This window comes from Peromyscus maniculatus, chromosome 13 (genome assembly GCF_049852395.1).
Source record: "Peromyscus maniculatus bairdii isolate BWxNUB_F1_BW_parent chromosome 13, HU_Pman_BW_mat_3.1, whole genome shotgun sequence".
Lineage (NCBI taxonomy): Eukaryota > Metazoa > Chordata > Mammalia > Rodentia > Cricetidae > Peromyscus > Peromyscus maniculatus.
The window spans coordinates 56,834,464-56,978,642 of NC_134864.1; the positions used below are offsets into that span (position 1 = coordinate 56,834,464).

Consider the following 144,179-nt stretch of genomic DNA (forward strand, 5'->3'; position numbering starts at 1 on the left):
TGAGGGCTGTTTATCCCTAAGATGTAGGAAAGAATGATAAAAGCAGGAGGGGAAGGGAACAGACAGAGATCACAGAGGCGATGGAGAGCCCAACTCGCTTTGAATAAAACCTGTTTTCATGGCTTTTAAAAAACAACATAGCTCGCTTCCTTTTCTCTGCCCTTGGACAGCCACACCATCCCTTCACTAGCTGGAGAATGGCTACAGCAGACCCTTCTAGAAACTGAGCCCCAGGCTTTGGGTCCTTCAGACACTCCAACACTGTTGTATTTTGAAGATATATAACTTGTTGTCGCAGGATCTGCCATGCACAATGTAGAAAATTTAGTAGCCACCCTGGCTTCTACCTACTAGATTCCAGGAACACCCAACCTCCAGTTGTAAACAATTAAATGATGGCGCTGGAAGACGGCTCAGCTGTTAAGAGTATTTTCTGCTCTTGCAGAGAACCTAGGTTTGGCTTCTCAGAACCCGCATTGGGGCTCCAGTTCCAGGGGGAATCTAACACTCACTTCTGACATCTGTGGGCTCCTGCATACATGTGGTGCACATAGATTTTCTCAGACACATATATACAAAATTAAATAAATCATTTTAAGGGAACACCATCAAAAATGTCTCCAGAAATTGCCAAAGATGTCCTGGAGGACAAAGGAACTCTGGTTGAGAACCATTGGTCTAAGGGGACACTTAGCATCTTCAAGCGGCTTTCATGATTGGACAGCCCTTAAGAATCACACCGGAAGAAGAAAGTTTGCTTGGTAACAAGATGCGTTTATCTGCTGTAAGGAGCAGTACAGAGTACCTAAAAGCCCAATGTGTAATCAGTCTCGCTTTAGCTTCAGAAATAGACAAAAGATCTACAGGATGAGGCCTAGAGATCACTGGAGAGTGCCAAAAGAGAAGGAGGTAAATTAAATATGACTAGATAAAATAATTCATGCAACACTGACAGAATTTAATTACAGGGGACCACGGTCTACAAATCAAAACAGTGCCAAAGGCAAGCTGCGCTAACATGGCCGAAGCGATGCTCACCATGAATGACTGACTGACTGGCTTGTAAACCAGCCTTGCTGAGAACATGCAGAATGAGCTGCATCTCACAGTGGTCCTAACCGATAAGCAAGGCTGGGTAAGCAGCTGATAAGCTGCTCGACCGATGGTATCATTGGCCCATGGCACTGGGCATGAGCGCTTTATAAATCATCTTGACATCCATCCAAACACTAGAAAACCCAAACTAAGGCTTTGGATCTCAGGTCTGGAAAAACGTGGCAAGTGCTCAGATAAACAGAGTAGAGAGAAATGATTGGGATGAGACAGAAGTGATGTGTTCCTTTCCCGTATGAAGCAAATGATGAAACTGTATGGCAGGGGTGCAAATTTAGACCCAGGGAAGGCGTCAGAACAGTTAAGCAAATCAGTCCAGGGGAACTTGGAATGGAAAAATGATTACAGTACAGAGCTCTCCCAAGGAAAACAGGAAACACGCTGGAAAGCACAGAGCCTTTCTTGAGCAGACGATCCCATATGGAAGTGGAAACTTGAAAGGAGATACAGTGCTACAAACACTCCGTAACCACATAACAGCTGCCTGATGCAGAGCAGACTCTGTGAATATGTCTTTGAAATTATCAGCGGCAACAGCTGAACAGGACAGGCGCTGTGAAGGCTCCTACTCTGTAAAGAGAGGCTTTCAGAGGAGACCACGGACTTCATGATTTCGGCAGCAGGGGGAAAACGTTTTGAAGCTCTGAAGCACAGCTTGAACGTAAGAATCTCTCAGGAAGCTATGTTTAATTACAAAGAAATGGGCACCATTTTTTTTTTTTCCAGTGGGGGAAACCATCCCGCAAACCTGTGAGGTTAAACTGCAGAGGGAAATGTTAATGGATGGGAGCAGCCGAGCCAAATAATTTAAACACCTTTCTGGAAAGCATTTGACACCATTTTCCGTAGAAGCCCTAATCGGCAAAAATACCTTCTGGCATTTACAAGGCAAGCTATTTTAACTACAATGAGAAAAAGAATCCCACAAACCAGTTCCGAGACTTGCTATCATGCTACAGTCAATATGCAGGGCAGGACAGGAAGAGCACTGAGGATCATTTGAAATACTGTGCGCAGCTCTGATGAAGGACATAAATATGGAGAGGGTGGAGCAGGGAGCGGCCAAGTGATAAAGAGACTCGGAGGAGACGTACTTTACGTTAGCACTTTATCTTGCAAAATCAGCAACTGTGCCTCACTTGGTCAGCAAAGAAGGGAGTTTATGAGAGAATTTCATTGAGATGTTAAGGAAAAAAAATATACGGAGATTCCGGATGAGAATGCAACAGGGCAGCTCGGCTTTGAATGTAAGATCAGGGCCCAGAGATCACATTCTGGTGAAGAACAAATACAATGAAACAGTAGGAAGATTTTTCTGTTTGCTGAGGGAGGCTTTGGGGCCTCTGAGGTGGGAAAGGGGGCCTTGAGTGGTGCTGAATGGGAAAGGGGACAGTGTGCAGAGGGTAAACAGAGATCGTCCATTTTATAGCATCCTGGACATGCATTCAAGAAGCATTGCTCCCCAGGCTGGAGAGAGACGCTGGTTATGAACGCTGCTTTCTTGGGTCTGCCTCCGAGGGGGAATTCATGTAGCTCTGCTCTAGGAAGCAGGAAGAAGCTTATTTCACTGATAGGGAGTCTGCACCATATAAATTAGGTTTCTTAATGCTCTCTTCATCTTCTAGTTCAAGTCCAAGCTACTCTCCAAGGCGCAGTATAAATTCTACCAATCTTCTTTGCAAAGGCCATTCTAGCTTCCCCATGTGGTGTGAACTCCTCCAGAATGCACTGCCTCTCACATATTCACTTGACACTGTTTGACTATTGGGAAATCGTAAACAATTGCAGGGCAGGGACAATGTCTTGTGGGTTTTCCTTGGATTCCTCTCACTGATCATTTTGGTAAGGGACTTAAGACTGAGTTGGGGTTTAGTTAGTGAAGTCCATGCAAGCATCCTATAATGAACTCGTTACACCTCATTTTCCTAGGGGTTGGCTTTCAGAGCAAGTCAGGCAATGGACTATGCTGTAATAACATTAGATACCTTTTACGGTGTATCTAATATTTATACAGCGTAAGTTATACTAAAAGCCAAGAAAATAAAGAAAGAAGGGGTGGGCATGGTATCTTGAGAAGTGAAACAGGAATAGATTAAAACTAAAGAACTAGGGCCCATTCTAATTAAGAGTTGAAAACACTTACACATTTTCTTTAAAAATAAAAAAGATTGTGTAAAGGCCTAAAGCCGTTAAACACACACACACACACACACACACACACACACACACACACACACACACACACATTTTTTTGTTTGTTTTATGTGCATGAGTATTTTGCCTGTACATGTATACATGTGTGTGTTACTTGTATTCCTGGTGCCTGCCAAAGTCAGAAGAGGGCACAAGATGCCCTGGAACTGGAGTTAAAGATGGGTGTGATCTGCCATGTGGTTACTGGGCTCCAAACTCAAGTCCTCTGCCAAAACAGCCGGTGCTCTTAACCCCTGAGTCATCTCTCCAGCCCCCAGATACACCTTTGTACATGGTGTAGTTTAAGTTTCTGAAGGGACCAGCATCCGATGACAACTGTGACTTTTTTTGTAGAGCGTGAAAGAAGGGACGGGCACATTAAAAGGGACATAATGCTTATGAACACCGTGTGGCACGTGAGAAGGAGGGGGGCTATTACTGACGACTTTCGGCTCTCCTCTACTTCTGTCATCATCTTTTTATATTATATATAAATATATATTTGTGTGTGTGCCAGCCAAGATCCCAGTAAAAAGAACTACACTGGTCCAATTATTTCATCTGTGGGACTCTGGTATAAAGACACATTAACTAGGCAATAAAGATTTTTAAAAGGCAGCCGTCGGCCACTGCAGTGTCAAGAAGAAACAACCGCAGAAAACAGTGGCTGCCTCGGGCCAGGGCCGGGAGTTGGGACCCCTGAACTGTAGGGGCCTTGGAAGATAGTCCACCTAGTTCTGGTGCCTCCTGGGCTGGGCTTAGGAGAGCGTCAATGCTCTGGTTGGAGGGGGTCTGTAAGGATTGCAATCTGGAATACGCTGCCTCTGCTGTGTAGGAACAGGAAGCAGTTCATCCTTCCTCTTCCTCCCCCATCCCCCACTGTCTCCTGTGGCACACTACACCCCATACCCTCCCCACACACACACTGCAGCCGCCACCGCCGCCACCACCACCACCTCAATGGAGACTAATGACTGTGTTGCTCACTCAGTCCCAGGGACACGGGTATAGTGTAGTAGTGACCCATCCAGTCAAGCTGTGCTGTAAACTCCACCAGGGTTGGCGATGACAGAGACAATTCAAGCCGGGTCCAGCAGCCCACGCCAATAATCTCAGCCGCCAGGTAAACTGAGGACGGAGAACCTCAAGTTTAAGGCCTGTCTGGACTAATAATGGGTTTGAAGCTATCTTGGGCAACTTAGTAAGACTGTATAGCACAATAAAAACCTAGGGGCTGGGAAAATCACTCAGTAAAATGCTTGCTCTGTAAACACAAAGACCTGAGTTCAGTGCCCAGAATCCTTTTTCAAAGCCTGGGTATGCTGGCAGACTTGTATCCTAGCACAGGGGTGAATCTCTGGGGCTTGCTTGCCAGCCAGCGTAGTCTACTTCAAGAGTTCCAGGCCAGTGGGAGACTTGTCTCAAAAAAATTAAAAAGTGGGCTGAAGAGATAGATGGCTCAGGGGTTAAGGGCACTGGCTGCTCTTCCAGAGGTCCTGAGTTCAATTCCCAGCACCCACATGGTGGCTCACAACCATCTGTAATGAGATCTGGCGCCCTCTTCTGGCATGCAGGCATACATGCAGACTGAACACTATACACATAATAAATAAATAGATCTTTTTTTTTTCTAAAAAATGAAAAGGGTGGGCCATGCCTGAGGGAAGACATCCGAGGTTGTTCCCTAACCTCCACAAGTGTGTCCATACACATGCATATGGACCCTCTCCCCACATGATACAAATTTAAATTTAAAAAAATGGGCCAGAGAGACAGCTTAGTGGTCAAGTACTTGCTTAGCGTGTGTGAGGCCTTATGTTCAAGCCCCCTCACCACGAAAGCAAACAAACAAGTCCTACACAGTAGAAGAGGGAGGACCAGCTCATCACAGCACAGTGTCGGCGGTCCGCATCGAAGAAGAAGCTGGCCCTCAGCCCGTCAGGCCTGCGTGTCCAGGCACCTTGGTTTGGTAGAACCTGTGCGTGGTGACGAGCCAGACGTGTTTAGTTCCCACTCTCTTACTAACTGGCCACTCACATAAAAACCACCAAAATCTCTTCTAAGCAACCATCAGCAAGTACTGACCAGGTGCCAGGCCTCAAAGGCCTTGTGTGCAGTAAGTGATTTAGCCCTTTCAGAAACATGTGAGGAGCAGAACCACTGAGAGATTCACCGGCGCCACAAAACAGCCCCACACTCTGAGAGTCTCCTCAGTACCAAGCCTGGCTGCTCACACATCGACCTGGGCCGAAGGGCCACGCACCACTCTGCATCCTAAAAACACAGACGAAGGAACGGTGGGGGACTACCCGGAACCCCTGTCTACAGGCGTGGGGAGGGAGACCTAGCAAGACATTCTTAGCCCTCTGCTTCCTGGCTGTCAAGAGGAGAAAGGAGACTAACCGGTGATGCTCGGTGGCCTCTGCTGCTCCAAGATGCCAGCACGCTATGACAGAGCACAAGTGCCTGCCTGCCTTGCCTCACCCACTAGAGATAAGGAATCTCCCGTGTGCTCAGATGTCCCTGACTGCATAAGATTAATATAAAACAATATTGTATGATGTACTATAAAATGCTGGCTCAGCACAGACATCATCTCCCCTTATATTTTCCCGTTAAGCATTAGATAGGAACTGGAAAGAAGGGAATCAGTGAGTTTTGTTTTGTTTTTTTTTTCTTCTTATTTGGGGAAGGTAGCTCTCTGGTCACATCCACATCCAATTATAACCCTTTGTATTAAATTTGGAAAAAGACAACACATTTTTTATTGCCCTGCTTTCTCTCATTTTTATTGTGTTTCCTGTTTGACTGAAACGTTCGGTCTCGAAGAAGCCTTTGAAATGAGCTAATATTGTCACAGTAGAAGCTCGGGTACTTGCCAGAGGACACCCACCTGGTGAGACCTGAGCAGCCATCTGAACTGGTATGAGCTTTACCTAGAGCGACAGTCTCGGAGACTGCTACAGCAATCACTGATCTTGTCGCAGAAATCCTATTTTTTCCAAATGAAAACCCTGCTGTCAGTTGAAGCAGGTAACTTTTGACAAGCTGGGGACAGGGACATTGATAGACTGCCAGCCCCTGAGCCGAGTGACCTGACATCATTGAATCCCTGACACTCTTAACCACGGCAAGTCACAGGCCAGCCATACAGCATGTGGCCATGGTTTGAAGTTGACTGTGGAGGGGACTCTCTGGGACCCAGACACCAGAGGGCCAGGCATGTGGTATGAGTAGGACCGACCTGAGCCACAGGGAATGGAATGATTTGATAAGGACCGTGCTTCATTCTATTAGAAATGTCCCTATGAAGAGAGAGAATTATGCGCCTGGGCTAACCAGCACCCTCCACACTTGCAGAGTAATGCCTGAGCCAGCACACTGGGGAGACACTCTGGCTTACGAAAATGCTCCCGATAGGCTCGGCTGGGGAGTAGGGGGCTGTCTCTGAAGATGAGGTGCTTGCCACAGAGCGGGCTCTCTCCCCTCATCTGAACAGCTGCGGATCCTGGCAAGAGCCTGAGCAGGAAAGACAGCAAAGAGAAGAAGAGATGACCCCGGGCAGGCACTGGGGTGCAGAGCCCTGTGGTTAGTAGGACGTGGGCGAAGCTCCCTTTTTCAGTCTTCCCTTCCGCAGGTGAGCAGTAGGTCCGTTGGAATTCCTTATTCCTCTTGATAGCACAGCTGCCATGAGCTGTGTGTCACATGACCCCCTCACGCTTGACTATGAAGCAGTTTAATCAACAATGAACTAGATCCAACACCCAGGGGCAGTGGAAGGTATCAGGGTTATTCAAATCCTGCTACTCAGTGCTCAGCCTGTCTGCTTGGGTTTCTTCTCTTGACAGGTAGGAGCCGTGACGGTTTCATTGGCTATCTGTTCACTGTGTTCATGGCACTGTTAGTTCCCCCCACATGCCGTGACAAAGTACCACGAATCAGTGGCTCAAAACAACAAGAACTTTTCCCTCCACGGTTTGAGGGCCTGGGAGTCCGAAACCATCATCTGAGCAGGGCCATGGTTCCTCTGAATCCTCCTTTGCCTTCTCCAGCTGGTGGCCCCCGCCTTGTCGGCTCACGACAGCATCACTCCAGTGACCACCCCATCTTCTTACAGTAGCCTTCTCTCTGTGTCTTCTTCCTTTCTCACAAGAACCCCAGTCACTGGACTCAGGACTCACTCTTATCCAGAATGCTCTTTTTTTTTTTTTTAATGTGACACATATGCAAAGACCCAAAAAAGATCAAGTTCTCCAGTTCCAGGTGGATGAGGATTTGGCAGGCACTACCATTATGTAATGGCTGGTTGAGAGGATACGTGAAAAGGGACAGTTAAAAATACTCCATGCGGTACTTGCTCCTCATCAGTTCATAATAAAATGGGATCTTGCTGCTTTCGTTATGTTGCTGGTGTAGATGCTGTTAGCATATTTTTAGGGAATATGGGGTGTATTGGTTTGAATGAGAATGTCTCCCATGATCCTAAGCATTTGACTACTTGGTCCCCAGGTGGTGGCACTGTTTGGGGAGGTTTAGGAGGTGTGGCCTTGCACCAGGAAGTATGTCACTTTGGGTGGACTTTGAAACTAAAAGCCTCACCCAGCCCCCGTGGGCCAGGGTAGCAGGTGCCACTATGATGAACAAATATATAATGGAGAGATGAGAAGAGCAGAGTCCATGGTGGAGAGATGGGAGATGGAAAGAGGTGGAACCGGGGATGCAGTGGTGAAGAACGGATCGATCTAAAGAGCCTGCGCTGCCACCTGGGGCCACGGTGATGTCCAGGCCCAGGCTGCCACCTAGGGCCATGGTTGGGTCTGTGGCCCTTATGGTGGTTGGAGTCTGTGTTGATGACTGTGTCCTGTGTGGCCACCAAAGGCCAAGTGGATGCCTGTGGTCTGGGGTGCCCCCTGAAGCCGTGTTGATGTCCAAGTGCCATGCTTAGCTGGTCCTGCCCCTCACCGGCCACAGGAGAGCCTGTCCTGCTTCGGGATGTGGGGGTGGAAGAGCTGGCCCTGCCCCTCATCCGCTGCAGCACCTGGAGGAATGGGCCACGCACGCACCCTCACCTGAGTGGCACAGTAAAGCTGGCCCCGGTGGCGTGGGCACGGGAGAGCCAGGCCCAAGGGCTCGAGAGTGTGAGGGCTGGCCCTGGTGGTGTGGGTGCAGGAGAGTGGGCAGGCTGACCAACTCAGCCACCACCCAGGCCCAGATCCAGTGCTCTGAGTTGGCCCACCCCAACATCTACACCATCCATGAACTGCTGGGGTGCATGAAGGGGCCGATCCTGCAGAACCATAGCCACAGCATCTCCATGACACGGGACAATACCAGGACGTCCAAGAAAAGTCCCACTGACGACCCAGTATGGAGAGTGCAGCAGAAGCCAGAGGCCTTGAGCCAGACCAAAGGCTCATTGCAAGAACATTTTCAAGTAAAGCTGTTTGGGCCAAAGGGTGTGTACTGTGTGACACACCGAGACACACCGAAGCTTCTACAGCGCAATTTTTTTTTGTTGTTGTTGTTGTTTTGTTTTTTTGTAGGGGGAGGTTTGCAAGGGCCAAAGGTGGATATGGAGGGATGGGGAGATGAGTTGGATTGAGGTGCATGATATGAAATTCATGAAGAATCAAAAAAAAAGTTTTTTTAAAAAGTTACACACACACACACAAAGAAAGGAAGAAAAAAGAAAGGAAGGAGGGAAGGAGGGAGAGAGAGAGAGAGAGAGAGAGAGAGAGAGAGAGAGAGAGAGAGAGAGAGAGAGAGAGAGAGAGAGAGAGAGAGAGAGAGAGAGAACACGCCTAGTGAAGTTTCCGGTTTCCATCTGCAGTTCCGGATGTGAGGTCTCAGCTTCCCGCTCCTCTGGCCGTGCCTGCTGCTTCTTGCTTGGCTCCTCTTTGCCGTCTGGGACTCATCCCTCTGGAACCCTGAGCCAAAACAAACTCTTTCCCTTAGGTTGCCTAGGTCGGTCGGGTACTAGATCACAGCGAAACACAAGAAGCCAGGAGCTCCCTTTGAAGCGGGAAGGGCAAGGCTGGAGAGCAGCAGGGACAGAGAGGGTAGGAAGGCCCGGCTGGGAACAGGTTCAGAGAAAGGGAAGATCACAGAGTTAGGTAACATTCCTCCAGTGGACGTGTTTGGTTCCCGTAGTCTCCATGACAACACTCGGGATAAAGTGTCCGGACAAGAGACCCTGCACCTGGCCCCTGGCTGGGCCTCCCCCATCGGTGTGGTTTTCCTTATTTGGGAGAAAGGAAACACGGAGACAGGAAAAGAAAGTGTGTTTGAGATCTCACGTCTTCCTCTCCTGTTAAACATATTTGAGAATTTCTTCGAGGAGGAGGAGGAAGAGGAAGAGGAGGAGGAGAGCAGATTCCTGAAGCCACGCCCCAGGGTGCCCAGGGCTTCTTGCTGAAAAGGAAGCGGTTCTCGGTGCCTTTAGGAGATTCCTGAGTCGTGGCAAATAAATCAAGCGCAACAAAAATGTGAAAGCAGCTGCCGGAGCGGGGCCTCTTCCTTCCCAAGGCCAGACTTGAGTTAGTAATATGATCTGAATACACCCGAATCTCTGCCTGAGGTAAGCTGTGCTCTGCCAGGCATCATGGCTAGCAGTTGCTGTTGGAAAAGACCAAAGCATAAGATCTGAGTCACAGTTCCTTCTCCAGAGACCGATCGGGTAGCCTGGTGGCTGGATGCTCTTGATACTGTTTGTAAATTTTGGATCTGTTGACAGTGTGGTGAGGTCCATGGATTTCTTCTCATAGAAATGCTTCAAAGTAAATACACTTGAAATGAAATAAAACAGCTCATAACGATTCAAAGCGAGCCGGTGATATGAAAAGGTAGTTGTTAAAATGTCACAACAAAACCAACAGATTTGTGATATGGTTCGACGTGTACTTCTGTATTAATGTCCTAAATAACAAGAACCAGCGGCCAGTTCAACAGCTACTGCAATTTTAAAGCAATGAGAAGTGTGAGCAGTATTTCTTGCTGTCCAGAGTGGATCTGCAAATATCTGTGACTTGCCACATTCACAATTGAATCATTCTCTAAATTTCAACTGGAGGTGAATGAAAATCAGCATGTTTTTTTTTTCCCCATGTGAGTACTCAGAATTCTATCCATGGAGCTTTGTGCCCTGCCCCGATTTAAAAGCTGCCCCATGGTAAAAACTTCCCAGGCAACCAGTTTTTGGTGGAGTTCTGCCAGAGAGGAGAGCACCAATCATTATGTTAGCCAAGGCTGCCCTCTGCTGGCCAGAAGATTCAGGCTGTTCATTTAATTGGCTGTGTTAGAAAACAATGGATCAGGCTATTAATTCCCATCAAGAAAAGGAGCGGGAGGCAACTTGTCAACCCGGCCCCATGGCATCCAATCAGTACAGATTTAAAAGCTCCCTTTGGCTTAACGGGCAAGTGTTGATGGCTGGTACTGCTGGTCATTAGCAAAGCGAGCCAAGGTGCCAGTTCATCAGGCTGTTTCTGAGGAGGCCGCTCTCCTCGGTTATGAACAGCAACAGTGAAAGTACAGCTTGCTTAAGGTTAGATTTCCCAGTGGGCTTGTCTGACCAAGCTCTTTAGGATCTGCTTTCTGTGCTTGGGGCTGGGGGCCATATGGAGAGGAAGGAAAATGAATTCCAAACTAGCCGAGTGCCAGAAACCAGCTAAGTATTTTCACGTGTGCTGTTGGGCTTACTTCCTAACCGAATGCTGCTTGTTACTGTTATAATGAGGGTTGAGAGCGGTAACTAAGGCTTAGGAGAGAAAGTGGGCACGATCACTCTGAGTGGCTGCATGGGCTGGGGAGCCTGGCTGCTTCCCAGTCTCTGCACTGGTGGGTAGGCCAAGATTCTCACAGCAATGCCCACTCCTGTTTGCAGTGTTCTGCAGCCTGTGGCCTGGTTTGAACCCCGGACTTTACCAATGGCACAAACCTAGACAAGTTTATAGATCGTTTGACGCTCTCATTTCCCGGTCTGTAAAATTAGGATAATGATGACCCCTCTGTAAAGGTTGTTGGAAATATTGAGTGTAAGTCCCTAGAGCACTAAGGGGCTCTCTACGTGGTGACTATCATTATTATAAGGCAATGCTGCTTCCTAGTATTGGGAAAAGAGTAATCTCCCTGTCATATAAAAGGAACACACTGACCAAGCAGAGTAGTTCAGCAAAGCAATTTCTTTTTGGAAACAAGGGTGCAAACTAACCAACACGCTCGGCCAGAATGGCTTCTGTTACAACAAACTTTTATCCCCAAGGGAGTGACGGTGTCTCCTCACATCGGTGGAAGCTGGGCCTCACAGTCAGACATGCTTGGTTAATTGCTGCAGAGAGGAAGGGGGAGGTTGAGGAAATGTGAGCCCTCGTTTGGGCTGACTACCTCTCTTGGTTTGGTTTGGTTTGGTTTTTGTTTGGTTTTGTTTACACAGGGTTTCACTGTGTAACTTTGGCTGTCCTGGAACTCACTCTTTAGACCAAACTGGCCTTGAACTCATAGAGATTCACCTGCCTCTGCCTCCTAAGGGCTGGGATTAAAGGTGTGTGTGTTACCATCACCTGGCAGGGGCTGACTACCTTTAATAGAAAAAGAAAGTTTAACAACAGCAGCTAATGTAAATTTCACTGATCCAGAACAAGACCATGGGGCTGGAGAGATGGCTCAGCAGTTAAGAACACTGACTGCTCTTCCAGAGGACCCAGGTTCAGTTCCCAGCACCCACATGGCAGCTCACGACTGTCCGTAACTCCAGTTTCAAGGGATCCGAAAACCATGGCAAAACACTAATGCACACAAAATAACATCAAGTAAAATAAAATAACAAAGAGAATAAGAACACTACCATAGTTTAAAGCCAAATTTGAAGCGAGCTTTAATTAATACTGGCCAGGTGGATGGGCTCTGGCCAGGTCCATACCCAGGTTTGTAGTGGGTAGCCATTCCAGCTTGGATCTGGAAGTTCCAACCCCCATTGAGACTCTGGCAACTGTCACGCCTACGAGGCGGGGCCAAGGGAGGCGCCTGGAGACCCGAGATCTGGATGGGCGAGCGCTCTCTTTGTTCCTGTATCGCAGTCCAGCGGTGTTCTCTGGAGCTCTGCTCAGCCAACCTCCACCGACTAGGGTCCAGGAACAAAGAGAGCGCTCGCCCATCCAGGTCTCGGGTCTCCAGACGCCTCCCTTGGCCCCGCCTCGTAGGCGTGACAGTTGCCAGAGTCTCAATGGGGGTTGGAACTTCCAGATCCAAGCTGGAATGGCTACCCACTACACAGGTTCCTGGGAAATGGCCTAGATTCACGGTCTGCAGTGGCTTAAGAAGGAAACTCATAATTCACAGTATTTCCCCCACATCCTGACATATTTCCTGTCCATGTACCTCTCACCCACTGTGATCAGACACATCCAGTGAAGATGGGTCAAATAAACTCATTTAGGGGAATTGTGGGAGCCCACAGAGGTGTCCTAGCGAAATCTACACTGGCTTTACCCAGCAGGACTGCCTAAGAGGATGATTGGACCACGGGCCTGGGGACCAGGTGCTTGGAAGGGGCTACACTTGATCCTATCGAGCAAGGGGGAGGGCTTTTGCCTTGCCCTTTGGCATTGCTATAAAAAAGCCCTTTTGAATAAAGTTCTGGGCCAGTGGATAAGGATCCAGGCCCTCCCGAGCTATCCTGTCTATCTGTCTCTCTCCCCTTTATCCTTCTATCTAAATATTTCTCACTTATCTCTCCTCAAGAGTGTCCTGGGGTAAAAGCGGGAGTGGGTCTCCCACAGGGAATGAAAACATGTGATAACATATTTTATCTCCCATAAACAGTAGCCTCCAGCATTTCAGGAACTATCTGTCCTTGAGCAAGGGGCTTGCAGATCAGAGGCATTTTTGTTTTATGGATCTCTAAAGCATAGTAATTAAAACTTAACATGTAACTTTGGCTCTCATACTAACTGTTCAGACAAACACTTCTTAACATTTAGGACTGTCCTGTCTGGAGGTTTTGGTTGTCGATAGAAAGGTATCTAACGGTCAAGGACTAGAACACTGTTAAATATTCTACAGTGCACAGGACAGCACTCCCTGAAGCCCCCAGTGAAGAATTATTGAAGGCTTCTAGTAGGCCTAAGCGTGGCAAAGATGGCTCTGGCAGGCCTTGCCCTCCCCCATTCCCTCTGCCTTGATAAACCATAGATGACATCCCTGAAGCCAGCCACCAAGGTCTATTCCCTTATTTGGCCACTTCTCCTCCTGAAGCTGACCACCAAGGTCCAGATATCAAGTACCGAAGTCCAGCAATCAAAAGTCCCCCTTTGGCTACCCTAATTAAGATGCCCAATCAAAACAATCCAACTCGTCCTAACACAGGTTTCCCTTTATAAACTGCCATTTGCCTATGGGCCACATCGATCTTCTTTCTCTCCAAAGACAGTCCTTTGCCCTCCAGGGCAAATACTCTTCCCTCCCTCTCCCCTGTTCCCTCCCCCTTCTCCCTCATCCACTGTCTCCTGCCTTTGTCTCTTATTCCCTGACTTTGTCCCTCTGGGGCAAATAAATCTCCTCTGCGCTGAGAACTTGGTCTTGGGGTGTCCTGTGCCGACTCTGGTCCTTTCGATGACGTATTCTCAAATGTCAGTAGTCTGAGGCCAGGTAACCCTGCCCTCAGTGGGACACTAGTCAAGTAGAACATACACAGTGAGGCGCTGAAGTGAAACTCTGATGGGCACAGGGCAGACGAGGGTAGATAACAGACAGAAAGGACGGACGGGTGGAAAGTGCTTCTGTGTGTCAGGATGGAATGATGGCTGGGATTGCTCTCTCTTGGATGACCAGGGAGGCCTTCTCAGAAGAGGTGGAAGGACAGGAAGTGACCAGCCCTTGAAGCCTTGGACAAAGGGCAAGGGGACATAGTTCCAGCCAAGGAGCCCAGTCGGGACCTGATATGACTGAGGCCCAGAAAGAGGGAGGTGAGAAGTCAAAGACACTTCCAACAAGGCCTGTGCAAAGGCATCCATTGAACGGCACTTCTGCTTGACGTGGGTCCAAAGACAGAAACTGCCTCAAAGTACCCCATGCTGACTAGAATATGTGGACTTGATATAACCGTAAATTTTTTTTAAAGTTTTTTTCATTTTGGTTGTTTTATTGTTTTGCTTTAAAAGGCAATCATCGGAAATCTCTTTCTTAGCAATGGACTGACTGGCAAGGTCAGTCTCTGAAGTACTCGGTTGATTCCGGATTGAGATGAAATCATGTTGTCTGGAATGCACGGGGCTATCCAGATATTGTAGGACAAGAAGGATGTTAAAAAGAGAGGGACCGGACCACATTGCCCTGTTGAGGCTTCCCAGCGGTCACGGTCAGACGCAATACTGCAGTGCACACTGAAGACTCGGCCAGGCCAGAATGGAAGCCGGAGGGCAGGACAGGACAGGTGTTCTCTCAGATCCCTAGAGCCTTGTCCATGGCTGTTCTGAAGAGCAAAGGCAGCCTCTTCCACCGCTGTCACAGATATCTAAAGCAAGAGGAAAGACTTACGTTGGTTCACAGTTTGGGGGATTTCTAGCCATTGTCAGCTGGTCATTTCTGTTGGGTCTGTGGTAAGACAGATCTCACACGAAAGTGAGCGAGAGATGAGGTTTATTAAACAAGTAATTAAACTCTGACAGATGTGCAATACACTGAAGAATGAGGTTTCCTTTTCTGCTTGTTCCTTTTCTTCTTTTGTTTTTTTCAAGACAGGGTTTCTCTGTGTGGCCCTATTTGTCCTGGAACTCGCTCTGTAGACCAGGTTGACCTCGGACCCACAGAGATCCGCCTGCCTCTGCCCCCCCCCCACTCCCCAGTGCTGGGATTAAAGGCATGGGCCACCACATCTGGCTGAGGTTTCCTCTTCTGAAGATGGAATGAACTATATGGTGCATTTCCAGCCAAGAGGTGTTCTTGGTGGGGACAGAAGAAAATGAATGCCCAGAACTCTGGCTCTGACACTGGGAATGATATTAAAACAGCTCTGGAAGGAAGGGGCTCTCTTTGGGTACTCTATTTTATCTTAGCTTTACAAATTATTTGGCTATATCAGGACTCTCCCCAGACTCCAGTTAGAAGACACCAAGGGATCTCTGCAGGCTGCTCTTAGTGAAATTGATGGACACAAGTCTGCTAGCCAGAGGTCAGGATCTGCACTGACTCATGATTCAGCCAGCCCAGGCTGCTAGCTGTCAATGCCAGATAACTAATCTTTTTCCTCTTTCTTTCTTTCTTTCTTTCTTTCTTTCTTTCTTTCTTTCTTTCTTTCTTTCTTTCTTTCTTTCTTTCTTTCCTTCCTTCCTTCCTTCCTTCCTTCCTTCCTTCCTTCCTTCCTTCCACCCTCCCTCCCTCTCTCCCTCCCTCTCTCTCTCTCTCTTCCTTTGTTTAGTGTGTGTGTGTGTGTGTGTGTGTGTGTATGCGCATGTGTACGCATGGGGTAACCAGATGAACAACATTAACTATAATTCTCATAACCAGCAGGATTATCTGGCATATGACTAATCCCTGGTCATGGAGATTAAGTATATGTTTTTGGATGGATTCTAGTCAGTATCTTAGAAGACAACTGGTATCCTTTCTTTCCTTGCCTCTGTTATACACCCTGGGCCATGGGGTTCTGTCTGTCATTTTGTACTGTGAGAACAGGGGTCCTACCCTAAGAAAGACCACAGTTACTAAAGGGAGACGGGATCCCTGAGGACTCTGTGGAGTTGGTACACCAGCCCAATGCCTCTTCTCTCTGGACTTGCCCTAGTATCAAAGAATGACTTCTACGTTACTTAAGTCACCAGTGTGTGTGTGTGTGTGTGTGTGTGTGTGTGTGTGTGTGTGTGTGTGTGTGTGTGTGTGTGTTGGTCTTTTGAGATCAGGTCTTGCTATGTAGCTCTGACTGGGCTCAAATACTTTATGTAGTCCAGGCTGACCTTGAAGTCATAGCAATCCTCTTACCTCAGCCTCCTGAGTGTGGGATTCCAAGGATGAGCCAACATTCCTGGTTTTAGTTGCCAATTCGAAAAGCTTCAGTTTCGGGCAGTCACTCTTTATACAATCTAGCCAACTAGCACCAACTCTTTATACAATCCGCTCATATCGGGAGAGTAAGTGACCAAGATTAAGCACTCGAATAAGGTCTAATTTACCTCAGTTTCTTAAATCATTACTTTGAAACAAGGAACAATTCACGATCAGATTGACATTATGTAAGGCGTTACACGAGGAATTTTTGGTGCTCCATAAACCCAAGGGTGTTTTGTTGGCCTGAGCAGATCACAATCGACAGGCCTGGGATTCAAGCTGTTGCAGCCTTTTCTTCAAAGCATCGAGGAACTGTAGTGCCCGCAAATTATCAGCTGGAATTACCTAACAGATCTAGAAGGTGCCTTTGGTTCCCCAGACTCCTGCTACCCCGGGGGCAGTGGTAGCTTCCCAGGAATGTGGTAAATTGTTCCTCTTGGAACCTCCTGGTTGATGGAGTCATGCTCTAGTCAGGGAGCTTCCTCACTGCCCAGTTCAACAACGTAATTGCTCATGGGAGACCCTTCAGAGTCTGATGTGTCATTTACTGTGGTGCCATGTGGTGACTGTACTTAAGGCTGTGTTCATGGTGGCAGATAACTACTGTACATGGGCCCAGGCGTCTCTTCCCAGACATACAGTATGTCAAAAAAAAATGAACCTTTACTTATGTTTTGATTCATTGGTTATTATTGTAAGTGTACTGTTCTGACATGTGTCCAAAATACAGTCCAAAAATAGCTTTCTGAAAGGGGGTGCAATCAAAGAGATGGAATGCTATAGTCTTTGTTTTCAGCCACCACAGAAAACGTGAGGAAAACCTCCTCTACTTCGCCTCATGCCAACCTTTTCACATGAAGTTAACTTTCATCAAACTTTTTCAATAAAACAATTTATTGCATATCTTTGCTACAAAAGTCTGTCAATAAGCAAAGCATGCCTCCATTCTTCAGTGACTTAAGATCTTACCAAACTTAGTGCCAATGTCGATATTTAGATTCCACACACAATTAGCTCCACCATGTGGTTATTTGGAATAAATGACATTTATTACCAATCATAAAGGCAAGATCACGTATTCAATACCACATACTCCTTGAGAAGGATTGCACATAATTAAAAAAAAATCCCATCCAATTTTCTAGGACACCAAAGCAAGAGTGAGAGGGAAATTATGCCTCTCACGTGAACTAGGATATTCAAGAAATTGAGGGTCATAATCTATACACTCAGCTAGCATATACTGAGTTCTACTGTGCAGGGCCTGGCAATACAGCGGTTTACAAGTTCCTGCTTCTCAGTTAAATAGACAATGGGATGATAAAATCAGGGTCAGAGTATAGGGAACAGTGTGGGAGAGGTTATTCTAAATAAAGTTAACAGAAATACCACCTGTCAGTCCACATTTTACTCTCCATGTGAACAGTCATTCTCTTCCAGACTTAAGAGATTGAAAGGCGTCAAGATGCGTATATCTTGTTTTTGAAATGTTCTCACACTGAATAGAACCCAGGACTCATTAGAGAAGTCACCTATTTCAGGTCTGTGACAGAAGGAAAAGTATATCGTGGGATGTGTTTATCTGTCAGAAAACATAGTACCACTCCAAAAATAAAAATCAACATCAGTTCACATCAACTTTTAATTTGTATACAGAGAGGCCCCAGGGGCTCCCACTTAGAAAATTGAGAAATATGTAAACATCAACATGAATAATAACTAATAACTATAATTGATACTTTGTTTATTTAAAACATTAGAAAGTTTATAGTAATAATTAAGAAAAATCAAGAGATAGGGCCCTGTTTTATAAAAAAAAAAAAAAAAAAAGACCATGAGTCATTATTTTGCAAACTATAACTGAACACTGATCTTGTATACTGATTTCTCACTGCTAAGGTAACAAAGTTGCCCAGTGTGGTCATTTATCACCACATAAACCTATCTTTTTTGCTGCTCTAGAGGCTAGAAGTCCAAACTAGGTTAGCATGTTGCTCCCTTCAGGAGTCTTCAGGGAACATGCTCTTCTATCTCAGCAATGACGTCTACATGCCTTGACTCTCATGTCCTACATCTTTCTAGCTTGTGCCTGGATCATCACATGTCCTTCCATGCTGATCCTTCCCCCTCCTCTTATAAAAACACAACTGATAACACTGAGACCATAGACATGAACCAGGATAACACAAGACAACTAATGTAATCATACCCTTGAAGTCTCATTATTTTTCAATGGAATGTATCACAGTCATGAGTACCAGGGATCAGATGTGGATGTCTTAGGGTAAGATGTGGGCATTATTCCCCCATCACAGCTTTGTCAAAGGTTGCCAGCGAGTAGAGTGTCTAAAAGATTTCAAACTAATAATTATAGACTGTTAGTTAATTGCAAAAGAGAAAAATGGCTTTCACAATTAAGGATTCTCACTATTACCACCTTAAACAATGCAATAATGAGAAATTATGTAGCACTTAACTTGATCTAGTATAAGGTGCACAAACAGCTTAAAAGATATTCTTGCCAGTTTTTTAAATGTACAAATTAGCTTTAGGTCTAACTTCCAAGTAACAGAAATGGTTTCATAATAGAATGATCATGTGCACTCATTCAGGAAGTGAGGCATGCCGTAGGCCTGCAACTCCAGATTCCTCAAAATTGTAAAGTCATAGAAAAAAAGATGAATATTCTGAACTTGTTAAAAGGACTGAAGGGACATTGTAATTAAATGCAATACATAAATCTTCCATTTTAAGTCATTTTAAAGATAGTGTAATTTTAAATGACTTAAATATTGGGGAATATGGGCTTAATTTTCTTATGCTATGCAGGATACCATCCTATTCTTGGGAAATACAGGTCTAAATATTCAGAATTGAAGTATTTAACAAGAGTCTATTCAAGTCAGGCAGTGATCAACTGTGAGAAATCCCATTGTTCTGGGAATTTAATCACAGTCTTCTCTAGTTAGCATAGTCTGCTCTATTTGATCCACTGGGGCATCCAGCAGAGACCTCAGAAATGCTATTTCTTAATAATGAGACCATCTCAGTTACTTTTCTATTGCTGTGATAACACATGATGACCAAGGCATTTATTTGGGGGAGGGGAGTGTCACCGTTCCAGAAGACGGTAGCGTCCACGAGCCTCATGGCAGGGAGAACAGCAGCAGATGTGGTGCTGAAGCCAAGTAACTACGTCTGATCCAGAAGCCGGAGGCAGGGAGAGCAAACTGGGGATGGCCTGAGCTTCTGAAATCTCTCAGCCCACCCCTAGTGACACACCTCCCCCAGCAAGGCAACACCCCCTCATCCTTCCCAGACTGCTCTACCAACTGGGACCAAGCATTCAGACATGTCCCCACAGGGGCCATTCTCATTCAAGCCACCAGAGAGATTAAAATTCACAGGGTGAGAATTGGCTACCCTAGAGTCTAACAAACAGCCTGACTCAGATGCCTAACAGGTGAGCAGAATGAATGGTGCCACCTAAAGTGTCTAAAACACGGAGTTGTTATGTGTGATGGTTCGTGCTGTCAGTTTGGTAGGCTCTGGAATCACCTCTGAGGGATTGTGTTGCCGAGTTATTGGGGGTGGAAATGCCCATCCTAAAAGTGGGCAGAACCACTCCCGGCTTGGGTCCTGGAGCCAATGAAAAGGAGAAAGCGAACTGAGCACAGGCATTCACTCTGTTGGCTTCCTTCTTGTGTTTGTACTGAGACCAGCTGCTTCAAGCTCCCACGAGAGTGATAATACCTGTGGCTGTGATAAAATATTCTGACCAAAGCAACCGAAGGGAGAAACGGTGTAGTTGTTGGTTGTTTTTGTTTGTTTGTTTGTTTTGTTTTACTCTTTGGGGGCCCGTCACCTAGCTCCCAAACAAATACACTGAGTCTTATTCTTATGAGTGCCTGGCCTTAGCTTGTCTTATTTCTAATCAGTTGTTTTTTTCTTTTCTTTTCTTTTCTTTCTTTCTTTTTTTTTTTTTTTTTTTTAGAGTTATCCCATGTACCTTTTGCCTCTGGGCTTTTACCTTTCTATATTCTCTATTCCTTTCTTTTCTTTTTACTCCATGGGTAGCATGGCTGGGTGGCTAGCCCCTTGTGTCCTCTCTTCTCCCTTTTTCTCCTTCTTCTCTTCCTTTTCTCTTATTCATTCTCTCTGCCTGCCAACCCTGCCTCCTTCCCTCTCCTGCCTTTCTATTGGCTGTTCAGCTCTTTATTAGACCAATCAGGTGTTTTAGACAGGCACAGTAACACAGCTTCAGAGTTAAACAAATGCAACACAAAAGAATGCAACATATCTTTGTATCCTTAAACAAATATTCAACCCATAAAGGAATGTAACACATCTTAAGCTAATATTCCACAACAAAAGGGTTTATTTGGGTTCACAGTTCAAGGGTATGCTTCACCACGGAGAGGCAGTCGCGAAGGCAGAGCTCCCCAGCTCCTGGTTACGTTGTATCCACAGTATGAAAGCAGAGGACCCATGCCACTTTCTCTTTATTCTGTCTAGAACCTCAGCCCAGGGACTAGTGTCTTCCCACCATCATTCATGTACTTTAGAAACTCCCCTACAGGTGTTCCTGAGGCTTGTCACCTGTGTAAGCCTAGATTCTATCAAGTCCACAACAATATTAACCACCACAAATGCTTTTTCATTCTGATCATTTTCTGTAGTGAAATTAAATACCAATGGTGTCCCAAGTATTAAAAAAAAAATGTTCTTGTGTTTGAAGAAACTAATGGCTTCCAAAACTGTTGTGTTGCGGTCCGTGAGATCCCTGATCTCACTGATGCTCACACTGGCCCATCTTATCCGGTAGCAGCCCTTTCATGTCTATCCTTTGAACATCATTCTAGGTATCTTTGATGTTTTTCTCATACAAGACTATCTCAGGTAATCTTATTTTCTGCACACCAGGAATTTATTGATCCTAAAGAATTCTTCATTTCCTTAAAATCACAAAGACCATGATCTAAACATCAGACATTCTCCCCACCCTGCCTCCAGCTTTACTGAAGTATAATTAACAAATAGAAACCCATGATTGTAACTCACTTTCCTCATCCATTTTAAAAATCTTTGGGGATATATCTTAAAACGTGATAGCAAGTGATAATTGGCTGCAATTTTTAGTCCTATCTACTTCAGCTATTATCTTTTCCATTTGATCTAGGTGTATTTCATCTACGATGTATTAAATGAAATTACATGGAGATGAGATCTAAGTTTAGAGGGAATATAGATTAGGTTTTTAATACTTTGCAAAAATAGAATCATTTCATCTTACATTTGTGTAAAACACGTTCTTTCTATAGACTTTAGTTATAATCTGCACAAACATAAAATCATATAGCACAATTCCCCAATTTTAAGCTGACTTTGAGTCATAATTGTATAAAATCATGTAACCACCACGAGCTGATATACATTTTTATCACATCCCCAAACCTCCTTTAGACACATTAGCAATGAAAGCTCCACAGTTACCCTTGCACCCCAACTCTGGTTTCATAGTTCCAAGAATCTGCTGAGTTATATTTTTTTTTTTAACTTTTTTTGGGACCCAGCTCCAAAATAAATACATGGAGTCTTATGCTTACTTATGAATGCCTGGCCTTAGCTTGGCTTGTTTCTAGCCGGCTTTTCTAAACTTAAATTACCCCATCTACCTTTTGTCTCTGAACTTTTACCTTTCTCTATTCTATATGCCTTTCTTTACTTCTTACTCTGGGGCTTGCTGTGTAGCTGGGTGGCTGGCCCCAGGAGTCCTCCTCTCCTCCTCCTTTTATCACTCCTCCTTTTCTCTTTTTTTTCCCTATTTATTCTCGCTGCCTGCCAGCCCCACCTATTCCTTCTCCCGCCTAGATATTCATTTCAGCTCTTTAGGAGACCAATCAGGTGTTTTAGGCAGGCAAAGTAACACAGCTTCTCAGAGTTAAACAGATGCAACATAAATGAATGCAACACATCTTTGCATCATTAATGTTCCACAACATAAATGAATGTAACACATCTTACACCAATATTCTACAACCCTGTCATTATAGACTACCTTTGCTAAAATTCCTCAGAAATACAACCATACAGTTGAGTAAGCAGTCCTCTTTGGCTTGTGTAGCTCTCCACTTGTTGTATACTTAAGTATACAACACATTTGTATACAAACTTTCCAGTTTGGAGGCAATAAGAAAAACAAAACAAACAACAAAAATCCTATACAAATCATTGCATAGGAGAGAATCTGTTTTCACTTTTCTGGGGTAAATGTCTGAGAATAGAATTGAGGGATCCTGCATTACTTTTTGTTGTTTTAATGAAGCAACCAGGGCCAAAAGAGACTTCTACGGGAGTTTATTCTGGCTTACAGTTTCAGATGGAGAGTCCATAATGGCAGGGGGAGGGGGGATGACAGCAGGCAGCCAGAGCAGGAAGCTGAGTCATCATTTTCAAACACGAACCAGAGTGAACTGAAAGTGCAATGATGTCATGCTCTCACCTCCCTTTGTTCCATAATCTTTACAAGCATCACCCATCAGGGATTCAGTGTTTAGTGTGTGAATCCATGGTGGGGAGACTTCTCATTCAAACTCCCACAGATCCTGTGGTAAGTCTGTGTTTAACTTATAAGAGGCTACCAAACTCTCTTCCAAAGTAGCTGCACTATTTTTGCCCATTGATCAGCAATGTACAAGAACTCGTTACTCCCTGTCTTCAACAGTTGGTATCGGCAGTTTTGTTGGTTGGCACATGGTCTGAACACTCGTAGGTTGTATGTGTGACAACCCCATTGCTATTGTGGTTTATGAAGAGAGTTTAATCTCTAGTGTTTGGAGGTAAGGCCTTGATTAAGGACTTTGGGTGGAACCCCCATGACTGCCTGGTGGCTAGTAAAGGATCCACACACACACCTGGGTGTTTCCATATCTCTCCATAGGTAAGGTCCTCTAAGCAGGCCATCACCAAGTGCAAACACCTTGTACCTGCCAATCTGACCCCAAAGTAAAGCCTGAGGACTCAGCCAGTCTTGTGGCTGCCACCCATGTATCAAGACTGAAGGAGCAATTGTCACTAGCTATCCTGAGGAGTTTGTGGTGGTTTGTGTCTTTTTGTATTCCCAGTGCCTGGGGTGCTGACTTAACTTTCATAGAGTAATCCACTTCAAACCGGCCACACTGTTCAGCGTTCTGTTATTGAACTCGAAGGATTATTTGCTCATTCTGGTTACACCTTTGCAAGACACATGTATTCTGAGCATCTCACAACCTGGGAACTACGTCTTGTTTCTTACTATCTTCCAAAGAGCAATTTCAACTTTGTTAAATTTCGAGATTAAAATTTTCTTTCCTGGTTATGTTTACTGTCTCTCTCTCTCACACACACTCAAAGAAAAAACCCACAAACCAAAACAACAAAACAAACTCTTCCTATCCCAAAACAGCAAAAATTTCTCCTGCTTACTAAAATTTCTACTTTTGGCTTTTAAGCCTATCACCCATTTTTTTTTTTTTTTTTTTTTTTTTTTTTTTTTTTTTTTTTTTTTTTGGGTTTTTCGAGACAGGGTTTCTCTGTGTAGCTTTGCGCCTTTCATGGGACTCACTTGGTAGCCCAGGCTGGCCTCGAACTCACAGAGATCCGCCTGGCTCTGCCTCCCGAGTGCTGGGATTAAAGGCGTGCGCCACCACCGCCCGGCCACCCATTTTTTTAATCTGAACTTTGCACCAAAATTGTGAGCCAAGAGCTTAAGCTCCTTTCCTATATGACCATCAATTGTTCCATTTGTTGAAAAGATTCTTTTCCTTATTGATACTTTTGTAAAATCAGTTGTCCAAGTATGTGTGGTTCAATTTCTGAACTCCATTTTGTCCAACAGTCCATAGTAATTCTTATGAATTGTGTCCTTGAGTAACAAAGTTGTTCATAGTTTCTCTCTGAAAGCCTTTTGTCACATTTTCTATAAAGGTCACACCGTGTGTCCGTGTTTAAAGATTTTTATCCATATCTCCCACTGCAATCTGAGAGAAGTCTGGATTCACTTTCAGCTCGGCCTCTGTGTATGAAACATCCACTCCCCAACCCCCAGCTTCTGCATTCCAGATGTTTCTGCAATACTGCCTGGCTTCTGATAATTTTATTGGATTATCATATGAGGTTTTTAAAAATATACCATCTCCTACACAATGATATACAAGCAACTGAGAAATGCTGAATGGGAGAAACAGCCTTCTCCAAGGAAGAACCCATCAACTGGTTGTCCAATGCCAAATGGTCAGCACTGAAAATATACATATACTGCAAGTAACAATTAATGAAAAAAAGGCCGTGAATTTGAAAGAGAGCAAGGAGGGGTATGTGGGAGAGTTCAAAAGGAGGAAAGGGAAGGGAGAAACAATGTAATTCATCATAATCTCAAAAATAAAAGAAAAAATAATTTAAAAAAATGTGTTAACTTGCTTGTTGAATTTCTTGCCTCTGTTGGTTTACAGTTTTCATCAATTAGGAAAGACTTTAGCCATTTTTTTTTTCTTCTTTTTTGAAAAAGACAGGGTTTCTCTGTGTAGCTTGGCACCTTTCCTGGATCTCACTCTGTAGACCAGGCTGGCCTCAAACTCACAGAGATCCGCCTGCCTCTGCCTCCTAAGTGCTGGGATTAAAGGTGTGAGCCACTACCGCCAGGCAGCCATGTTTTTCTTACCATGTTCTTTTTGCCCTCCCTCCCCCCCCCCCCCCCCCCCCCCCCCCCGCCCCAGCCTTTAGGAGTTCAAAGTCAAGCATGTAAGACTGTCTTCACGCAGTCGGCTGAACCCCTTGCTCCACTCCTGGTTCTATGATCATCCCTATGCTTCAAGTTCCCGAGGGAACATTTAGTTCATTCTTTTAAAATTAATTTTTTAAGTTAACATACCAAGTTTCCCTATGGCATTTTCTCTCTCTCTCTCTCTCTCTCTCTCTCTCTCTCTCTCTCTCTCTCTCTCTCTCTCTCTCACACACACACACACACTTATTCGTACTCATCTCTGTCCCCCACTACCCTCCTGTGCCCTCTCCAGCCTTTTTTTTTCTCCCAACCTAAACCTCCCTTTCAGTATCACATCCCACATCACGTGTGTTCTATGATCCTCCTCCCAACGCCTCCCTCCCGTCTGTGAGGACCCTTTCTACTTTCATGGTCTATGTTGACACACACAAATTTCAATCTAGACTCTGCATATAAAACATGCAATTTTTTTTTTGTCTGAGTCTGACTTATTTTACAAGACACAGTGATCTCCAGTTCCATTCATTTTCTTGCAAATGTCATGAATTCATTCTTCTTTACAGCTACATAAAATCCCATTGCGTGTATGTACCACATTTCTTCATGTTCCCTGGTGTCGGTGGACATCTAGGCTGGCTCCATTCATCACTGGTGTCAACAGGGACAAACAGGGATGCTCTACAGAGGTTCTACCCAGTCTTTCTTATCTGGACAGTGATGGAAACAAGTCAGGCAGCAGCAACTAAAATCTCCTAGAAACTTGGATTGTTAATTTAGAGATATGTAAGTAGTTTCAATAATTCATGTCTATAAAATTAGTTCATGACATGTACACATATAAAACATGAGAACACCAATGTGGAGCTGTGGTTCTGTTTTACTTTGACCTCCTTTAATGAACACTATCACTCTGTGAAAATGCTTTATTGTATCATATTGATATACTGCAAGGAATATTCCCAAATAATACAAAAGTAATCCACAGACTTAATTAAGTGAAAACCAAATGATCCAGAAACGTTTCTTCCTTAGTTTTTCACAGCAATTATTAAAAGTTCACACCCTGATTTTCTTCCAAGAAAGATTATTCTAGTAACTTTGAGTGTTCAATCCGTGCAATAGTCCAGTCAGGCTTTACTCCTTGTGTGAATTCCCTCTGAAATCTAGGAAAAACATTATAAATACTGTGATCTTCCACCAACTCAAATATTCTCACATAACTATACAACTGGCAAGCATAAATTACAAGCAGTATTTAAAAAGAACCTAATTCAATGGTTAATGCTTTACTCTTTTAATTTAATCAGAACAATACCATAATACTGAAGTACTCTTAACTCCTGAATTTTTAATAGTCTGATCTCTATTCAACATCCACTAGCCCCTGAAAGACACTTGATTTTGTTACTAACTACTCACTAAAGTGCATGCCCACTCTGAGCAGAAGGGAACTGGACTCCGGGTATACAGACAGAACTTTAGATATCAGCACACAGGGCAGACTGTAACATCAGTTACCAAGTTAGTGAAAAATCGTGGAATTTGGTTCAGTTCATATACATCAAATCAATCTTTTAAGTATCAGGTTTTTGAAAGAGATTTATTTTTATTTTTAATTGTGTGTGTGTGTGTGTGTGTGTGTGTGTGTGTGTGTGTGTGTATGTGTAAGTATGTGGATGTGGGGCCTAGAAATTGAACTTGGATCTTCTACAAGAGCAGTATGTGTCCTTAACCACTGAACCATCTCCCCAGGCCCCAGTCTGAGCATTTTGAGCCATCCTGGTCTTACAAGGAATATTAGAAGAAACAAAATTTAGTACTGATGATACGGCTCTTAACTATAAACAGACATTTTAAAAGAGGCAATTATTAGATTTAAATTAAACAAGTATTGAGTATCTAGAGAATATTTTGGATAATTATAATCAAAGCATAAAAACAAAACAAGAACAAGAACAAATGGTTCCCAGGCCAGACATGATGGCAAGCTAATCCCAGCACTCAGGAGATAGAGGCGAGTGGAACTCTATGAGTTCTAGATCGGCCTGGTCTACAGAGTGAGTTCCAGACTAGTCAGAAATACGTAGTGAGACGCCGTCTCAAAACAAACAAGCACTCACAAACAAAAAACTTTTAGACAGGTGAAAAAAAAGAGGATATGATTCTTGTGAGACAGAATACATCTTCCTTCCTAGGACACTTTGGCATTTGTTGTTACTTTAAAACAAATTTATATATTACTGGCAAAATAACAGCAGTATTCTCTTACAAAGTGTGTCTCCACTGACTTGCTTTAGCTGCTCACCTTCCCAAAAATTACAAAATAATGTCTCTTCTAAGTCTCTTTAAGGGCAGGCAGCATCCCTTCAATTCTGCATCTGACCTGGAGTGTTTAGCATATGAAAGGTTATAAATTAATGTCTTCTGAATGAATAATACCTATGCCAACTATGGCAGACTTGAAGTTCTAAAGATGGGGGCATCTTACGTTTCCTCCCATACACACCTCTGTAATGTGACACTGCTCTTTATTGTTCATCAAAATGGGGCCTGGGGTGTCTCTAGACACCCTTTAAACTGTACAAATCCTGGGACTAAATGTTGCTTTAGTTCTGTTTATGGGCCCATCACTTTCCAAGTTCTACCTCTTGGCATTCAGTCACCAGGCAAATGGTGTCACAAGCTGGGCGGCGGAGGTGGAGGTGGTGGTGGTGGTGGTGGTGGTGGTGGTGGTGGTGGTGGTGGTGGTGGTGGTGGTGGTGGTGGTGCAGCACACCTTTAATCCCAGCGCTCAGGAGGCAGAGCCAGGCGGATCTCTGTGAGTTCAAGGCCAGCCTGGGCTACAGAGTGAGTTCCAGGAGAGGCGCAAAGCTACACAGAGAAACCCTGTCTGGAAAAACCAAAACCAAAACCAAAAAAAAAAGGTGTCACAAGCTAAACTAAAGCTGCAAGCCAAGCTGTGAAAGTCCTGGAGAAAGAGCTGCCAGAGAGAACAAGACACCACACAGGCCAGCTGAAACCATTGTGGGAATCAATCCTCCTGTCCTTGAGACCCTCCCTGATGCAAGTGAAGCAGAGGAAGCCCAGAGCTCATACCACAGTGAAGTACAGGCCAAAGAATGGCTGTTTGAAGCCCCTGACTGTGGGTTATTTTTTTTCTTCTGAAACAGTGTGAAGTTCTGTGTAGCCCTGGCTGGCCGGGAACTCACTGTGTAGACCAGGCTGGCTACAGAGATCCACCTGCCTCTGCCTTCTGAGGGTTAGGATGAAAAGTCTGAGTCACCATGCCCAGTGAAATGCTACCACTTTCTACTTTTAACAATTCTATTTCATATTCGGTTTCTCTTCATAAATAGCTTGTCAAATTTCAATCCTTTTCTTCCTCAAGCTCCCGTCAGTTTTCATACTTGTACAGTGCTTCCATTTTCTGGACAATGGAAACGAACCGCACGATCATACTTACTCATAGCTTGCACTAAGCAGTTGTTTAGTCTCCACGTTCTGGTCCCCCAGCTTCACCTGAAACACACTGGCTCCACTTAAAGTCTCACTGGGGATGTCGGCACTAGTCAGATACCAAAAGCACATCAGGATGTTAACGAACTTCCTTCCTTAGAGAGAAAACACACACGTACATACACACACATACAAATCAGAATCATCTATCAGCTCCATATCCAAAACAAAATCAGAAACAGTCAGTCTGCTTGTCGCAGATCAACCTTTGTGCATATTCCAAAGCAACTGAAAATACATGAATTAACGCCATTTTCTCCAAAAACTGTCTTAGAGCTCTGTCCTCTTTGCATCTTGGTAACCATCTACTGTTTGTTAGACACAGACTTTGTAGAGTGTACCACATGGATTAATCTCCACTTACACCATTTCCTAAAGTTGAAATACTCTTAAGGCAAATACCTGGTGCCCCCAAAACAAGCAAGAGGCCACACCCACAATTCTGTCCCTGCTCAACTGTTCCAAAGAACGGCCTTTCTTCTTTTATTGTTGTGCCTTAAGTCTCACAATGTACGTATAACTCAATTAATAACTAGGGTGCTAAAATGGGCTCCGAAATGTTAGGGAAGAATCAAGTATCACCCAAGACACCTTCCAGTATTTCAAAGTGACTCCCATGTGAGCGTATCAATTCAAAGTCCTCCACTGTCATGGCCTCAAAGGATATAAGCAGAGGCTACTGCTCTCGTGTGCCTGCCCTGTGATGCACACATACGAAAATCTGTAAATGGACTGAGTGAGCAATGAACTTTTGGTGTGCTACTGGGAAAGGACCAGATAACCAAAGTTCCTTCCAGCTTTACACCATTACCTAATGCAACCTGGGAGCTTTGCAATCTTCTTTCTTATCCGTCTTTATCTGATACTGTTCTGGTTTCCTTTTATACTTTAGTCCTTCCTTGTAACACACAGCTAGGAATGTAAAATACTCAAGTTTTCTACACTTTAGGAAATCTGATATATAAATATTTTTATTTGAAACATGGGAGCAGCCTGTTCTAAACAAACTATTTTCATCAACATATGTGAGATTTTTTTTCTTTTTGTTTTCAAGATAGGGTCTCTCTATGTAATCCTGGCTGGTCTTGAACTCAAGAGATTCTCCTGCCTCTGCTGGGATTAAAGGTATAAGCCATCACACCTGGCCTTGGATTTTCCTGCTGTAAACAGTAACCAGGCACCAACTCTTTCAGAGTTAGGTATTTAAACAGCAAATATGGTATATTTTTCTTTCTTTTTAAATTCATATTTTTTATTTATTATGTATATTGGGCTGGTTTTGCAAACGAGAAAAGTGATACAGGCTTTGAAGGGCTACAAACGTCAGCTCACACAGACATAACTCCTCTATCCTGAGGTACTCACTGCTTTGGTTTATTTGAACAATTAACGGTCATGTAAAGTTGCCTCGGCCAGCGTTACCTTTCTCATCATAGTAGATGGAGATGTCCCCTGTTGATGTATAGACAATTTCGTCTATGTTCGCAGCAAGTGCATTTTTATGGTTATCAGACAGTGAAGCGACCTTTTCTTTTAATACCTGTAGCACCTGAGTAGGAAAAAGAAAACCAGCAATTTACCCATTCAAGTTTTTAAATTATTTTATTTTTTCAATTATTAATTTTTTATTTTGCATACCGACCACAGTTTCCCTTCCTTCCTCTCCTCCTGTTCCCTCCCCTTTAAAGTATTTTAAAAAGTGATATTTATCATGGGATTTTCTAAGACCTATTTTTAAAATATTTTCCTTTATCTACTCATCCTAAAAAATAAAAGTTACTCAACTAGGTAATTCCTGACAGCACATAAGTGAGACTATGTTTATATCATTCTATTCCAAGAATCATACACTTTTGAAATGAAAAGAACACTTTACCTCTTTGGCTACAAGTTCTTCCAGTAGATCAAATTTACACTGTGACAGCAACTTAGATACATGAGCAAAAGCCTTGAAAAAAAAACACAGAAGGGTAAAGATGACAATTATACCATACAACATACATACGTCAACGGTTAATTTAACAGAGACTTGCTTCATGGCAAATGGGATATTAAAAACTATTATAATAATGTTGAGCATGACTGCTTTTAAGTTGGTTGACTTTTTTCAGATAGCATGACCGCATATACAGCTGCAAACGAGCCAACTACTAATTATGAATCCATTTTTAGGTCCTGGGAAATGACAGTGTGTGGTATATATAGACTAGATAGCTCAGTAAAAATTTACTGTATATTTTATTTTGAAATGATGATGTAAATAACTATGATCTATCTCTTAATCATTTCTAGACAACAATTAGAAAGGAGGACACTTGGGAGGAGGGATGAGAGGGGGGATCTGTGGTTGGTATGTAAAATGAATAAAAAAAAATTTTAATAAAAAAAAAGAAAGAATGTAGGACACTCTAGAGTCTAGACTGTACTGGAAGTTTAGAGAGCTGGATTATAGACAGCACCTCTCTAAGAGATATAAGGTAGGGTTAGGAAGGTGGGAGAAAAGAGAAAGAGTTTATCATCAACAGTGATCTCCACCTGAAGTATGATGTCTTATTTTAAGGAGAGGGGAGAGAAAGCACAATTCTCCACATTCCCAGCAATGAGGAAAATGGTACATTTTTATCCCGTGTGTACTTCAGGAGCTCTCAGTCTGTTGAGAGAAGACAAGTTCAATAAGCACTGGATGGTAGGAACAGTAGGGTAAAAGCGCACAGAGAGCTATCTCCTCTAATCCGATAGGACCACAGAGGGTTCCCTAAAGGGAGTAGCTGAGATCTGAAGAACTGGCAGGAGAAAGGATACGCACAGGCATGTCAGACAGAGAACACTGCAAGTCACTGCTCAGCTGACCTCTCTGTCGTGCTTATGTTAAAGCCCGACACAGCTGTGGAATGAGATTCCATTTGGAGACGCCCCTTTAAAGAAGCGATTAGATAAAAATGAGGTGGTTAGTGCAGGTCCTAATGCAGGACCACTGGCACCTTTACGGCAGTAGAGATGCCGGACAGAAACAAATGCAGAGGCCTCAGGAGGAAGCGAAGCTTCGATACCTAGATACTCAAGTACTTGTGTTTAAGCTATTCAATCTGCGGCCTCTGCTCTGACACCTGGCACACGACTACAATACAGGGCAGATGGCTTTTGAGAGGATGCGCATCTACAAATGGATTCCAGGTCTCCCTAAACACTTAAGGAGGTGCTCAGGGTCAGAGATCTTATAACGTGTGGTGAGCTCTCACATGCAATAGGAGCGGCAATCTGGACAGGAACTGTAATCACTATGCAGAAACTGCATCTCTAGTTTGTGTGGTTGAGATCATACCTGAGAAAGTTACCCTGAAAAGTAATCATCATGAGGCCACCCTGGTAGGATTGCAGTGACATAGGAATGTCTACCTCAAGACACTTCTGGAAACAGCCTTCTTTTTTCACAGAAAATGCTGAACAGCTGACAAGAAAGCTCTAAGACTAAGAAACAGTGCATGGCTCAAGGGTAGTTAAGAAGATACATACATACTGATGGAAGTGAGTGCATTAGATTATGTATGTCCTTATGTCATGATAAATATTTGCCTAAATTATCTGTACCCATTTCAACTGCTGGTGACTCTGGAGGACCAAGGCCGCTTTTATTATTAGGAATTTATTTCTTATTTTATAAGTGTTTTGCCAGAATGTGTCTGGGTACCACATGAGCATAGTGTACCTCCTGAGGCCAGAAGACAGGGTGAGATTCCCTGGACCGAGAACTGCAGACAGTTATGTGCTGCCATATGGGTTCTGGGGACGGAACCTAGGACCTCTGGAAGAGTAGCCTGTGTTCTTTAACCACTGAGCTCTCTCTCCAGCACCAAGGCTACTTTTTGTGGTTACTAGAACACTAAAATTTAACCTTTTAAAACTTGACTTCATCACGTCTAAAAGAGGATTAGATAAGAGGCCCTTTCAATTGCATGTGATATGATTTCCATTCCTGACACATAAATAAAGCAGTGTAGTCATGTACGGATGATAAGGTAGACTCACACACGGGTACTGCAGAGTGTAGGATCACACCACTTGATCTCTACAAGCACAGCTGACACAGAGAACTACCAGCAGTAAATTGACCCTTCATCATGACACTGAGGTAGGCATGATTACTCAAGCTTGCTTCTTTCAAAAAAAAAAAAAAAAAGATTTATTTATTTATTATGTATACAGTGTTCTGCCTGCAGGCCAGAAGAGGACAACAGATCTCATTACAGATGGTTGTGAACCACCATGTGGTTGCTGGGAATTGAACTCAGGACCTCTGGAAGAGCAGCCAGTGCTCTTAACTGCCAAGCCATCTCTCCAGCCCATATTTTTGTGAAAACACATGTACTAGCCAAGAGTTGACTCAAGGAAACCGGAGTTAATAGTGACACTTGATTATATGAAGTTGAAAACACTAATTTATAACTAATATATCACATGAGTTGGGTATAAATGACTACAATTTGGGAAAAAAATCTGAAATAAGCCAGGAGTAAAATTATAAATATCAGCATGTAGTTAATTATAGTCAATGTTATTAAATTATTACGCTGATGGTCTTCGGTGATATGAGCTGGGGAATAAACTATGACTTATACCTTTGTTTCAGTCAATAGTTCTGAAATACTAGGGATTGACAGGGAAAATTAAAATAGCCTTCCATCTTAGAAAGATATATGGACACACAAAGTCTGTAAATAATCTCCGGATTCAAAGCGACCACTCTAAGGTGATATCATTTGTCCTTCAGTAAGGTCATGACTGGCAAAGCCAGAGCGAGGAATCACAAATGCCCGAGCATTCCAGTTTGCTGGGTCTGGGCACTTAGCAGACCAGCAGCCTCAGCAAACTCTTTGAAAGGGTACAATTGCTCAGTCCCATCTCCAGCCTCATGATCCTTGAAGGAAGCTGTAGGTAGAGGAGGAGGATGACAATACAGCTCTGTCAGAGAGCTCATACCTAAAATGATATCATAGTACTCCGGCAGTGTTATCTTATTCCTCACCATACCTTCTCCACTGAGATTCACAAATACTTACGAAGTGCCTACTCTGTGTGCTAGGCTCTGTCTTCTCTGACTTTCTAATTCGGGGGGGGGGGGGGGAAGAGACACAATCATACCCAGGAAAAGGCTACACAGCTTTCAAGTGGCAGGAACAAACAGGCTTTGAGCTTACTCCGATTCAAAGCCTGAAGTGAAAAATACTGGGAGGCCACCGTCACCCTGGTGTCTTAATTGAATCCCTCCTTCTTGCCGGTCACGCAAACACAGCTAGCTCTATGCTTGTCTGCGTCGCTACCATCGTTTGGTAACTTGGATCGTAATGAAGAACCTCACTGCTTAACACCCGGGCATGTGAGAGCTGACACGCACGAGGCGACCAGGTTAGAGAAGCCAAACCAACCTGCTTCGCCCCCTCAGAGAACTCAGCGATGCTGAACTCCTTGTCGAAATAGGCCCAGATAAGGAAGGCGTAAATTCGAGTCCGGACCCAGTTGATGGGGTTGGAGAAGCCCAGAATGATCATTCTGGTCTTCTGCCGTTGCTGGGGCTGCTCCTCGGTGCTGTAGCTGCGGCTGGGACCAGCGGGGAAGGAAGCGAGGGCTGGAAGAAGTTCTGCCCGGCCGAGCAGGGGCCGCCGGGGGCCCCGGGAATGCAGCGCCGGGGTCGCCCAGGCCCAAGTGCAGCGAGGGACCGGGACCGCGCTGGAGCCCAGGCAGCGGCGGCGGCACAAGCAGCAACACTCAGCCAGCGACAGCCTCACCTCGGTGGCACCCAAAGTCCGGAGTCGGGTGGCCCGGCCGGGCAGCGGCCGAGAAAGCAGGGGCAGAGGCAGAAGACGGGCGGCCAGCGCCATGTTGGTGACCTTTCACCTCCGCATAACTGTGCGGTAGCGAAAGGAGGCCGGAGGGAAACCAGCGCGGCGGCGCCGGGGACGCGGAGCCACGGCCGCCTGCTGCTGCCACCTCTGGTGGGTCCGCCCATCGCGCCTGTGCCACACGCCGCCCAGGCAGCCGGCCTCGGCCTCCCCGCCCCGCGCTTCGAGCCAGCCGCCCCTCTGGCGTCCGTCCCCCTTCGCGGCCCTTTTCTTCTGGGGTTGTGTGTTGACGGGAGGATCCGGCCGTGACGGACACGTCCCGGTTCCCAGGCCCCGTGCAAACTAACCCGAGCCCGGCATGGCGGAGCAGCGCCTTCCGGTGCCCCGGCTTCGGGGCGTCTCGCGGGAGCAGTTCATGGAGCATCTCTACCCGCAGGTGAGGAGCCCCGCCGCGGGAAGCCGGAGGGGGGGACACCCCGGAACCTCCTGGAGCTCCCGTCGGTTTTCTTGCGACCCGGAGTGTCAGGGGAAGAGACGGCGGCGGACAGCCGCTGCACCCCATGTGGTTTGCCGCCCGCGGACAGGGCGGAAGGGACCTGCGGACCGGCTTGGGGGATTCCAAGCCCTGGAGAAAACGGCCCCTCGTGTCTGGGGAGCAGGATGACCCCAGAAAGCCGGGTGGCGTGAAGCATTTTGCCGAAGCTCTGAGATGAGCGGCCTTGGAGGGAGGGTCCTGTTAAAATGACGAGTGTGGCTGTTGTGGCCTCGCGTGCGCCTCTTCCACGGGGTCTCCTAAAATTTAGTACAGGCTCCCCCCCCCCCACACACACACACCCTCCCACCCCGCCTTGGTCCTCGCAGTCCCTGTCTATTCGGAGAAATGAATTTTTGAAGCGCAACATTTTAGTCCGATGAGAGATTACTACATGGAAACCAGTGGGAATCTACCTTCCCGTGCGTTTCCTCTGGTACAGGTCTTTGATTTTTAACTTGGACCGTAATTAAGGCATTATAAACCCTTTAGTTTTTTAAGGAAAAAAAAAAAGCTAGCAGAAAGTAGGTTTTAAAAAAGAAAAAAAAGTTTGCTTTCAGGACTTTGCAAGATAGTCCAAGTTTCAGGACAAACAGGAAGGAATCTTGGAAGGGAAAAGGTCTCTAAGGTTGTGTTAGTGGCAGTGGGGTGGGATCTGGAAATACAGCTACTTATTCCACGCCTCTAGTGCAGCCTGGAGACCTTTGAGAGCTCTCTGCTCAGAAGACAGAATTCCTGAGTGCACTACAGATAAGAATTTCTGATCAAGTAAATAGGAGGCAGAGTTTACTAAGAGTTTTTAAGGCCATGCTTCAATAGAGAAATGCTTTGGATAATATTACAGTTTTATCGGATAAAACCGTGGGTCACTAAGGTTGCACAAAGAGATTAAGACCTGCCCTTTACTGCAAGTGGAGTTTTAGTCTTGCTCATGAGAATCTTAGAAAATAGCAGGTTTACAGGTTCGGGAAAGGAGAAAAGCCATACTTGGTTATATATGCTTTGGCCTTAGACATGATTTGTTGCTATAATATTTTTTACTTGAAGTATTTCCTTATAAAAAGGAACATTGTCTCCATGTAGGCAATCTCCCAGCAAATTTTGTTAATTGTGCTGGAATTTTTTTGGTGGGGGGTTTCAAGACATAGTTTCTCTGTGTACCCAGGACTGTCCTGGAACTTACTCTGTGGACCAGGCTGGCCTCGAACTCAGAAAACCACCAGCCCCTGCCTCCCCAGCGCTGGGAGTAAAAGTGTGCACCACCATGCTGGTCTAGTGCTGAATTCTTACCTCTCAGCTGGTGAGAGACTTGAGACTGCAGGGTGAGGGTCTCCCATCCTTCCCCGTGTCCTTCATTCTCCCTGTCTTTCTACCTAGCCTCATTCACAGTAAGTCTGTTTGAGATAGAGCACAACGAGTCAACAGAAAAACACAGCAGTTTGTCATCAGCGATTGTGTCTGTGAACCGAGGAGAGCTGCCCATTCCTGCACTGAGATACTAATTCCGACCACATACCTTGCCTGAGATTAAGACACTGATAACTCGCCCTTGCTGAGGGTGTGTTGAAATAACAGCCAGGTGATTTATACCAGCTGATTCAACCGTTAGTACAGCTCACAAACTACATGTTTACTTTATAATCCAGCAGGTTTTAAATTTGTGTATTGTTGTTCTCTTACAGCTTTGTACATGAGGTAATGAATTTTGTTTGTTTTCACTCCTGTCCTGACGCAACCTGTCTTGTCAGCAAGGCTCCCTCCCACTTCATGTCTTTGTGGGTAGGGTCCCCCTGAGTTTAATTATAACCAAACAACTTTTTCTTTAGGATTTTACTTTGCAGATATTTGTCTAAATATATGATAATATTACAGGGTTCTACTATACTATTAATTATTAGAAGTAAACTAGGTTTATATGAGAGGGAAATTAGATAAATTATAACTCATTTATTCTTTGATACACTAAGCTATACAGACAAATAACATGGAAACTGATAGCAATAATTTTCAAAGTATATGTTTTTAAACTTTTAAAAAATATGTAGTCTTGGGGGGGAATCAAATGTGTGTTTGGGGGCACTTTGAATAAAAGAAATACAGGCATTGGTGGTGTATGCCTTTAATCCCAGCACTTGGGAGGCAGAGGCAGGCCGATCTCTGAGTTTGGGGCCAGCCTGGTCTATAGAGTGAGTTCTGGGACAGCCAGGGCTACAGAGAGTACAGAGAGAAACCTTGTCTCGAAAAACTGGGAAAAAAAAAAAAAAAAAGAAGAAGAAGAAGAAAAAAGAGAAATTAATTGACTGCTTCTAGAGGATGAGTGAGGATGAGCTGGAAGGATGTGGTAAGGTAGCTGTCTTTGAGGGGAATACAATTAATATTTTACATTCTAAGGTAATAATTAAAAAAACAATAAGGAGGCTGGGAAGAGGCAGGTGGATTTCTGTGAGTTGTGGCCAGCTTGGTCTACATAGTGAGTTCTAGGCTAGCCAGGGCTACATAGTGAGACTCTGTCTCAAACAAAACAAAACAAATATAAAAAACTCAACAAAAGGGAGAGGTGATTTAAAAAAAATTCCTAAAGTAGAAATAGCTGGGTGGTGGTGACACACGCCTTTAATCCCAGCACTTGGGAGGCAGAGGCAGACCCATCTGAATTTGAGGTCAGCCTGGTCTACAGAGTGAGTTCCAGGACCACCAAGGCTACACAGAGAAACCCTGTCTCAAAAAAAAAAAAAAAAAAAAGAAAGAGAAAGAGAAAATGAGCAACAAGTGAGCCTACTTGGGGGTGAGTTACCTTTAAAGGATGGAAGGACTGAGCAGTTCAAGCTAGGAGACTTGTGTTTTATGACCCTGTTAACGAGCAGTTCAGAAAGTGTTTGCTGGAAATTCTGGGATTTTTCAGATGATTAAATATCAATGATGGGAAATAAGTTTTTCAGTGTTGAACAAAAATAGTTGCAAAGATACAAAGACTAGATTTAACCTTGACATAAGCATTATTCCTAGGACATTAAGTTTATGTGTATGTATACATAGTACATACACGGTGAGAGGTAAAGGTAAGTAATTGCATGTCTAGATTTGTCTATTTGGGGGTTACACACATGTCCTTACATGTTCCTCAACTCTTACCATTGAGAAGGCAGAAGTTATGATACAGCGCTAAAAGAGCCCCTTTGGGGTAGATAAATATAATAATTATACACATAATCAAAATGTCAAAAGGAAAGTTTCCACTTAAAAGAAACCAGGGTTTCTTAAAGAAATGGTGGGTTGCAGGTCTGGGCAGGGGGAATGAAAAAGATAATTAGATTGTTTTATTTTGTTATAAAATAAAGAAATGTTTAGTTTTAAAAGTCACAGGAGCCAGCCCAAAGAGACCTACTAGTCAAATCTGTGATAATGTGAGCGTTAAAATTATGCCAGTAAACACGGAGGCAGAGAGACTGAGTAAATGTCAGGGCAGAATATCACGTGCCACTTGATGTGCCTGGGAGGACCACTCCATTCCTTCTGTGGAACATTCCTTACTCAAATTGCATAACCTAAAATCTAATCATGAAGAAACTAGATAAACCCAAATCCGAGGGTGTCCAACGAAATAATTGGTTTATGTGCTGAAATATTAAGGTCAGGAGACAAAGAAAACTGATGAACCATTCCAGATGGAAAGAGATGTGATCACTGAATCTGAGTGGCATCTCAGCCTGAATTCTGGGTCAGGGAAAGAACTCTAAGGGAAATTATTGGGATAATTAGTGAAATTTAAATGTGCATGGTGGGTTACAGAATACTGTGTCAGTGTGAGATACAACTTTGATAATTGCTCTGTAAGAGAATAGCCTTGTTTTCAGAAAGTCTACTTCAGTTTTAGAGATGAGGCCATGTTATCAATTTAACTTTGAAATGGTTCAGAAAAATGAGGTTTAATAATATGTCTGTCTCTAAACACTGAGTGTGTGAGCCCGTGATAACACAAATGGGACTACAAATTGAAAAATTGGGGAGTCAAGTAGAGAGCAGATGGAAATTCTTATGTTCTTGGATTTTTTAGAAAGCTTAAAGTGATATCAAAATTAAAAGCTACAAAAATGAAGTGAAATTTAAAGAAATTTCTGCCATAAATAACATGAAAATACTTTAATATTTGAATTTCTTTTATCTGTTGACGAGACTGTTTTGTGTTCCTAATCTTGGCTTTGTTCTAGGTGTATGATGGAGGTAATCTGCATGTTTTAGTCATAGCACAGACTGTTGGATGCTTTAAGTTGGAGCATCTTAGGCTCAGCTCAAAGCCACACTCCGATTCCGGGCGGCTCCTGATGGAGTGTTTGTTTTCACAGTTGTGTTTTTCCCTTCTTTATAGAGAAAGCCTCTTGTGTTGGAAGGACTGGACTTGGGATCTTGTACAAGCAAATGGACAGTGGATTACCTGAGCCAAGCTGGGGGGTCGAAAGAAGTGAAGGTTCACGTTGCTGCGGTCGCACAGATGGACTTCATTAGTAAGAACTTTGTGTATAGGTATTTTCTTCTGAGGTTACTCTGGGGACACAAAGAACTTTAAACCTTGAAAATATTTTTACATCATTATATAAGACCATCTCATCTTTAGTTTATGTAACATGGAATAGCTTACTGCTTTTTAATGAGTGGCTTAAAAGACAAGAATTCTGAGTTTACATAATTGTACAGAGACATTTCCACAGTCTTATTTTTTAAATATAGGGTGCACTGTGTATCCTTTGGAGTCATGGAACAGAGTATTTCTATTCTTGGAGTTAGGTTGCCTCTGAAGTGTGCTGTGTTCCGTCTTTACTGACGCATTTCTGCGCCATTGCCTGGTTGGTGCAGGACGTTGTCTGAAAGGTTGATGTTTGTTTGTTTCTGCCTCTCAAGAAGCACAGGACTGCCTGTGTCTGGTGCGCACGGTCTTCCTTTTAGTAGCATGTCAAACCCGAGCTTCTTAGTAGCATGTGAACGCCCATAGCTTCTTCCACGCCTGCATATGCTGTGCAGTCTCTGGCAGGTTCATCAGCTGAACGCATTAAATGGCATCTTGCAGATCTCATGTGCTGTTTATTCCCATGAGAGTCACAAAAAAGTGTTAGATTAAAAAACAAACAACTTTCACATTCTGAGCATGTGCAGTTCCCAGCAAATTAAATTTATTAAAAGGCCCTGTTATTCACAGGAGATTTCAGTTTAGAGATGAGCTAAACGGGGTTTCTGGTGTAAGGCCGTTCCTCTCTCCAGTGCCTTCCAAGCTAGTGTGGTGAGTGCCAAAGCACTCCTGTTTCCGGTTGAGTGGTCACCAGTATAGTTTTGGGTGACTTCACAGGCCACGGATTGAACTTAATTGCCGTTTGTAAGTTTTTCCAAGTGTAAGAACTTTGCACCCTTTATTCAATCAGAAAAGTGGAAGAAAGTGCTGGAGGGATGAGTGTTTTTCAGTCTGTCGTTAATAGCATTTGTTTTCCAGAATCTAATGCCATAATAAGTGGGTATTGAAACTTCATCTTGAATCGTTTGGATGTTTTTTCATGTCTTTCAAACTTTTCAGAACTTGCTTTTAAAACACATATATTATGTAATAGTTTCTATTCCAGCTTCTTCAAAGCCTTTCACTAGAGCTACTAAAAACATGAAAAATTATTTTTGTGCAAAGAAAAAAGTAGACATAGTTTGGGTTTTGTTTTTGTTTGTTTTTTTAGCATTTACTAAGCAGTAGGAAAGAAGGAATTTAATCTAGAGATATTGAAACATCAGAAATCCTGTAGCTACATCACATGCATTGATATATAATCACTTCAGTTTGAGTTACTTTTATCCTTTCTCAGATGTTTAGAGGTCCTCCCTGAACAAGCATTAGCGTTTCCATTTCTCTTGTTTGCTTCGATGATTCCTGATCCTTCCTCTCAGCAGGAGCACCATGTAAGCCGAAGCCTAGCTCTGGAGCCTCCACTTACTTACTGCACCACCTAGTTCTGTCCGCATCCTCCTCTTACCCTCTCAGCAAATCTGGTGTCGCTCTCCTAAAGCAGCCATTCCAAAAACAGAACCAGGCGATGCATTGAGGGATTTGGTTGTCTTTTGTTTTTAATGATAACTACTTGTATGTTGCTAAAGGTACACTGTTGCCACAGTATCTCAGGTACTGTGGCAATACTAGGTTATAGTTCCCATTTAAACTATAAGATGGTCTGTAATATAGATGTTGTTCGTAATGATTTTACAGATGAGAAAATGAAGGTTTAAAAAAAGTAACTTGGGGGCTTATAAGATGGCTCAGGGAATAAAGTGCATGTTGCGGCTTTGATGACCTAAGTTTGATGCCCTGCACACTCATGGTAGAAGTACCGACTTCTGCAAGTTGTCCTGTGACCTCCACACACATGCCCTGGTGTTAATACACCCACTCAGACCCAGACCCCCCCCCCACACACACAAATAAATGCATGTAATAATTTTTTAAATTAAATTAAAAATGTTAAACTATTTGTTGTAGCTAGAGTTTTCTCTCCGAGTCCAGCCAAGCCCCGGCAGTCCAACACCCCACTTATAAAATAAACACACAGATGCTTATATTATTTAAACTGTTTGGCCTAATGGCTCAGGCTTCTTGCTAGCTGTTCTTATATCTTAAATTAACCCATATCTATTAGTCAGTAAGTTGCCACATGGTTCGTGGCTTACCTAGTACCTTACATCTCGATTGTCATAGCAGCAGCTGACAGCGTCTCTCTGACTCAGCCTTCTTGTTCCCAGAATTCTCTTCTCTGTTTGTCCCACCTGTACTTCCTGCCTGGCTACTGGCCAATCAGCATTTTATTTATACAGAGTAATATCCACAGCACTTTCCCTTTTCTTTTTTTTTTTCAAAAAGGAAGGTTTTAACTTTTACATAGTAAAATTACATATAACAAAACAATTATGAAGCAAGAACTACAGTTATAATATTAAAGAAGATATCCTATCTATCCTATATTGTAGCTGGAGTTTTTCTGGTTCTGCCTGGTCCATGGTCAGGACAAATCTCTCTCACTTGCCAGTCCCGCAGCAGCTCAGACCCAACCAAGTAAACACACAGAGACTTATGTTGCTTACAAACTGTATGGCCGTGGCAGGCTTCTTGCTGACTGTTCTTATATCTTAAATTAACCCATTTCTATTAGTTTGTACTTGGTCACATGGCTTGTGGCTTACCAGTACCTTACATCTCTCTTGTCATGGCGGTGGCTGGCAGTGTCTCTCCACCTCAGCCTTCCACCTTCCAGAATTATTCTCTCTCCTTGTTCCGCCTATACTTCCTTCCTGGCTACTAGGTGATCAGTATTTTATTTATTAACCAATCAGAGCAATACATTAACATACAGAACATCCCACAGCACTATATTTGTGAGTCTAAGGTTTTATATCTAATTTACCTTTTATCATAACAGGAAATTTATAACTATCTAGTCTTCAACTACATCAAAGACCTCAGAAGGATATAAAATTACCTGAGAAATGGGAGAAGGATGCAAGCAACTTTTGGGAGTCTTGCAAGAGTAGACAGAGACAGCTGGCAGCCTGGACAGTCATCCAAAGTTCTTTTGTAAAGTTGGGGCATCTGTCTTCAGCCCACAGGCCTAGAGTCTCTCAGTCACTTTTCTCTGTGTCCTGTAGAATGTCTGGCAGTTTCCTCAGTGAAGCAGGAACCTGAAGGACCATTTTGCCAAGCAAAGTTCAGTGGTCACCTTCCTATAGGTCCTGCATGTACAGTCGATCAAGCAGTCCAGGCAAGAACAGTTTCTTGCCCAAATGGCTATTTTTGCCAAGAAGAAGACATACTCCATGTAGAGTGTCTTTGATGCCTATCCTCCTCTCTGAAGTAAATCGGTGCTACCAGGAGCAGACATGTCTTACTGTCCAGAAAGTCTAAATTTTTAAAACATTTTAAATGCCATATTCTGTAGGTCTTTGAAAGCCCTCAGTCCCTGAGCTACATCTAGGAAGTGCTTTTGGTTTAGAAGGTACTAGGATAACTAGAGCAAAGGTAACCCTCTAACCTGGAGAGTATGGCGTAATGGGAACAAACGTTTTCTCCAGAAGCCGTACGATGGCAGGTAAAGCAGGAGGGGAGAGCAGTGTTGTTGCCTCCTGTGCTGAGTGGTGAGAGGAGCACAGGAGGCAGGAGCGAGGGCTGGAATGTCTTCACTAGTCATCTCGTCACACTTCATTGCTAGTGGGAGACTGTGGCTGTCCCTTCACGAGAGTTATTTGGCCACGGCCCATAAGGACAGGTGGCAGTCAAACCTCAAAGTTTGTGTTCTTTACTCTTTTAACTGTGTTTTGATTTTATGTGTCTGAGTTGCCTGCCTGTATGTAAGTGCACTGCATGTGTGTCTGTGCCCATGGAGGCCAGAAGAGGGCATCGAATCCTCTGAAGCTGGAGTTGTGGATGGTTGTGAGCCACCCACGTGAGAGCTGGGAGCTGAGTGCACATTGTCCTCGAGAGTAACAAGTGCTCTTACACACTGAACTCTCTTCAGCCCCAGTTTGTATTTTCAGAGTACTCTGATACCATGGAAACATCTCCCTTAGTAACTTGGAAAGAAGGATATTGACCTTTGAAGATCCATCTGAACCATAAATTTAAAATCTTTAAGTCTAAAAATTCAGGTAACAGGTCAAATTTATGTATTGCTAAATGAATTTTGAATATTCAGAATTCCATCCACATGGATTATACTAAAAACTGGATATTTCAAAGCACATGGCACTCAACTGTGCCAAGCCTACGTGCATTATGATGGTATCACTAGTTGGTATGTTATTTTTATGTCTAAGGATTCTGTTATGTTTATTGCAGAACATTACCATTTAACAAGCTGGTCCAGAGAGCAGCCGAAGAAACGCATAAAGAATTCTTTATTTCAGAGGTAATTTTTTTTTAGAAGTTGTTAATAGCCATATACTAAATGGATTTTATGTGTGTGTGCATGTGTGTGTAGGCCAGAGGTTGGCACTGGATGTCTTCCTCAATCACACTCTTCCTTTTTTTTTTTTTTTTTCTGTTTTTTTCTTGGAAAGATCTCTTGGAACCTGGAAGGCTGGTTGACCAACCAGCTCTAGGGTGTCTCCTGTGTTTGACCCCAGTACTGGGATTATAGGTGTATACCGCCACATGCAGCTGTTTGTATGTGGCTGCTGGGTGTGGAAATCAGATGCTCATGGTTACACAGCAAGCGTTTTATCAACTGAGCCATCTTCCCAGACCTCCCTAAATGGACTTCGTGTAAAGGACCACTACATTGTTTTGTACAAATGATCTTACAAACTCCATGTCCCAGAGCTCTAGTCCTGGTACCTTTCTTCAGCTCTGGGCGGCTCTTCTACAGGCTGTAGCTCTGATCGTGATCAGCTCTAAGCCTTGGCCAAACTATTCTTGCTTAAATATACTTATTTCTATGTGAAGCCTAGAAACTATTTATTTCATAAAGATTACCCAAATAAAATAATCATTACTTGTAGTGTGCCTGACACAGGAACTACTCATCAGCTATTAATCATTAATGCTACTCTCTTTGAAAGTACTCTGGTGTTGTACACCAAATACAAATGTTAATAGAAAACTTTATTTTCATATCTTATATTAGAATTTCTATGTTTTATTGTTATCAGTATTGTTTCTTTTATCTGTGTAACATTTGTTCAAAATTAAAGCAGTATTCTTACATTAAAATGTAGCTCTGAGTAATTCAGTTTAATGCCTTGATTAGGGCATTAAGTAGGGCTTACCCATAACAGTTTCAAGTTAATTACGTTGGCGTTGGAGTGGTGTGTCAGTTGGTAAAGTATTTGCACAGCAAGTACGAGACCGCAAGTGTGGTCCCCAACATACATGTGAGGATGCTGGGCATCCTGGCAATGCTTGCAGTCATTCTAGTGCTGGAAGGTGAAGACAAAAGGATCCTGAACTCACTGGTCAGCCAGCATAGCCAAATAGGTAAGCCTGTCTCAGAAAACAAGGTAGACAGGCATCCCGAGAAGCAAGTGTTGACCTCTAGCCTGACCATGATTACCATGTCTCTTAAAACCCACCTGCATTAGTAGTCATTCTTTGGATGTATATTCATTGCTTTTAGGGATTTTTCCCATCAAAAGTTAATGAATGGCATAGATTAACTAGCCAGTGAAGTGTGCAGTAAAATAGACAAAGGGTTAAATTGAAAATTATACATGCGTGCGTGCGTGCGTGCGTGCGTGTTGGGGGAGCCATCAGCTACATCTATACACACCCAGCGGTCTCCCAGTCCTCCGGAACCCTGAGCAGAGTCCACCAGAGGACTTCTGCACAGGTGGCAGCTTCTAGCCGCTTGCCCTCCTTGGTTGTTGCTTGGGTCTGCCCTGTGTGAAGAACGTAACCCTGGGTCAGATGCTGAGCTGAACCTGAAGAAATCGACAGCTACAGCCCCGAATTAAATGCACTCTTTGTAAATAAGCAGAGAGCCCTTTCTCGCTGAAGAGTCTGGGTAGTGTGTCCTGCTGAATGACAGTTCAGATTTTGAAGAACGTACTTTGAAACCTATTTAAAGAATCATTTCAGTGTGTCACTAAAGTATGAAAACAATTAAGTTATTAATTTATGAGTGTAGATTAATAGTTTATTTTAAGGTTAAATAAAATACAAAGTTTATGTTACAACAGTCTGTATCGGTTTCCGGAAGGCAGAATTCTTGAGTTGGATTGTGCCTGTACTTGACCTGCTAGATCTCAGTTCTCAGTTCTAGGAAATGCACACAGTAGTGGGTGGTTTTGTGTTGTTTGTGGAGCTAGGGAATAGAGTTCCAGGTGTTGCAGAGGCAGGGCCAGTGTTGGAACAGAGTCCAACCCCCAGCCCTGTGGTGACAGTTTCATAATCAGTTCTCTTAGTTACTCAGGTAGTCAGAAGTGTAAGTGATAGCTTATGTCATTTTGCTCTCATAAAATGATGCATTTCTAGATCGTACATGAGCTGACTCTTAAGGATTTGGTGTGAAAATGCAGGTTGTTGCGGATAGACATGGTCTGGTATAATGCAGCCTCCCTGTTCGTTTTGTTTTTTAATATGCCAAAGGATAAGGGTTTTATTTATCTCATTTCAAAGCTGCATTAAGTCTGTTTTTGGACTCATATTGATTTATCAGATGTTAAAACTGAACATTGAAATATCAGTTAATCGGGTGGCTTCACACTTACTTACGTTGCCTTTAGAAGTTCTTTTATTTACTGGATCTAGTCATGAGCATCATATAACGACACTTCTTTATGTGGCCACCAGGGAGCATCAGTAGAAAGGGTAAGAGAATTGAACTTTTTAGATGACTTAACTAGGCCATATCTTAAGATTTACTCCATTTCTTATTTCTCACTATTTTTTAACGACTACTGATGCTGTTTTTCTTTGGGGTGTTTAAGGATGAGAAATACTACTTACGGTCACTTGGAGAAGACCCGAGGAAGGTAAGAATTATGGATTTAAAGCAGTTAGTTAAAATGTCAGTGAGCATTTTCACATTAGCACTATAAATTTTCTATTATTGTTGGATACATAACCCATTTCATCCTCTTCTGTTTCTTTAATGATTTGTGCTCCTGAATGAGGAATCTTTAAAAGTTGATTATTTAATTACTCTAAACTATAGAATCTTAGAGTCATCTAACTTCTATTCAGTAAGAATTCCTATTGCTATTTTACAGATGGTAGTTCAGCTAATAAAATACTTACCTAAAATTACTGAAGACTTATTAGATGAGCCTTTATGTGTATTCAGAGCCAAATGAATAAGGCTAGACTGGATACGAATTATATGAATCTTGCTGTGTTGGTGAGTCTGTTCAAGATGACAGTAGTGGTACTTGAGTCTGTTACCCTTCACTTGAAAGGTCACAGCAGTGGTTCTCAACCTTCCTGATGCTGTAACCCTTTAACAGTTCCTCATGTTACCCCCAACTATAAAATTATTTTCATTGCTACTTCATGACTGTAATTTTGCTACTATGATTTTGTTAGGAATTGTAATGTAAATATCTGGTATGACCCCAAAGGAGTCGTGACCCCAGGTTGAGAACCACTGGGTGGGCTCTTGGTGGTTGGTCACGTCATTGGGCTTTAAAGCCCTGAACAAACACTTGCCTCTCGCGTCCTTACTGCTCACGGTGCTGTGCCTTACAGTAATTGTTATGCCAATGTTGCTTATTCCTGAAATTCTTTCCAGATAGTATTTTGAATCTAAGTATTTTTTGTATGTCTGTCAATGCAGGATGTTGCAGATATCAGACAGCAGTTTCCATCATTAGGAGGAGATATTAAGTTTCCAATATTCTTTGAAGAGGAGCAGTTCTTTTCCAGTGTTTTTCGAATTAGTTCACCTGGATTGCAACTCTGGACTCACTATGATGTAGGTTACAAAGTAAAAAATGTGAAGGTTCAGAAATTGATTGCTCTTAGGGTCTAATGTTCATAGAGTGAGCTTTATAGGCCCCTTTAGAGATCTGTATGGTGTCATTGGCTGAAACATGGAGCCGTGAGAATAAGCCATCTGTAGGACAGTGGTAATATGGAGTCAGCAGATAGCAAAACCTAGTTTTTCTGTTTCTCTGTGGTCTGGTTCTTGACTATAGATAGGAAATGAGTTATGGCTTGGTGGGGGGAAATGTGGAAACACAGTGTGGTAGAAAGTGTCTTAATGAAACATTTGACTGGCCGTCAAACTTGTTAGTTAGGGGAAAGGTAGAGATTGTGGGAATGACTTGCAAGAATAAGAATTTGGGGTACCTGAAGGCCCGAGGATATGTATCCCTTGAGAACATCAAATGTTTGCTGATTTGTAGATGAGCAGGATGTATAGACTTTGATCCTGCTTCTGTGTTCTCATTGGCTTTATTTGCTGACTATGTGTGTAAGCATAGTAAGCTAATTTTAAATGATGTTTATAGTTTGGTATTGGCAGCTGGAGAAACAAAAAAACTATGCAATACCTGTTACATTTCCAAAAGTTTTTGCTCTTTTGAAATAGGAGTTGTGTTTTGAAGCCCTGGCTAGACTTGACCTTAGATCTTTCTTTCTCTGCCTCCCAGCTGGCAGGAATTCAGACATATGACAGCACACTAAACTGTTATGCCATGTACGTGGTTCTTCTAGAACATTTAAAAATTTACAGGGGATTTCAACATAGTAACTCTATAGTTAGATGAGACATAGATGGAATCTTAGCATATTTTCAAAGCTTTATCTGAATGATTGGTGAGAAATGATGTGCTTCATAGATTTTTAACTTTATAGATTATGCTTTAAATTTTAAGTAGTTTACTTTGACCTTGAGTTACAATAGAATATATAATACTTAAGAAAAAGTCAGAGGAGTAGTAGTTATAGTTACAGTTAGTGCTTGCTAAGTAAAGGGTCACTGCTAAAAGAAGAAATGTGTCAGTAGTGATGACTGATACCTGAATGACCGTGCACACATCTCGCTCAGTGTATGTCTTTATTCTGTAACTGAATCATGTGCCTTTTTGGCTTTTAACATTTTTCACAATCTGTACCAAGAGAGGATTCTCTTTGTATACACAGGGAAAGTTAACATTGATTCATTGTAGAGCTTACTATAGGAATTTGCCTGATCGTAGTCCTATCCAAAGAGTCTGATAATCACAGTTTTCATAACCATGGTGTGGGTGGACATGTATGCAGTGTTGAACAGTAGCTGCAATGGTGGATTCTGTCTGGCCCAGGGCATTCGTGACAACTTAGTAAGATAGACATTAACCAAGGGCAACCTCAGGTGCACTGACGCTCTTACTCCACGTTTTCCTCATGTGCTGGGCCTTCCCATGGTAAGAAATATGGGGAGAAACATCTTTAAAGACATAGTTGTATATGGAGTGCAAACTTTTCATTGTTAGGTTTGAATTACAACTCTAAGAGTCTTGTGTGGGTCAGATCTCACAAGAGGAATAGGGTTTAACATGCAGTGACACATACCTGTGATCCCAGCTACTCAGACGCTGAGGCAGGAGCATTAGAAGGCCAGTGTGAACAACATGATGAGACCCTGTGAACCCCACCCCACCCCCAAAAGAAAAAAGGACAGAATAGGTTTGAAGTTAACTGTTTAGAATGCCATTAGTTCTGTTGATTTGAATTTTAGATACTGCTTACACATCTTATTGATCTTTAGGTAATGGATAACTTTTTAATACAAGTAACAGGAAAGAAGCGAGTTACACTGTTCAGTCCTCGAGATGCACACTATTTGTATTTATCAGGTATGATATAATTTTGTTTCTACATTTTATTCTATTATTTTTAAACAATATAGGAAGATCACATTGTAGGATACTTCTTCCTAATTATGTCCGGTATTCTCATTGTATATGTGTTGTGATGGTAGGCAGTATAAAGAATGCGTTTTTAAAGCAAGGCATGGTGGTGCTTGCCTTTAATCCTAGCACTGGGAAGGCAGATCTCTGAGTTCGAGACCAGCCTGGGCTACAGAGTGAGTTCCAGGACAGGCTCCAAAACACCCTTTTCAGATTATTTTATTTTATTACACGGATGATAGATGTCAGTTGTTATGTTTAAAGAATGGTCATTGAAAATTACCTTAGGTTTCAGAAGAATAGTTAGTTCTCACAGTGTGAATTCAGTAATTGAAAAGAATTAAGTTTCAAGTTTATATTTGTGATTACTTTTTAAAAAATGCAAACTTGGTTCACTCTGTATGATATCTCTTGGAAACTTTCTAGGTTCTAAATCAGAAGTGCTGAATATTGACAGCCCAGACCTGGATAAATACCCACTCTTTGCTAAGGCGAGGAGGTATGAGTGTTTCCTTGAGGCTGGTGATGCTCTGTTCATTCCTGGTAAGGTTTCTAGACCACACTAATGTGTTTTCTGTCTTTATTTGTGTCTAGGTATACTGGGCATACATTGTGGCACAGCTGTCCTCTGTCTTGTCTTCAGGACAGTAAACTGCTGTACAAGCATGTACCCTGCAGTAGGTTGTACCATCTAGTAGTAGGCCATTCCATCTGTGTTCCACAGTGATGCATTCTCAATGTATTCCTGTCATAACCTGTTAAGATAGTATTCTAAGTTATTTTACGAAATAACACGAAGTGTAATATACCTTGTATTGGAGGAAAGTTTGTACCCAGTTGTTTTTTAAAAATCGTTCTATTTCTAAAGTATATAGGCATTTCAGAAATGGTCAAAATTTTCTAAGACTATAGATTTGTATTAAATGTGAAAATATAATATCAACATCTGAAAACTTTTTCTATATATAGTTTCTATGTTCAGTAAATAAGCATTAGTTTGGATGCTCATAAAATTTCCATGTTGTTAGTAATATGGTGATATAGTTATTATCTGTTATTAACACTTAAGTGAATACCTTAAGATTATAAAGATCAGCTGGGCGGTAGTGGCACACCTTTAATCCCAGCACTCAGGAGGCAGGCGCAGGCAGAGCTCTGTGAGTTCGAGGCCAGCCTGGTCTACAGAGTAAGTCCCAGGACAGGCAGGGCTGTTACACAGAGAAACTCTGTCTCCAAAAACAAAAACAAAACAAAAGATTATAAAGATCATAAATAATGGGTTTATTGACCAATTTTACTTACGTAATTCTATTTGCGGTAATTCATAAATTTGTTCATAAGCTATTGATACTTTTATTCAGTGATAGAATTAACTTTTGAAGCATCTCTAAACAATAAAAATCAGGTGACATACTTGAGGTTAGATTGTAAATTCCTTGAGCACAAGGATCACATTCTTGCTAATCTTATATTCCTCAAAGGGCAGCGCTCTTCATATAGCTGATCAAAGCCATGATGCACTGACCTAGTACTGTACTTTGTCAGCAACTGCTCCTTTATCTTGATCTATTGCCATTGTACACATTCAGTTTTTGGTTTTTATGTCTTTAGAACATGATTAGAGCTATGTAGTTTTCTCTTACTGTATTCATTTTATCTAGAAATTAAGTATTTACATATATTTTAATGCAAAACAAGATTTCCATGTTTTGAGTTAATTATCAGAATGGTTAGCTTTTTCTGATATATTAACAAGTGAATAAAGATTCTGAAAGACCTTATAACTAAAACAAGAACATTGAGGACTACTTTTATAAATAAAAGTATTGTTCTTCCATGAACTCCGTTAGAGTGTGTGTCTCTAGGATTTTAACCCCCTTTCATAAGACTAAACACTTCTGGCATGATTAGCATTCCATCTGTTACATTGAGGTGTTCTTTAATATTCTTCCAGCATTTACATTTTGAAAATGTTAGTTGAAAACAGTAAACTTTCTAGTGAAAATGAAAAAAAATAGTTAAATAACATAATCAAGTTTCTTCTGTACCACCACCACTGAAGGATTTGCTGTAGATTTTCCTGACTATGGAAAAGGAGCTGAAACAGAGACTGGATCTAAGAGGCTTAGAAACCTAAAAACTGAAGCTACAGTGTGTGCTAGCTTAAGTTAGGGAACCAGATTGCCTTTGGAATAGGAAGTTTCTGAGAACAAGTACTGTATTGAATCACAAAGGACTAGGCACAGTCTTCAAATAATTAAAATGCTCTGTGTACAAAGATACTACATGTTCTGATGTGGTTGTGTGAGTCAGAAAGCGTCAACGTGTAACACAAAAGGCTGCCCCGAATCGGAGAATCACAAAGCAATTACAACTTTATTATGTCTTTCAAGCTAGATGGGAATAATGAAAATTCCTAAGGAGTTTAGAACAAGGGCGGTGCTCTGTCACTGAACTGGCTGGCCGTTCAGAGTGACTGGAAAACAGGGATGGGCAAGCGGCAAGCTTGCTACAGAGGATGTTTCTTACACTGGCTCTATGCAATTCGTGATATTTCACTGACATTTGTTTTTTTTTTTTTTTTTTAACTTGAGGTTTTATTTTTAACTTGTTTTTTTAAAAAACTTCCTACAGCTTTATGGTTCCATAATGTAATTTCTGAAGAGTTTGGCGTGGGTGTGAACGTCTTTTGGAAGCACCTTCCATCGGAATGCTATGACAAAACAGATACCTATGGCAACAAAGACCCTGTAGCAGCATCCAGAGCTGTGCAGATCTTGGACAGAGCTTTGAAAACACTGGCTGAACTACCAGAGGAATACAGGGACTTCTATGCACGCCAAATGGTCTTACGTATTCAAGACAAAGCCTACAGCAAGAACTTTGAGTAAAAAAAATGAACTAAATGTAGTAAAAATTTAAAAATAAAAATCAGCTTAAGTATTTGAAAACTATAACAAGATATAAACATTTAAAGATGTTTTTTAAAAATAGGATAAATCAGTCTCAGATTTATTGTATAAAAGGAGATACATATCTGATTTCTACTTGGTTCAGATTGAGAATGCTTAGTAGACCCATTCTTTAGCTCTAAGATGTAAATAACTAAAATTCTGACAATAAAAATATGTATTGAATCACACTACATAAAGTCTACTGATAGAATGACCTTCTTTGGTCTTTGCAGTGATTCAGTAGTGCCACCAGAAACTTTTGATCACCCCACCCCCACCCCACTGTCTTTCAACCACAGGATTGGCATTATCCTAGGTCTAGCTACCCTCGTGGTCATGGGATGGTTGCCAGTAGCAGCTGGGGCCTTGTGTGTCTTCATTTGTATGCAGTGGAGTCGTCTGGCTGGAATCCACAGGCACTGTCTTACATGAAGCCGCTTTCCAGAATTCCCTACCAGGCCCTTAGCCTTAATGCTCTGAAATGGCTTAGCCCTGTCCATCAATGAGCCAGTCATCATCACATTATAAAATTAAACACGAGTGGGATGCTCTTCCTTGGGGCACAGAAGTGTATGAGGGAACAGAATAGATATTTAATAAAGCTTACAGGATGCTAAAAATGAGTAGATTTGATGGTGTGATAGATCATGAGTTCTGGATTTACCCAAATGTCTGACCCTGGCCTTTCCTGCCCCCCAAATGTTGTCAGCCTCTCTTTAGTTAATACTTACATCTAAACTTTAATCATTGTTTTCCTAGCAGATACTTCTGTACTATTTCTAGTTTTTTAAATACTTCCTTTAATGATGAAAAAGCCCACTAATGTAATCCCTGAAGAGAAATGAGCCGTGTGTGTGTGTGAGTGTGCGCGTGCGTGAGCATGCACTGTTCTTTGAACCTAATACTCAGTGCCATTGAAGAACAACTTTTTACTGACCATCTAATCTACAGAGGAAATAGTTACTCTTGAAGGTGACTCATTCATTCATGCCCTGTTTAGAGTTGCATTCATTTCAGGAATTAAACAAAAGGAAAAGTATGTAAGTTATGGCTTTTCTTAGGATCTTTGGAAGATAAATTATTGAGATGAACAAAGGTTAAATGTATATTGGGAAAAATGTTTTAATATGCTAGCTAGGTCTAATCAGATTTTATTACCTTTACTTCTTAGCCTTAGCAAACACTTAATGATTTTTCTTAGAAAGGAAAAGATGTAAACCCTTAGTTCATACAGTAATTAGCTTTGAATAACCTAACCAGATCACACAGAGGGTTGGTAGAGCACTCACCCAGCATGGATAACTGGGTTCAGACCACAGCACCAAAAGAGGGTCATGTAGAAACGTTATAACTGGAACCAAAATGGCGTACACAAAATTCTTGTTATGTAGCCTAGAAGGAAACTGGAAGATCTGTATTGTCTTCATCTTGAAAGTGTAACTGATACTTAGAGCACATACTACAAAAGCCAGTTACAGACCAGCACATAATGACTGATGCTAGTCACTCTGTATTCTTCTAAGACTTGTTAAAGACTTCCTCTTGAAGTGTATTTGTGGCACTGCAGTGAAGCCTTGGAGAAGTTTTTAGACAATCTTGGTCATATTTTTAAATGAAGATATTTTAATTTTTTAAGGCCAAATGAAGAACATAACGTTAACTAATTCATTGGATTTGAAATATTTTATTGAATGAATGAATGTTAGAAATTATTTAATCACCCTGGGTTGCAGAGATGGCCCTGGTTAACGAGCTGCCACAGAAACTGGGATTACAGTGGTGTTGACGATACTGGTCCAACCCCATTCTTCCAGCTGACATGAGGCTTAACAAACTCGTTTCCTCCCAACAAAACTTCCTGTACAGCTCACTATCTACAGGCACGGACACAAACGAGGACAGTCAGTGGGAAGACGGCAGAATACGGCACAATATCTGCAACCCAGGAGTCTGGCAGTTACAGGAGCTGACATGGGATCTGTCCAGTTCAGTTACACAAAAACCTGGAAACTCTGCTGCCATTGGTACAACGTATGCTCTGTGGAAACGTTTACATAGACAGAATTAGCTCTGCTAGGTACACAACCAACCTAGTGATAGCATTTGCTGAGATGGGGCTGAGTAGTCCCAGGAGATACAGCTGTGGCTTTGTACATTTTGTTCAGAAATGTATTTCACAACACTATTAGCTTTTCATGACAATATTTGTCTTGGCGTATTTCATTAAGAGTACTTATTCCATCATTTCAAAATGTATGCAATACCAAGAGATGGCCAACAAGGCTAAATTTCTTTTATCCTTTTGTAGCAGCTATGTGAACATTTGCAAAGAACCCAATACAAGGCATATCTCATGCCTATAAAAGGTGAGGCTAAATCTCAGGAGTTGTGGAGTAGGGTGGGTCATTTCAGGGAGGTGAAAGGCAGGTTGTAAGAATTTGGGACTGTGCCCACATGGCTCCTTCCTCCAGTGTTAGGAAACAGATGGGGCAGGAGGGACTGACAGGCTGGCACTCTGGTGTTAACCTTGTTTCAAACGTAGAAGTCGTCAATGGGCATCTTAAACATACCATGAGGCTAAAATGACTCCTGAGTACCTGTCCCCACCACTGACTCAGACTGCGAGGCCCACTTCAGTTAAAGCCTTGTGAGTCACAGCTGAGACCACTTATCCCTTATTCCTTAATTCATGTTTAAAAGGCCTTCACATGAGATACAATACTTTGTTTCAGGTGTTCCTAAGTTCTAGGTTGTTGGGTATTTCTCTGCTAACGTGGGGAGACTTGAGTTAAATCCTTGTTGCTTAGATTCTCCTTATACAGGGGGTGCTTGGACACTGCATAAATGAAATGAAATAAATCATTATACTCCAACGGTCTTTTATGGGGATAAAGGAGTATAGACAGCTAAGACGTCAGCAAAGAAAAAGGAGGGGTTTTTAGGGACTTCCTCTAGGAACTCAACAGCAGAAATGAGTATAATGCTGGCAGTTATGGAATAATTGACACAGGAGTACTCAATGAAAAGGAAAGTTGTTCACTTGAAAGACAGGGAAGTAAAAGCAGACACACAAAATGGCAAGGTGTACAGTTTCCTTTCCAATGGTCTAAGAGAGAAACAAATCCAAACACCATTTCTATGGATTATTATTTTTAATACAGTTAAGACGTTCATGCTGTGGTGGTAACAATTTTCCATTTGCAAGACCACTTCTCCAGTGACTCTATACAAAGGCACAATCAAGTAGGACACACGTTTACAATAACAAATTTAACATACACAATTTTAAAGAAATGTGGGAAAGGACCAATTTGTAGTATTACACAGAAATACCTGTGTGTGAGTTAACAATCATTTCCACTCCAAAGTATTTGTATTATTCAACACTATTTCCAGAAGCGATGGCAGTTTCCGGTGTCCCTTGGATTAGTGTCCACTTTAACATGTAACAACTGAACATTCACATGAACGGCGAGGTGAGGAACTAACTCAGACATTTAAAATGAATTCTTAAAAAAAAACAAAAAACCTCTTTCCACTTGAGTTACTCCTGTGAAAACAAATGCCTTCCCTCTGTATGACCACTCAGGAATTCAGCTGTTTTACATTAAGTGATACATTTGACAACCATTAAACAAATTGAATGTAGCCATCCAATCCTAGTGCTTAAAGTTAAGGAAATGCACAATGAGGTAGAAAGAAGCCAGGTGACTTGTTTCTACAATGGGAAGTGCTGGTCTTAAAACATATTCAAAGAGAAACAATATAAAACTATTTAGAAAAAACAAACGTACAGACACTGATCTGTAGTTGATAGAACCACGTTCATTTTAAACATCTGGTGTGAAGGAATCCTTTCTCATGAGCGAATATTGGAAATATATTTATAGGATGATTAAAATGTAATTTTGGAAGAAACCAAGAAATTAACACTTTGCATACACTAAGATACTAATCTTCAGTATACATTTTCTTTTTGATCCCAAAACAGCATGTTATTTCCATGTTTGGTTATTCCATGACCTAGAAAGCTTCATTTATTTATTCATAAATAAAAAGTGCCACTTTTATAACTACCCAGCTTTGTTCCAATATTGTTTGAAATTCGTTAGATTTTGGTTTTTCAAAATGCATTTATCTAGTGAAGAAAAATGGGCAGAAGGAAACTTCACCCAAATTATGTAGCAGTGTTAAGCAAATTCAGTTTCTGGGCCAAAATTTAAATTATTTGTGTCTTCAAACTTTCCTTTGTAACCTTTCTTATCTCAATGTAATTTTACATTTGGCCAAAGAAAGCTATTTTCTCTTGGCAGACAAAACCATGCTTCTGAAGAAACGCTGATTTAGGTCTGTGGAATCTGGTTCCTTTTGAGAGCACACTAACAGATAATTAAAAACTGTCAATTAAGAATTAAGTTACAGCGCTTAGTGTAATATGTTTTAAAAATCCAACTACACAATCTTACGATCTTAAATGAGGGAATAAATATATTTTGACTTTAAAAAACAAAACAAAACAAACACTTGGTAGAACACTGTGAATGAGTCCAAGGGAGTGAGTCCAAACTTTCCCAGGAGGCAGGTTGCAGGGTGCAAATGTCCCCCTAAGAACCCTGGACAGAGAAAGAGGTGAAATGACTGTAGCCAACAGCTGAATGTTAGTTTAAAACAGCTCTCAGAAAATCAGCTATTTCCAACACCAATTTTATTACCTTTTAAAAAGACTAACACCAAGTTTCTTTGATTTTTAAAGGACATAGGATTATCACAAACTATCCTTCTAGACTTCAAATTAATTCTAATCCAATCAAAATTTAAAGCTGCGCACATTTACAAGCAAGGAATCCTACTGTATATGACACATATTTTTGGAATGTGCATCTTCTTAGCCCACAAACTGACAATGCATCTAATTACTCTTACATCTCATCATCTGTGTTTTAACGAAGTCCTTGGTTCTCCCACTTAAGCAAGCACATGAAGTCTCAGAACACTTCATGAACCCTGAAGTGATTCTCTATGGAGGGAGTTTCCTTCACAAAATGAATTTGGCTAGTCACCTGCATACCCAAATCCCCAAGTATCTGAACAAATTTCTTGTGCTCCTTTCCAATCCAGGATCTCATTGGATCATGTACTTGATAAGGTGTTACATGAGTGTGAACAGTAATCCCCGTTTGAGCAAACTCTTTCAAGACTTCTGGATACGTGACCCAAGTATTGCTTCCTCCAGAATGACCGCCATCCAGCCAGTACATCGTTCTTATACTTTTGATGAAAGTGTTTAAGTTCTTGTCTTTCTTGGCTTCCTTCAACTCAAACAGCAACTGATTCAAAACAACACAGCCTTTACTGAATCCCACCAGAGTAAACGATGCAGCGCTCAGTGAGAGCGGAGGCGGACTCCCGGCAGACTCCTCCAGGTTTTCACAGGTCCTCTCTTTGTCCTCCTGGCCACCATTACTAGTAGAAGAATTAGACTCACAGTTGGATGCTTTACAATCCTTATTGCAAACACTCCTGCTCTTGGATAGCAAACCGTTCTGAGTTAAGCTAAAAGCATGAACTAATAGCATATACAAGTGCTTAAAGGCTCCAAAGTCCGGGGTGTGCTCTGGCGCGCCGAACATGTTGCTCTTCACAAAGTTGTCATAGCAGCTGAACTTGTGCAAGTGCATCCGGGAACACTTTATTACCCAAATGTGACTATTGGGGAAACGGTGGGCTAGGATGGTGGCAATGTTTTCTAGACTCCAATTTTCCCACTGATAATTCTCAGGATGACGAGTCATAATTTCGTGGTAATTCTGAAAAGAGAAGGAATAAGCATTACAAGTGTATTTACCTATAAAAAGCTTTACAGTATTATTGAGGAAGTTTTGATGACCTATAGTTTATATACTCGAAATAAAACCTAATACCTGTTATCACTTTCTGGCTCTAAGATTTTGAGTGAAACATTTCACTCAGCCTAAACTTCATTAAGAGACAGGGTAATAAAATATTCTAAGTATTAAGAATTTCTGAATAAAACAATTAAAAAAATAAATTTTAGTTTTACAAATTATTCATAATTTTTATTTGGTACACATGTAATGAAGTTCCCTAATTCTACTGAAAATATAAATATAAATTTGATTCACTACAGATCATAATGTAAAAATATTTCCTTCTCACTGAGCTGCTGTCCCGCACATCTGTAATGAAATCTACCACAGGCACGTGGATTCTGCTAGCAAGCTGACTGCTGTGCCTGACTTCGTTTTTGCTACAGAGCTGGAGCATCGTCACAGAAAATCTTAGTGCACATCTGTACCTACATTCTAAAATTCCTAGAAGTGCGAAAACTAGAAAATCTAAATAATCACAATTTAAAACTGGTGATAGAGACTATAAAATTGTCTTCCATGGTTTTCTTTTTAATTTGTTCAATTTCACAGGCATGGGCTAGCTCAAATTTAGATGTATTAAAATTAGGATGACATTGAAATTTTGTTCATTTACTTATTACTATTAAGATTTTTGCTCTTGTCTGTCCATACCGTTTGCCTTTTGTACATTGATTTTATTTGTTTAGATGCATTCTATATAAATTAATAATATATTTTTGTTTTGACCATATAATATATATGTATTTTACTTTTATTTTTACTAATGGTGATTTTTTTTTTTTTGAGACAGAGTATCGCTATATGGCCCAGGCTGTGATTGTCCTGTCTCAGCTCCCTGAGTACTAGGAGGCTAGAGGTAAAAAGGTAAGAGACTTACACTTTGAAACTTTTCTCAATTTGAGTATTGAGTGATATGTACATTTTTCCTATTTTTTAATAAATAGACTACTACAAAAATTTATGTACAAAGATACAAAGAAAAATATCCTAAGTTCACCAGTATTAGAAATAATTAAAAATTAGGTGGCTAGCAGTTCAGAGTTAATACACATACACATATGTAATTATGTGTATAAGAAAATATTCTTTTCTTCTCTACTAAGCAACCATTGGCTGAGATATAATTTTCCCTTAAAAATATGCTAAAAGGGGGCTGGAGAAATGCCTTAGCAGTTAAAAGCACTGGCTGCTCTTTCAGAGGCCCTGGGTTCAATTCCCAGCACACACATGACAGCTCACAACCATCTGTAACTCCAGTTCCATGGGACCCTCATACAAACATACACACAGGTAAACACCAATGCACATAAAATAAAAATAAATCAATTAAAATATGCTGAAAGGCATGACTATCAATACAGATTTGCCTAATAGTTTTTAGACATCAGTAAAATACCACTGGACATAACAGTAAAACCTGCACTAGAAATATACAAGAATGAAAGAAAGAAAAAAGAAAAAGAAATATGTAAGAATGCACTGTTTTTCAAACTCTTACTTAGCCTCAATGATAATGGCTAATTTTTAAAATTTCGGATAGGATAAGATTATGCAATGCTCTTGATTTGATTTGCATATTTTACTTCAAATTAAGTTAAACATTTTTCTGTCTGCTGGCAATTTTATTTTTTATTTTTGTGAACTATATTTGTGTCCTTTGACAATTTTCTCACTATAATGTTCAACTCCCTACTAGGTCTATTTCATTAATCGTGTTACGTGTGTATATTAGTAGCTTGCTATGCATGTTTTAAATATGTTCCGAGGGGCTCTTAGGGTGACTTCTTATGGATTTTGCCATTACCTTCTGCACACCCAGGGTTAGTACACAAAACTGTCTTAGCATAAGCAGCTTGGATCTGGAAGGGTTTGTCTGTTACTTTGTGTTATTGTTTTTAAACATCATTTTTGTGGGCGCCCGCCCGCGTGTGTGGGGGTCAGAGGACAGCCTGCAGGAGGGGTTCTCTTCTTCCACCACGTGAGTCTCGGGGACCGAACTCAGGCTGTCCAGTGTGACAACAAGCCCCTGTACCCACTGAGCCATCTTGCTGGCTGGTTTTTATTTTGTTTCTTTGAGACAAGGTCTCATGTAGTCTTGGGTGGCCTTGAACTCCTTCTGTAGCTGAGGATGACACTGAGCTGCTTTTCCTGCCTCCCCGCCCCCCAATTCATTTTTATAAGCTAGCTGTGGTAGCACGTGCCTGTAATCTTAAGCACTTAGGAGGCTGAGCCCAAGAGGATCCAGAATCCAAGATCAGCCCATCGAGAAGGAATACATAATAATAAATGATAAATAAATAAGCAAGCTTATTATCCTTGTGAGCCCCAAAGTCCTGAAACTATCCAATCACTACATTAATTATTTAATGAACCCAAGTGAAGCAGATTTTAAGAGTCTCATTTAGGCCGGACTTCATAGAAGGTGCTTTAAATCTAAACATCTTTCCCCCCATTAGCCCCAGGTTAAATGATCGATCAAAAAGGGAGAAAATGTTAATACTGGGGAACTGAGTAGCAAAATAAGAACTGGGACTGTCACGGCTACATCAAAGCCCAGACCCAAGAACCATGGGCCAGAGCTTCCACACCCTGAGATGAAGTCAAACTGATTCGGCACCAGGCTGTTAACTATAATTAAGCTACTGAATGGAGTTTTCACCTTCCTGGGGATATAATGCACTTACTATGCTTGCAGGAATTAAGGCGCAGAGGCTGTGCTTCTACTCATCCCCACCGAGGCAGAGGCCTAGGAGTGCTCAGCCCCATGAGATGCTCGCTGACCTGCAGAAACCTGGTGGTCCGTCTCACATTACACTGAAGTGAGATCCAAAGAATCTTTTCAGAAATGTTCATGTTTGCAAGAGCTTAGAAACATTCATGGTAAGGGATATATTATGTACCCTAATAAGCTTTGCCTGAAGATCAGAGAACAGAACAAGCCACTAGATTAAACATAGAAGCCAGGCAGTGGTAGCACACATGCCATTAATCCTAGCACTGGAGAGGCAGAGATCCATAGGGATCTCTGTGAGTTCAAAGCCACCCTGGACTACATGAGATTGATTCAGTCTGGGAGAGAAACAGAGCCAGGCAGTGGTAGCACACACCTTTATTCAGAGCAGAGCCAAGCAGTGGTGGCACACACCTTTATTCCTAGCACTTGAGATCTCATGCCTTTGCAGGACTTGAAGCAGATGGACTAGCCTCTGAACCAGCTGAGGAGAATGACCGCTGCACTGAGGAAAAGCTAGGGGCCTCTTTACAGAACATTAAGTACACAGCCCAGTTAATGGTGAGCAAGGGTCCAGCTGAAGGGAACCACCTAAGAAAGTGCCCCAAGACGCAGAGAACAAGATCAAGACACACTCCCATGGACATTTATCCTTCAAAAAAGCAAGATCTGATGACGTCTGCACTCCTAAGACTTGAGGACGCTGGCTTTTACTACTGAGGAACAGAGAAGCCATATGGAGGGTTTTGAGGGGTGGTATTAAGGAGACTGTTGCTTTTAAACCACTGTTCTCCTCATTTTAGATACACGATGAGGGTGAGGTCACTTCATTTGTTACTGGATTAGAGATGAGGTATGACATCGATCTACAGGATGATGTCAGATTTCTAGATCGAGTGACTAAGTCGGTATTTTCATTAACTTGAATGAGGAAGACTCCTTAGGAGTGAACAGATGTTCAGTTTTAGGTGGCTACTAAATATCCAAAGGAAGTAACTGGCATGCAATTGGAGAATCCATAAACATCCGGCTTATGTCTAGACTAAATAAACGCCAAGGGCTGTCAGGGCATAGGCAATAGGTGAAGCCACACGATGGAAAGAGATCACTGAAAGAGAGAAGAAAAAGTCTAAGAACGGAGCACTAGAGTACCCAAAGGTGAGCAGGGGTGGTACCCACTGAGTTATTCCAGTATTTACCCTTGACTGATGCCCTGTGAACTACCACCCCATTTTATAACTGAGGTACTTCAATAGGGAGCTCTAACATCTGCACAGACTTTAAGCTGGACAGCACAGGATGGGGTGTTAACTGTAGGCAATTTGGTCTTGCAGCCTTGTGGTGTGCTTCCTTCCATCTCTTTTCCAGAAGGCCCAGGACTCTGTAAAACTCCACACTCCGCACCGATGACCAGTCCGTCGCTGTCCAAAGAGCAAACGGAACGGATGGTGGGGAGACGAACGATGATATTCAGAGTGTATACAGTACTTTAGACCCCATTCGAAGACAGGTGGATGTTCTGTCTGGCACACTTAACCAGAAAGTACTCTGCCGCCATGACCACCACCACCGCTGGAAGGCATGACGTGGCTGGTCACAAACCTCTGAACTGTCAGAAACAACATGTCTGTTTTCCATTCCGAATACAAAGGCACCAACTCGGTAGATTTTCTTAAATCTAAATCCAAGTTTGTTTGTTTGTTTGTTTGTTTCCAGTTTCCTTTAGCGGTCAACTAGTCAACTGACTGTTTTGTGAGCAAGAGAAGATTCTGAGTACCACTGTGATCTTTAATTTCAAGTACCAAGTCCAAAACAATCATAGTTTTCCAGCCCGAGGAAAAACACCTAAGCTATATCCTCACTTGCATGTCTGCCCTAGCGCTAACAGAACTGACTGGCGTGGCTGATTTTTCTATGGAAGGCCGTCCAACATGGTACACACAAGTCCTCTGTGGTGACTCAACACTTGGGAGACACAACTAGCGAGGCAGAGAACCCTGACTCTTCATTTTAACCAATCCAGATACCCTCGCGTGGCTCACGTACTCATTACACAACGCAGGACGCCTGTCTGCAGCTGTAAGACCCGCAGCGCGGGTGCACAGATGTGCTCAATGCAAACGGTCCTCACCGGCACTGGCACTGCTGGCAATCACATTCTTCCACTACCGTGTTTGAGGGTTACGGGAAAGGTCACACTTTAGCAATAGGTGTGTTTTTAAAAGTCAGCGTTTTCCCAACACTGTCCTGTGCCCAGCATGCACGCACGCGCGCGCGCGCGCGCGCACACACACACACACACACACACACACACACACACACGGTCGTCCGAGACAAGGCTGGAGCTGTGCGTGCGTGTCCCATTCCGGGTCGCACCTCTCCTCGCACCCCGCACCCCCCGTGGCACCTGGATTGACAGTTGCTCCGGGAGACCGCGGTCCTTCCCAGCCCCTCCCCACCCCACCCCACCCCACCCCACCCCACCCCACCCCAGGCGAGAACCCGCGTGGGCGTGTCGGGGAGGCCCGGCCCGCGTTACCTGCACATCCCCGGGGAAGTAGAGGACGTGGTGCCGCGGCTCCCCCGGGGCGGCTCCCTCCGCGGCCGCCAGCAGGAGCAGTTCGTTGCAGCGCTGCGGGTCGGAGCCAGGCACGGTGGAGCGCTGCAAGCGGTGGCCGTCCGCCGGCGAGCCCCGCGCGCCGCCGCCGCCGCCGCCCGGGTTCATGGCTCGGGCCTGCGGGCCGGACGCGGGGTCTCCGGAAGCGAGCAGCGGCCGCAGGAGCAGCAGCAGCAGTGCCCGGGAGCGCGGCCGCCCGAACACCCTCATGGGTGGACGGGGAGGGGGCGTCGAGCCGCCAGGGCCGCGCACCCGGGCGGCGAGGGCGGGGCCTCCGCAGCCCCAACGGCCCCCGGCTCGCCGCTGACGTCAGCGCGCCGCGTGCGTCGGGAGGGAGGGGCGAGCGGGGGGGCGTGGCCCGCGGAAGGACGTTGGCGGTTCGTGGACTCGGTTCTGGCCGGGAAGTTCGAACCGAGGTCTGCAGAGCTTCGTGTCTGGAGCGGGCGGCGGGGTGCGGCAGTTTGGGCTCAGGGTCGCCGTGCCATCGGCTCCGGTTTGGAAGTGGGGGTAGGTTCATCTTCCTCACGGTGAGGTTTAGCTGCTCAGGGACGACATAGAGTAATTCTGGAATCTCCTTCCTCCTGAAGTTCCCAAGCAGGGGATCTGTGGTTCCACATCAAGGCGGCTTCTGCATTTCTAGTTGGTAGAGGGAGCAGGGCACATGGCTCAGGGAGGAGGATGGAGGAACGCCCAATTTTCCCCCCCTGCACATTTACTGTAGTGGGTGTTGACAGCCAAGGAGGATTTTCTGTTTAGGTATTTGAAACCACTTTGAAAAAGTATACAGAAAGTCCGGGCGGTGGTGGCGCACGCCTTTAATCCCAGCACTGGGGAGGCAGAGGCAGAGGCAGGTGGATCTCTGTGAGTTCGAGGCCAGCCTGGTCTACAGAGCAAGATCCAGGGCAGGCACGAAAACAACACAGAGAAACCCTGTATCAAACAACAACAACAACAACGTATAGGAAAAGCATGAGAACAAGAACTTCTTATATGTAATTATGTAGGAATAGGACTGAGCCAAATTTATGCTAAAGATGGGAAAAACGAGTCTGTTATTTTATCGTTGTGTGTGCGTACACACTGCAGACATGCACATGTGTTTGCCGCTGTGGACTTCGGGTGTGGCGAGGGCGATTCCTGGAAAGAAGTCGGAACTTAAATTGAAGTTTCTGCAAGAGTGATTAGCTGATTAGAACTTGAGTGATTGGGGAGACATTATAATGTTGGAAGCCCAGAGCCAAATTATAATTTATCTTGAGCAGCCTTTAGCCCTTTTAATTAATAGCCTTTCCTAGCCCACCTGTGTGCCTGAATAGCCAGCATCCTGGTGAATATCAGATGAAACCATTGGAATGTATTAACTTAGCAAGGCACTAGCTTCTCCCAGCCCAGAAGCTAAGAATTTTATCAGGTCACATCTGGGGTCTGTAGCAGAGATCTTCCACCTGATGTGTCCACCAATGTATTTGAAATGTCTTAATTTATAGAAGATTTTCTGTCTTGGTATTGTAAAACGTCAGCACGCTCATATTCAGTTCTCCTTGGAGGTGAGAGCAGCTTCTGGTGTCAACAGTACATTCCCCCCTCCATCTTGTTAGTGTTTTTATTTATTGACTTACTGTTTGGCGGCATCTCATGGAAGCTGGAGCTCTTGGAGTAGGCTACCCTGGGCTAGCCAGGGAGCCCTGAGGATCTGCCTGTATGCCTTCCCAGCTCTGGGACCGCACACATGGGCTGTGGGGTTCTCTGCATTTTGTGGATGATGGAGATCTAACTCAGGTCCTCATGCTTTGAGGAAAGAAGTGGGGCACCATGCCAACTAAGTCACCTCCCAGCCCTTTCTACCCTTTACAAGTTCTTGTGTTTGTAGTCGGAACACGTTAGCAACTAATAAAACAGGAGTGCCTTAGTGAATTTCACTAGCCACCATTTTCTTAGTGGCTTCAGGGAGGTATAGTTTGCCAGTCTACTTTGATAGAAACTATTGGACTCCATCGGACATGATAAATGAAACTGAGGTGTTCTCAATGAGAATGACCCTCATAGATTCATATTTGAACACATAGTCCCTATTTGGTGGAACTGTTTGGGAAGGATCGTGACATGTGGACTTGGAGGAGGTGTGTCACTGGGGGTGGGGTGAGGTTTCTGAAGCCCACAACATTCTCTGTTTGTTCTCTGCTCCTTGCTTATGGATCATGATATAAGTTCTCTGCTACAACACTAGTGTAGATGAATTTCTAAACAGTCTTGTTAAATAAGAAACACAGAGCCAAATACAGACGTGAAAGCCATAGAAATCAGAGTGATAGCCACCAACTAACCTTAGCTCACCACCTCACCATAGCTTCCCAAGAGAGCCTCTTCCTGTCTAACCTGCGCCTTTATTGCCTTGCTGTTCTGCCTTCTCATTGGCTCTTAGCCCAGCCACATCACTTCCTCATCACTGCCTGTCTATACAGACCTCCAGGTCTCTATGGTTGGTACTGGGATTAAAGGTATGTGTCACTATACTTGGCTGTGTCCTTGAACACACAGAGACTCTGCCTGCCATGTGATTGGATTAAGGTCCTGTGCCACCACCGTGTGACTTCTGTTTATGGCTGGCTATGACATCTCATCTCCAGGCAAACTTTCTTAACATACAAATGAAATATCACCATATTTCAGCACAAATAAAATATCACCACACACTAGCACCATGCCTGCCTGCTGCCATGCTCCCTGCCATGATGGTCATGGACTCTAACCCTCTGGAACCACGAGCTCCAAATTAAATACTTCCTTTTATAAGTTGCCTTGGTCATTTTTTTTTTCTCTAAATCACGGCAATAGAAAAGTAACAAAGATAGAAACCAAGACAAAAATTATCCAATTCCTATTACAAAGTAGATCGATTGCTTTCTAAAAATAGCTAGTTAAGAAGAAATAGAGGTTAATTGTACAATAATGGTGTGATCCCACCAAGGAAGCCAGTCTTCACTGTAGTTCTGCAAATCCCATGTTGCTCTCCCTAGGCAGAGGACTGTTAAGATGCACTCTGCAAGTTCACGGACAGACGGACAGACGTGCCTTGCTGACGGAGCTTTTGATTCTTACGGTTTGGTTTTCCAGGTTGACCGACGAATGAAATTGTCACGTGTCGAAGGGACGAAGACTCTTAGCTCTAAGATAATTGAGACCTTTGGGAGATAGAAAAGAAGAGCCGGCGAGCACAGACACGAGCTGAAGTGGGCAGCACGCGAGCCGCCTGGTCACGCACATTTGTGCAGCCTCACCTGCAGCAGACGCCTCCTGGGAAGGCAGCCGCTCTCCCTCCCTCCGTCGCTAGAGGTATGGGTGTTGCTTATGTGCTGTGTCACAGACTTAAAGCTCCCGCCTGTGTGTCTCCCTGTTACTACTGTGGTGGCTTCTCTCATTTCCTCCGTCTTCTTCCACAAAATAGGGATGCTACCCTCTGACTTTTCCTACAACCATCCATCTAAGTGGACTCTACCTTCTTGCCTCTCAGAGCTCTCTCAGAACTAGACTTTTAGTCCCAATAAGAGGTCTTGGAAGGACAAAGTTGCTATACCCAGTTGAGTGAGTTTTCCCTTTTCCCAACTACTTGTGGACATTTCATTGTTTGTGGTGTGCAAACTGCTACAGCCCGTGTCTGGCCACTTCTCAGTTCTCAAAAGGTTTACTAGTGAGTCCCCAGAATGTTTTTTTCTGCCACTCAATATAATAGAAGAAAGTTTAAACTTTTAGAAGGAGTCTGAGAAAGACTTGTAAGGCCACCAGTGGGAACATGAACCCAGATACCAACAGAAGCTGTGTGTCGTTCTTAGTAGGAAAACTGGCCATTTCTAACACAGCAGTAAGTGGTAACGACTGGGAGGACTGAAGGGATGTGCCACAGTTGAAAGAGGAAGTCACTCTTTGTTGTGAGGCAGCTAAGAGATGAAGGCAGTGGTCTGCTGACATTTCAAGTCCTTATCTGGAGAATTCAGAAACACAGATGATTATCATTTGCTAACCTACAAACATTAATATTTAATCAGACTTATTTTGTGTCAAATTAAATGTATGCACAGGCAAGATTTGGCCGGTAGGCTACAAATATTCAACCTCTCTGCTAAATGAATATGTAAGACCAGGGGATGGAAAAAGAGACAAGGTCTTTAAATGTAGCTTCCTCTAAGAGACAGAGAAGGAAAACTTGCAGAAGGTAAAGATTTCAAGTTCTTCCATGGGATTTAAATTGAATCCCAGTTGATATTCTACCAAATACTTAATTATTTTCAATTATTCTTTGTTTTGAATTGGTAGTGGCGACAGTGGCGGTATGTGTATGTGTTAATAGGGAGTGGATGTGTGTATACTAACAAGCCTCCATGCTGAAACTAGACCCTGAGAAGACCAGAAATTAAATGAGATATGCCACTCTAACATATAATTTTGCCCCAAACACTCTAGATGAAATAAAGATACAGAATGAGTCCATTTAGAGATTTAAAGCTTATTTCAGGAAGTTTTGCTAGCTAAAATGACACATTTTACACTTTGCTTTCCTATAGTATGACTTGAACATACACTTTTCTAAATTATAAATCATGCATATCAAGATTATATAGATGAGTACTCATCGAAACCTCCTGCATGCAATGGTTAACTAACAGTATTTGTATACATTATCTATTACTCACTGTCAAAATGTAAGAAAAATATAATCAATTCAAAACAAGTTAATTGTCAACAAAATATTATCATCAGGTGAAATCCAACAATTTGTAAAGAGAGTTATGCATCATAACCAATTGGACTTCTAGCTGGGTATGATGGTATACACCTATAGTTCCAGTGCCCAGGAGGCTGAAGCAGGAGGATTATGAGTTTGAGACCAGCCTTGCTAAATAGTAAGCCCCTGTCTCAAGAAGATACAACAAAGAGATTGCTTCCTCAATTCCTGAGATTCAGTCCAGGAATTTAAGATTGGTTTCACATCTGAAAATCAATATTCTCTGCCATATGAATATCATAAAACTAAAAATACCATAGACATCTTAATAGATACACACAAAATTATTGGCAAAATATAGCATACTTTCATGATGTAAACCATTCAGCAAACTAGGAATAGAAGAGAATTTCTTCAACGTAATAAAAGTCCTTATGAAATACCTACAACTAATGTAATACTTAATGGTTAAAAGATTGAATATTTTCACTCTAAGAATAGAACAAGATGAAATGCCTACTCTTGAAGCTTCTAATCAGTATCATGTTAGAAGTTTAACCAGAGCAATTAAACAAAGAAAAAGGCATCCAGATTGAAGACATAAATCTGTGCAGATGCCTTGATACTGTATATGGAAAAATCCTAAGGAACCCACTGAAAGTAATAAATGAGTTGAGCAATGTTACAAAATCAATATTTAACAATCAAGTGTTTTTCAGTTCATTGGTAATGGAAAATCCAAAAATAAAGTAATAAAAATTTCATTTACTCTAGTAAAAATACATTTATGAGTACATTTAATGAAAGAAATATAGAATGTGCATACTAAAAGCCATAAAGCTGTTTAAAAATTAAAGAAAACATAAATAAATAGAAATAAATCCAGTGTCTGTGGATCAGAAGATGTTATATTGTTAAATCTGCTACTTCTTTCAAAATCGATCTGTTAATTCAGTGCTACCCACATTAAAATCCCATCTGCCTTATTTTGCTGGTCCTGAGATGCACATTAAAGGCCAGGGATTCAAAATATACATCCTTCTTGGGGAAGACAAAAAAAGTTGCAAGACTCACAATTTTCCATTTCAAAACAGTAATGCTGTGTTCGCCAAAGTGGTTTCTACAGTCATAATGGTGAGGGTTAGGGTAGCACATCTTCTCGGGAGCCTGGTGACTCCTCATAGCCCAAGTTCCCATGAGGCTGAGATGCCTGCTGTGAAGACCCAGGATGGCAGGATGCAGTTCCTGCTGGAGTCCAGCCCTGCCTAGTCTGACAAAAGGATGCTGGCCAGAGTTAGAGGCCAGCCCACCCTCTTAGGACTCCAGTCTCAAAAAACTACAGCAAAAGAGTGACAGACAGGTTTTTGGAGAGGGAGCTTTGGTTTGTGCTTTCCGCTACCTGTGCCCTTGACTGAGGGAACAAGCAATGGTGTTGGATCTAGAAGTTTCTAGAAGCCACCAAGCTTTCTGGACTAATGCTCACCGTAGGAAAGTGTAAGTTACTGAGCCCAGATAGCCAACATTTTTTAAATAATATGAAATGAAAAAGAGTCAAAAAGAAAAGTAGACTAATTGAATTTTAGCTAAATAAAACAACTTATTTCAAAGGGTATTAGTTAAATGTGAAAAAGACAATCCCCAGAATAATCGAAAATATAGTGTTGGGAAATAACATACTTAATAATAAATATATCAAAAATGCATTAGAAATTTCTGGCACTCAATAATGAAGATAAAGCAGTTTTAAAAATAAGCAAAAGTTCTACATAGACATCTTAGAGAAGACGGACCAATGGACGGGAGTCATGTTAACAGGTGGCTCAACAACACTAGTCATCAGGGAAATGTAAATCCAGACCGTCACAAGTTTCACTTCCCATGTACTGGTAGGGCTACAGTTTATAAACAACATCTACTAACAAGTGTTGACAGTGCAGGGGGAAAATTAGGAGGCTCCTGCATTGCTACTAAGAATGATGCAACTGCTTTTGATGAACATTCGGTAGTTTTTCAAAATAGTAAACAGCTTTTCCATGTGTAGTAATGACAGGACATCAGACAGAGGCAGCTCACGGACAGAAAGATGGATTGTGGCTCACAGTTTGAGGAATACGGTTCCTCCAGGCCTAGAAGCAGGAGTATGATCCAGCTGGTTACACTACATCCACAGTCAAGAAGAAATGCACAGGAGGAGGGGCCAGCCTGTAAAACCCCAGGGCCCCCCAGGAATAACCCACTTCTTCCACCCAGGCTCCATCCACCTCCTAAAGCTTCCACAAACTTTCAAAACAGCTCTACCAGTCAGGAACCCAGTGTTCCAACACAGGAACAAATGTAGATGTTCCATGATCAAACAGAAGCATTGTAGCCCTGGTCCCCCTGTGGTGTTCAGCTCTCCAATAATATAGAATGCATTCATTACAACTTCAAAAGTCTGCATTGTGAACAAGCTCAGCTCTGTCCAAAAGACCAGAGTCTCGTCTGAGACTCAAGGCAATCTCAGTGCTCCCTATTTTAAAGGCGACACACCCCAATATACATTGGCACAACATAAACATCCTCATTCCGAGAGGGAACAACGGAGGCATAGCAAAGAAATACCAGATCAAAGCAAGTCTGGTACCTAGCGGGCAAGTGCCACACTCTTCAGTTCCATTTCTGACATCTGCGGCTTGTAATGGAATCATCTGGGCCCCCGCGAGCAGCCTTGTGAAATCCCGCCCTCCAGCTCTGCCGCCCACAGTATACGTAAGCTCTCTTAGTCTAGCTCCATACTGTACATGCAGTTTTCCTCAACAGACATTCATGTTCCTAGTGTTGCAAATATCCTGGGGTCTACAGCCTGCGTAGGCTTCATCTTCCTGACTTTATGCAGTGTGCTCTTAGGGTCTCCTTGCAGGGAATCCACCCCTGACACATACTGCATGCCCTCGCTGGCTTTCTGGAACCTTTGTGCAGGCCCTTTACCCTCTCATTCTTTATCATTCTTGTCTGCAAAACATGGCCAACACTGCTGGGTTCTGCCAGCTGGAAATGTTGCCTGACTCCCTTGAGCCACAGCTCCATCAGCCTCTCTGTGCCTTCTAGGATGACCTGGGAAAACATGTCTCTGGGGAGTTATTGTCGAGCAAGGAACCCCTTCAGCAGCGTCCTCAGTGTAGTGTCTCCTTTCAAAGGCGCTTGTGTTTTTCTAAATTGGAGCCTTAGATAGGTGGGGCCGACTGGAGAGACCCACAGAGGTTTCCTAGTGAGACCTTACTCAGGGTCTGAGAATCTGAGTTTGCTTTACCCAGCAGGGCTGCATAAGGGGCTGATTTGACCAGGTGTTTGGAAGGCTCTGCACTTGCCTGTGCAGTATGCTTTGATCTAGCAAGGGGGAGGTCTTTTGCCCTGGCCCTTGGCATTGTTATAAAAAGCCCTTTTGAAGAGACAGAAGGGGCCAGTGGATTTTGATCCAGATCCTCCCGAATTCTGTCTGTCTCCTCTTTGCTATCTTTCTAAAAGTTTCTTCTCTCCTCAATGGAACCCTTTAAAGGGTGGGAGCTGGCACCACAGATGTTACCCTGAACAGGGACTTGGATTCCAGGACCCCCACAGCATCTTTCCCACTGTCGTAGTGCAGAGCGGAGGGGTTCTGTCTGATACTGCCAATCTCCTTAACAGTTAGAGATGCTTTTGACCCCACGTTGTCTGTGATCTTAAACTAACCATGCTCCTGTCTTCCTCACGCTGCAGTTTCATATCTCTTCTCACTGTAAACCTGCATAAGAGCTGTGATTCGTAGCCATGATACCACCTGAATGCTGTCCTGTTCCGAAATTTTCTCTACCAAAACATGAGTACATTACTTTACAAATTGTGTGTGCGCGTGTGTTATATATGTAGGCACAGTGCACACGTGCCATGTTGACGTGTGACGGCTTCTAGGAGTTGTTCTCTTCATACATCACAGGGATGGAACTCATGTTGCCAACCTTGTACAACAAGTGCTTTTACTCGCTGAGCCATCTTTACACCCGAGTCCATCACTTTTCAGGTGAGCTTCACTCCGTTCTAGGGACACAGGCAGAATGTAGCCGTGTCTGTGGCCAAGGGCTGACACAAGTGCCTTGTAGCCCACGTCCTAATACAGTTCTTGTGTATGTTTTGCCCATTTTTAAATTGAGTTGTCTGTTCTCTTGTTGCAATTGAAGAGTTCTTAATCCTTTTGGATGCCAGTCCTTGAGCTGAAAGTATCTTGCAGCTGAAGCTTCTCCCGGTTGCAGCTCCTTGAACTCCATTAGCATCTTTTGCAAAGTGGGAAGTTCTAACCCAACTCCCAGTCTGTTTTTTTTTTTTTGCTTCCATGCATCATCTTTGGGTATTGTACCTACCGAAAGGGCATCGCCAAGCCAAAGGTTTTACAGATTTGTTTTTTCCTAGTATCTTCCAAGAATTTTATTATTTTGCATTTCAGAGTTAAGCCTATGATAAATTCTGAGTTCATGTTTCTGAAATTTGTATGTCCCGTGTCGACATTTGCTCACGTGACTGCACAGCTAGTTAGTCTAGATGCTCAACCATGTGTGAAAAAGGTGGATTTTGTTCCCTTGTACTGTCCTGTGCCTTTACCGAAGATCAGTCACTACATTGGTGGGGGCCTGTGTCTCTGTTTTGTCCCACTGACCTAGTCAGTAGTCTTGTAACAATGTATTTATTTCTGCTAATTTGAGTTGGGTATTTATTCCTTGCAGCTGAAATAAGTCACTCATTTATTTGAACACTGAAAAATCTCATTATATAAATTTAATAAATGAGGAAGTGTAGACTTAGCAAGGTTAAATCACATGTTCAAGATCATCTTACTAATAACTAACAGAGCCAGTATTTGAACCCAGTCTGCTTGCATGTCTACATGCTCCTGACTATGAAAGATGAAAAGTGACCTTGTTCTTTCTTACCTGGACTGGTACTATTGTTGAAACACTCTTCTCCTAATGATTGCCTTTCGTCATACTGCAGTTCCTTCTAAATGAGATCTGTCTCTGTAACCAGCATTTAATGCCCAGCTTGCGTTTTCAGCTTTTTCCCATGCTCTACTGTATGCTCAGTGGGGCTGCTCTCTAGTCTTCCATTACACGCCATTTCATGCGATCAGTATTGGAGCCTGAAGCAGTCCTCCAACCTGGGGCGTCTTTAGGTATTGAAATTCCACTTGTTAGTCTTCTCAATTGCCCTGTTTTTCTTGAACTTTTTCTCCATTGTGGGCCCCCATTATATCCTAAAACTGGGATGAAGCATTCTTTCCTTAGAATAACAACAAAATAAGGAGCCCTGGCATTCTTTAGGGGTGCATCCTGTGCTTTCTGTTTTTGGTTCTATGTATTTGTTTATCCAGACTCTCCTCTCCTCAATAGATACACCACATGGGACCTGGCTTTTATTTAAAAAGAAAAATGTTGATCATATAATATTTACACCCAAAATTTTGCTGAGTGTTGCAGTTTCAGAGACATAGCCACTGCCTTACTAATAGCTTACAAGCTAGTGGGTGACTGCCACGTTGGCGTCACTTGTTCCATCTGTTCCTTTTGTCTTCTTTTTGAGTTTTTTTTTTCCAATTTTTGGAATTTTAAAGCAACACCAGGCATCATATCTTACATCCTTCATGTACTTCCAAGTCAGTTCCATTAACACCGTCTGTATTTGCTTGCTCCCATGGAAGGTCATTTAATCTGTTCTATATTCTTCCACATGTGAACTGGAAGAACACTTTATATGTCCCCTTACATTCGTATGACCTAGTGAAACATAGACCAACTTGGAGGTGTTAAGTTGACTGGGCCACAGGGCGGATGGTGAAGCATCCTTTGGAACGTGTCTGAGGTTGTTTCTGGATAAGTTTGTCCTTTGTATTGAGAGGAACAGATTGCTCTTCCCACTGTAGGTGGGTTTCATCCAGTCTTTTGAAGTGCTAAGTAGAAAAAGCCAGGAAAGGAGAATGTGTTCTCTCTGTCTGTGTTTGAACTAGCTCACTGGTCTCACGCCTTCAGACCTGGAGTTAGTTGTCCCGACTTTCAGTCCTTCAGGCATGACTGGGACTTCCAGATCTTCTTTACCTCACACATGGCCAAACACCGAGCTTGAGATGTCTTGGCTTGCATGATTGTGTGAGCAATTATTTATAATTTCAGCCCCCTCTTTCTCCTCTCTATATGTATGTATATATGTATGTATTTTCATATATACACATACATGTATATCCTATTAGTTTCTTTGGAAAATCCTAATATAAATGGCTATTGTTTTTATTAGTTCAGTAAATATGACTATAGTATGCCATGTAATTATTTCTGCTTTCTTTTCATATAGCTTCTTATATATATGCAATGTAATTTTTAAATTGATATTGCACTAAATTCTGCTATTTGTACAATTTTCTTACCTAATCAGAAGTTTATATTTGTAAAAATAAATCATAATAACACCAGTAATGTTCCTTACTTACCATATGGAGAAATTCTGAATATTAAATGTAGGTCTATAAGTACCCTTCTCGGCAGAGTGCTGCAGGCCTGTAATCCTAGCCCTCAGGAGCTGGAGGCAGGGTGATTGAGTTCAAGTCCAGCCTGGGCTACATAGTGAGTTTAAGGTAATCCTTGGAAATACAAGGAAATCTTGTCATTTCCTCCCTCTGCCCCCTCCGCAAAACAAAGTGAAACATTTCCAACAAGTTCTTTCAACACCAGATTTATGAATTCAATGTGTAATTTGATGACAACATAAAGCATATCTTCAAGATTTCAAATTCTCTGTAGCTGGGAATGCACCTAGACGGCCACCTCCTGTATCAATCACTAGGACCCATCTTCCTTCTTACCAGCAGCTGTCTTGCCAAGAGAACCTCTGCTGCCAAAGGAAATCCAGGCGCTTCTGACTTTTTATCAGAGGTTTGCATGCTGCCAGGAGAGAAGAGAAACCATTGCACTCTGATGCTAAGATTGAGAAATGTGCTTCTCAATGGAGCTTGCAATTTTCTTGAAATTATGTTAAAAGATATGCATCTTAGGCACACCATGTAGTAAGTGGCTTCCTTCCTGTTCTCAGATTGTTTATGGTGCTTCAATTACAAGTTCTAAGTGATGACAACTTTCTTCTCCTCCTCTACCTCTTCTCCCTCCTCCTCCTCTGTCTCCTCCTCTATCTCTTCCTCCTCCTCTATCTCCTCCTCCTCCTCCCCCTTCTCTGCTGCTAGTGGTGGTGATGGTACTGGGCTTTGTGTTTTCTAGGCAAGTTACCAGTGAGTTACATCTACAGCCTACGAACTTGCAACATTTTTTGAGGACTAAATTGAGGACTTCTTACATGTACCGATGCACCAACCAATGTGGAGCAGTCACTGAGAAGAACCGTTTTTACTGCTGACATTGGTTAGTGTTGATTGTAATGAGTCTTTCTCTGTCCCACCAGCCAGCTCCCAAATAATGACACAGAGACTTCTATTAATTATGAAAGCTCGGCCTATAGCTTAGGCTTGTTCCTAACTAGTTCTTATAACTTAAATTACCCTGTTTCTATTAAGCTATGTTTTGCCTTGTGGCTTTTTGCCTTTCTTTCATTCTCTATGTCCGACTCCCTCTGTCTCTTGTTGGTGTCTCACTCGCCTAGCATCCTCCCCAGTTCTTCTCTTCTCTCCCACCCCCCAAGAACCACTTTTCTCTCCTGCTTAGCTATTGGCCCTTCAGCTTTTTACTACGCCAATCTCAGCAACACACCTTCACACAGTGCACAACTATCCCACAACAGTTGATGCATCACAGCAAGATTCTGAAGAGCAGACCTGTTTAGTTGGCTTTATAACTGCATTTCAATTTTCTCACAGATAACACATATCTTGTTCCATCTCCCAGAGCTGATGCATCCACACCGCTCTCCAGTGCACTGTTTGGAATCCTAATGCTTCTGCATGAACTGGAGGTGGGGAAATAGAAATTAGAGTTCTTGCAAAACTAGCAATATTAGGAAAGGAAATGGCCTGGATATGAATCTTGTCCTCTGTTTTACCAACAAAATGACCTGGGACTTAGTTTTCTCATGATTAAAATCATTACAGTATCTGTTTTGTGACTATCAAAAACTGTAAAGCAATAATGTTTAATATATACTCTTCAGGAAAAGCAATTCTTTCTTGTTATGAACATCTTAACTTTTTCTAGTATCTAGGGTTTTAAAAGGCGGTGGTGGCACACGCCTTTAATCCCAGCACTCGGGAGGCAGAGCCAGGTGGATCTCTGTGAGTTCGAGGCCAGCCTGGGCTACCAAGTGAGCTCCAGGAAAGGCGCAAAAATACTGCAGAGAAACCCTGTCTCGAAAAACCAAAAAAGAAAAAAAAAAATGTGTTTTTCTTTGTTTAGAATTTTTTTTTTAAACCATACATAATGTGATGGTTAATTGTTAACTTGATAGAATCTAACACAACTGGGTGCGAAGTTGGGTGGGGGGAGCCTTGGGGGGGTGGTGGTCATATTGACTTTGTTGAGGTGAAAAGCCCCGCCCACTGTGGGTGGTACCATTTCCTGGCTTGGCCCCTGGACTGTGTAAGTGGAGGAAGGTATTTGTGACTCCATCTTTGCTGAGTGTGGAGCAGCTGCCTCAGCCTCCCCACCATGGAGGACTGTACCTCTAACTGTGACCAATACTAAACACTGTCGACCAGAAACTGCTTTTGTCAAGGGGTTTAATCCCAGCATCGAAAAGAGGATGTAAGAGACACACTATGTGTTGCTTCCTCAAGGAGAACCCTAAAAATACTTTCAGCCTCTTAAACAAGGATGCAGATCTGTGGCCTCAGCTTCACCTGCAGAGGTGATTTGGATGTTAATAGCTTAAGGGAGGGAGACTGCTAAAAATCCAGTTTGCATTGTACGCAATTCCCTGATAGGGCAGAATTCCCAATGCAGCAGTGGCTTTGCTGGACAGTGGGAGTGGCCTCAGCCATACTTAGTGTGGGTGCATCAGTCATGACAGTGACGCTCACTAGGCTGGGTCTATGGAGACTTTTTAGCATTAAAATGATTAAGCCTATTGTATCACCCTTCTCTGGATTCCCAGTGATTCTCTGGGTTTCCCTATATTTTTTAAATAAACCTCTTTTCTGTGCATTTAGTCAAAATAGGTTCTGTTATGTGTAACAGGCTAAGAAATTATAATTTGAAACAAAGGTATATATTGAAAGAAAACAAGTCCTAGTAGTAATTATATGTAATATTAAAATGTTTCCCAGGTTTCTTTTTTCTCTGGTGGTAGTAGGAGCCAGAGACACCTAAACTTTAATGTTCTCTATGAATCTAAAAATGTCCAAAATAAATTGTCTAAAAATGTCTAAAAACAAAAAAATAATTAATCCCTGGATATTGATTCTGCACAAAAGTCCCAGGTGAGTTTGTCAAGTCAAGTCAAAGCCAGAATAAAAATAAATCAGGCATTATATAGCATAATAAATTTCTGGAGCTCAGCTCAGCTCCCCTGACCTCTCAGGACCGGCAGCAGTGTGGACCTCTCACAAACGGCAGCGGGAAGTAACAAAGCAAGAGGAAAATTGCCCTGGCGAAATGAAGCACATCGCCACATTTCCATCTACTGCATTATACTTCACGAGTCTCCTAGGAGCTAGAAAAACACAGGGAAAGCTTTAAAAGTGGATCCAGATGTCAGCTATCAGCTCCGCAGTACTTTAATTATCCGAAAACAAAAGAATAGCTCCTTAGGTACGTTCCAGGCAGGTGTTCCTTCCCAGAAAACAGAGGAGCTGAAGGAGCAGCCGAGGCATCCTGTCTACTTCAGTCTAAGAGGGAAACAACAGCCTGAAGAAGAGACGACCCTGAGGGGCCCAGAAAATTCATCACCATTAGAATGCTGCAAATACTGTTCTGTGCTGCGGAATAAGTGGTTAATATTAATCACTCCATTTTGCAGATGGGAAAACTGAGTGCCTTTTGTTGTCATAATTTCTAACCCAGTGTTGTCGGTTTTTTGACAAGTTCACTGTGCAATAAATTCTTTTTACAAGATCCTTTAAACTGTATATAGAATAGGATTGTTTTTGAACAATTATACATTTTAACATAGTCTGTTTTCACTGAGGGAATTAAAAATATAAATAAGGGAAACTTTAGATGATATTTACTAAATTCTGATTTTTTTCAACAGATTTTAAATTGGGCCCATTATTAGGCTTTATAGGATCTGTGAGCCTCAGAAACTGAGCTAAAAATGACTGCATTTTCAGAATGAGAATCCACTTACTGGTTAGCATATTCTCAAGGGTCTACCATTAAACATGTAAGCCATTTGGGTTTCACATTTGTGACTGGAAGATTAACATTTATTATTGCCTACAAGTCACAACCTGAGAAGGTAGCCTTTGCCTAATGTGCTAAATGGGTCTGAACAAGTAGTAATTTCCAAAATTTGTGTTGGCATTTGTACAATCTTGCAAAATGATAGAATGTTAGGAAGTTATTTTCTTTTTTCTCAAGGGCTTGCTTTTTGTTTAGGTTTTGGTGTGTGTTTCTGTGAAGAGCGGAGGTGGTGGACGAGAAGAATGGAGGTGTTGGTGGAGATGAGCACAACTCGTGAAGTGTCCGCAGGAAGCTGCCAGGTCGGGGCAGTGGTGTGCAGACGAAAATTAAAACCCGGAATTACGTGACAGCAGAGACGGAAACAGTCAGTAAGGAGCTGGAGAAGGACGCGAGAGACCCGGAAGGAAAGAATGTCTAGGAGAGGGAATTCCGGGACCCTCTTCCTTGAGGGTAGAAGAACGTAACTAGCAAGAAAATGGGGAGACATCTCTGTGGTGCAAAACATATAGGTGTGTATTGTTTGATGAATTACACAGTCACTCAACAAACCATTTTCTGATACAAAGCATTATGGACAGATGGATTATGGACAAGGACTAACCTTTGGCCCAAGACTTGAGAGCACAATCCGGGAGAGGAGCACGCAGAGTTGCAGGGACGGGATGCTTGTGTGTGCAACAGTTCAAAGCGGCAGTCAGATGGGGCTTTAGTACAGGAGAAGATGGGTTGTCGCTCTGAAAACCAGGAGAGAAGGGCTGACGCACAAGAGGGAGCGGGCGCGAGGGCGTGTGAGGAGGGGTGGGAGGATTGGCATGGGTAGAAAATGTCAGGCAAGCTGCCATGCTGAGGAGTGAGCTTAGGTGAGGCCATGCTAGTGATTGCACGGGCTTCTGCAGACCCGGGAGAGAGAGTCAGTCCTGCTGAGATACGGCAGGAGGTGTGGAGAGGGGCACAGTTAACTGGGGGAAGATTTCGGCACTGAACACCTTAAGACTTCCCATCCTTGCTTTTCAGTGCTGGAGACGGAACTCAGCGTGAGCATGTGGGGAATGTTGAGATGCACCCTTAGCCCTAAGGCTCACACCTCTTGAAAAAGCTGACAGCTTACGTTTAGAACCAAGACCACCTTTCTCTAAGAGACCAGAAATATCACACCTCACAGGCCCTTTCGCCTGCTTGCTCTGCACAAGCTTTCCTCCTGTTGAGGAATCTGGCCCTGGCCCTCTGCTTATCTTCTCCCAGCCTCTGGGTCTTCCTGGTCAGTCCCACATGCCTCACTCTGTGCCAGCACACTGCCCTGTGACCTCAGCCTGTTTCTTGACTTGGTCTGAGCTCTGATATCCTTGCTTTTTATGGCCTTTCCCTATGGACGCTGTTTGCTCTCTCACACCCAGAATACCTCAGGGTTAAGAGGGAGTAGAGTTCTTATGCTGCATTATTGCCTTCAAATCGTTTTCTCTCTTCTGTGGTCTCCAGAACTCATCCCCCCTTTTCCATTACTAATATATAATGGCCTTCCTCCCCTCCATACACTGAAGATTAGCTCTGAGTCTTTTTTTTTTTTTCTTCTTTCTCCTCTTTCTCATCTTTAGGATTTAACTATCCATGTGGGATAACCTACTCTACATCTGGTTTCTCAATTCCTTGTTTTTTTCCCCATTATACCCCAGCTTTGTACGCTCCATTTCTCAGATTTACCAGGGTCTGAATTTGCATTGCTTCTGAAATACTGGCCACACCCTCCCCGCTCTTTCACGTGCTCACCCCATCGGCACACTTTGTTCACTGGGCACTGGCAGAACCTCGAACTGACTCTCGGTTATTGACAATCTTCTCTCCTCCCTGTCATCTTCTTCTCGGGTTTAGATTCTGTGACGGTAGTTAGAGTGACTCCTTCATCACACATAGCCTTGCTTCTATGTGCATTCTGTCTGAAGAGATGCTGCTGCTTCTCAGATTGGAAAGTCTTAGAAGAACATTCTAGGAATGCTCAACTCACCCTTTCTCCTTGGTAAAAAGCCTGCTTACACAAAGCACATGTTTGTTGATAATCCCTCTAATGGCTGGCTCTGTAAGAGTCCAGGACTGTACTGAAAATTGGGGGGAGGGGATATGTTAGTTATGGGGTTCAGTGTTAGGAATCCCATTTACCCACAAGAAAAGTATAAGTGTTAATATATCAACTTTATGAAAGTTATAATTTGACTTCTACCTTATTTCTTTGACTCATTTCTCAGTTCTGAACTCCAGTAGATAAGGAAACATTGGTTTTCTTTAAGACCTTAAATTGATATATTTACCTCCCCTCTCTATGTACTATTAACAGAAACTTGTACAATACTGAGTTTTCTTATATTTTGTTTTATTTACTTGGTAATTACTCTAGGAATTCTGTCTCTATCATCATGCAAGCTTACTTGTTTCTTTTCATAGATACATGATATTTTATTATGTATTTTTTCCTTCCAAATGGTATCCACTCCTTTATTGCAAACATTGTTGTTTTCTGTCATTTGATAACAATACTACTGCAATTATTATGAATAATAGTTGTGCTCTTTGGGCACAACTATGTGAGCACAAGTAAGAAGTTTCACGTATTTTCCCAGTCACACACCTTGACTGAGACGATCACTGGTATGTGGAAGTACCGTTTTAATGTTTTAAACTACAAGTGAATGTAGTTTCCCACGTTGGTCAGTCATTTCATACATTCCTTCTCAATTGATAATATCATCGCATCTGGAGAACAGACTTCTTTGGGCAGGAATGCCCTGCTCTTACCACTTACTTGTAAACATGTGCCAGCTTTCTTTCCTCCCATACAGTGAAGAGATGATCTTCACCCCTCCCATGTTCTGCATCTGTCTCCATTCTCCACAGGACTCCATCTTAACAGTTATATTCCATCCTCCCTGTCTCATGTTGTCATTTTCCCTTCATCCCCAACTATGGCATTTTCTACCACTGTAGTCGGAAGATTTCCTGGTCCTGCCCGGCTCCTGCGGCCCTGTGGTCTCGCAGCCACTCAGACCCAAATGAGCACACAGAGGCTTATATAGTTATGAACTGTATGGCCTAATGGCTCAGGATTCTCGCTAGCTAGCTCTTACATCTTAAATTAACCCATTTTTATAAATCTATACTTTGCCACGTGGCTCGGGGCTTACCGGGACCTTTACATCTTGCTTCTCAGGGCAGCAGCTGGCAGTGTCTCCTGACTCAGCCTTCCTCTTCCCAGAATTCTCCTTGTCTGCTCTCTCCACATAGACTTCCTACCTGGCTACTGGCCAATCGGTGCTTTATTAAACCAGTGTGCAAGGGCATTATTCCACAGCAGGCCACCACCATTTCCTTGAACCTCTTCAACTTAATTCTCACTCATTTATTGACTCAGTCTGATCTTGTTCCTGTACTCACTTCTCAGGTTACTGTGTGTCAGTCACCATTGTTACCCACGTTGCTAGGTACAGCCAATATCCCTCTGCCTCTATTTAGTGCGGCTTGTTGGCACTTTATGAAGCAGGTAAGCGTGCACTTATCTGTTGTTTGGGAAGAGTGCTGGTGACTGAACCCAAGGCCTGTGTCCCAGGCGGGTGTTCTTAAGCTAACAACCACTTTCCTTTCCTTTCTGATACTGTTCCAAGTGTCTTCCTCAGCACCGGGCTCTCTGGGCTCCTCAGTCCCCTGACTAACCATTCAAACTGTTCGGCAAGACCTTCTCTCCTCTTTTTGAAATACTGGTAATATCTTGCAGACTGACTCTCTCTTAGACATTTTCCCGAAGTCACCTCACTCATGACCAGTGCTCTGATTCCTGTTTGTGGGCTAATGATTCTCAGAGTTATGGTTTGAGCTGAGGACTTTCTGTATAGAGTTCATACAAAAAACTTAATGTATTGCTGACTTTGAATCTTTTCCCTAATGTAAAAGTTGAATTTTATCTAATATACCCACTGAGGCACCCCCACAGATTATATGACATTGTTTTGATTAGAGTTTGGGGCTTGTTTTGTTTTGTTGAGCTAGGGTCTCCTGCAGACCTGACTAGACTTAAAGCCCTGATCCTCTGCCTCCATCTCTCAATCAATATGTCAAAAATGAATATCTGTGTTTTCCTTAGGCTCGTTCCTATTTCCCCAGACTTCCTCAACCACTCTACCCTTTTGCCAAATTCTGGCTACTTATGAATCTCATCGTGACATATAGTTTGGAATTAAACCTATACCTTTCACAGTGCTATATGATCTATAGGCTTATCTATATTGCAGTATCATCGTTTCCTATTTCCACTCTGGCCATAGTTGTCTTTACTTTTTTCCATACACCCCAACTATTGCAATGTCAGGGATTTTTGTCTTTCTCTGCCTAATTCACTCTTTCTTCTGCTCTTTCTTTGGCTAGTCCCTTCCTTTTTTCGGGTCTTAATTTGCACCTCTCTAAGGAAGTATTCCTTCACTTCTCTCCTGAAAGGGTGACTGGTTTGTGCAACCTGAGGAGAGAGCAGAACGGTGGCTCTTCTCCTGCAGTCGGATCGCCTCCCCAGTTATTCTTAGCTTAGTTCCTTATGGAGATTAACTTAGATGCAAGGATTGATCTTGAGCTAAAAAGAGACAGCATGTGCTAATGAGGAAGCAGACATTTGAGCACAAGGAACTTTGGGGAACAGGTGGACAGGAAATTGAGAATGTCTGTGAAGAAGGAAGCTGGGTCAGTGATTGAGAAAGAGATAATGAAAGAGATAATGGTAGCAGTTTAGAAGTTTGTAGTGTTTGCCATAGTCTGCAGAGTAGAAGACTTTTCGCCCAAGGACAATAAGAAAATTACAAAATATTAGTAAGGCTGCCGTCGAGAGCAGCAGGGATCTTTGCCCACAGGCTCACATTGCAGATAATAGTACACTGGCTTTGTTGTTGTTGTTAAGCCAATTTAAATCCCATTTTGGAGGCAATTCTTCCTCACTCCTGGATGAGGCACCCAAACCTTCCCCCTCGCAGCTTTCCACAAGTCACAGTTTTGTACATTCCCCTGCAGACACCCGCACTTAGGCTACCACTTCGTATGCCTCCTGCTGAAACAGCCCTCACCCTTGCCAGTAAGGGCTGGTTGCTTGGAGAGTGGTTGACAGCCCTCTGCCTGCAGTTCAGTCTCCTGCACACCCTTGGATTTCTTACCACAACCTTGGTGCTGACATTCTGGGACCTCGTGACCTCTGTACTCTTCCCAGTTAGTGATGCAACGCTATAAATATGAAATTGGGACTGGAGAGGCAAGCAGGAAGTAAAGTGTAATCATTGTTCAAGCCAGTTGGAAGGTAGTCATAGGGAGTAGAAGCAAATTAGTTCAAATAATTACCTAGACATTGCCTTCAATGTGGGTGGGAGTGTTTCTTATTTTCCTGAGTTAGGCAATTCAGTTTTGAAAATATTTACATAAAAAATTTGGAAAATGTGAGAATTGAATGCTGCTAGCCGTGTCTGCTTTCCTGGGGAACTGAATTATAGAAGTCCAGCGGAAGCACACAGCAAAGCAGAAGCCCTCTGTGCTGAGTGAAAGGTAGCTGCTGCCCATCGTTTGAGAGGTGAGGTCCGCATACTCAATCCTGGAGCCTAAGCTGGACTAGTTTGTTCAGCAGCATAGAGAGGAAAGAATGTTCTGGAACTCTGGAGACATTTCTAGCCTTCTGTCTAGCCTCTAAACCCGAGCAACAGTCACTGAAGGAGTCTGAGTGTCTTGCAGGAGAGAGCATAAGGAGGAGGGGTTCTGCCTGAACCCAGTCTTCTGAAACTTCTGAAACTAGGGTCCTAGGGACCAGGACCCCACTGTTACAGGCCAGGCCCAGAGGCCTGCTGAATCCAACACCACCTTAGTTAAAGCCACAGACGGGCTTGAAGAACCATAATTCACCATCAAATGATATTTGTTTTAAGATAGTAGGTTTCAGGAGAAACTTGTTATGTGGTATTAATGTAAACAGTACACCTGGGTGGTGGTGGCACACGCCTTTAATCCCAGCACTTGGGAGGCAGAGGCCAGGCTGGGTCTACACAGTGGTGTGGAATACTTAACCATGTAAAGATGTGTTACATTTCTATATGCTGTGGAAAATAACTTTAACTATGTGAAGGTGTTGATGCTGCATCTGTTTAATTATGAAAATATGTGTTGCTGTTTCACCTTGCCTGCCTAAGGCACCTGATTGGTCTAATAAAAAGCTGAATGGCCAATAGCCAGGCAGAATAGGGATAGGTGGGGCTGGTGGACAGAGAGAATAAATAGGAGGAGAAAGAAGAATAAGAGGAAGAAGAAGAAGAGAAGACAAGGGAAAAAGAGAAGGAGCTGCAGCCGCCAGCCAGCAGGCACAGAGTAGAACATATGAAAAGAAAAGGTTAAAAACCCTGAGGCAAAACATAGATGAAGAGAAACAGATTAAAATACGAGCTAAGGTAAGGCCAAGCATTCATAACTAGAAAGAAGTCTCTGTGTCATGATTTGGAAGCTGTTGGTGGCCCTCCAATAAAAGCCTGGTACAACAGAGTGAGTTCCAAGACAGCCAGGGCTACACAGAGAAACCCAGTCTCAAAAAAACAACAAAGCAAAACAAAAATCTAAACAGTGCATGCAGAAGGACACTATGGATTAGTTTATGACTTTTGCAGATGAACCTGGAAGTAATGGTTCATCTCTTATGCTCTAATGGTATGTCTGACTTAGCCTGCCTAAAATGGGCCCCCTCTTTTCTCTCCCTCCCTCCCTCCCTCCCTCCCTCCCTCTCTCTCTCTCTCTTGCTCTCTCTTGCTCTCTCTCTCTCTCTCTCTCTCTCTCTCTCTCTCTCTCTCTCTCTCTCTCTTCTCTCTCTCCCAATCACTAGTGAAGTAATGAAGTTTGGTAATTATTATTACCTAAGTATTAGGAACTGTAATTATTGTTTCTGTTGTAATCATTTTGAATAATTAGAGGGTCTGATGTATCTGCTTGTGGTTTAGATTAGAGAACTAAGATAATTTGATGTTAGGCTTAAGATTTAAATGTGAACTGTATAAGAAAAGTGGTTACGGTTTTAAACTGTGCTTGAATGTGTACGAGAACTTTAACATGTCTGAGTTTGTCTTTAGACTGATAAGTTATAAATCTTAGATTTTGCTTGTTGCAATATGAATCTACTTTGTCAGTTTTTAAAAGTGGTTCAGATAACTATATATATTAAATTATTAGTATAATTTATACTGCTTGGGATAATTTTTTTGTAATCAAAGGTTAACTCACATTTTGATATGTTGAACTTACAAATTAATTGAACACTTATCAAAGAACAAATCAAAGTGATGTATAAAGATTGTGATAGCCTGGTAGAGTAACAGTGAAGGAAGTCTAACTATACCAAGTCCTGGATGGAAGGCCTGTTGAGAAAGTGTTAAAATCACAGAGATGTTCATATTATAATCTGATGCACTTTTCAACTCAGCAATTTGTGTACTAATACTTCCTATTAATTTTATAAATACACTTCTTTTTAAATGCCACATCCTATTGTTAGCATCACTAGTCAGGAGATCTTCTCTCCCACATGTTTGTTTAAACTTAGTTTATTCCTGGAAGTCTTTCATCCTGGCCTCTGAGTGAATGAGGAGCCATAAGTCACCCCCTCGCCTCCGTAATTGAATTTCCTTTAACGAAATCCTCGTGTGGGTATTTGCTGCCTTAAAAGAAAAATCTCAACGACAAATTGCCTCTAGGTTCTGGATTCTGTGTTCTTCCCTTCAGAAATTCTGTTTCATTCTTGCCCTTCAGCAGATTTTTTTCCCCATATGGATTTTAAGGGAATAATTAGGCAAGATACAAATTCCAGAAGCCATCTTAATTCCCTTTCCTGCTTTTGACAATCGGTTCTCTCATTCTGTGACCTGTTCTCTGTGTAACCTTTGCTCCCTTCCTCCTAGCTCTTACCCTGGCTTGCCTATCACACCTTACCTGTCTAACATATCTGGCTTGTTTTATCCTGTTTGGTTTTGAAGTTTACTAAACAAACTACCATGATTCTATGTATATCCTACAATGTCATACAGCTTATCGATCGTATTCTGTAAATAGAATATATTTTAAAAGTATATTCCACTCAGGTTTGTATATATCTTGATCTGTTATTTCTGCATACCACTTATAATTTTCCATTCTTCCTGCAGCTCTTATTAATATTTCTTTTTTTGGTTAAATGATCCAATTGAAGACTGATGGAGGAATATCATCTCAGTATGGAATTATAGAATAATAGTCTCTTATTCAAGACTTTCATATTTGAAAAAATTTATATAGCATCTTCTATAAAATTGTATTTTAAATCATAAAGCATTCAAAATCAAGTGATAAATATTGCTATGTTCTGAATATGCCTCAAAGGTGAGAAAGGTAAATTTTATTTAGATATTTTGATTAAAAATGTGTGTTTAGAACAATGAAAAACTATTGGTGAAATTATTAAGGCCACTCCACTTAGTTAAAAGGGAGGTTTATTTTGTGGGGTAACTCACAAGTGAAGGGATAGGTTACAGGGTCTGGGAAAGGTGTGGCACAGTCCAGCGGTGTTCTCTGGAGAACTCTGCTCAGTCTACCTCCAGCATCCAGGGTCCAGGAACCAAGAGAGCCCCTGCATCCGGAACTCGGGTCTTCAGCTTCCTCTCTCAGCCCCGCCTTGTAGGCGTGACCGTTACCGAAGCCTCAATGGGGGTTGAAACTTCCAGATCAAAGCTGGAATGGCTACCTACTTTAAAAAACCGCATTACAGAAAACAGTGAAAAACTTTGCCTTGTCTCTAATGTACCCTCCAGATACATTATGACCCCCAGAGTCATTATCAGGCTTGAACCCTATTTATTGTCTTTGAGATGTTTTAGAACTCTTCATAAAGTATTGATGATTGCTGTTTATAAATCTGTATTGGTGACTTTTTCTTCACTGCCCACCACAACCCCCAATTTTGTATTTATTTGTAATTCACTCCATTATTCCTTAATCCTTATGAATGCATATTTCACTTTTTTTGAGAAATAATTATAACCTCTTTCAGCCTATGACTTTATTTGATATGGGTTCATTTTTTAATCTGTATGACAGCCATAATTCTTACATTTTGATGAAAATGATCTTTTGCAGTTTTGGAAATACAATTGAGAGATATGATGATTTTTTCACCATTAGAGCCAGATAAGTATGGTTACCAAGGAAGAGCACAGTGGGGCTGGTTACAGGCAAGGCACATCTTTTCATGAGTGAGGAGTAAATCCAAACTGACCAGAGCACTCTGTTATTGTCATTTGCATGTTGCTCTAGGTTGACTTTGGTTTGGGTTTATGTGTGGCTAATTTAGTTATTCCCCCATGGGAATCTGGATTTCATGGTCAGAGTGAGTGTTCTCTGTAAATGTCTGTTGAGGGAGAGATGATAAGATATCTGGCTTATTGGTCTTTTCTATCTATTTTAAGTTCGCTTTGTTTTAAGTTTACTTTGTTTTAAGTTTACTTTGTCTATTTTAAGTTTACTTTGTTATACCTGCCCTACGTATAATTTCAAAACCGAAACTGTAAATTATATTTGTGTCTGTATGTCTGTCTCCAAGGTCAGAAAGGCCTGCGACCTTTTGTGTGAAGTTGTGATATTTTCTACCTCTGAATTATACAAGTTAAATAAATTATATGGTCTCTGTAAGAAGCCTTATTCAGCCTCACCTAGGAGTACCTTTTTACATTGATTGGACATTCCTACAATCCAAGAAAATAATGAAGTTGGACTTATTTCAATATGGTAGATTTTTTTTATACACACATGAAGTATTTGTTGCTTCTGACATCCTCTTCTATTAAGCATTTGGACATTAACATTATTAAAACCTGTTGACAGGACAGAATGTATTGGGGGAACATCTTCTTCTATCATTGGACTTGTACTCAGGAGGCTGATATATGAGGATCATGAGTTCAGATGTAGCCCTGACTAATTACTGACACCTAAGACAGACTGGAACACAAACACATCTCAGGTGTGTTTGTGAAAATAGGGAAAACAAAACCAATGACAGCAACCTTCCCACAGACACCCTTACCTGAAGTTAAGACCACACATGGTGTGACTTCAATGAATTAAACACTGAAATAGTAATTATTGTGCCTTTTCTCTCTGCCCCCTGTAGTAGAATATTATTTTAGGGTGTGTGACTTTCGTTTGTTGCATTTGTTTAACTCTGTGAAGCTGTGTTACTGTGCCTGTCTAAAACACCTGATTGGTCTAATAACGGCCAATAGCGAGGCAGGAGAAAGGATAGGTGGGGCTGGCAGGCAGAGAGGATGTATAGAGGGAGGGGAGAGATCTAGGAGCCAGAGAAGGAGGAGGACTCTAGGAGCCAGCCACCCAGCCATCCAGCCACACAGCGAGCCTCAGAGTAAGATTTACAGAAGTAGGAGAATGGGGAAAGCCCAGAAGAAAAAAGTAGATGGGATAAGTTAAGGGAAGCTGGCTAGAAACTAAGCCAAGCTAAGGCCAGGCATTCATAAGTAATAATAAGCCTCCGTGTGCGATTTATTTGGGAGCGAGGTGGTGGGCACCCCCCAGCCCCCCAAGAGTAAACAACAGCAACAGTCCCCACATGGGTCAGGGAACAGAATGGGGTGGAAAATTTCCAGACATTGGGGAGAATGGCTGCAAAAGGGTGTCTTCTGGACACCTCAGGGATGTTGCACATGAACTTACTGCACAAGACGAGACCAGGTGGAGCCAGTCGACATCCAGCGTAGATGAGGGAGGGAGAGGCTTGCAAACTCACGCCCAGCTGAGGAGCCCTGGCCGTTGAGGCTGCTGGGGTGTGGAGATTCGGCCTTTTTCGGGAAGTGGTTCCTGTTAAGCCATCATGCTCCCATGGGTGGCCTGCACCTGTGCACATAAGGACCACATTGTTTGGACTCAGTGAGCCATGAACAGAGAATGGGAATGTGGGGGTGGGGTGGGAGGAGTTGCAGGGAAATATGAGACTGATAGGATTAAAAAACATTAATCCATTATATTTATCTATGAAATTACCAAGGAAAGAATAAAACATGATTATAACAACAAAAAAGACTGTGCTTTTTCCACATGCTTTCACATGTTATATAGAGAAAATCAAGTGGGGCCATGCTATCTTAAAAAGCTGACGCCGGGTATAGAGATACACCTGTAATCCCAGTGCCTCGGAGGGAGAGGCAGAAGAATCGGGAGTTCATGGTTATCCTCTGCTACATAATGAGTTTGAGGCTAGCCTTGGGTACAAGAAGCTGTATCTCAAAAAGATTTAAAAAAAGGAAGGGAAAGGTGGGGAGGGAGAAAAGACAGTTGTATGGAGCATGGCTGGACACTGTTGCCTAGCCTTTGGTTCAGAGCTCGAGCAATGTCTAGTGCTGATGCTCAGCATTTATGCCTGCTGCCTCTCCTGACGCCTCCTCCCTCATTCTCTGTGAGACAAAAGTTTCTGTGCTTGAAAATTATAAGTAACATATGTAAACAAGACTCTAAGAGCAATAGTTTCAGAGACATACTGCTCTCTGTTACCTACTTGTCAAGGAAAAGACTAGTTTTGACCTAAAGACGCAGGGTTTTGGCCTTCTTGGTTCTTTGTAAACTTAGTTACTTCTATTATGTTCTGAATCATTGCAGAAGATGAAAGTTTCTCCCTGGAATCAGAGTTCAGGTTCCTGTCTATTATCATTGTAAATGTCTTGCTGTCACTTTAAAAATGAGTGGACAAGTATTATTTATTAGGCACTGATAATTGGATTTCTGTCTTAAATGGTAAAATCTTCTGATCATTAAATTTTACATTCTTACAATGGAATCCAAAATGTAAAGCATCTAAAATACAGCTCTCTATACAGTTTCTTCTGCACCTGCCTCTGAAATGCTCTAGAAGGTTCCTGGAAAGAAGAGATTTGCCCTTTCACCTTGTAAGGGGAGGTACTAGAAATATCTAGGTTCATTTGGCCCGTGTCTGTCAGTAAGCTGTATGTGAGCAGCTGTAAAGCAGAAGAGATGGTAAAGTCCACAGTTAATAGAAACACGCCATGAGGTGCTTTATGAGAACTTCCTAGACTCCATGTCTGTTCTGTCAACATCTACCCCACCCGTGAGCTTCTGGAGTGCGTGACGGGATTGGTCCTGTGGAACCATACCTGCAGGATCTCCATGATTCTGGGCACCAGCAGGATATCAGAGTGGAGTTTTGGTGAGGGTCCAGTATTGGTGGTGTACTAGAAGTGAGAGGCTCTGAACCAGACCAACAACTCATTGAAATGAATAGTTGTAAAACGGTATGCCGAGTGACAAAGTGCAGCTTCCAATACCACTACAAGAACGGATATGTGATGGAGAGGCGGGAAAGACAGATACGAAGTGGTGTAAGTATGGTTGAGCTAGAGGCCTGACAGCTGTGACTGTAGGGAGAGAAGGCTGTGGTTGATAGAGCGGCAGGCCGTTGCCCAGAGGGGTCGGCGACATGTTTTTTTGTTTGTTTTCTTTTTTTAAATTTAAATCTAAATTTTTATTTTCTTTAATCTTACAACATCATCTGAACCACGAGAATGGAGGGATTGGGACTAGGGAGACGCTTAGTGGGTAAAGTACAAGTGTGAGTGCCCGAGTGTGAACCCCCAGAACCCATGTAAAAATGGTGTTGGTAATCTGTAATGCCAGTGATTCTCTGGTGAGACTGGAGGCTGCGGCAGGAGAATCCCTGGAAGTTCGTGGGGCCGCTGGTGTGGTGTACACAGAGAAAGCAAGGAAAAGAACCCGTTTCAGACAAGAGGGAAGAAAGGGCTGATGCCCAGCGTCGGTCTCGGATCTCCATGCCTGCTGTGTGGCGTGAGCACCCATATTCACACATTGTGCGCGCACACACGCGCACACACACACACACACACACACACACACACACGAGAGAGAGAGAGAGAGAGAGAGAGAGAGAGAGAGAGAGAGAGAGAGAGAGAGAGAGAGAGAGAGGAGAAAGAAGAGGAATTCACACAAAGGAAAAATGAAGTAGAAATCTAATGGTTCTATAGGAGGCTTGGTCTTGAAAACTGTCAGAAAAAGTGAGGCACACACACACACACACACACACACACATGCACACAGACACACACACACACAGACACATACAGACACACACACACAGACACACACACAGACACAGACACAGACACACACACACACACAGACACACACACACACAGACACACACACACAGACACACGCACACACACAGACACACACACACACAGACACACGCACACACACAGACACACACACGCACACAGACACACACAGACACACACACACACAGACACACACGCGCGCGCACACACACACACACACGCACACACAGATACACACACCCATACAGACACACGCGCACACACACAGACACACACACGCACACAGACACACACACAGACACAGACACACACGCGCGTGCACACACACACACAGACACACACACAGACGCGCGCGCGCACACACACACACACGCACACAGACACACACACGCACAGACACACACACGCACACACAGACACACACACACACATGCACACAGACACACACACACATGCACACAGACACACACACAGACACAGACGCACACGCGCGCGCACACACACAGACACACACAGACGCGCGCACACACACACGCACACAGACACACACACACACACGCACACACAGACACACACACAGACACACACACATGCACACACACACACAGACATGCACACAGACACACAGACACACACACACACACGCACACACGCGCGCACACACACACACACACACACGCACACACGCGCGCGCGCACACACACACACACACACACACACACACGCACACGCACACACGCACACATGCCCACTCACACTGAGTGGGTGCACAAAGGTCTATAAAGAAACCCAACAGTCTCACCACACCTATGTACACTATCGAGCCAACTCTAACGAGTCCACTCCAGTTTTGTGATCAAGGCTGCAGCTTGCGAGTACTTTCTGCCACACAGGTGAAGACTACCGAGAAAATATGACTCAGTGAGAAATTGCATCCTGTGTTGCGCACCCTTCTGAGCTCAGATTCTAGGTTTGTTCATAGACTTTCAGATACTTCACAGCATGTTAATTGTTGGTTAACAGCTAGATATGTAAATTTTACCTTGCCTTGCATTAATTTTCTCCACCCCTTCTAACAAAGCTATTTTGTTTTATTTGTAATTTGTCTCAACATTTCTCTCCTCTCAAATTTCTGCTGTTTGCCTTCTTCTTTGAACTGGTAAAAACATCTGCCTGAGTCCTTTATATGATAAGTAAAATCAAATCTTTAACATGTGTTTACTTTTATATTACCCTGAAAGTTACAACTTTACCCAAAATTATCATTTTGCAGGAGGAAATGTAAAATCAGGAACAACGATGAAAGAATTAAAAATTATGAACATGTTAACTGGGTTACAGGAGCACAGTCACATACTGGTCATAAAAACTGTAGTTCAGAGTTCCTGGTGGGCTCTGTCCCCTCCCCTCCTTTACCTGATTATGAGTACAAAGTTGTATCCAGAGCAATCACCTGGCCTCATGGGCTGCAAGGAAAACATCGATTGTGATAAAATGAGCCTTGCTATAAATTGGTACTACTGGCCCTGAACCGCTTTCTGAGTTTGCTTTGCTTTGAGACAGGATCTGTCCATGATGCCCACTCTTGCCCTGAACTTGTCACCCTCCTGTTCTTATTGCCCCAGGGCTGGCATATCATGGGGCATCATACCTAGCTAGCTGTGGCTTTCCGTATTTCATAACAGCATGGCATGAGGCATCATACCCAGCTAGCTGCGGCTCTCCGTATTTCATAACGACTTTCTTAACCTCATCAAGCTCTGCAGCCTGAGCTTCATATCTCTCATTGTTGAACCTAATCCTAAACAGTCATTACTGTCACTGAAAAATGATGCTAATATTTAATACCAATGATTGCGAGATTTCATAAAGCTGTATGGGGCATCATTTTAAAGCTTATGTAATGAGCAAATATTTTAATGGCAGTAGATATATTACCATTTTTATAGGTTCTCAGTTATTAGAAGTCTGTTTTGTGATTAGCAGTGCAGCATAAGAATTATCCAAAAGTTCAAAACTATAACCAAACCTAGCGTGGTGGCACACGCCTTTAATCCCAGGACTTGGGAGGCAGAGGCAGGTGGATCTCTGAGTTCCAGGCCAGCCTGGTCTACAGAGTGAGATTCAGGCCAGTCTGGTCTATACAGTGAGTTCCAGGACAGCCAGGGCTGTTACACAGAGAAACCCTGTCTCAAAATCAAAAACAAAAAAAGCAAAAAACCCAAAACAAACAAACAAACAAACAAACAAACAAACAAACAAAGCTGTAAGAGAAGTCCGTTACTAGAATAATTGTTTCTGACTCCATGGTAACCTTTGGGAAGTAGCTTTGACGTGTTAAAAATAAAAGGACAATTTGAAGATGAGGAATATATCAAGGGATAAAGTTCCAGTCAGCTTTGGGACACTATTGCGCTGAGCCACATGGCCATATCCATGTACAGTTCTTCAGCAGACCTAGGTCTGGGGTCTCAAAAACTGTGTCATGGTGCGGCTGTACCCAGGGTGATGACCGGAGATGGGAACTTCCACAGCTCTCAAGCATCATGCGAACTCAGCCTGGATTGTAGCTTATCAGTGGAGTAGGTATGTGGAAGAGATGATGGAGGGGGCCTTGTCCCCAATTCTAAATGTGACCCATCCTATGTATTCCCACGTTTTCAGTGGTTTCCTGTTCTCCCTTCAGCTATGAGTGGTTTTGTTTCCATTGTATTTTCAGGGGAGTGAGGAAGAGAGGAGATGCACAGCCCAGATGGGGATTCAGTGTCTCATTAACTATGAGAAAGTCAGGTTCACAGAGGGTCTCTTTCTTGTCAATGTCTTTGAATGACCAAGTCCAGGCAGGAAATTTAGAAGTGATTTTCAGTGGACCATATGCAAGAGTAAATCTCTGCGTTCAAAATAAATATCCATATTTACCCTAATGTTTAGTTTTAAAGAAAATGAACCTGTCTTCAAGTTTCAAAATTTTAGTACATTAGTTTTCCTTGCTTTTCACATTCAACCCTCCTGGGAATCCAGAAGCACTGACATTGGCCCCTGCGAACGAACCACCATGCTACGGTTCCAGCGCCGTTTCCCACAGAGGGCAATTTAGGAAAAGCTCCATCTCTAATTTTCCTCCTACACAAAGCCAGAGACCAAACCGACTCTGCTGGGATTTGATCCTTTAACTCTGTGATTTCTCACCTGGGATTTGGAGCATTGGTGCTTCCGCAGACATCCCGGGCTGCATTTCCAATCAGGAAAACATAGAACAGGAGCTGTCCTTAAAGCTGCTTCCCGTTACCCACCCTGGTCTCTATTTCCCTTTGCAGAGCATTAGCTTGACAAACTGGTGTTTTTTTTTTTTTTTTTTTCAATGTAAAATATTTTTTAATATTTTAAAGACTAGTAGTTTTTTTAGTTTATTTATTTTTTTTTTTTGTGATATATATTTTTTATTTTACAATACCATTCAGTTCTACATATCAGCCATGGGTTCCCCTATTCTCCCCCCTCCCACGCCCTCCCCTTACCCCCAGCCCACCCTCCATTCCCACCTCCTCCAGGACAAGTCCTCCCCCGAGGACTGTGATCAACTTGGTAGATTCAGTCCAGGGAGGTCCAGTCCCTTCCTCCCAGACTAAGCCAAGTGTCCCTGCATAAGTTCCTGGTTTCAAACAGCCAACTCATGGGATGAGCACAGGACTTGGTCCCACTGCCTAGATGCCTCCCAAACTGATCAAGCCAATCAACTGTCTCACCTATTCAGAGGGCCTGATCCAGCTGGGAGCCCCTCAGCCTTTGGTTCATAGTTCATGTGTTTCCATTCATTTGGCTATTTTTTTTTTCTTTTCTTTTTTTTTTTTTTTTTAATAATTGAGTAAAACTGAAATTTATTATATGCCACAGTCGTCCTAGGGACCTCCATGCTATATATATAGCCTCTATGGTTCTATGGGTTGTGGTCTGATTGTTCGTTTTATATCTAGAATCCACCAATGAGTGAGTACATACCATAACTGTCTTTCTGGGTTTGGGTTACCTCACTCAGGATGATTTTTTCTAGTTCCATCCATTTGCCTGCAAATTTCATGCTTTCATTGTTTTTCTCTGCTGAGTAGTACTCCATTGTGTATATGTACCACATTTTTTTCATCCATTCTTCCGTTGATGGGCATCTAGGTTGTTTCCAGGTTCTGGCTATTACAAATAGTGCTGCTATGAACATAGCTGAGCATGTATCTTTATGGTATGTATCAGCATTCTTTGGGTATATGCCCAAGAGTGGGATGGCTGGGTCTTGAGGTAGTTCGATTCCTAATTTTCTGAGAAACCGCCATACTGATTTCCACAGTGGTTGTACAAGTTTACATTCCCACCAACAGTGGAGGAGTGTTCCCTTTGCTCCACATCCTCTCCAACATTGGTTGTCATTGGTGTTTTTGATCTTAGCCATTCTAACAGGTGTAAGATGGTATCTCAGAGTCGTTTTGATTTGCATTTCTCTGATGATTAAGGATGTTGAGCATTTCTTTAAATGTCTTTCAGCCATTTTTAGTTCTTTTTTTGTGAATTCTCTGTTTAGCTCTTTAGCCCATTTTTTAATTGGACTGTTCAGTGCTTTGATGTCTAGTTTCTTGAGTTCTTTATATATTGTGGAGATCAATCCTCTGTCAGATGTGGGGTTGGTGAAGATCTTTTCCCAATCTGTTGGCTGTCTTTTTGTCTTATTGACTGTGTCTTTTGCCCTGCAAAAGCTTCTCAGTTTTGAGAGGTCCCATTTATTAATGGTTGTGCTCAGGGTCTGTGCTGTCGGTGTTTTATTTAGGAAATGGTCTCCAGTGCCAATGCGTTCAAGAGTGCTTCCTATCTTCTTTTCTATTAAGTTTAGTGTAACTGGATTTATGTTTAGGTCTTTGATCCACTTGGACTTGAGTTTTGTGCATGGTGACAGATATGGATCTATTTGTAATCTTTTACATATTGACACCCAGTTATGCCAGCACCATTTGTTGAAGATACTTTCTTTGTTCCATTGTATAGTTTTGGCTCCTTTGTCAAAAACCAGGTGTTCATATGTGCATGGATTAATGTCAGGGTCTTCAATTCGATTCCATTGGTCCGTATGTCGGTTTTTATACCAGTACCAAGCTGTTTTTATTACTATAGCTCTATAGTAGAGTTTGAGGTCCGGGATGGTGATGCCTCCAAGGGTTGCTTTATCGTATAGGATTCTTTTAGCTATCCTGGCTCTTTTGTTTTTCCATATAAAGTTGAGTATTTTTCTTTCCAAGTCTGTGAAGAATTGTGTTGGGATTTTGATGGGGATTGCATTGAATCTGTAGATTGCTTTTGGTAAGATTGCCATTTTTACTATGTTAATCCTACCTATCCATGAGCATGGGAGATCCTTCCATTTTCTGATATCTTCTTCAATTTCTTTCTTTAGAGATTTAAAGTTCTTATCAAAAAGGTCTTTCACTTGTTTAGTTAGTGTTATCCCAAGGTATTTTATATTATTTGTGGCTATTGTAAAGGGTGATGTTTCTCTGACTTCTTTCTCAGCCCTTTTATCATTTGTGTATAGGAGGGCTACTGATTTTTTTGAGTTGATCTTGTATCCTGCCACTTTACTGAAGGAGTTTATCAGCTGTAGAAGTTCCCTGGTAGAGTTTTTGGGGTCACTTATGTATACTATCATATCATCTGCAAATAGTGAAAGTTTGACTTCTTCCTTGCCAATTTGTATCCCTTTGATCTCCTTTTGTTGTCTTATTGCTCTAGCTAGAACTTCTAGTACTATATTGAATAAATATGGGGAGAGTGGACAGCCTTGTCTTGTTCCTGAATTTAGTGGTATCGCTTTGAGTTTCTCTCCATTTAATTTGATGTTTGCTGTTGGCTTGCTATAAATTGCTTTTATTATGTTTAGAAATGTTCCTTGTATTCCTATTCTTTCTAAGACCTTTATCATGAAGGGGTGTTGGATTTTGTCAAAGGCTTTTTCAGCATCTAGGGAGATGATCATGTGGTTTTTTTCTTTCAGTTTGTTTATATGGTGTATTACATTGACTGATTTCCGTATGTTGAACCATCCTTGCATCCCTGGGATGAATCCTACTTGGTCGTGATGGATGATTGTTTTGATGTATTCTTGGATTCGGTTTGCCAATATTTTGTTGAGTATTTTTGCATCAATGTTCATGAGGGAGATTGGTCTGTAGTTCTCTTTCTTTGTTGCATCTTTGTGTGGTTTGGGTATCAGGGTAATTGTAGCCTCATAAAAAGAGTTTGGTAGTGTTCCTTCTGTTTCTATTGTGTGGAACACTTTGAAGAGGATTGGTATTAGTTCTTCTTTGAAAGTCTGGTAGAATTCTGCACTGAAACCATCTGGTCCTGGACTTTTTTTAGTTGGGAGACTTTTGATGACTGTTTCTATTTCTTTAGGGGTTATTGGTCTATTTAAATGGTTTATCTGGTCTTGATTTAATTTTGGTATTTGGTATTTATCCAGAAAATTGTCCATTTCTTCCTGGTTTTCCATTTTTGTGGAGTACAGGTTTTTGAAGTATGATCTGATGATTCTCTGGATTTCCTCATTGTCTGTTGTTATGTCTCCCTTTTCATTTCTGATTTTGTGAATTTGGGTGTTCTCTCTTTGCCTTTTGGTTAATTTGGCTAGTGGTTTGTCTATCTTGTTGATTTTTTCAAAGAACCAACTCTTTGTTTCATTGATTTTTTGTATTGTCCTCTTGTTTTCTATTTCGTTGATTTCAGCCCTCAATTTGATTATTTCCTGGCGTCTATTTCTCCTGGGTGAGTTTGTTTCTTTTTGTTCTAGAGCTTTCCAAACTGGTGTTTTTAAAGGACACTTTTTACTGAAGAAAAACAAAAACAAAAACGTGCAATAGACTAGGTTCCGAAGGTTCCTGGTGAGGTTAAACATGGGCCGAATTCGGATAGTCTCAGTGCATACTGTAGTCATAGCGGCCCCTTTCCCGGCCCCTTTCCTGGTTTCGCTCTTTGTCTAATTTGTATACTCCATCCCTACAGCAGAGTACACTCTGCCTGAACTAGTACAAACCAAACAGGAATCATATTCAAAAACCCAGTATCTAAACCTCAGAAGCAAGCAAGTCAACGGGAAGGGAGGGAGGAAAGGAGGGAAGGGGAAAAAAAATAAAAAGGAGAGAGAGGGAAGCGGGGATCGTATCCCCCAAATTCAAATGTTAACTACTCCCAGTGAAAATTTCTGTGAGAGCTGATTTATAGACGTGTGCTAGGATTGGAATCGCTTACTGCATGGATCCCTAGAACTGTAGCAGTAGGTTAAAGAAAACGTATGTGGTCATTTGTTGGACTACACTTGGACACTTAAAAAATGCCACACATAAGCAAAACGCAAAGCAGGCGTGTGGCTGTGGAGTACAAGTTCCATAGTGTGACAACAGCCATCAGTGTAAGAGGCGCAGCTTTGGCTCCTGGGGGGATGCTCTCTCCTCGAAAACAAAGGAGCAATTTGGAGGGAGCTATTGAAGGAAGTCACCAGACCAGGGAGCCTACTGTGAATGCTCTGACTGCTGTACAATGGCGCAGGGGTGAGAAGCAGGGCAGGGGTGGGTGTAGCAGTGTGCCTACCTACCAGCAAACGCTCGCAAAAACACGCTGGCTGGCTTTTGTCTTGTGCCAAGGATGGGTTTTTCAGTCTCTAAGAAGTCAGGAAATCACCTGTCCCTCCTTTTTAGTTCTTTAGTAGGCCGACGCCCATGTTAGAGGATCTTAGAACCGCTTTATAATTATCAGGAACAGATCTCAGATTCTTATTTAAAAATAAAGTTAATGGCACGTTTAAAGTCATGGAGAAATTTGAAAGTTGTGTTTAAAATAGAAATTTAGACTACTGACTTGAAATCCCAGGCTCCGACCACCAGACCGCACACCCGCCCAAGGATCCTTACAATTTCAACTGAGTTCTTCTTTGTAATTAGATGCAGTGATTAGGGTGTCTTTTGCATTACTCTGCATTTTTCTTTTAAGTTAGGGTTGTGTAAGCCACATAGGGCACTGTCCCTTACAAAACTAAACAAGAGATTTTCAGTTTTGCAATACAATCTCCTGATATTTGTTTATAGGTTTCACACATCAAAAAACAATGAAATCTGTAATTTTTCAAATTACAATCTTCTCATTCTCTAAGCTATGTGCCTATGAGAATTTGCAAATCTTTTGAAGGGAATGTAATTTTTATGCTTACAAAATGCAGGCTTTCATATTTGGGTACAATGACAAATCACGGCCTTTTCCCCCATAATAATCAGTTTCTCAGAGTTGTGGGTTTTCATCATTTGAAAATAAGTTAATGGGAATTTCAAAACATAATTCATCTAGCTATTAAATCTTTGAGTCTTTAAAATTAGAAACCATTTATAGTCCCAACTGCCAACAAAGCAATGACAGAAAATATTTTACATTATGGGACATTGTAATTTAAGTTTTTGATTGGGGGAATAAACAGCAAAGCCAGGTTTTAAAGTACAAAAGAAACTTGGTACCTCCTAAAAGCAGCGTATTGTTTTACACTTTTTCCATTAATGGCATATAGTATATGGTTTAAATATTGGGTTCATTACTATCAAGTTTCTAGAAGAGTCGCTTTGAAACACCTGAAAGTTAAACTGCCACAGGTGGCTTTTTATTTTATTTTATTTTATTTTATTTTATTTTATTTTATTTTATTTTATTTTATTTTACAATACTATTCAGTTCTACATATCAGCCACAGATTCCCTTGTTCTCTCCCTTCCTGCCCCCTCCCCTTCCCCCCAGCCCACCCCCCATTCCCCCCTCCTCCAGATCAAGGTCTCCCCCAGGACTGGGATCGACCTGATAGACTCAAGGGAACTTGAGTTAATACTCAGTGCTGCAAAACAATGATTATCTTTCCATAGTTCTTTCTAAACATCAGTTTTCCAGTTGGAGATTGATTGATAGGGAAGTTAATCTCATACAATCATTTATATTAAGATAATCCATAAAAATATGATGGTTACTAAATATATACTGTAGTTTTTCATAGAGGTGTGTATGCCATTTCCTTAGTGTTATCTGTTATCTAATTTAGAAACTGTATCCTCAGTGCTATGAGTCTGGATGGTTGGTTGTTTTCTGTTAGCCCTTTGTTTAGGGATGAAATTGTGGCCATTTATTTTTCTAAGATCCCCCTGGAGGAATCTGTACCAGGGAGAGGATGGTTTGGAGAAGGGAGGGGGCAGCAAAGATGATGAAACTTGTGAGCTACCACGTACGTACGTGTGGACTTTTGGAATTTTACTGTTGCTTTGTGTGTTTTTGGTTCAGCACTATAGACTTTTGGTGAAGGTATCGAGTTTTCTAGACAGGGAGTGGGGTAGGGAAGAAAATCTCCATACAAAGAGGTAATGAAGAGGTGTTTTTCCACATAGTAAAGTCTCTTGATACCAACTTTAGCCAACAAGGTGGAGGTCGGGGGTGGGGGTGGGCAGGATTCTTGTCTAACTTGCTCAACACTAGACTGCCATTTCTAGAACAATAAAGAGTGACTATGACTATTGATTCCTTTGACACCGTGTACACCAAGTCTTCAAGTCAGCCTAGTCATGGATAAACCGTAGGTAACCCCATGGACCAGTGGACTAGGGTTAGGGGTACACATGTAAAAAGAGTTGAGAGAATGGAGCCCGGGCTGTGACCAGAGGTTCTCCCGGATAAACGGCTCTCTGACAAGGACGATTTGGGGAGCCTAAACTTTTCCAAAACAGACCTAAGTCATTCGAAGAGAAGAGATGTTTATTTCACAAACCTCCTCTGAAATTCATGGGTGGAATATGACGGCTGAGCTTCCCTTTGAGGACGCACTTTGAAGAGTGTAGAGTGTAGAGCGAAGGGGACGGGCAAAACCCAGACGGGCCCAGATGCAGTGAAATTGGCCACACCTGGTAGTAATTGTTGAAAATAGGCACCCAGGGTTTATTATACGACTGTTTCTGTTTTTGCTTTGGAGATTTTTCCATAATAAAAAGTCAACAAATGCTGTTGTTCCAGGACTAAGCTCAGTCCATCAAACAGTTGTACTGCCTAATGCAGATAGTCCTTGTAAGTGGTATATTAATTTTTCTTTAAAAAGAGACAACCATTCATATGACAAAACATTACTTTTAATGGTTTCAGTGAATTATGATGGACCGTGACACAGTATCACTGGTATCAGGGGTTTTCTTTCTTTCTTTTTTCAAGACAGGGTTTCTCTGTGTAGCTTTGTGCCTTTCCTGGAACTCACAGAGATCCACCTGCCTCTGCCTCCCAAATGCTGGGATCAAAGGTGTGCATCACCACCGCCCAGCAGTACCAGATTTTTTGATGATCTTGGGGAAACCTAGGGAGCTATGAATACTCTCTTAATACAAAACATAAGCATCGTTTCCTTCAGACAAGGGTCAAGGAAGTCAACGTAATGGAAAAAGTGACCAGATACTAAAATACACCTCAATAGTGCATCTGCTAAAAATATTTCTGCGTGGTGCTGCCATCAGCTAGTGGAATTATCAGTTTATAATGTCTGTGTGACTTCCATCGATTGATTACAAGCCAGGTTAATCTCAGATTCTGGCTGAACACCTCCTTCAGGATTCTCTATTTCTCTTGACATCTTCTTTCTTACTTTGGGACACATCACTTTCTTTGCTCTACAGAGGGCTTTTTCAGATCCTTTTCAGCTCAGTGATCTGTGACTTCATACATAAACATTAGCCTAACGTATTAAGTAACTAATGTGAAATGAGTTAGAATTCTCAGTTGCTCGTGAAATGCTACAGTAAGTGAAGGGATGCATTCCAATAAGAGTTGATCGGAGTAAAGGAGTGATTTTTCTACCCAGCCCCACACTCTTTCACTCAGAGGACAACTTAAGAATGAGTTATGAATATTTCCCAGGAAAGCCTTCTTATAAAAAGACAATTTTACATGCAGGGAAAATGGCAGGAGTTGTCTCTCTTCAAATACAATTCCACCCAGTGGGCTCTGCGGCATAATAGACCCCAATACCTTACTTTGCAGTTGCTAACATCATCATCACCACCACCACCACCACCACCACCACCACCCAGCCTGATGTGAAAATGAAGGATTTCAACTTATAATCGTGTTAGTCTGAAATTTGGGGAAACCACTGTTTTTATTGAATTAAAGTATAAAAAACACCATCAGTCCCAAGATGAAAAATGACTTTAAAGATAAGGTCGAAATTGAGTTAGCTCCTTACTTAAAATTATACTTTCACCCCAGAATCCGTGCAGCATGGTTTGCAGCTTGCAGCTGACGCCACCAACCTGAAATCCGTCTCCTTACAGAAAGAGGGGGTTTCTGATTCAAATGTTGTAGGAAGAGGAAATCTAATTTGGACCTCGAGTCAAATGGATGCCAACGTGAATTTTTGGTTTTCTTTGCTGTATAAGCTGTAATTGCAAATACAGTTTCCATCGTCTGAAACAACTATTCCACCCTGAAATTTTCAAACAAAAATAGTTTGCAGAAACCCTGGCGAAGCTCCTTCACCAGGAAGCATGGATTAAAAGGGAGGAGAGGGTGGGGATTTTACAAGGCATTATATCTTTTTAATATTGTGCGTAGAAAATTCTTTTTAAAAGTATTTCTTCAGTAAACTTTGAAAGATTAGTAATTTAGATAGGCTTAATTTTTAAATAAGATAAAACTTACATTGCATGTAAGTTTAAGGGAAAAATCACAATGACATGAAAAATCTTTCTATGAAATGTTAAATAGAAACAAATTTGTCAACAATCAATGACATAGACTGCAATTTATACCTCTGATAAAATTAATAAAGATATCCTAATGGTATAAAAGCAACTTTCCAAAAGCTTTCTGGCTATTTTTTATTAAAATATCTGATAATATAGCTTCATGTTTAATTATAATAAAGTATGACATTACCGTCATGTCCATTGTTTATTATAGTATGTCCAGAGGTTAAGCTTAACACCTTGACAAACTCAGATTTGAACTGACGATTCGCCTTTGCTCCAGGATTGGCTGGCATGCAACTCAGGACACTGGAATTGCAGTGTAAAGATAGTACCATGTTTCGGGAGGTGGGAGGGTGAGGTTCATCCCAAGCTTGGCAGCAGGTAGAGTATCACCACTTCTCTCCTGTTACAGCAGGCTCCAGCCTCTGCATGGATCTTCTCTTTGCTTCTCAAAAGGTGAATTTTGTGCACCTCCACATTTTCAAAAAATTCTCCCACCGACTATGGAGCATGCTTTTCATTGTTAAAAACAGGGTTGAGCGCAGCAGCACAAGGGGAATCCACTAGCATTAGTTTTGAAATGTTTTTAGTCTCCCTTTGTTGAGCATATCAAGTTCGAGAATGGCAGCTATAGTCCTAAGAACAGGAGACGCCTGGGTCCTTCAAAGGGACTCAGATACTGGGCTGTGGCGACTCGTTTGTGGGTAAGTGGCCATTCTGCTGTACAGAAGAAAGTTTAGAGTCCCTCGGTATATTATTGTATGATTAAATACAGTGAAAAAAGAGAGCTTGAAAAGAAATCCAGAGAAAGCATGAAGCCTTCCCAAGGATGGCTTCTAAGTCAGGACAGGCTAAAAGTATAGCTAACGTTATTCCTGAAGCTATAGCCCAAAACCAGTCTTGCTAAAAAGGAAACTGCCTACCTAAATCAAAACCATCAGAAAATACAAATTAAATGCGGCCTCCAGAATTATCAAAATGATACAGCCACTGTGGATACAGAAGAAGGTAGTGCATCACATAGAGAGGTCCAACATTGCTATTTGGATTTGGGGCCATGGGAAAGAATAATATTCGACAGGCCCCTTTCAGGAAGAGGCTATTAAGTAAGTTTGTTTACAGCCTTTACATTACAAAAGCTCCTGAGAATCTGAGCCTTGATTTGGAAAGAGCAAAACTAGAAGGTACCTTCATACACTTCAAAAAAAAATTCTCCAGTGAGATGAACACTTCATGATATGTGGGAGAAAAAAATAATATTAGGAAAAAGTTGAAAACCTTAACAGATATGTCTTCTCCCTGTGATCACCAGGGAGGGCCAGGGCTGCTTGTTAGATCCTTAGACTATGTAAGACATACCACACAAGCCATCACACACTGAAGGACCTGTGCTCTGACCCCAGTGTACAGAATCTTAATCTAGTAAGCCTTCAGTATTAGAGAGCCTAAAGTCCATCCCGCCCCCATGTTGTTAAAGCAAAGGAAGCTGAGCTGAAGAAAGGTGGAGCCATTTGTCCCATGGACGAGCTTGGTGAAAGGCTGGGACAGAATCACAGCTCCATGATGTCTGGTCTGAAGTTCCTTCCACTGTAGCTTTTGGGCATCTCTGCGAACTCAGAGACCCAAAGGAGTCATTCACGGCTGTGACTGTCTTCTTACAGAGGCATCGAGACTTAAGCAGAACCAGATAATACTGGAACCGTTGTCAGTGACTAAAACTGCTTTCTGAAGCTGCTTTTTAACCACACAGATGGAAGACTGTCAACTGCCTTGTAACTCGAAATAGTTCACCGTGCGGTCAGAACAATGGGGCGATGATCCTTGTGGGACTAGCCCTCTTTTAACTCTTTATTTTCTCATCAGTTCCTAAAGTAAAGGAGCCTTAACTTTAGAGAAGCATAGGACTTAGATTCACAAATGCCTCAGGCTTGGACCTGCTTAGTGGCTTTTTTTTTTTTTTTTTTAAATTCCAGACAGGGTTTCTCTGTGTAGCCCTGGCTGTTCTGGAACTCTCTCTGTAGACCAGGCTGGTCTTGAACTCACAGAGATCCACCTGCCTCTGCCTCCCAAGTGCTGGGATTAAAGGCATGTGCCATCATGCTCAGCATATTTATAATTCTGCTTGAAAGGATAAAAAAGATGAACAAGGAAAAAATTGTAAAATTGTTTTTATTTGGCTCTGCTTATATTGTGTTTGGTTTATCTCGCAGAGAAAACGAGGAGATTGCCTACCAGAGTGAGAAAACAAAACAGACTTTTAACCAAACATTTTTGCCTATAGAGACTTTTCAATGTTACATGTGCAGATGCTTTGCCTGCTTGTATATCTGCACCACATGCATGCAATGGCCAGAAAAGAGCACCAGATCCCTTGGAACTGGAGTACAGATGGTTGTGAGCTGCCTTGTGAGTGCCAGGAATTGAACCCAGGTCCTCTGGAAATGTAGCCTGTTCTCTTAACCGCACGGAGCCCCTATAATCAGACTTGGATTACACATGTTAGTAGAGATGCTTTTCCTGTATCAGAAATTCTATATAGGTTGCCCATAGCATTGTCCCAAGCATTTGATGTTCCTGGAATTGGGTAGACTATATTTTCTTTTTGGCCAGAAAGGTAAAATTCACATTTGAAAAAGAAGATCGATCCAGGCTATTATGTGTGGCACCATCTCCTCTCTGATTTTCCTCTTGGATTTGGAGTAGAGCAGTATCAAAGACAAGGCTAGGCCAGATGCAAACGGTGAAAGATTCGGTCAGCGTTTTGGAGGCTGATGCTAGATGCTGTCATTGGATAAACTTCCCAGAAGTAAGAAGTGTGAAATGTGGTATAATACATTTTAAAAATGGAGGTTTTAAATTTTTATTTCACGTATGTGTGTGAGTGCCTGAATGTGTGTCTGTGTATCGCATACATGCCTGGTACCCAGGGACGCCTGGTGTTGGATCACCTGGACCTGGAGTTACAGGCAGTGAGCTGTGAGCCGCCTGCTGTGGGTACTGAGAACCAAACCTGGGTCCTCTGCTACAGCAGCAAAAGTACTTAACCACTGAGCAGTCTCTCCAACCCCACGATTACATTTTATAGTAGTATCACTAAACGAAATTTAACATAATGCAGTAGGAAAGCACTATGTCCCTACTTATGAATTTAACAGTTCAGAGGTTTTTGTGTTTTCGTCACATTATGAGATTTCATTGTCTTCCCTAAAACACACAAGGGCATTTCAGTTCTCAGTTACATCTGTGCGTTCACTTGTGCTCCGGCATCAAGAAGTACATCAGGATGACCGTCCCTGTTGGGACAACGTTGCTTCACTCACCGCACAGAATGGGAATTCACACAAGGTGACCTGATGGCGATGACGGAGGTGTGTGGTTATGTGACTTTCCGCAGGCCAAAGGAAAGCCGTCCTGGAAGCTAAATGCTGAATCTTGGCTGAATACCAAACCCAAGGTCAAATTTCACTGCATTCACAATTCGGAGTTTAGAAGGACATTTCAGGAAGCAAACTTTGTTTTTCAAAAACATAGTTTCTCTATTCGCCTTTACTCATTTTCTGGAAAAATAGCTGTCCATTTTAAACAGAAATTAGCACATTCCTGAAAGATCCACAAGATGGCGCTATGAAGTGGCGTTTAGGAAAGAATTTCAAAAGCTGCTGGAAATGCTTTTGCAGTCAGGGTCAAATAAGTGTCCCGCAATATCCTGCCTCCAGACGAACCAGGTTTTTTAAACTACGTTGGTGGTTGGTGAACGAGGCGAGTTTTTATAAATGAGCATATCTTTAGTCCTGATGCTACTTTTAAATATTCTATTAATTATATTTCTATTAACTTTACTTTTGACCTCATGTTGTAAGAACATTTTGTGAGAAAACTAAGAGTTGAATTTGAATGTTGGCAAGGCCAAATCATAAAGGGAAAAGAACTGGATGGAAGCAGACACGTTTCTAATTCACATCTACCCGAATCTCTGGGCCTGCTCATCCGACCCGGGGAGATTAACCCATGCCTGGAGATCTTTTTCGTTGTTATAGTCGGCTGGGGGAGTGAGGGAGCTGCTGCCATTAATAAGGAGTTATCCCACACTAGTGTCTTAATAACGACAAGGTTGAGGGCTGGAGAGATGGCAGAGGACCCGGGCTCAGTTCCCAGCACCCACATGGGGGCTCACAACTATAACTCCAGTTCCAGGGGTCCAGTGCCCTCTTCTGAGCACCTCAGGCACCCAGAACATATATATGTTATATAGACATGCATGCAAGCAAACACACATTCACATAAAACAATACACCCTAAAAAAAGCAACGACAGGCTTAGGGGTCTCGTTTACTGTTCTGTCAGCTCATTTATTCACCCGCCTATTCATTTCTGTATGCAGTTATCTTCTCTTCAGTCTATTCATTATCTGCGTGTGCAACAAATTTTCAGAGTATCACTATGATTCAAGACTGGACCAAGTGATAACGATAAGGAAGATAATTCTTTTTAATCTCATTTTTACTCAGTCCCCGACAGGAGAAATAGTTACATAATGATATGGTGACAGGGTATGATCGGTGCCTAATTCCTAAATGTAAGACATCCTGGAACAGGGAAGCCATATAAGGAACCAGCCTGAAAAGGATAGAATTTAAGAAGCATTTACTGTGTGGGAGTTGATTGTGAGGCAGAGGCGAAGTCACAGAGTGAAATTTCTACCCAACAACAGCAGAGGGGCGCAACCTTCAAAGGCATCTGGTGAGTGTGTGTTGTTAAGACAGGAAATAAATGAGAAGACGTGGGGAAAACACGGTGTGATGTCTATAACGTCAACCTGACACAAGCTAGAGTCTTCTGAGAGGAGGGAGCCTCAATTAAGAAAATGCCTCCAGAAGGTCAGGCCGTAGGCAAACCTGGAGGGCATTTTCTTAGTGATTGATGGGGGAGGGCCCAGCCCATGGTGGGTGGAGCTGTCCCTGGGCTGGGGATCTTGGGTTCTAAAGAAAGCAACTGAGCAAGCCATGAGGAACAAGCCAGTAAGCAGCTCCCTCCGTGGCCTCTGCATCAGCTCCTGCCTCCAGGTTCCTGCCCTGCTTGAGTTCCTGTCCTGACTTCCTTCAGTGATGAACACTGATGTGGAAGTGTAAGCCAAACAAACCCTCTCCTCCCCAAGCTGCTTTTGGTTCTGTGTGTCTCATCACAGCAATGGTGATCCTGTAGCAGGAATCTTTTTTTTTTTCCTTTTATTTTATTTTACAATACCATTCAGTTCTACATATCAGCCACGGATTCCCTTGTTCTCCCACCCCCTCCCCTTCCCCTCAGCCCATCCCCTATTCCCACCTCCTTCAGGGCAAAGCCTCCCCCAACGACTGAGATCAAACTGGTAGACTCAGTCCAGTTAGGTCCAGTCCCCTCCTCCCAGACTGAGCCAAGCGTCCTAGCATAAGCCCCAGGTTTCAAACAGCCAACTCATGCACTGAGCACAGGACCCGGTACCACTGCCTAGATGCCTCCCAAACACATCTTAACAGTTCTTATTAATAATAATAATAAAAAAAAAACCTGGAGCCAGGTATTGGGGTGAATGCCGGAAGATCAGAGAAACAGAACAAGCCACAGCTTCCTCACCTTGCCAATTCCTCAGCTGATCCTGTTTCCTCAGACTGGAAGCCTCTGAGTTATCATCCAGAATGGATCTCAGCTGAACTGCTGCTAAAAGCCTAAAAGCTTAACCAGCTCTAGTTCCTGGTCCTCACGCCTTATATACCTTTCTGCTTTCTGCCATCACTTCCTGGGATTAAAGGCCTGTGTCACCATGCCTGGCTGTTTCCAGTGTGGCTTTAAATTCACAGAGATCCAGGTGGATCTCTGCCTCCCAAATGATAGGATTAAAGGTGTATGTGCCACTATTTTCTAGCCTCTGTGGCTGTTCTGTTCTCTGACCCCAGATAAGTTTATTAGGGTACACAATATTTTGGGGAACACAATATCACCACAGTGATCCTAACTAGGATACATGGGAAGTCTGAGGCAATAGAATAGGGATACTCTGGGAGAGACCTGGGATTTCATGGTCTAGGCATTTTAAATTTAAAATAGAGAAGTGATTTGGGGCACGTGACAATTCTTTAGCATTGTCTCCACACACTTCAAATGTCTGAGGAATCCTTTAGATGTTTCTTTTAGTTTTAAATTGTTCTGTAAAACATTACAAAGTCAGTCTATAAGATAGACGTAATATATTAGACTTATATTACAACTATTAGTAAAGATCATGACTATAAAGAAATATCTTTGCTTATTAAGGCAGGATGTCACTCTACCTCCCTGGCTGGGAAGTTTAGGCCAGACTGCTCTTGAATTACAGTAATCTTCCTGCCTCTGCCTCATAAGTACTGGAATTAAATGCGTCCACCATCATACCTGTCAGAAATGGCTTTTTATTTGCAAAAATAATATTTGTTGTGATACTTACTTTAATTATAATATCAGAGCCTGGGGAGATGGTTCCATAGGTAAACCACTTGCCTCAAGATCATGAGGACTGGAGTTCATACCCTCTATTTAAAAGCCAGGTGGGCATGGCAGCGAGCCTTTAATTCCTGTAATATCGGCAAAGACAAGGAAACCCTGGAGCAAACTGGCTAGCCGGACTAGCCAGAATGGGAGCCTTGGGTTCAGTAAGTGACCTTGCCTCAGTGTGAAAGGCAGAGCAATGGAGGAGGACTCCTGACATCAGCTTCAGGTCTCCACAGGCAATGTGTGCTCTCCTCCCCACATGGGTCAACACGCATACAAACACAAAGGATGCACACCATATATGTCCTCACGCAGAAATATGTAATGTCACATCTGTTTATTCAAATTTAGTGTTTGTTCTAAGTCTGGACATACTTATACGTTATTCTGTGGAGGGTAGTCCTCCAATTGGTTTATTGCTGAATGTGTAAATAATTAAGTGAGGTTGCAGCCCCTCCCTTAAAAATTCCTTTTTAAAATATTTTATTTGTTTAATATATATGAGTATTTTGCTTGCATGGATGTTTTGAGTATCATGAGCACTTTGGTGCCCTTAGAGACCAGAAGAGGACATCAGATCCCTTGAACTGGACTTTCAGCAGATGTGAGCCGCCTTGTGGGTGCTGGGCATCGAACCTGGGTCCTCTGGAAGAGCCGCTCGTGTTCCTAGCCATCTTTCCAGCCCTCTGAATAAATTCTTAAAGTATCTTTTACTCAGCCTTCTTTACTTCTATATACCTTATATCAGTGCTTTAGGCAATCTAAGCTAAATAATTTAAAATATGTTCCACAATTTCGACAATTACTTCGAAAGTATTATTTTACAGAAATAAGTTGCATCTTCTATTAATAAATAAAACCTGAAGAATAGTTGCTAATTTTTAATGAAATTAGTATTACTCAAAAATTTGATATATTTGTCTCTGACTTACAAAATTTATCATCACTAAATATTTTTATTAAGTATTTTTATATTTTTTTAAATTTAAACTAGGTTTTAAAATATGGATGGCTGAAACCACTGCTGAGGACAGGTCTGTGACATTCAGAATTTATGACCGTAGATCAAATGGTATAACATGTGATAAAAAATAAGAAAAGAAAAGAATGGGATGCAGAAAACAAAAATCAGGCCATATCTAAAATCAATACAGAAACCCCAAAAATTTCCCATAAGGAACACTGCCGTCCTTTCGCCCAAAATAGAGGAATAAAAATACCAATGCTGAAAGTGACGGAGTCTCTGGGCAGGGCAGAGCTCTTACGGTCTTCCCACTAGTTAATGATACAGTCCCTGAACCACTTTCTTCTCCGCCTGATGTCTGAGCTATAATTGTCCGCTCTGCTTGATTGCATAGTTCTGACTCCTTCTTCCTCCTTCCCCATATTTTCATCCTTCTGGGTTCTGAATCACTTTTGTTTGGGTATTAATTAAAATCTTTGATGGACCATTCCAGATTTAAATGTTCAATTATATTTATTTTCCTTCAACTAGTAAAATCCTGACAATAACTTACAAAGTTATATTCCACGGTGCTTGCCTTCCGAGATCGCGCCGTCGCCCCTCCTTCCCCCTTGAAAATCCGGAGCTAATCTTCCAAAGTCAGAATGTTGTTGTTAAGAGAAGGTTTCCAAGCCTAAGAAAGGTAGCTGAGCTGATGCCCTGTTTTTAAAAAGACACCTTGGAGCTCAGGCAGGGCCTTGGGCAAGCAGAAGTAGGGACCCGTGTTAACCCGCAAGGGCCCTTCCATTGCTCCTGCCTCAAGCCCTGCTTCCCTCTCCAGTGCCTCCTTCCAGGAAATGCCAGATGAACTCGACGGATCCCTTTTTCCCTGAATGCCGAGGAGTTTTCAAGTTATGTTTCCCACAAGCTAATCCTCGTGGCCCAGGCCTGTAATCCCGGCACTTGAGGGGAGGTAGGGACTGAGACAGGAGGATCTTGAGTTCGAGGCCAACCTGGGCTACCTAGTGAGAGCTAGTCTCAAACAAATGAGAAGAAAAACGCTCTCCATGAGTTCGATAGACTTGCAAGCCCAAAGAGCTGTGTGATGACCGAGGCACAGGAAAAGATGAAGAAAAAAATTATCAACAGCGCCCACCCCACCCCCCAATTCCTCTGTTTGACTTCTTCCTAAAAGCTTACACGTGGTGAAAAAGCAGATTTAGAAAATGGAAATTCCTTCACCCACTGAGCTATAGAGCAAGACAAATCAGCAGGAAAACCATTATGCTTTCTGTCTGAATATCTTGCAGACCGAGGTTGGAAATCTGCCCATGAGCAGCTCAGCTGATGCTCTCCAGAAAGCATTGCTTTCCAAGCACCGGATGCCTCTGGACACGCTTTGATACCAGGAAGTAGAAAACACGAGACCTTCACGTCTGTTTCTGTTCCGGATTCTCATGCAGACACGCAGAAGGGACTTTACCTTCTTGGCGTCGATGGAGTTGCCGTTCATTTGCATACACCCGGAGACATGAAATAATCCTTGAATGATGGTAACAGCGGTGATACAGAGGAGCCTCCCAGTGCAGAGATGACTGACTGGTTCCTGCCGGGCTGGTTCCAGCCAGAGCTGGTGTTCAGCACAACTCCTGGGACTTTAATTCTCATTGATAAAACTGCACGTGGTAACCGACATTCCAGTTCCTTAGGGGTCAGTGTGTCTACGCACTTTGTGTAGTTTTCAGAATATATAATGATACATTGTGGAATCGTAGCAGCCTTCGAAGTCATCTAGTTTCTAAGTTAAATGATTAGAAAAAAAATTCTAAGTGTTTTCATTGGTACTCTGATGGCAAGGAAAACACAGCTCTGGAGAGAGGGAACAGGAAATGCTTTTTATTTTATTTCCAGGTTTTATAATGGAAATAAATTTTATAATAACCTCGTAAGAAACACTGGAAAGCATCAGAGGACAAGAGATGAATTAAGGGGCTGGTGAATCATAGAGCTGGAGGCTTCTAGCTACTTACATGTGCTATGATGGCTCTTAATGAATCAGATGCTTAAGTGATTCCAACTTCAGCTAATCACAACAGTGACATTCTGCTATGCTAGTCCTCATGACAAAGAGATGAGCCAATCCAAAAATCCCTATTATGTGAAAAAACGAAGTCTAGAATATTAAGGTGAAATAAACAGTTAATTCTGGACATTTATCTCATTCTGCTATTAAGACTGAAATTATTAGAAATCATTTAACTAATCAAGGTTCAGCTGTGTAGATGATGGGTTTGTTTCTATTAGAAGGTATAACATCATTCTGGATATCAAGATTTTTTTTTTTCTAAAGATTTTATTTTTGTAGTGTGTGAGTGCCCGAGGAGCCTGGAAAAGGGCATTGGCTCCCTTGGAGCTGAAGTTACAGGCAGTTTGTGAGCTACCTCATGTTGATGCTGGGGACTGAACTCGGGTCCCCCTCAAGAGGCGCCCTCTTCTGGCCTCCACTGGCGCTGCACCTTGGAAAGTGGTACACATGGGTATGTACAGGCAAACACACATAAAACAAAACTAAACCCTCTAAAGGAATGAGGTGAGGGGCTGGAGAGATGGCTCAGAAGTTAAGAGCACCAACTGCTCTTCCAAAAGCCCCAGGTTCAATTCCCAGCACCCACATGGCAGCTCACAACTGTTTGCAACTCCAGTTCCAGGGGATCTGACACAAGCCCTTACACAGATGTACATATGCAGGCAAAACACTAATGCTCATACAATAAAAATAAATGAAATTAAAAGAAAAAGAAGTGAGGTGAGGTAAATTCAATTGCTATTTATTTAATGAGTAATAGGACATACATATCATGACATTCCATGATGCAAATAGTTTAACATTCACTTTAGAAACACTTCTCTGCTTAATATCCTAGAGCAATGACTAAAAGAAAGAAATAAAATGCCCCATTCCATGGAGAGGCAGAAAGTCAGGATGAAATATGAATTAGCACCAACAAAAAAATAAAGGTGAAGGTGAATGTCCCCAAGACGAAGGTCACATTAGGAATCGAATTTCTGTCTCACAGAGGGAAACTGTCCACATGGCTTTGTTCAATTCTGACAAATAATAGCTAGGAAATAGATGTACAGTAGGTGATGGTTATATTCATTGTCAACTTGACACCCAGGAGGGATTGTCTGGATTAAGGTTATAGCCTTTGAGAAGATGTGGGGGGATTGTGTTGACAAAATTAATTGATGCTGGAAAACCCATCTTAGCTGTAGTTGGGAACACTCCTGAGCAGGGGGTCCTGGACTATATAGAACGGCTAAGAAAGCTCACACTGGCAGGCTGGCATCAGTCCACTGCTCTCTTCCTAACAGATGCCATGTGACCAGATCGCGTGACTTCCCTACAATTGTGAGTCAAGTAAGCCCCTTCCCCCTTAAGTTGCTTTGGTCAGGGTTTTTAATCACAGGAACAGGAAAGAAACTAAGACACACTATCAATTAAATTATTCTTTAAAATATTTCAAAATTCCTAAGCATAACAAGAAACCCATTAATGCTTTCCGTTAGTCCTGGCTCTGAGCTCAGGTAGATCCATGGAGCCACAGCTGAGGATGTCTTTCTTTATCTTCTTCAGCTCACATGGGCCAGGAGACTCTTACAGGATCTAAGCTATGCCCACTTGTAAAAATGCAAGAGCGGAATGAAGTGTCCCCCATCTAGTAGTCTAACCCAGAACCAGGGGGAGGAAAGAGCGGGTGATGGAAGGCTTGGGCATCTCCGTTGAGTCTTCTATTCCAGGGTTAATTTGTTTCTGGACTGGGGTCAAAAACCAAAGCACCAACAGCCAACAGCAGGTGAATTCAGCAACAGAAACACAGACTCAGGAAGTATGAACTATCCTTCCAAGGAGTGCTAAAGTAGAAAAAAAAAATACATGAGGAGCATAGAGCTCGTGTGAATAGGGAAGCAGGCAAGCTCCCTGGTGGAGAACCACACCAACGCCAATGGTGCCTTTCCACTGCCTGAGAACACACCAGGGCTTTAAGTCACTCCTTAACCTCTCGAGGACCTGCCTCCGTGTGAGTGGGCAGAGTGCAAGCGGCCGAGACAGCCCACTTGCCCTTCGTTTGCATTTGGAATAGGCATGTGAAGATTTACCTCCGGGTTATTGTGCTTTGAGGCCCATGGGCCTTCCTGTGAGAGAGAGAGAGAGAGAGAGAGAGAGAGAGAGAGAGAGAGAGAGAGCTTCACCGAGAGGGAGGACTAGAAGATGCAGGAAGCCACCTCCCGGGGAACTGCTGTCCTGATAACCTTTGGTGTCACATGGCATCCTTTGGAGACTTAGGAAGAGATGGCATGGAAGATTAGCACACTGCCTCCTTCCCCCATCATCCAATTATCATCCCAGGGGCCTCAACTCTTTGCTCGACCATGGAAGAAACTCTAGGCCTTGCAAGATCTTTTGGAAAACAGAAGGTGAAGCAATAGGTCACGAAAGCTCTCAATGAAAAAAAAAAAGGACAAATTCTGGCTTAAAAGCAATCAAAATGACCTGATGAATGCTGAGGTTAGATGGTTATTGATCTTTAAGCACTAAAGTGGATACGTATCTATTCATGCATTTCTGTGCATATATATATATATATATATATATATATATATATATATATCCCACCTAAGTATATATTTAATTCCGTAAGATCCCAGAACACTTTGGGGGGGGGGGATTTAAACTGATAAGCCAACCTCAAAGGGACTGATTCCTGCGACTAAAACACAGACACCTCTGGGGTGAAATGTGGCAACGGTTTGACAGGCATCGCAGTCGGCTAGAAAGGATTCATCCAATTAAAATTGCGGGATGAATTTTGGCTGGCAGAACGTAATTACCAGCCTTGGCCTGGCTCCAGGATCCTGAGGTTAACACCCTGCCTCCTGCCAACAACCCTCCTACCTGCCAACACTCGGCGCCGGGGAAGGCTGGATCTGACATAATGGCACATAATACTGTTGTGACATCTAAGTACAATGATGATGGTGTGAGAAGCACGATGAACCTGATTTTTTTTTTAACACTCATTATGTTACTTATTTTTATGCCACATTAGGCTAGAAACCAAATGTCCACATAAATGTTAATTTCCTCCGAACCGTGTTTAAAAATTATAATTAGAAAATTAAAAAATAGATTTAAAAATTAATCTATTCCATCAAAGTAGTTATTTGGCGATTATTTAGCTTCAGGAGCGAAATTAGATAAAAAAAACGGTGACATTAAATTCTTGTTACATTAAAAGGAAAGAAAACAACAACAATCAAAAACAGGTCCTGATTTTTTTGTTTTGTTTTGTTTTTCTTTCTTTCTTTCTTTTTTTTTTTTTTTTTAGTTGTCTGGCCTGGGGGGATGGAGAAAGAAATGCATAAGCAAACTCCATATTCCTGGTAAACCAAGTAAGGGAGGGTGTGTAAGTGAGGCCTTGGCGGGCGCCCCAGGAGAGAGCCCGAGGCTGGTGCACGGCCCGAGGAGGGTAAAGACCCCGTCTGGAGATTGTAGATCCCTAATGGGAAGAGCAGAGTCGGCTCTGCTCTGGGAAGGCCAAGGGGCTCCTCTCCACTTGGTGGAAGAGCCTGCTTGGCTCTGTGGTCCCAAAGCACCTGATGACTGTCATGTGCAGTCCCCTTCCGGCCTGGCAACTGTAGTCACCAAGAGTCTCTTGGGTGACTGCGTCCTGTGAGCTCGGGAACGCCGAGAGGCCTGTGCCCCGACCCCACTCCTCCGGGGCTCTGACCTGCTGGCTCCTCCAGGGACAGGACAGGGACTCTGGTCTATCACCTGAAGTCATCCAGGGTGGCCGGGTGGCTTGGCGATGTGGGATCTTCCTGTCCCAAACCACCAAGAAGAATGGGGCATGGCTTTGGGCCCCCGTCTAAGAGCAAAGGCTGCGTCAGAGCCTCGTACGTACGGCGCGCATGTCAGCTCTTGCAGTGACGGTAGAGCCTCTAAGAGCATCTTTGTGTGATTTAGCTTGTCCATGGGGAATCAGAATGTGGAATGAGGGGATGAAACCAATCCTTTCTTTTGCACTGTAAGGGGTTGCCATAAACACCATTTGTTAAAAAGCATAATTACGTTGGGAAAGTGCCTGATGAGACAATTAAGCTACATAAACACACTGAAAACAAATGAAAACCAGGAGACACCCACACCCCTTGTGTAAAGCGATTTTTTTTCCCATTTTTGTTTACACAGGAAAGCGAGGTCTGAGTTGCTTTCTCGTGACGTTATTAATGTCTACAAGAACTCGGTGATCACCCTTTTCTGAATTTTCTGTGATGGGACAATGGAAAACCTACAAGCAAGTCTGAGACTAGCTGGGAAACTCGTCCCACAGCAGCCAGTGTGCGCCTGCACAGCGCGGAGATCCCACCATAGCCATCTTCGAGAACATTTCTCTCTAAAGGCTGGGTCGCCGCAGTACCCTTCACTTGGAGAACTTTCCCAGGCACATCGGCCTTCTCTACATGTTTGTGGAATGAATTCACCAGGACCTCATTCGTTTCCAGTTGCACTATTTAGAAGAGGCCCACACTAGGGATGACCCGATCTTGAATTATTGTCTTGTGTTTTGAGATATTTGGATTCTATTAGATTATAAAGTTGTTTGAGGCATGGGCGATGGGTTGCCAAATGTCATCTGGCGGTCTAAGAAGAATCAATGTAACCTCCCAAATGTGCGTGATTAATACTTCAATGACGGAAAAAGTAAGTCGTATTTTGGGTATTAGTGAGTAACATAAATGAGAATATATGTCTCTCTGTTCAAGGAAGAGTCTCAAGGAAAGATTTATTTTAAACTGATTTAGAAACTTTGGGGATGAAAGGACAAGCCAAAGCCAATCAAATAGCCCGACCCACCCGGATCACGCTCTGCAGGAGTATTTTTATTTGTCACAGGAGTATTTTTTTAAAAAAACAACATATTAAGTAGCCTCCCTCAGCTCACTTTAGCTAACAAAATGACCCTGTCTGCTTGTCAAATACTATAGGCCTGGAAAGGAGAATCAGCCACGCTGAGGCAGGCCATGCTCAAAGTGAAATAACATGCTTCCACAAGAAAGCATCACTTCACAGCCAGACTGAGTAATTTACCAGGTATTTTCCAGTGTTGTTACTACATTCCTGCACCAGTGCAGGTGCCCACTGATACACAGGACACCGTCCCAGCCGGTCTGAGGACTTTTCCCTTAGATCTTCTCTAGGAAACAGCAGTAAAGTACCCGGTCGCGACGCCCTGCTCTCCAGGAAGGTAGGATTCTCGTGGTTAGTGAACACGAAGGTAACCCTGAACTACAGAGACTGCCGCAGTAAAGGATCAGTTTTCTTTTATTCCAGAAAAGCCATTTGTGCCTCTAGCCTGCGGCTCTGTGTGGAGGCCTGCTCACTAAACCCTTCAGAAGCCAGAAGAGACGACCCTGTTGGGGGCACTGCAAAGCGGTTCTTGGAGAAAGTGGTGGGAACACCTGGCCGTTGCTGCTGCGACTGCTACTGATGGGTGACGTCATACTCTGAGCTGCAAGCTGCCGGCACCCTGCATCTGTAGATGCTCTTCCCAAAGTGCTTCCGGGTCATGAGCCGGCCCAGCTCCCTCTGCTGCTGCTCTGCGCAGCGATACCGACACAGAGAGATACTGAGCACTTTAGTGTGGATGCTTGGTTTTTTTTTTCAGACGCCTGCATTAGCTTAGCTGTGCAAATCTCTGGGATGCAGACTGTTCAGGGTACTGTTAGGTCCACAAGAAGGATCTGTTTACCCAAAAATGTATTCTTTGCTTCATAGGCCCCGCATCTGATCATTAATACAATAAGCATCGTACATAATACATCGTGCCTTTTCTTTAGAAAGTCAAATAAAAAAATAAGCTTTCTGAATGCCAAGCAGTTTTCAAAGCAATCTTGCCCGTACAATCCATGATATCATTCCAGTATTATTATTATTATTGCTCCTGCATGTGCTTTGTGCAAGGACTGTTGGGCAATTACGTTGAAATGATCTGCACAGGGTCACGCAGTGATTCAGTGGAGACCGGAACTCAAGCCCGACTTCTCCCTTGGCCAGCACTGCTAAGTGATGTGACTATGGTTTTGTCCTTCTCCACAAAACCTTCCCGTGGTGACACATGGTTTAAATGTGATTTGCGTTTATTGTCAAATGCACACAAAACATAGGTTTAAAATCATTTAAATAGGAATGTTTTGTTACTAAGTAGCTTTGTGTCACCAGGTGAGTATTAGAGTATCAGCCTTCTGTCACCCACCGAAACAGTGTATTTTAATTTTAGATGGGCAGTTTTTACAGCTCCCACGAGAAAGAGGAGTCTGCCCCCATCCACCTCTAAACTAAAAGCACATTCAGGCTACCGTCTTCCAACTTGGAAATGTTTGTGAAATCCTCGGTAATTACCGATTTTTAAAGAGACTCACCTTCCGAGTCCCTCTGCAGCTGGTTCTTTTGCTTTTTCTTTGTAGGAAGAGCCGGTGTGGGCTCTTCGGTATCAGAAAGAGGACATCTAATGGGGTCGGTCGGGCCACCCGAGTGTCTGTGATTGAATGAGTGTGCAGGGACGTGTGTGGAAGGCAGACGCGGATGGGCCCCTGGGTCTCAACTTGCAGTTTTTATCAGCTTATTAGTGGCAGCCGCTCAAATGGAATTACAGCTATTATACTCCATTACAAATACCAAACAATTTACTTCTGCCGAGATGCACACCGGCAGCTCCTCCTGCCAGCATGCATTCTCTTCCCACACATGTGTTTAAGAAATTGCAGGAGAGCGAGTTTCATTCTTCCGGCATTTGGGTCTATTGAATCATATGAAAGTACGAATGAAAGCTTTTCAGAAGACTTAAGCAAAAAAAAAAAAAAAAAAGTCATCCTCTCTCTTTTCTCCCAGGAGCTAGAATGCACTGAGGAGAAGCTGGATAACACAGGAATGGCATGCTTTTGCTCTTGTCTCGTCTTTTGCAGTTTGAAAGGTGCAGGGAGGGTCGCACAGGTTAAGAAGGCGAGGCTGCTTTACAAACCATTTAAAGGAATGTGTGTTTAAGGGGGACCGATAAAGTGATATAAACCTTATTTTTTCCTAATTAGGCCAAAGCGGTCACATTTAAATAGCCTACTAAGTCTTCATACAGGAAAGTAAGCTATAAAAGTTAGACCTACCTGAGTGTGTGTGTGTGTGGGGGGGCTCCACAGATGCTCCTTTGACTGAGCAAGTGACATATTTTTATCTCTCACACAGGCAAGACTAAGAGTAGAGGGCTGCTTAAGCTACAGTTGCTGGCTCGAACTTCTTTTTCCTGCAGCTCTGAAATAACTTGCCAGGGGACAGAGAGGCATAATGGCATCACCAAAGGCTTAATTACGACCTAAAGCCTTTAGTCCTTCACTTTGAATTTGCTTTTGTAGGATTAAGGGGGACTTTTCAGGAGGCTGGACCAGGCTTGTAAACTTCAAAAATAACTTGGGGTTTATGTATGACGGCCACATCAGGGTAGAGCAGCTTTCTCCTCCAGGTTACACAGTCCAGGGTGTAGGGTACCAAAGCTGGAAGTCATTACCGGCTAACTGTTGGTGGCCCTCCGAAGGAGATGGTAGTCAGGGCAGTTTCAAATGGACAGGTGCGTGCATACCTCAGACCCCTTGTGGTAAACACTAATTGCCTTTCCCTAGATTGGTGTTGTTTTGTTTTGTTTTTAAGAATTCAGACCTTGCTCAGGGAAGTTTGATCTCTGGTTTTTGGAAGGAGATATTGACAAGAACAAGGAGATGAAATCGTTAAGCCACAAAATGCAAACTAACACAATTTTTGTTGTTTGGGGGTTTTTAAAGACAAGGATTTTACTATGTAGGCCAGACTGGCCTTGAACTCATGGTCCTCCTGCCTTAACCTCCCAAATTCTGAGATTTTGGTCATACAATATCACAGTCAGCTTTGAGTGATACAACCAGACCACTGAATACAAAACTAAGTGAAGAGAACTTTGGTGAGTTGAGCAGCAAGTCCCCCAGGTCTCTTACAGACATCCAGTGCTTACACCTGAGCTGAGCCCTCCAGCTGTCTGCACCTACCCACGCTGTAGGGAGAGTGGGCAACCCTGATATGAACGTCATGCTTGGTGACCCTTAGTGCCACTTTTAGTGGTCTCAATCTAGAACTTTTCTATCAAATTAAATTTAATTATATGAGGAGAAATTAAGTATTAAGCTTCTATAATGGAAAAAATCCTTGCATTTTAGTGACATTTTCCTTTTTAAAAAATTATATATGTATGTATATATGTGTGTATGTATATATGTATATACACACACACACATATATATACTAATTCTTTGGGTAATCTCTCCATGCATACAATGTGTTTTGGTCATATTTTCTCCCTTACCTCCCTTCAACCTCCAGATCCACTCTCTACCTGCTCACCCACTTTTAGCTTTGGGTCCTCTTCTTTTCCTTTTAAACATACCAAGCCCACTGTGTGTTACCCATGTACTCACGGACGCGGACCATCCGCTGCAGCATGGTCAACCTATAAGAGTCAACACCCTGAAAGAAAATGACTCTTCCTCCCAAAGCAGTCATCAGCTATCAAAAGCTCCTCAGGGAGGGGAGGAGCGTATGAGCCCCACTCTCCCTGTGCTGGACTATGGTCTGGCTCGATCTGTGTAGATCTTATGTAGACAACCACAGCTGCTGTGAGCTCATGACTACAGTGGTCCCACCAGGTCCAGAAAACACTATTTCAGTCCAATCCTTTCTGACCTTTGCTTCTTAAAACATTTCCATCTCCTCTTCCTTCATGGTCACCGAGCCTCGGAGGCAGTGGGGCAGGTATGGTACACATGTCCTATCTATGGCAATAAGGTCTTAATAATTTAGATATGGCGGGAAAGCAAGAACAATGACAATAGCCTGAACTATTTTGGGTTCTCTGGAGTCTCTGTGACCAGTAGCTTGCAAGGAGGTAACCCATACCAGACAATGACATTTTCATGGCTGTTGCACACATACGTTTACAGCAGCTGTGGATATCTACACAATATCAATATAGTTAAAAATTACAACCCAGAGCTATGAGTGGATCCCAAAACTCCACTCCTAACTGAAGAGTTATAGACAGCTATGGATTCTGGGAGAGGAAGAAACATTTTTCCTTGGGGGATGAGCACTGCCCATATTCCACAGGATGACCCTATACCTACGCACATATTGGCAGCACTAATTGGAATCAGTGAATTAAAAACAAACAAACAAACAAATACATAATTTAAAAAGAGGACACAAAGTTGAGAGGAAGATGTACTATTGGGCTGAAGAAGTTAGTGGGGGGAATGGGGTGAATATAATTAGGAGACATTGTATAATGTTTGCAATTATTTAAAAAAAATAGAGCAGATCAGTCATTTACGACAGTAGCTCCTGTTGATAAGGGTAAGAGTTTAGTTTCTTTCTTCAAATATGTGTCTTCTTGGTGAAATGCAGGCTTCAGGTAGATTGGAATGTTCTTGAACTATCTAGGTACTGTGTAAATGAAGGCTCCCCACTGTTTAATACAGCATACCCCCAAACTGCACCTCATCATTTTTCTGAACATATAAACCTTGTTTAAAATTTATTTCTTATGTATATGTGTATATGTGTACCTGCATGAGTTTATATACATCATGTGCATGTATGTGTCTACAGAGGCCAGAAAAGGGTGTCAGGTGTCTTAGAACTGGATTTATGGGCCCTTGCAGTCTGCCAAATGTGGGTGCTGGGAACTGAGCCCTGGTCTTCTGCAAGAGCAGTGTGTGCTCTTAAGGGCTGAGTGTAGATGTAACCAATTGTCTTATTAAATAAGAAACACAAAACCAATGCAAAGAAGAAAGCCAAGAGGTCAGAGCTAAGAGCTAAAACATTACCCTTCCTCCTGCAGTGGTCCTACCTCTCCGAACCAGAGCTACTTCCTGTGTGTCTGTCTTTTTATAGTGTTTCTGTTCTGCCTTCTCATTGGTTGTAAACCCAACCACATGACCACCTTATCACGTATAGACCTCCAGGTTTTCTGGTTGGTATTGAGATTAAAGGCATGTGTATCCAATACTGGCTGTATCCCTGTACACACAGAGACTTACCTAGCTCTGCCTACCAAGTGCTGGGATTACAAGTATACACCACCACTGCCCTGCTTTCCTACGGCTTGCTAATAGCTCTGACCCCCCAGGCAACTTTATTTATTAACATACAAATAACATTTTAATACAAATAAAATATCACCATAGCTGAGCTGTCCCTTCAGCCCTCTGAACACATATATGAAACATTCTTCATTTCATCCTTATTACAGTGGATCTTGGGGTGCAAGACTGACTAGTGTTCTTTTGCTGAAGATGATCGCCTATGCTTAGTGGTTAAGAAAAGAACACATTCAGGTCATTAACAGTGTTGATGCCCATCTGGATTTCATGATAAGTCAGCATGGAAGGAAACATACAAAGGTTATGTTTTGGGCAGGGAGCCTGAAATCTTGATTTGGGCCAGGGGTTGAAATGAAATGGGCTCCATGTTCTGTGGGGACACTGTGAGTTTTGACAGGACACCTTGCATTTGAAGAATCATGCCTGTGTAAGATAAAAACTGTATTCACTTAAATTTTTTGGTAAGGGACCAAAAATATCTTCAAATTAACTTGTTTTCAATTTAGCAGATTATCTTCTTTCAAAAAGAATGCTTGCTTGGAGATTGAGGCCCTGAGAAGTAACGACTAATAGATACAGTTTCCAGATGGGAGGTCAGCTTTTGTTTCTGTTGCTAAAATGGTTCTACTACTCTGTCAGTGGAGAAACACCATAACATTCTTAGGTGTCTGTATCCAGGACTTATATATAAAACTTCAGTAAAAAAATCTGATTACTAGATTCAGAAAGACAAACATGGTATGTACTCACTCACAAGTGGATACTAGATGTAAAGCAAAGGATAACCAGACTACAACCCACAGCTCCAGAATTGCTAGCTAACAAGGGGTGCATGGATTGCCCTGGGAAGGGGAAATAGATGAGATCTCCTGAGTGAACTGGGGATGAGGGGGGGCAACAGAGGGAGAGGATGGGGGATGGGAACAGGATGGTTGAGCTGGAACAGGGATGGGGTGAGAGAGCAATAGAAGAGATGTCTTGACAGAGGGAGACATCATGGGGTTAGGGAGAAACCTGGTGCTAGAGAAGTTCCCAGGAATCCCCAAGGATGACCCCAGCTTAGACTACTAGCAATAGTGGAGAGGGTGCTTGAGCTGACCTACCCCAGTAATCAGATTGGTGACTACCCTAACTGTCATCATAGAGCCTTCGCCCAGTAACTGATGGAAGTAGATGCAGAGATCCACAGCCAAGCACCAGGTCGAGTTCTGGGAGTCCAGTCGAAGAGAGGGAAGAGGCATTCTATGAGCCAGGGGTGTCAAGATCATGATGGGGAAACCTCCAGAGACAACTGAACCAAGCTAGTGGGAACTCATGAACTTTAGACCAATGGCTGTGGAGCCTGCATGGGACTAAAGTAGGCCCTCCACATAAGCGAGAGTTGTGTAGCTTGATCTGCTTAATGGGGCCCCCTGGCAGTAGGATCAGGATCCAACCATGGTGCATGAGCTGGCTTTTTGGAGCCCACTACCTATGGTGGGACACCTTGCACAGTCTTGATGCCTGGGGAGGGGCTTGGACCTGCCTCCACTGAATGTACTAGGCTCCACTGACTCCCCATGGGAGGCCTTACCTTGTCAGAGGAGGAAATGGGGGGTAGGCCGGGGGGAAGGCTGGGAAGGGAGCAGGAGGAGGGAAGAGAAGGGGATCTGTGGTAGGTATGTAAACTGAACAAAAAATTTCTTAATAATGAAAAAAATCTAGTTATTAAATAAATACAAAACTAAAATAAGTATTTGGACTTTAAAAATGTATGGGTTTAAAAGCCATTTTAGTATAATTACTTATAAATCAATTTAAAAATAACTAGTAATCGTATCAGATTAATGGGAGACTATTAAAAAAGTCAAAGTAGGCAACTGTAAAAAAAAATAAATAAGTAAACTTTGCATGACCAATAAACACTGCCCAGCCCCACTACTTTGGGCAGGAAGAAGCTTGAAGAACTGTGAACTTGACTGTGTGGAGGTGGGCTGCGAGCAAATGTTGGATCTTTTCTTCTTAAATCATTTTGCATAGAAAACAATTTTCTATTCCAATGGCCAGAGAAAAGCAAATGAAAGTTCACAGTTGCACATTTCTGGGCAAACCCTGCTCGGGCCACCTCAGCAGGGGCTTTCTTGGCCATCAGGACACAGGTTCAAGAGGGAACGCATCCTTGCCAGGGAGCAGTGAGCTTACCCCACTTACCCTCTCTCTGGTGTTGGGGTGGAAGACTGTGAAGCCGTGGCGAGAAGTTAGAGAAGTTCAGGACACACAGTTTTTGCAAATGCAAATGGCCTGTGACCATCTAATCACAGGTCGGTGGGTCAGCTTTCCGGGCAAAGTCAAGCCTGAGGCACAGTACCGACTGTGGGTGTGGGCTTTCACACTGGCATGTGGTGTCTTTGGGACTCACCTATCCAATTTGTACCCATGGCATTTAGAAATTTTTCACTAATAATGTTGGTCCAATAGTTAGAGAAGAAACAACAGTCCTTTTTTTTTTTTTTTTTTTTTTTTGAGTCCCTGGGACTCTTCCAGGCAGAAGAATGGCTTGCTTTGCCCATCTGTGTCCCATTTTCTAATGTAGAGGTAATGATGAGGTTGAAAACCACTCAGAGCTTAACTCCCACCCTGCTTTGCTCTGAATTTTCCTTTTTTTCCTTACGCACAAGTCCAAGGTTTTCTGTGGAGGTTGTCTTTGGTATGCATGGCTTCAACCTCGGGGGTAAGTTTAATTTGGAAAATTTGAGTTACGTCACTTGAGGTGTTTTTGAATGAGGCAAATTGGGAGAAAAGAAAGACCTTTTGCTTGGACTGTCTAGCTGCATTGTGGTTAATTACAGAGCAGCGGCCCAGAACCTTTTGGGGAAGCCCTTCTCAGGATAATTGCATTCTTCCCTACATGACCTCAAAAGTCCTTCCATGATGTTGCCTCATTTTTCTTTAATAGTGAATTGTCTAACATTTGGAGTGTAGATGTGGATTTTAGCTGAGCTACACCAAATACCAGGGACGGAAATGAGACTTGTTCTCCAAAGAGTCCCCTCGCGGCTTCTGCTTCATTCTTAATGTGACCTGACAGCCAAGGGGTCATTTCCCAAGGAAATCTAGTCCCCAAATTTGCTTTACTTTTGATCCAAGAAAGAGTTACCTTTAGCATAGAGGGTTTCCACACAAAACCAGGAGCTCAGAATTGTCCAAACCATAATAATGATGTTAATTGTCTTCAAAACAATTCTGGATAATTACATTAACTCTGAAATTAGCTAGTACATGGAGTTCTTCCCGACATCAAGACTGGTCCACCCCAGATGTTCCTCCTGGTAGGAGACAGTGGAGAAGCGGAGGGTCGGAGGGCAGCCTTTCTCTCCTCCTCTGCCCTTCTGCTTCTCTGGCAGCTACTGTACCTCATGATTTAAACATGGACATTTTTAATTAAATGAGAGCTCAGCTGCATTCTTGAACTAATTTATAACATTTGATTTGAAACGTAATAGCTTCAATCTTCCTCTGATTAAAAACAGTCATATACTGTACATGGTTACTATTTTGATGCTCCAACATGCAGTTTTTATTTTTACATTCCCCTTTCTACACAGCTGTTCGTCTAATACCATCCAACATTTTTTAAAGACTTTTTTTTGTAACAGCATGCTCAGGCATCCTTATGAGGCAGAAATATTCACACTTTAGGATCCTAGTATTTTCAGAACAGTAAAGGGATGTTTTTCATAGAGTAACCCCTTTCCAGGAAAACTAACTTTCAATGTAGGGTTTTCGGCAACATAGAAATATAGTTGAGATTGATGCATGTAATTCATGAGTGCGGTGTATGCAAAAGTTCCTAACAGCTCCGAGCTTACTTATACCTTAATTAAGGAAGGGGTTCTTAAAGTGGGTCCACAGTTAGTGTTCATGATACTTGTAAATGCTGTCTACATTATTTGTAAGTTTTTGTGCATGCGCTTTTGTGCATGCATATGATCCCAGTTGGAAAACTTCTAGAATAAAGGGGAAAGCAGTGCAGATGTGAGGGTAGCATCTACACAAGGATGTGCCAAGAACTTCAGTATGGTTGACCAGAACTTAGCGATGGGGCAGAATGGGAAAGCATTCCCAGGAAACTCAAGAAATGAGGCTCGAGATGTCATCAGAGGTTAGATTCTGAATCTTCAGTTTGGTTTTGAGTCCAAATCTTATCTTAAAGGTAAGAGAAACTATTTGGAAGTAGTATGGTTGGCTTTGAATTCAGAAAGATTATGTCGCCTGCATGATAAGAGAGTGGAGATGATGGAGGATGAGAGAAAACAAAGAGAATAAAGACTGGCAGAGGACAGAGGATGACAGAAATAGAGGGTGGTAGAGACTACGGGATGACAGAGACCAGAGGGTGGTGGAGACTAGGGGATGGTAGAAAATAGAGGATGATAGAGAACAGAGGGTGGTAGAGAAGAGAGGATGGTAGGGACTATGGAATGTTAGAGACTAGGGGATGGTAGAGAACAGAGGACGGTAGAGAACAGAGGATGGTAGAGAACAGAGGGTGGTAGAGACTGTGGAATGATAGAGAATAGGGGTTGATAGAGAATAGGGGATGATAGAGAATAGGGGATGATAGAGAATAGGGGATGGCGGTTGGGGATTTAGCTCAGTGGTAGAGCACTTGCCTAGCAAGCCAAGGCCCTGGGTTCAGTCCTCAGCTCTGAAAAGAAAAAAAAAAAAAGAATAGGGGATGGTAGAGAGCAGAGGATGGTAGAGACTATGGGATAATGAGAACAGAGAAAGACAGAGGATAGGGGATGATAGAGAACAGGGAATGGTAGAGAGCATGACAACATGGAGACCATGGAATGACAGAGAACAGAGAATGATAGAGAACAGAGGGTGGTAGGGAATAGGGGATGGCACAGCATAGCTAGAACTATCATTTGGCTCTCGGACTTATAATCAGAGTTTAAGAGGCATGTATCCCTAGCCTAGGTTTATTTAACCCTTGCAGATTTATTTCAGTATTTTAATCTATTAGGTCATGCATCTTTTTTTTAAATATCCATTGTATCTTGAAACATTTTCCTCTCCTCCTTCTGCCATTCTTTCTCATTCCTTCTCTTCTGCATCTTCTTTGTGCCAAAATGATGTATGTTGCCAAGTCAGATGTTCTATAGGGTTTATTTCAACAGTCATTAAGTATCCCCTTACCCACATCCTTTACCACACCTCTATTTCAGTTTCTTCCTTAAAGCAGGGCACTTTCAACTCTTAAACTTTCTTATTTAAGGTTTAATTCCAACTATGTGAACATCATGCTGATTGTGGTGGTTTATATGAGAAGTCTCCCCCACAGGCTCAGGCATTTGCACACTTAGTGTCCAGTTAGTGGCCTCGTTTGGGGAGGTTTAGGAGGTTCAGTTTTGCTGAGGGACGGAGGTCACAGGAGGTGGGCTCTGGGTATTCACAGCCTTGCTTCTAGTTCCTGATCTCTACTCCGTGTTGATGGTTGAAGATGTGATCTCTTAGCTCCGCCCCTGCTGCCCACCAGCCACGTGAGGCTGCCATTGCTGCCATCCTGGGCTCTTCTCTTCCTGGAACCATAAACCAGAATAACCTTTTCCTCCTTGTGTTTTATCTCAGTGAGCGAAAAGTAGCAAATACACTTCTGTTGTTCCTTCTGGGTCTTTCTGTTTTAGGCATTGTCATTAGTTTTTCACTGCAGAAGGTGAACAGCAGCTTCTGTCCACCCCATCCTTCACTCTCATGTGACTTCCTGATTCGAGCTTCACCTTGACCTTTCCTCCCCAAATGAGGTTGCTACTTCCGGCCATTTCAGGTGTGTGTGGTATGAGTCTGGTTGTTTCCTTCTGCTCTCTGGCCACCCAAGAACAGCTAAATCACGTATTCCTCATGCATCCGTCCACCCTTCGGCTTCAGGGGCCACTGCCTTCTCTTCCAGATCTATCTGTAGAGGTGACTTAAATCTATCCTCTTTAGCATCTTTTCTTTGGTGTTTCTGGTAGAAGTGAAAGGAAATACATGAACCCATCTTCACCTTAAATCTTCTCTAATTCTTGGTGACTTTTAATTATCTTGGATCGCTCATTGAATCCATCTAATTTTGAGTAAGAGGTAAATTTATAAGAATATTCTCCTATAATATTATAAACTCCTGGAAATTTCCCACCCAATATTGCTGGTGTCTAGCCTGAATCCCCAGGCTTCTGTAAATTTTGTATAGCTTCTCCACATGATTATGTAGGCCATTGTACTTCCTGTATGTTTTCCACATCTCATTTTCTCACAGTTTCTACACACAGGAGTGGATGTTCCTGTTGAATGACTCTGTTGTACACACACACACACACACACACACACACACACACACACACTATATGAGGAATACTGAATGGAGATAGAAAAGAGGGGGTATAAGGGTAGAAGATATTTAGAAAAAAATTTCTAATGATTTATCAATAAGAATGGGCTCACCTCTTCTTCAGGCTCAGAAAAACCCAGCTTTTAACTGTGTGGAACATGGATGTGTTTTGTAAGTGTTGTGGACACTGGCCCTTGTTTCATGTCACTGATTCAGTGGAACAACACTTACACCATGTCGGGTTATTATTGAGACAGAAAAGACAGGGACAGTGGAGAAAGTTTTATGAATGAAGCACGGTTCACTTTTATTCATTTGTTAGGGTGTGTGTTTTCTTTAAATCTACAAAACATTAATGAATTGTATTAGCCTCATGATATGGTGGGGAGCTGTTTTTGTTATTCGGAGGACATGTGCCATGACAAATTCTCAGGGCATCAGCACTTGTGTGGATAGTCTCGAGGCCCTTAGTTACCTCATTACCAACTGTCGAAACATGGGCTGAGCTGGCAAAGCAGGAGCAACTTTGCACTTCAAGAATTTTCCGCTCTAATTTTTCAGTTGCTATGGAGATTGTCTCAGAAAAAAAAAAGCATTGAATTTGATTGAAATCAGTCAATCTAGGTGCTGGGTTCCCATATAGTTCTTGTCACCACTGGCACTGCCTTTATTGCCACAGCATAAAAATGACAATAGATTTGATAGATGTGGATCAACACATTTAGAGCATAGCCTTTACCTTGAGAAGGACAGGACACTGTCACCACCACAGGAGAAGCTGGAAAAAATGAAGGATTGTGCATTGTGAAAATACTTAAACCCTGAAGATTGATTTCCAATGGTTTACTATGGTTCCAACTATGAAGGATAGTTACAAGGTTGTTCATAAAATGCATATCACTATAGACTTAATAAATGCAGGGGGATTATACCTACTACTGTAATCCAGAGACACTAACAAGAAAAGAAGGAGCCAGTTGGGAGACAGGGGATGAACAAACCGAATCTCCTCTGGCCAGCAATTATCAGCAAACCCAGCTACCCCTGAAACAGCTGCATTCTCTTCTCTCATTGGGGTTCTGCTACCAAGTAAGGGACCGGCAAGTTACCACCCCCCTGGGCAGCCTTTGGACACTTGTGGGGGACTAGGATTGGGAGATAAACGCCCTCCCCATTTGTCTCCAAGGTGAAAAAGTCTAAGGTCCATTAGGACCAAGTCCCAGTTCTGTGCAGCTGTGGCCAGTATGAGAGCACACCTTTGGACTGGTTTTCCACCTTTCCCTGTTTCATTCCTGATGTTTGCCAAACAGATTTTATGAAAATGTTCATGGGAACAGACGTCCAAAAGAAAGCTACTACTTAGGAGGAGGTGGAGTGCATGGCACCTTTTCTTCACCTTTCTATATACTTCCTTGTAATTCTCTCCTGTCACAGAAATAACGTGAGATTTATAGTGAAGGCTTGGGAGGCTTTGCCTCCCGTGGTAGTCACTTCTAGGAATAACGTCTCTTGGACTCTTCAGGATCAAGTCATTCCTCCTTGTGACACACCTTCAGTGAAGAGAACTATGAGGAAGGGGAGTGTTAAGCCTTAGTGAGTGTCTGTTTCCAGTTTTCAGTAGACATTCGTAACACTCAGAGATGGGTGTTTTCTGAAGTTACTAACCGTGTTTTGGAGACTTGGACCTAATAAGGGATTTTCAGTGGTGAATGAATGCCATACAAGTACAAATCTCCGGACACTGGAGTTGCTTTTCCTGAATTCCTTCCCTTTTGGTCCCTCCTTCCCAGGATTTATAGAGACCTTCAGTGTGGTGTGATGTTAGCAATACTGGAGGACCCATGACACTAAGCCATAACACCCAAGTTTTTCTGTCCACTTATGTATACACCTATTCAAAGCCCTGGTTTCTATTGGTGGGACAAGGTGTACTTCTTGAAAGAGTACTGAGAATGTAGCAGTTATAACAACACATGGCCATACCAGTATGGTGTGATAATTATAGTATCATTAAACTAGTAATCATTATTGCATCATCATTGAAGTTATGCATACTGAATAACTCATTCTTCAATTTTAGCTAATCAGGAAGATGTAGTAAGATACCTCAAGATGCTAATTGTGCTTGTCTGTCCTCCATAGTCAGTGTGTAACCATCTGAGCTATCTGCTAATTTGATGTGGCTGTAGGTTATCATAATGAGAATAAGGAAGGTGAAGGTCCTGCTCACTCTGATCTCTGATAGCAGAGGCCTTTGGAAGGCAGGGTACATGATTTATAGCAACAGAATTAGGAAAAGAACAGAGAAAGGAGGAGGTCTCTCCTTCCTGCCCCTAAGAAAATGAGAAAATTAATGCTGGTTTTGAAAGGAGAGCAATAAATTTTGAACCCCTTCCCTAGAAAGAAATGCCAATAAAGAAGTGGAAACATAGCTGGGAGGTGGTGGCGCACGCCTTTGATCCCAGCACTCGGGAGACAGAGCCAGGCAGATCTCTGTGAGTTCGAGGCCAGCCTGGGCTACAGAGTGAGTTCCAGGAAAGGCACAAAGCTACACAGAGAAACACTGTCTCGAAAAACAAAACAAAACAAAACAAAAAAACAGAAGTGGAAACATTACCTTTATTATGGATGAGACTAACACTGATGACTTTGCTCACCCAACCAGAGATTGGACAGACTTGTCCATCCAAACACACACACACACACACACACACACACGCACACGCACACGCACACGCACACGCACACGCACGCACGCGCGCGCGCACGCACACACGCATGCACGCACGCACTCATGTGCACAAGCACACGCACATACCCAGCCTAGGCTTTGCTCACCCAACCAGAGATTGGACAGACTTTTCCACGCACGTACGCACGCACGCACGCACGCACGCGCGCACGCACACACACGCCCAGCCTAGGCTTTCTGCTGCACAGTGTTTTGGCAAGAATGGGTGAGCTGGGCAGCCATCTCCTAAAAAGGAAGAGGGAGCAGCAGTTTCCCTTCCATACTCTGCACCAGGCAATGAAAGTCGGGGAGGAGGCAGTCGACTGTATTAGGTTAGTGTGGTCCTGGGAACGAAGTGCCTAGGACCAGGTGACTCAAACAGCAGAAGTGTCCTGTCTCCGAGCTGAAGGCTGGACGTTTGAGATGAGAGTGTTTTCGGTCCCACACTCCTCACTTCATGTCTTCCTGGCAACTCTTCCCGAATACTGTCTATGTTCACATCCTCCTCCCCCCCCTTTTTTTTTAAAGAGAACACTGGTTATATTGGATTCAAGGTCCACCTACTCCAGTGTGACCTGAAGAGGGGAGAGGCTGTGAGAACAGAGATGCTCAGACTTGAGTGTTGGGATGCAGTGGTAAAGAAGGAAGGCCACGTTTGGAACAACTGAAGGGCTGTTGGGCTGATGGCCTGGAAGACCCTCGGGAGCTGTGCACACAGGCAGCTCGTGGAAACCATTTGTTTGCCGTTGCGGGAGCAAAGAGGAGACCGAGAGGTAGACAGCTCTCTGCTGCTGTTGCCATGGGCTTGTCTTGAAGACTCTTAACTAGTGTTGCTGTGCCGCTTGTACTAGTACTTTGCTATCGCTGTGATAAAATGCCTCGACCAAAGGCACCTTCAGGAAGAGTTTATTTGGTTTCAGAATCCAGATGGATCAGAGTCCATCATGGTGGAGAAAGGCAGCCCTCAGCAGATGGGTAGCGTGAGCAGAAAGCAGAGAGCTCACATTTTCAAATGGAAGCAAGAGAGGGAGAAGAGGAGGGGAAGAGGGGGGAAGGGGGAGAGGGGGAGAGGGGGAGAGAAGAGAAAGAAAGGGGGAGGGGGAGAGGAAGAGAGAGAGCGAGAGGGAGAGAGAGGGAGCTTGAGCATTGGAAGTGGCCTGGAGCTTAAACTCCCAAAGCTCACCTCCAGTGACCTACTTGCTCCAGCAAGGATGTACTTCCTAAACTCCCCCAAACAGCACCACCAATCGGAGACCAAGCGTTTAAACACTGGAGTCTATTGGGAACATTTCTCGTCCAAACAACCACGTTGTTGTTGTTCTGGAACAATCTGTCGGGACCCGCTCAGGGGGCCGCGAAGCCCAAGAAATGGAGGCAGAGTTAGGATTGCAGAATACGATGGTCGGAGCTTTCTCACTCAACTGTGGTCCCCAGCCCCAGCAAGGCCAAGAGGATCCCTGCATTTGGGGTCATCAAGGGGGGGGGGCGATATTTGATTCAAGTTAATATGAGAGTCAGGCACAAACCCTGCCACCGAAGGCTGGTTGTAAACTTCTATGTGTTTCTCTAGTATTTCTGTTTGCTTCTAGTTTGCTGGGAAGCGATGTAGGGAAAAACAATGAGGATTAGTTATGTTGGGGGCAACTGTGGTAGATAAGATATCGAATGTCCAGTAGTATCAAAGGACTCTCTACACAGTTATCTAGTCGATGATTCCTGGCAAGCTTCAAGACTTTGTCCTGTCTCTTATGAACGATTCTTTGTGGGTACTTTCAGATTTTCATTTGTCCCCGCAAAGAAAGTGAGGTTCTTATCCAGGTCAGCAGTGTTTGGGCTGGCTGGCCTAACACCACGGTCCCCAGCGTTTCATACGCATGTGCATCGCTGTGTGAGTCAGTGACAAGAAGGAGCTAATCAATAGCATCATGTTGAGAAGCTAGGCTGGGAAGTCCAATAATGAAGAGGCCGAAGCAAGAGTTCAGGAACTAAAAATATGAGTTCACATCCCATATTTGCCAGATAATTTTAGTATTTAGTGTCTTTTTCGGGCGTCTCGGTGTTTTCTTCTATAAAATAGAATAGCATCGTCTTGTAAAGATGGCTGTGAGAAATCAGAACCATCATAGCCCCTGGGACTCTGCTTCATGCCGTCTCTCATTGTGCATATTTTCTATGTCCCGTGAGGGGACTGCTCAATGGTTGGGGCTCAGGCTAGCCCTTCCATGTAAAGACAGTAGATCCGTCTTTGTCTTGTGCATCCAAGTTGTTGGCAAACCTCTTGAGCAGAAGATCTGAGGAGTTTTCAGTTGTTCCCAAAGTCCAAATTCTACAGCAGACAATTTCTCTTCATTTGCACAGGTGACGTTTAGTCTCTGTCTCCGAGAAATGCTATGAAGAGAAATGCCTGTTTTGTTCGCGTTTCCCACTGTAGATTCTAGTGTCATCAGCGAAGAGTGACGGAAGATCTCCCTCCGGGGCCACAGTATACGTCCACAAAACCACCAGAGAGCCACGGGAGAAACTGAAGTACGTTACTGGGGTAAGTGTTAATATGCTAGAGGTCCCTCAGGAAGGTGTCGTTCTTTGGATGAACAATACTGTGCCTGCACAAAGGCATAAGTACCTTAGCATGTGTCCTACAAATTAATAATAAGCTCTTTGGCATAGCAGGTACTTCATTTTGTATATTGTATACATAGCATAGCACGTAATATACATATGTAAGTATGTATGGATGTAATGTATTCATGCATGCATATATGCATGTATGTATGTATGTTTATATGTATGCATGTATGCATGTATGTATGTATGTAGTATCCAGTGTGCCCCAACACCATGATGGGCCATGCACTTTGAGGAGTGCTAGTGTCTACATCTCTGTGAAGGTATGCAGATAATAGGAGTTTGGAGGTGTGTTGTTCTTCTGTTTGTAATTAAGGCCGAAGAGAGGTTCAATTTTTCATTCTATAGCTAGAAAACAGACTTAGAAACAAGAAGTCACTAGCAGTTCACTGTGAAGATAACAGCAAGATGAAGGATCCCCACAAACATTCATTAGCCCTCACTTTGGGTTTTTTTCTTAGTCCCCTCCCCCTTTTTTTTCTTCAAAAATTGAACTACTAAAGGTTAAACTCCATTTCCAACCACTCTTATTCTTGGCTCCTAAATTATCTGGCAATTTACGTATCATGTTCAAGTTCAGAATTCCCTACACTTGTGCTTTGATACTTTTGCGCAGTGGCCCCTTGCTATCCTGTGGAGACTGGCTTCAGGGCCCCTTGTAAATCACAGTGATCACAGTGTATGTGCGCACAATCCCCTTGCACACCCCTGCACAGCATTCCCACCTAACCATATCGCCAGTCTTACTTTAAATCATCTTTAGTTTACTTTTAATACCTAAGAGCCTATGAATGATTGTTAGACTATTTTGTGTAGGGAAAAAAAAACCCACAAGGGACCCTGCACATGCTCACTATGGGTGAAAATTTTAACAAGTAGTTTTGACCCATGATTGGCAATAGAACTTCTGGGTATGGAGAGCTGTGTAGTGTAAACCTAATATATTGGCTGTCTGTGCTTAAATTGTAGCACCCACACAGAAAGTTTTCACTTAGGAAAGTATCTCAGAAATGTGTCTATCCACAGCGTTGTATATCCACACATGCCATCCCTTTTACCTGTTGTACAGCTATCAGGGTGTGCAGATTGTATCTATTCCTTTGTAAACATCCAAACTGTTGCCCGTTTCTCCTCATGCCTAATGTACAGTAATGATTATTAACAAAAGCAAGGGTTTTTTTTTCTAGAACAAATACCTAGAAATGAAATTGTCAGGTCTAAAGGTTATAAAAATGTTAACCTAAGAGTTGTTTTTACATGAGAATCAAATGACCCGGTTTCTGTAGCCTATGACACTTGCTTTTTCCTTGCATTTTATCATTTACTGGCTTGACAATCATAAATGGACAACCCAGAGATGCTAAGGAACCACCCCTTCTCAGGAGGGCCTGTACAGCGAGAATCACAGATGCTGTTATCTTCACGTCACTGTTTGTAAACTTACTTGTTCTTTTGAAATGAACCGTGGCAGAGCATGCAATAGCCTCCAGCCATGGGTAACAGTGCTGCTACTCAGCCTCACATCATTCTCTGCTACCTCAAGAAATGCCCGGGCACCTGAATGTGTTAGTCAAAACGCATGTGATCTCATTTCTCAGCCTAATGTTTCTGCTCTTTCATCATAAAATCAGCTGCATTTTATTTTTCCCCCCAGTCCCCGAGAGTAACATCCAGTTCCAGTCGGCATGTTTAATGCACTCCTCGATGATGTTCTAGCGCAGTCAATTTTTGTATCTCGTGCATGTGTACATATGGTAAGAGTTTCTTCAAGTCCTAGCCATGTGGGGGAGGAATATTGCGGTTGCTTTGTTAATGCACTGTTTGTGTTGGAGCGGGTATGGCCCCGCGCTTTAGCTCTCAGCGCTGGGCGTAATGAGATGGCTTTGATGGTGGTGTCAGAGACTAGGGATGGTCACAGCTTCACACTTCAAAGCCGAGCATATGGGGTGAATACTGGGTAAGCTTTGTACTCTTTGGGGATGGTTGGGAGACAATTCTTAACAGCTCTGTTTAATGAAGACATTGGAAAAGAAATATTCTATCTTTAAAACAATTTTGAATTGCAAAGAGAGAAATTTCCACGCCCCCCCCCATTCCACAGACTAAACTAAGAATAATTTTTCCTAGTCTGCACTTAATTAGAGGCAGCACAGCTCAGCGTTGCTGCTACAATGTATTTTCAAATGCTGCTCTTCCAAACGTACTGTAACAAGATTAACCGGCCAGCTTTATTTTAGGTATGTACATGGATTTAGGTAAAAAAAAAAAAAATTCTTAAGGCTATCTGTTTTACCATCTGAGAGATTTCTTATAATTTCTGATTAAAAAAAATTATCCCTTCTCATTAAAAAAAAAAATCAATGAACAAACAGCCCCTTGACTATATTAAGAGAGCTATGCTAAAAGCAGGGGGTGAATATAAGATTTCAAGTCTAGCACCAGTTTAATTTTTAGAATTTTGTGCTTTTTTCCTCTCCCTCTTCTTGATTTGGGTCTGGGGTGCCCAGGGTGGGACCGAAGATGCTTTCTTGACGGGTATGTGCTTATGAAAAGATCCGATCCTTTTTTGAATTATCACCAGCATTCTGGCTTAGAAATAATAATGATGAAACACACACTCATGCGAGGGGTGGGGGGAGAGGAAGGGGAATTTAACTTCCTAGAGGAGAGAGTGACAGACAGGGTTTTTCTAAGTTGTGCATTTTGGCTGCAATTACAAGTGTAACAAAAATGAAGCTTCTGAATTATGTTCCTTGAGCTGCTGAAATGTAACTCTGTGTAGCATTGAGTTTTGATTCCATTTATATTGGCACCTCCTAAATTGCCCCTGGAACAAATGGGAGCGGAAGGAAAGACAATGACATTACTTCCTACCGTGACATGGAGTGTGTGCTGGTGTAAGGCAGGGGGTACATTTAATTAAGCAGATTCTTAAAATGCCTTTCAATATTCCTCTATTATTGCATAAGCTCAATAAAATATGCATCTCTGCCATAGTTATATCTGCTCTAAACTTAGAGAAGGTCTTTGTGTGGCAATATGAGGGTGAAAGTTCCAGTGCAACAGGAAAACCTCGCTATTGGTTCTTCTGCAACGCGGAATGTCACCGAGTGCATCAATGTCTCTAGAGTTAAGATTAGAAAGTGCCTAATAGACACGCATAGAAGTTGCTAGAAATCATTGTTCAGTCAATAAAATCAGCCACAGCGCAGATTCAAGATGCACATTTGTAAACGGTATCATTATCAGTCAAACTTTTCAGAACAGAGAAAATGAAAATATCAGAATCCTCCTCTCCCCCGAGAGCCATGGGACAACCTTGTCAAAGACACAATAACTAAAGCCGTTGGTCTTCCAACAATAGGTGATTTAGGAAGCAGTAGGTTTGTTCTACTTCTTTCATGACTGAACTGTGCTCAGCACCTAACTATTTCTGAGCAAGGTGGTCCCAATGTTTGACAAGGTCAACGGGTTTGCTGTCCCACAGGTCCATGTGACTCTGACTTCTGCAGGGGAGACCGCTGTCGCAAGCGCATCAAATGGGAGCGTAATGGCGGAGAGGGGGCCCTGTGGTTTCCCACTAAAGACAGTCAGCTCTCGGTTGCGTTGAACCCAAATCTGATTTCATTAGCGTAGTGGCGCCTGATTTCCATCTGCAAGCTCTGCCTGCCACAGTGGTCCAGTATTTCACAGAGGTCGACTGTCTGCTTCACATCTCCTCAAGAGGCTGCCATGCCTGGTGACCTCATTTCTGGTGGTGCGAACTGAAGTGCCTCTGTCTGCTGTTGGCCAGGTCCCACCCCACTTGAGAGTTCTTCTCATTGTCTACGATAATTTGATCTTTACTGTCTGTGGAGTATGGATTCCCTGATCATCGCACGTACATTCACAAATTGTGTTTTATATTATAATTCTTACCCTCATCAATTTGGAATATCTGATTCATCTGAAATGCTGTTTTTATAGGAAGTTCTGGATACACATAATTTGTAACTGGCAGATTTCTAGACACAAAAGTTAGTGCTTCAGTCTTTCCTACTCTTGAGGCTCAGGGAGCATTGCGGAAGAGGTGGCGGAGAGGCTGAAAGAGCCTGAGGTCAGGAGGATGGGGGCAGGACTGCCTTCTGGACATGTCAGGAATGCCACACTCCTAGACTCATAGCAGTTGTGGCAACCTGCACAAGATATGCATAAGATCCAGCCAGCTAACATTCCAGAATGGAAAGAGACCCCACACCTAGCTGTACACACCTTTTTTTTTTTTTTTTGGACAGCTTATGACTGCTAGAAAAGGGAGGGTCAGTCTTTTAAAGGGTGTGACCCCTCATAGGTTGACTGCACTCCAGTGTGCGTCTCCACACCTGTGAACATCTGGGCAGCACAAAGTAGAATCGATGGATCTGAAACAGGAGAACAATGTTGGGAAGAGTGTGTCAGAGGAATCCAGGCATTGAAGGTGGGGAGGGACGATGATTATGATCAACACACATTTTCTACATGTATGACATTCTCAAAGAACTTTATACTTTATATATATATAAATCTTAGTGCTTTAGGGGAAGTTTTTTCTTTCACATTTTATAGAGAAGTTGAAACTCTGAGATGACAATAAATTTTTTAAGATTTCAAATGCTTATCAAGGAGCAGAAGTGCCATTTGATTCTATATTGGATGCACAAAAATGGACCTCTGCCCTCGAACCCACAACTTCTGACAACTGGGAGTTGCTGCTGCAAACATCTGATGCTCTTCGCTTTAGAAACCAGGGGCTAAGGACACCTCTGAGCGGGCATTCTGAGCTGTATAAAAAGCAATGTTCCAGAAGTGTAGCTTCAGATAGAGACACCGTCCGGGAAGGACAAAAATGTATTAGAGAATTTAGCCGAAGATCTCAGCGTAGTGTTTTGCGCTTGGGGCTACTGTGGCATCCCCACCGTGAGTTGCTCTAGGTGACAGTGAGAGGACAGACAGGTTTGGGGGTCATCAGATGTCAACTCTATGACTCCCTTGCGTTCCCCCTTTCCTCTTGCACCCTCCAGCAACCATCCCAGATTGTAGGGGACAATTCAGTTCATCGCTAAAGCATGGGGACAATTCAGTTCATCGCTAAAGCATTGTTTTGAATTCCTTAACCTCACTTGACTGTGTCCCTGGGATCTACCCCCAATGCCTTCCCTAGGAGCGGTGACGCGTTAGTATCTTAAAATAGTGTTAAATAAGCAAAAATCACTTAGACTAAAATAAGACTTGAGATTTTCTTAGCTCCATGGAGCCTACAATATCACTGGCTTCCAATGCTGGAGTACAGACTGGCTCAGAGCATGAGTCTTTCCCAAGACTCCGTGTCTCATCAGCGCGGTCTTTTCTTAGAATGCTCCGTGTTTCACTCCTTCATCATGTGTCAGCTTTCGTTAAAACACGTGGGCAGAGAGGAACCCTAAAATGGCAGATTAGGTGGTTTCCTATCCTTACTGTGGTTGGTTGTCCTGTCTCAGTTTCTAAGGTACCTCCAAATAATGAAGACCCACACTCCTGCTGCCCCGGGCCCGTACCAACATCCCTGGTGCACATACATCTTATGTACTAACGGAATGATTCACATGGTGTCAGGGGGTCTCTGCTGCAGAAGATGCCCTAGGCCAAAGCAGGAGAGCTCCGAGGCAATGCTGTAATCTGTCTGGAGAAGACAGAGCCAGGTACCAAAGATCTAGTAGTAAACATCTCAGAGGACAGGCAAGCTAGTGTGTCATTCGAAGTAGCCCTTAATTATGCTTAAGAAGGGGGCTTTTGTAGAGAAGAAAGCCGTCCAGTAGACTTTTCTGTGGTGTTGGCAATGCTGTCAACCTGTGCTGTCGAGTGTGGAGACCATAGCCATGTGTGGTCCCCAAACATGAGAAACGTAGCTAGTGAGTGAAATTAAAAAGCTTTTCAAAATTTTATGCAGTTTATTGCTAGCATGTAACTACCATATTTACGTGTTTAATTTTGACATTTTCATAAATGCATATATATTTGACAAAATTCACCCTATTACCTGCTCCTGACATTTTTAAAGTTCAAGTTACGTGTCCTGTGTAACTAGAGATTTTTGTATTGAGCAGTGAAGATATGACCCTTACTCTTAACTTTTAGTGTCTCCAAACAACATATATAAAATTGGGGTGATAAACATGGTTTCAAATTTACACCATAAATTTTATTAATTGTAAATGATAGGTTTTTTTCTTTTGCATTCAGATTTGTAGTGGGTTAGAAACCCAAGCCTTCTCGCATAAAGGCAAAATTTTCTTTATTCACTTATTTGTGTGTGTGTGTGTGTGTGTGTGTGTGTGTGTGTGTGTGTGTGTGTGTGTATGTTCTTGTGGGGGGGCACGTGTATATCAAGGCATGTGTGCAGAGGTCAGAGGACAATTTTGGGTGTCACTTCTTGCCTTGCTCGCCTTGCCTGGGACTGTGTCTTTGCCGCGGTGTAAGCCGGGGTAACCGGCCCTCAGCACCCCCTGGCTCCCCTGGCTCAGTCTCACACCTGCCCTGCATCATGCTTCCTGTCGTGCCAGGGTTCTGAGGATCTGCACTCAGGGGTCAGATCCGCCTGGCACGCGCCTTACCCACTGAGCCGTCGTCTCCCGAGATCAAAGCAAACCTTCATTGTGGGACTAACTTCAAGAAAGACTCGACCAGGCGCAGACTTTGATTTTTTTTTTTTTTTTTTTTTGGTTTTTCGAGACAGGGTTTCTCTGTGTAGCTTGGCGCCTTTCCTGGAACTCACTTGGTAGCCCAGGCTGGCCTCGAACTCACAGAGATCCGCCTGCCTCTGCCTCCCGAGTGCTGGGATTAAAGGTGTGCGCCACCACCGCCCGGCTCAGACTTTGATTTTTAAGACCGTGATAAGGCTGTGGTGGAGATGTCCCGAAGGGCACACTCGGAAGGCTCCTGCTTAGTCGGGGCTACCACCAAGACTGCGGTTGTACATTTACCTCAGTGGGCCTGGTTTTGATCTGAATTTCTTAAAGTCAGGCTTTGTGGAGCAGCTGGCTGCGGTGTGTCTCCTGATGAAGCCGACCTGCCGGAGGAGAAGTCAGTCTTGTCCAGACAAGGAAGCCGTTGGGTTGGTTCACTAGGCGGGATTTCAGTGCCCTTGAGCCTGACCTGGGAGTTAACCCAGCCCAAGGATGCGAGGTAACAGATCTGAGTATAGTCTTCAACCTGCTCTGCTCCTTTGCCTTTTCCTGGTGTTGGGCATCGAATCCAGGGCCTCTCACATGCACGGCAAACCACATGGGTTGCCCTTGTCCTGTTTTGTCTTCCAGACTTGGTAGTTAGCCCAAGTTTTCCTTCTTTGGTCAGGCCCTCCCCATGGCGGGACAGTTTTGGGGTAGTGGCTCCTTCTTACCTAGTGAAGCTCTCATCTTGGCTTCCAACTAGACCCATGTGAGCTAGCCAGGGAGCCTAGAAGTTTCCATTATATTCAGTGTGTGTGTGTGTGTGTGTGTGTGTGTGTGTGTGTGTGTGTGTGTGTGTGTGTAAAACAGGAGGAACGTGATAAGCCTCGCAGCATGACTACTTGGAGCAAGAATGGTGGAAGCAAGTAGCATTGGGGACCATGCTGGTGGCCCCCATCTCTGCCAGGTGGGGCATGTGTTCTGTGTGTGATGGAGACACACGGGGATGGGATGAGTAGGGATGTAGGCAGAGGTTCCTTCTGACTGTTAGGATGGTGTTTTAGTGCTTGCACATCAAGGGTTGACAAGTTGGAGCCTACAAACCAGTAATAGAGCCGGAAGAAGCAACAGCCTGCTAAGAACAGACTTCCATAATGGAAAACACAAGCACCAGGGTAAAGCTCCTCTCCCCCTGGATCCCCCAAACTTTGTCTCCCCAGGACACCCACAAGGATTGCCTAAGGAACAGGGAAAGGCTTACCCCTCTTATTTATGTTTTGTTTAAGTCTTACATTCATTTCCCCTGATATAAATGACAATTAATCATAGTTTATTTCATCTCTGCTAAACACGTCACTCACTCACTATTTCAACATCTAACTTAATTAGAAACTGTGTGAGCACATTTTCTCCCTCCTGCCATAAAAATATGGGGTAGTCTGAAGCTGGAGCCTTCAGCTGTGTGTATGTTGGGCGATGAAGGAGGAAGATGTGGTGAGCAGTTCCGGAGCACTGCGCTTCCACGTGGAAGGCTGGCTTCCGGTCTTCAGCCTATGTGCTGTCTCATTGCATGAGGAGGCTTGCTCAGAGCCTTACATCCTTAATTCTCAAACATCTTTGGAAAAGGTCTCCAATCCACTATATTAGGCCACATTTCGGTGGCCAGCAACATCTTAGCAGTTGTTAAAAACAAACAAACAAACAAACAATAACAACAAGAAAACAGATACCCAGAGGCCAGAGGCAGATGAGCACAGAAAGAAATTTCTCACAGGTCGGCTCTACAGAACCCTCCGGAATCATTTATTCTGGGCCATGGGTTAATCACCCCAGAACTCTGCTTTGAAATGGCAACAATGCACTGGTGTTTAGTGGAACAATGCAGCACACTGGTTCCGAGGCTAAGCTGTTTAGGGACTGTGGGATTCTAGAGAGTTCTTTACTCTCAGGAAGCCCCAATTCCTGCCTGAGTCTAGATACAACCATAGCATGGCCCTCAACATATTGAGAAGTTGTCATAATTTCTGTAGAGTATCCATTATGCAACTAAGGGCTCAGTTGTTCTTCCTTGTGATGTATGGATTTGTGAAGAGATGGTTATAGGCTCCTTGCATTCAGTATGTTCTTACAGAGAAAAGAAAGTGATCGCTCTGTACCCGTTTGCCATGTTTTCCCATGAATTTTTTCCTGACATATAAAGAAGTATAAGTTTTATGATTAAAATTTCAGAATTATATTTCCTGCTTACTAATCAGAGCCCCTTTCAAGACCATAGAGATCACACAGCAGACGTAGACAGTCCCATGGCTGGAGGACTGGGATTGCTTAGCATGGAGAGGACACAATAGGAGCAGGCCAGCACCAGTGCCTGGAAGCACTGCTTTCATCGGGAGGTGAGCAAGCCTCCCAGTCGCTCAAGTTGCAGCCTTGTTGTGCTGTCGGGAGGAATGGGCTGATGTCGAGGAGAAAGTTTAACCTAATGTGACAGACACGGATGGACCAAAGACCATATGATAGCACCAGTAACCTTTTTCACCTGCCAAGAGCAACTTCCTGGGCAATGACTACCGACAATTGT

General features: G+C 42.9%; 3 protein-coding genes and 1 long non-coding RNA gene across 8 annotated transcripts; 2 read left to right on the plus strand and 2 right to left on the minus strand.

Moving 5' to 3' along the window:
• Positions 1-26,013: 26,013 nt before the first annotated feature.
• Maip1 (matrix AAA peptidase interacting protein 1) lies at positions 26,014-34,596 on the minus strand. The gene is made up of 5 exons (XM_006974887.4): positions 34,045-34,596; positions 30,498-30,569; positions 30,044-30,170; positions 28,569-28,716; positions 26,014-26,268 (listed from the first exon to the last, which is right to left on the minus strand). The coding sequence occupies exons 1-5, from the start codon at positions 34,495-34,497 to the stop codon at positions 26,190-26,192; spliced, it is 879 nt and encodes a 292-aa protein (XP_006974949.1). The 5' UTR covers positions 34,498-34,596; the 3' UTR covers positions 26,014-26,189.
• A 70-nt stretch (positions 34,597-34,666) lies between these two features.
• On the plus strand, positions 34,667-56,061 carry Tyw5 (tRNA-yW synthesizing protein 5). 3 transcript variants are annotated; one of them, XM_042260344.2, is made up of 8 exons: positions 34,667-34,894; positions 39,357-39,511; positions 43,842-43,911; positions 46,430-46,474; positions 47,275-47,412; positions 49,192-49,279; positions 49,760-49,876; positions 51,968-56,061. In XM_042260344.2, the coding sequence occupies exons 1-8, from the start codon at positions 34,817-34,819 to the stop codon at positions 52,222-52,224; spliced, it is 948 nt and encodes a 315-aa protein (XP_042116278.1). In that variant the 5' UTR covers positions 34,667-34,816; the 3' UTR covers positions 52,225-56,061. The 3 variants fall into 3 exon arrangements, with proteins under 3 accessions (XP_042116278.1, XP_042116280.1, XP_076406478.1); XM_042260346.2 differs by lacking the exon at positions 34,667-34,894 and adding an exon at positions 36,527-36,548; XM_076550363.1 differs by lacking the exon at positions 34,667-34,894 and having other exon boundaries at positions 39,396-39,492; positions 43,842-46,474.
• C13H2orf69 (chromosome 13 C2orf69 homolog) lies at positions 55,421-63,823 on the minus strand. Its single transcript, XM_076550362.1, has 2 exons — positions 63,449-63,823; positions 55,421-58,094 (listed from the first exon to the last, which is right to left on the minus strand). Exons 1-2 carry the CDS (start codon positions 63,734-63,736, stop codon positions 57,273-57,275), a joined length of 1,110 nt encoding a protein of 369 aa, XP_076406477.1. The 5' UTR covers positions 63,737-63,823; the 3' UTR covers positions 55,421-57,272.
• Positions 63,824-63,925: 102 nt separating this feature from the next.
• LOC121822104 (uncharacterized) lies at positions 63,926-88,291 on the plus strand. 3 transcript variants are annotated; one of them, XR_013044153.1, is made up of 5 exons: positions 63,927-64,033; positions 66,641-66,859; positions 75,112-75,306; positions 75,515-75,655; positions 78,782-88,291. It is a non-coding gene; the product is annotated as an uncharacterized LOC121822104 (long non-coding RNA). The 3 variants fall into 3 exon arrangements; XR_013044154.1 differs by lacking the exon at positions 75,112-75,306; XR_006063126.2 differs by lacking the exons at positions 75,112-75,306; positions 75,515-75,655 and having other exon boundaries at positions 63,926-64,033.
• The last annotated feature ends 55,888 nt before the right edge of the window (positions 88,292-144,179 follow it).

Bases quoted from the DNA above. Each gene is read 5' to 3' on its own strand.
- Maip1 (XM_006974887.4), bottom strand. From the start codon at position 34,497: ATGGCGCTGGCCGCCCGTCTTCTGCCTCTGCCCCTGCTTTCTCGGCCG. The intron at 30,570-34,044 runs GTTGGTTTGGCT...TTTTTTTTCAAG, and splicing joins TCTCTGAGGGGGCGAAGCAG to GCTTTTGCTCATGTATCTAA. The intron at 30,171-30,497 runs GTAAAGTGTTCT...TTTCCTACTCAG, and splicing joins AAGAACTTGTAGCCAAAGAG to GTGCTACAGGTATTAAAAGA.
- Tyw5 (XM_042260344.2), top strand. From the start codon at position 34,817: ATGGCGGAGCAGCGCCTTCCGGTGCCCCGGCTTCGGGGCGTCTCGCGG. The intron at 47,413-49,191 runs GTAGGTTACAAA...ATTGATCTTTAG, and splicing joins AACTCTGGACTCACTATGAT to GTAATGGATAACTTTTTAAT. The intron at 49,280-49,759 runs GTATGATATAAT...GAAACTTTCTAG, and splicing joins ACACTATTTGTATTTATCAG to GTTCTAAATCAGAAGTGCTG.
- C13H2orf69 (XM_076550362.1), bottom strand. From the start codon at position 63,736: ATGAGGGTGTTCGGGCGGCCGCGCTCCCGGGCACTGCTGCTGCTGCTC. The intron at 58,095-63,448 runs GTAACGCGGGCC...TTCTCTTTTCAG, and splicing joins ACTTCCCCGGGGATGTGCAG to AATTACCACGAAATTATGAC.